At 38.5% G+C, this 144179-nt stretch overlaps 4 protein-coding genes across 10 annotated transcripts; all 4 read right to left on the bottom strand.

The window, feature by feature from the left end:
- Window positions 1-2189: 2189 nt before the first annotated feature.
- LOC149926418 (ATP-binding cassette sub-family C member 1-like) lies at window positions 2190-68585 on the bottom strand. Of its 5 annotated transcripts, XM_090158427.1 has the most exons (13): window positions 67175-67243; window positions 65331-65507; window positions 64722-64889; window positions 64012-64226; window positions 62463-62565; window positions 60510-61013; window positions 48345-48544; window positions 47982-48108; window positions 22509-22610; window positions 22085-22231; window positions 21394-21719; window positions 2906-3100; window positions 2190-2623 (listed from the first exon to the last, which is right to left on the bottom strand). In XM_090158427.1, the coding sequence occupies exons 2-13, from the start codon at window positions 65439-65441 to the stop codon at window positions 2512-2514; spliced, it is 2310 nt and encodes a 769-aa protein (XP_090014553.1). In that variant the 5' UTR covers window positions 65442-65507; window positions 67175-67243; the 3' UTR covers window positions 2190-2511. The 5 variants fall into 5 exon arrangements, with proteins under 5 accessions (XP_090014553.1, XP_090014554.1, XP_090014555.1 ...); XM_090158428.1 differs by lacking the exons at window positions 64012-64226; window positions 64722-64889; window positions 65331-65507 and adding exons at window positions 67863-68030; window positions 68472-68585 and having other exon boundaries at window positions 67175-67389; XM_090158429.1 differs by lacking the exon at window positions 22085-22231.
- Window positions 68576-71725, bottom strand: LOC149926419 (ATP-binding cassette sub-family C member 1-like). Its single transcript, XM_090158435.1, has 4 exons — window positions 71612-71725; window positions 71003-71170; window positions 70315-70529; window positions 68576-68648 (listed from the first exon to the last, which is right to left on the bottom strand). The coding sequence occupies exons 1-4, from the start codon at window positions 71720-71722 to the stop codon at window positions 68609-68611; spliced, it is 534 nt and encodes a 177-aa protein (XP_090014561.1). The 5' UTR covers window positions 71723-71725; the 3' UTR covers window positions 68576-68608.
- Window positions 71716-91764, bottom strand: LOC149926420 (multidrug resistance-associated protein 1-like). Of its 3 annotated transcripts, XM_090158432.1 has the most exons (10): window positions 91639-91764; window positions 81317-81571; window positions 78431-78634; window positions 76076-76222; window positions 75438-75531; window positions 75187-75371; window positions 74752-74928; window positions 74143-74310; window positions 73455-73669; window positions 71716-71788 (listed from the first exon to the last, which is right to left on the bottom strand). In XM_090158432.1, exons 1-10 carry the CDS (start codon window positions 91693-91695, stop codon window positions 71749-71751), a joined length of 1542 nt encoding a protein of 513 aa, XP_090014558.1. In that variant the 5' UTR covers window positions 91696-91764; the 3' UTR covers window positions 71716-71748. The 3 variants fall into 3 exon arrangements, with proteins under 3 accessions (XP_090014558.1, XP_090014559.1, XP_090014560.1); XM_090158433.1 differs by lacking the exon at window positions 74752-74928; XM_090158434.1 differs by lacking the exon at window positions 71716-71788 and having other exon boundaries at window positions 73521-73629.
- Window positions 91700-108050, bottom strand: LOC149926421 (ATP-binding cassette sub-family C member 1-like). The gene is made up of 10 exons (XM_090157695.1): window positions 107967-108050; window positions 106885-107061; window positions 104759-104872; window positions 104365-104502; window positions 99602-99739; window positions 93671-93732; window positions 92896-93000; window positions 92707-92829; window positions 91754-91813; window positions 91700-91709 (listed from the first exon to the last, which is right to left on the bottom strand). Exons 1-10 carry the CDS (start codon window positions 108000-108002, stop codon window positions 91700-91702), a joined length of 963 nt encoding a protein of 320 aa, XP_090013821.1. The 5' UTR covers window positions 108003-108050.
- Between the last annotated feature and the right edge of the window lie 36129 nt (window positions 108051-144179).

The raw sequence follows: 144179 nt of genomic DNA on the forward strand, positions 1-144179 counted from the left end.
CCGAATGCATGCTTAAAATATCGTTGGCCCGACGTCTAAATAAAACCGAAGCAAAACAAACACTAGTCGGCATTGGGTCTACATGAAGTGCACAACCCGACCCTAAAAGGTTATAGAATTTATGTTGACTACACCGCTTAAAATATCGTTGGCCCGACCTCTACATAAAATGGAAGGAAAACGCACAAGTCGGCAATCGGTCTGCATGACGTTCACAGACCGACTCCTTAAAAGTCCCGAATGCATGCTTAAAATATCGTTGGCCCGACGTCTAAATAAAACCGAAGCAAAACAATAACTTGTCGGCATTGGGTCTGCATGAAGTGCACAACCCGACCCTAAAAGGTTCTAGAATTTATGTTGACTACACCGCTTAAAATATCGTTGGCCCGACCTCTACATAAAATGGAAGGAAAACGCACAAGTCGGCAATCGGTGTGCATGACGTTCACAGACCGACTCCTTAAAAGTCCCGAATGCATGCTTAAAATATCGTTGGCCCGACGTCTAAATAAAACCGAAGCAAAACAAACACTAGTCGGCATTGGGTCTGCATGAAGTGCACAACCCGACCCTAAAAGGTTCTAGAATTTATGTTGACTACACCGCTTAAAATATCGTTGGCCCAACCTCTACATTAAATGGAAGGAAAACGCACAAGTCGATATTTGGTCTTCATGACGTGCAGAGCCCGACTTCCAAAAAGTCCGGAAAATATACTTCAAATATCGTTGGCCCGACGTCTAAATAAAATCGAAGCAAACAATAACTTGTCGGCATTGGGTCTGCATGAAGTGCACAAGCCGACCCTGACAATTTCTGGAATTTATGTTGACTACACCGCTTAAAATATCGTTGGCCCGACCTCTACAAAAAATGGAAGAAAAACGAACAAGTCGATATTGGGTCTTCATGAAGTGCACAGCCCAACTTCAAAAAGGCCGGAAAATATACTTCAAATATCGTTGGCCCGACCGTCGGATATGCGTTGGCATAGCAGCCCAATCTGACTTAAAAAAACTGAGTCGCAGGTTTTTAACAGCCCCTTAATATAACGTCGGGCCGACTGCTAAGAAAAAAATAAACAAAATGTATAGTCGGCATTAAGTCTGCATGAAGCGTGTCATACGACGCGGACCCTTTCCCGACTCAGCGACCCTTATCCGACCTGAAATCGGATTCCGTGTGCTACTGGGGTTAACTTAAATTGATAATTTCGAATAATGATTTTATTTCGTATAACAGCTTTAAAAACTAAATGGCAACATTTTAAGAGTGAACGTAACTAAAAAAATTAAGGTCTTCGCTTATTCTTCATTTCATTTAAAAACGTCAAATGTATTTTTTTTTGGAAATTCTAAGTGTTTAATTCAAACATAGAAATATTTAAGCTAATTTTCGATTAAAATAAATGTAATAAAAAGCTATTGCCTCCTACGATCACTTTGTTTTTATTATGACCTCATATTTCAGCGAAAAATCATGGTACCCCCTCACTGTCCGTTTGCGTCCTACTTCGTATTAGCTGAAATAGTTGGCCGTACTCGATTCGCAGGGAAGTCAAGGTCATTCAAAAGAATGTAAACCCCCACCCCATTTCAAACGGAACGTTTTGTCAACCACGTGACGAATTATATGGCCTTGACAGCCCGAAACTTTCAAAATTCTTGAACCTTCCCCCCTTTACAGAGAGACGGTGGTGGCGGCAGGTGATTTTGTATGGTGGAAGCTACAGCTTTTCCCGTCTGGTTAGAGATACAGTGTTCAGTGAAAAATAGGCGGATTTTGACCGAACCAAGTTTATTATAACCTTTTAGAGTCCGCTCTTTCACTATCTCATTAAAACTTTTTGTCTGCAAACTACCACTGAAAAATAATTTTTTCAAAAATAAAATTTAAAACGATTACTAGTCATCAAATACCCCTGAAAATTTCGTACCGCCACAATACATAGTTTTTGCTAAAAACGATTGTATCGATCAATTTCAAACACCCTGTACATGTTTAGCGACGGTAGTCACCAAACATATTTTGAAGTTGAATACTTACGATAATGGCGTGTAAAGGTCAATATTGAAATATTAAGAAATGCGAATAATTATAAGACGGTGAATGGGGACATTTTGCAGGGGCTAATACAATCCATGAAGGTATAACAAATAATGTATGAGCTATGTAAGTTCCACAAGTTTTAGTCAAGAGCCTGATTTTAATACGTAACGATTTGGATTTTATAATAAACATACAATTTCTCAATAAAATACGATAGATAAATAAGTAGAATTCATCAGTGTCAGTGATAACAAAGATTCAAAAATGTTTCTGTGATTTAGAATATCAAAGTTATATCGGAAAACCAAAACAAGTCTTAAAATATTGAAGTAAGATTTTCGTTCTGGTTTGTTTTAATTTAGTATCGATTGGCGCCTAGATTTCAAGATATTCTTGTTATTTTCCCAGATTTAAAAATATGTGTTGAGCATTTGTCGCGTGTTTGACTCGTGGGAGAAATTAGACAACTCCGGCGTCTTTGGCCAGAGAATAAAACATAGAGGTACAATCTGCTAATAGTTGTGAAGGTTTGTCGAACTCCGCAATTACTCCGTTGTCCAGAACCATGACTCTGAAATAAAATTAAAATGATGCGCAATATTACTTGTAGATTTATTACAATCAGGATAAAATTAAATATATTTAGAAGTGATTATTTTTTTAACCACGATAAGCTGAGTTTAATCTACAACTTACTGTTTGCTTAACAATGTATTTTTTCTTAAAAAGCTCATTTTGTTTTTGAATTTCTAATAACAAAACCGGTTGGATTCAAGCTAAAAAATAAGGACTAAAAGAACCTTAATTCCTTCAGATTTATTGCTAACGGATTTTAGTTCGACCAACACTTTACCTGTCGTAATCCAAGATGGTTTTGAGACGATGAGCGATGGTAATGACAGTGCTCGCTTTGAATTCCCTCCTGACAGTTTCTTGGATGAGGTCGTCAGTGTCCAGATCGACCGACGCCGTCGCTTCGTCCATAATTAGCACCTTGCTGTTCCTCAACAGAGCTCTCGCCAAACAGACCAGTTGGCGCTGCCCGACGCTGAAATATATATAGAATTAAATTTATTAGTTGCACATTTAATAAACAAAATCTCATTAATTCTGCCCGATAGTATTTAAGGCCTCAACGATTTTTAGGGGGGAAATTGGTTAATAGTCTGACGGCAAAACAAATTGAGACTTATCACTTTTTCTAAGCATTTTTCGGGCTCAAGATTCTGCATAGGAAGAAAAGTTACAATTATTTCTGCTGTTGACATCATCTGGGAACTCATAGAATTGTATTCTTTGACGAAGGTTGTAAGAAAATATATTATTAGGGTCATTTGTAAAAAATTCCGTCTTATTGATTTTATATAATTCAAATTCACGAGCCTAAAAACGAGATCGATTTCTACGGGCTTTTGGGGATATGCGCGTGTGTACTTTTAAAAAGAGGAAAAAAGATTAGGCTTAGTTGGCGCCCGTTTCTTTCATTTTTTTGATCTAACCGCGTAGTTGAATGTAACTTCGTTTTTGTTCTATATTAAAGTTTTCGTTACATATAAAGTTACTGTATTTCTTACCGAAGCTAAATCCTAAGTTTAAAGCGCGAAAAATAAATAGTTCATGGTGCCGAAACCCGGGAACTTTGGATTTAATTAGAGAGTTAAAAGTGGTTAAGAAGTGCAATGTCGGAATACGATAGAAAAAACGAAAAGCGCAAATACTACAGACATCTCATCGCAGAGACTGTCAGAACGATTGAAACAGTCCTCACCAGCGAACCAACAAACATCGGTAAATTAGAGGAGCTTATTCACCAAATTGAGCCTAGAGAAAACGTTCTTAAGAAACTGGACGATGCGATAGAAGACATTGTGAATTTGGATCAATTAGGAGCCGAACTTCAAGAAGTAGAGAAAATTCGTGAAGAAATTATTACTGTGAAGACAAAAGCTCAGATAGCTATCGAAAAGTTGAAAGCATCGATACAGCGAAAGGCAAGTTCAAACCTAAATGCCATTAAACTGCCGACAATCCAAATAAAGACGTTCGAAGGAGACGAATGCCATTGGCTAAAGTTTTGGAGCCATTATGAAGCTACCGTACATAATAACCAAGAGTTAAACGATTTGGACCGTTTTTATTATTTATTATCGCATTTAGGCGGCAAGGCAGCTAGCATAATCGATGGCCTACCAGTTAACGCAGTTAATTACAAAGTAGCGATAAAACTATTACAAGATCGATACGGAGATGAAAAAACCTTGATAGACGATCACACTGAAAAGATGTTAGAATTACAAGCAGTTACTAAAGTGAACGATTTAGTAGGTTTGAGAAAATTTTATGATAGCTGTATGGTTCACATGCGAAGCTTGGAATCATTAGGGACCTCACCAGAAAGCTATGCGAGTTTTCTTTGTCCTATGCTTGTAAGATTAATTCCACAAGAGATAGCGCTTGGCTTCCATAAAACTCCACAATCAAAGGGGAAATGGAAAGTCAAAGAATTTATGGAATACGTAAAAGAAGACTTAGAAAGCAGGGAACGAACGTTTAGGCTAACTCAGGGCCATTCTAAAGAGAAAGCGTCATCTAGCAGCTTTAAGAGCCCAAGTCAAAATAACGATTAGACATCTAGAAGAATGTCGTCTTCAGCAGCTTTATTTATGGGAAATGATACTAGATCATTCTGCATGTTTTGTGAAAAAGAAGCGCATAAATTAGAAGATTGCAAGAACACTACGCTTACAGAGAAGAGAGAAATATTAATTAAGAAAAGAATTTGCTTTCGATGTCTAAATGGAGAACATTTTTCTAGAAATTGTCGTACTAAAATTCAGTGCAAACACTGCAAAAGACGCCACCACACGGCAATGTGTGAAGAAATTGAGAGAAAACGAAGCGAGGTGTCTAATAAGACTAGAGAGTCGACAAAAATCAAAGAGAGCGAAACCTTCAAGGAAAGAGATTGTAATACTTCCAAAGACATCAAAGCTTCCTCGAAGACAACTAGCGTAGCAACACATACAACCGGAAATGATAATATTTTATTGCAGACTGCTAAAGTATCAGTATCGGGAACGGCCACGAAGACAGTCGCAAGGTGTTTGCTGGACGGAGGCAGTCAAAGGACATTCGTGTCATCGAATTTGTCTCGAGAATTAGGTTTAAAATTGATTGGCGAAGAGACCTTAAAGGTTTGTACTTTCGGTTCTTCAAATCCTAGCGTCACGACTTTTAGAAGAGTAGAATTGAAACTTAACAGCCTCGTAGATAATAAGCGTATAACGATTCAAGCCCTAGAAACACCACGTATAAGTACATCCTTGATATCAGTTCCCAATGACGACATTAAAGAACATCTTAACTATAAAGGACTAAAATTATCCGATGATTGCAGCCACAAATACAACGGAAAGGAGGCCATAGATATCCTAATAGGAGCTGAATACTATTGGCAAATTGTCAACATTGATATCGTTAGATTAACTCCATCGCTAGTAGCTATGAAAACTATATTTGGATGGGTAGTACAGGGTCCTTCGCAGATAACCTCATCTAACTGCGTCACTGAAAACGGATTGCCGAGACCAGTCTTGGCTATGAAAATTATAACTCAAGAACAGGACATAAACGACACGCTTCAGTCGTTTTGGGAAACAGAATCATTAGGTATTTTGCAAGATGAGCCCACGGCGAAAACTCAAGCCGACGTAACTGCTATAAAATTGTTTAAAGATTCAGTACAGTTCGTCGATGGAAGATATGAAGTTAACCTTCCTTTCGTCAGTGAAAATCCGAATTTAGGATTACGAAGATAGAGAAATAATAGAGCGTGTAACCCCTGAACATGAGAATGAAGGAACAAGGGTCTATTACCTTCCACACAGTCCTGTTATAAAGGAAGATCGCTCAACAACTAAAGTTCGAATTGTTTTTGACGCGTCCTCGCACGAACGAAATGAAAAGTCTCTAAATGACAATCTTTTGGCGGGACCTAATTTAAACCCCGACGTATTTGTCGTACTTATACGATTTCGGATGAAACCCATAGCGCTGGTAGCAGACGTAGAACAAGCGTTTCTTCAAATTCGTATAGCTAAGGAAAATAGAAACGCAACAAGATTTCTATGGTTAGAAGATCCCTCAAAGATGGAAGCGCCACAAAATATAGTCAAATTTCGGTTTAATAGAGTACTTTTTGGAGTCACTTCCAGCCCATTTCACTTGTCAGCTACAATCAAACATCACGTAGAGAAATATCAGGATACTTATCCACAAACATGTCAAATTCTATCAGAGGACTTATATGTGGATGACTTAATATCGGGATCCGAAAATGAAGATTCTGCCTATAGGACGGCTAGTGAAGCAAAGTCAATTTTAGGAGAAGCCAGTTTTAATTTAAGAAAATGGGAAACAAATTCAGCTAGTTTGAGAGCGAAATTTATACACGAAGGTTTTACAGAGGGAGACTCTCCTTCATTGGAGTTAAATGAAAAAACTCTTCCGTTGTTAAGCTCAATTTACTCGACGAAGGTTTTGGGAATGACATGGAAACCTACAACAGATAACTTTCGGTATGAAGTGGATTCTTTAATTCAACAAATGTGGGACATTTCTAACACCAAACGGAGTGTTCTCAAGTTTTCAGCTAGAATTTTCGATCCAATTGGTTTTATAACTCCATACACCATTCGAGCCAAAATAATATTTCAGAAGACTTAGGTAGCAAAATTGGGTTGGGACGATGACTTACCCACAGATATCGCAAAGGAATGGAAAAACTGGTATACGGAACTAGCAGATCTGCGATTGTTTTCTATTCCACGTCTCGCTTTTCCAAATAAAAATGAAGATTCAATCTTAAATCAACAACTTCACTGTTTTTGCGACGCGAGTGAAGTCGCCTACAGCGCCGTCATTTACCTTCGAACACAATTTGAAAGTGGAGAAATTACAAGTCGCTTACTGTCATCAAAATCCAGAGTAGCGCCATGTGAAAACAAAAAAATGACCCTCCCACGGTTGGAACTCATGGGTGCCCTGATTGGTGCACGTTTAACCAGTCGGATCAGTCAAAGTGTCAATGTACCTAAGACCGACATCTTCCTGTGGTCTGACTCTCGCATCACCATTGAATGGATTCGACGTGAACATCCAAGAGAATTGCTCCCATTCGTAGCAAATCGAGTTGATGAGATTCAACGTTTAACACAGCCTTCGCGTTGGTACCACTGTTCAGGCAAAGAAAACCCGGCTGACCTACCAACCCGCGGAAAATCGTTGCGCGAATTAAATGAAAGTGAATTTTGGTTGTACGGTCCAAGCTGGCTTTTATCGGAAGACGACAAATGGAAAGGCAAACACGGTGGTCAATATGTCATAAACGAAACCGATAAATTGGAAATTGAACAAGAAGTAAAAAAAAAGGCGTCGATAGAGATAATACAAGCGATTTGTCACGCGAATGAACCAAATGAACCGCTTTTAAACTTATCAAACTACAGTTCAGTATACACCGTTTATCACATTACAGCGATGGTAATGAGATTTATCAAACTCAGTAGAAGGCTCATTGAACAACCAAATTCTACTATAACTACTGAGGAACTAGAAGAGGCGAAAATAATTTGGATACGACAAGTTCAAAGAGAAGCGTTCCAGTACGAAGAAACTGACTTGAAATTGAGAAGAGAAATTTCTACAACTTCCGTAATAAAACAGCTTCACCCATTTCTCGACGAGAACGGTTTATTAAGAGTGGGTGGACGTTTACAAGAAGCCAACTTAACTTTTAATGAAAAGCATCCAATTATATTACCGAATAATCACCGATTTTGTGAGCTCGTAGTAGATGATGAGCATTTTAAAGTCTGCCATATGGGCGTGACCAGTACGTTAGCAAAACTTAGAGAAACTTATTGGATTATAAAAGCCAGACAATTGGTCAAAAAGCGAATAAATGTGTGCTTGGTATGTAAAAAATGGCGAGTTAAACATTCGGAAGAAATTACAGCGCCGTTACCTAGAGACAGAATTTCCGAGACGCCTCCATTTCAAGTAACCGGTCTCGATTTTGCAGGACCGATCTACGTAAGAGATGAAAACAACAAAGCGAAGAAGTCGTACATCTGTTTGTTTACTTGCGCTGTTACGAGAGCGGTTTACTTGGAACTTGTAACAGATATGAGCACAGAATATTTTTTAATGTCTCTAAGACGATTTATCTCTAGACGAGGTCTTTGCGCAACAATATATTCCGATAACGCAAAGAGTTTTCTACGAGCCGATAGAGACTTGACCGCTATTTGGAATAGCATAAAATCTGAAGAAGTGTTGAATTACTTCGGTCGAACAGGTATCAAATGGAAATTTATAGTCGAAAGGGCCCCTTGGTGGGGCGGGTTTTATGAGAGAATCGTAAAGACTATTAAAACAACTCTAAAGAAAATTTTGAAAAATGCATTCCTAAAATTTGAAGAAATGTACACCGTTCTTTGTGAAGTAGAAGCAGTTATGAACTCTCGGCCATTAACTTATCAAAGTGACGCAGCGGGAGAACCTGAAGCCTTGACCCCAGCGCATTTTCTTAACCGCTTTACCACCAAACGGAAATCTTGAACCATCAAAGCTGGCTTCCAGAAAACAAGCAATATCTAGATGGAACTACCAACAGCGCCTTCTAAACCAAATATGGGAAATGTGGAAGAAACATTATTTGTTAGAGCTACAAACTGCCCACAATTTAAAGTCCGTCACGTCAAAATCACCGATCAAACAGGGAGACATTGTACTATTACAAGGCGACAACCAACCACGTCAACTTTGGAGGATAGCGAGAATAGTAGAAGTCTTTGAAGGTCGAGACGGAAGAATACGTTCGTGTAACTTAAAACTACCAAATGGAACTGTAGTTAAACGCCCTATAAATTTGTTATACCCATTAGAGTTAGACGAATAGCTATGAACAAGTTGTTCATGGTGGGGAGAATGTAAGAAAATATATTATTAGGGACATTTGTAAAAAATTCCGTCTTATTGATTTTATATAATTCAAATTCACGAGCCTAAAAACGAGATCGATTTCTACGGGCTTTTGGGGATATGCGCGTGTGTACTTTTAAAAAGAGGAAAAAAGATTAGGCTTAGTTGGCGCCCGTTTCTTTCATTTTTTTGATCTAACCGCGTAGTTGAATGTAACTTCGTTTTTGTTCTATATTAAAGTTTTCGTTACATATAAAGTTACTGTATTTCTTACCGAAGCTAAATCCTAAGTTTAAAGCGCGAAAAATTAATTAATTCTGCCCGATAGTATTTAAGGCCTCAACGATTTTTAGGGGGGAAATTGGTTAATAGTCTGACGGCAAAACAAATTGAGACTTATCACTTTTTCTAAGCATTTTTCGGGCTCAAGATTCTGCATAGGAAGAAAAGTTACAATTATTTCTGCTGTTGACATCATCTGGGAACTCATAGAATTGTATTCTTTGACGAAGGTAAGTTGACAGTAGATAAAACAAGTTGGAAAGTCAAAATATACCTCTCCTCGGAAGAGTTTTTAATTTTCAGTGTAATGTAACTGTATCCGTGGTTGTGCGGTAGAACGCTCACCTCTCGTTCAAGAGGGCTCGGGTTCGAATCCCGGCCGATTAAAGAATTATACTACACCCAATGACAAAAAGAGGGCGCTTTTGGAAAAACCTTTTCCCTGATTCTAAGAAACTGGGTACGCAGTGATTACCCTTTGCCCCGAAAATGCGAACGCGTTCGCAGGCCTGACAGACACACGGTGGTTGTATAACCCCTCCTAGGGTACAAAGTCCCCTCGGAGAGGTAAAAATGTATACTATATTGTACATAGCGTTACAATTTTTACATAGAAGGCTTTGGTACATAAATCAAAAAGAAATACGCAAACTTTTGCTCTGCCACAGCTTGGGCCAAAACTAAAAATGATTTATGAATTGATAAGAAATATAGAGTGTCCCAACTTTCTCGGTCCAGGCATTGTTCGCAAAAACTATATCAGTAGGAGAGTCCACAATCATCAGGGTTTTTCAATGTACAGGTAGAAAGGGGGTCGGCACCGGAAGTTCCGCTTCATTCCCCCCTGTATGTAAACTAGGTCACTTCCGGCAGGTGGCGCGGGGGGTCGACATTGTGGGCGTGGCCACGGGTGTCAGGTTACCCCCGCCGAGTGGCGCGTGTACTGCGCGCTGATTGGCTGGTGCGGGGACCACGTGGGAACTACGCGGCGCGTGTACTGCGCGCTAATTGGCTGGCGCGAAATTATTCAAAATGGCGCTGATTGGCTGGTATTTTGGCGCGAAAAGGGTCAGTGCTCCTTTAAAGGAATTCCCAAGCTCGCTCGGCTTTTCCATTGTTAATGCGGTGACAGGTTTTGATTAAGTGTTTATCGGGGAATGCGCCGTTGCTAGGTTACTCCGCGCGCTGTTAGAGGAACAACAAACTTAGCAAATACCTTTAGTGACAATACCGAGAGAACCGCAAACGCCTATTCATTATGTCATATTTCTCGAATTATTACGTCGCTTGAAAAATGGCCGGGTTAGTGAACAATTCTTTCGCAGAGACTCGGGGAATGTGTGACCTTGTAGCTATATCACGAGTAATAAGCATTTTTTTGCGGGAATTTAACATGACAAAGGCTTAACGTAAGTTTGTAACTCTCTTTTAGCGGGTATTATATGAACTCTTAGTAATTTGGAAAATTCACGTGATTTGGCCGCCATCTTTAATGTTGCATATTCAAACGGGTTCTGTAGGGTGGCCATCTTTGTTATTTTTAGGAAATTTACCATATTTACGTCAATTTTTTAACGCTTTTTAAACAAGTTGTTCCTAACGGATTTTTATATCGTTACGTACCTAGATGACTTGAACTTGATTATTATGACATATGTATCATATATTACCGTCACGTAACTTTTAATAACGAGGCAAGGGAAAGCTTTCAAATTTATATTGAATACATTGCCACTATACGAAATATTTACATAAATTAAACAAGGTCGGTTCGCGCTCATGAAATTTAAATAAACGTAATAAGTAATTACATTGGTATAATAACAAACAAAACGGGTTTTAGTTCTTTAACAATTAATCTAGTTTACATCTAAAAAACCAACTTATACCGTCAATGTGTTTCTTATTTGAATAAAATTGATAATAAAACTTTTTTACAAAACTCAAAAATGAATAATACAATGTTATAAAATAATTTTAAACTCTGAACCTGAAAAAATATGTTTGTCAAATTGTTATCATTTTTTTTTAATTATCTTACATCCTTCTATGTTTAAAATAAAAAACTGATTTAAATTTAAAACTTTATTAATATTTTACAACATTTGTTGTTGACACAAAGGAACTATCGTTAATAACATTTAACACGCTATCAATAAAAACCACTAACTCGTCTATCGCCTTTAAGAATCCAGTTTTTGGGGCACGTTCCAAAATAATTTCGTGAGAATTATGCTCTTTTTGAAAATATCTCATTCTTTGTGCAATTAAATCCATTTCAAGTTGACGATTAATTTTTTTCAATTCTTTATTTATATGTTTAATCAGTTCATAGTCCTTGTTTTCTTTATAAGTCATTATTCCACAACAAAAACAAAGCGAAACTAGTTTGTATAAAACGCGATGTGGTTGGTTTTTCTCTTACCGGTCGGACACAAAGGAATCTGATTACCGCGAACTATCTCTCTCCACGCCGTTAGCGCTCCTCTGATTACCGCGAACTATCTCTCTCTCTCTCTCCGCGTTTATCTCCATTGTTAACAGGTTTTTAATGATTAAGAGCAGGTGTTGAGCGGAGAATCCCCCCGTTGCTATGGTGACTTCGGTGCGACGTTTATTTGAGTATCAACAAACTTAGCAAATACCTTTAGATTGTTTCAATGTTAAATTCGTTAACCTCGCATGGTTTAAAAGTTCTCCACTTAAATATACGAAGTTTGAGAAAAAACTTTGACCAATTTTGTGTTTATTCACAATCAATTAACATATCATTAGATGTAATTATACTAACTGAAACTTTTCAAATTATGGAAAATAATGAGTTCTACATAAATGGTTATAATTACTGTTTTACAAAAATGTGTTAAAACCGGAACGGTGGCATAGTTATTTCCGTAAAAAATGATTTAAGTTTTGTTGAGAATGTATTTACGATAGCCGAAGCAACTATCAAAAGTATCGACGAAAAATTAACAATAATAAAATTTACAGGATTATAGGATGTTACCGATCTCCTAGTAACAGTGCTCTAGAATTTATTAGTGATATGAATTCCAAATTGTCTTATTATACGAATATTCAAAATTTAATTTGGGCTGAAGATATAAATATAGATTTTTTATTGCCACGCTAGAAAATAGTTACTGAGTACCTAAACGTACTACACGAAAACGGCTTTTTGCCATGTATAAATAACCCTACTCGAGTAACTTCCACTACTAAAACGTGTATTGACCACTTTTTCATTAAGCAAAACGTAAAAAATGTTATCCACTACTCATATAGTTAATATTACAGACCACTACCCAATTTATATTAGTATCCCTAACATACGCGAAACAAATAAACTGAATAATTCAAAAGATGTTATCGAAATTGATTATGAAATTTTAACCAAAAATATCGGAAAAGAAACGTGGAACTCAGTTTTTGAAGAAAACGACCCTAATGAAGCCTCGAAACTATTTGTTGATGTATTAAAAACATATTGATCTAACGTCAAAAAACGACATATTTATTCTCTCATAAAAAATAAATAAAACCTTGGATAACAAATTCAATAATTGTATCGATAAGGAAAAGAGATGCATTAGCTAAGCGTATTAAAAAAGAACCATTTAACGTTGCATTAAAAAATTATTTTAAAATATCGAAATAAATTAACCCAGTTAATCAGATCCATAAAAAACGATCACTTTAAAATTAAAATAGAAAATTGTAACCGTAACTCCAAATTAATATGAAAAGCTATAAATGAATCAACAAATAACTCTAAAAAATTCAACCCAATAGACAAAATAAAATATAAAAATAATATTTATATAAGAGATAAACAACCGAAAGTGAAAAATTAGCTAATGATATCCTAACGACTAATGTAAATGCATCCTCTAACACAGACCCAACTGAAAATAATACCAGGTCTTTTTTCGCCGGTTATTCCGAATGATATAAAAATAATAATTGCATCTTTAAAAAATTCTAATTCCAATGGCCACGACGACATAGATATTAAAACCTTAAAAAAACTAACTCCCTTATCTCATATTATAAATTTATCATTAACCTCGGGAATTTTCCCAGATATATTTAAAAAAGCAATAATTATACCAATATTCAAATCAGGAGACAAAACAGAAGTGGGAAACTACCGCCCTATTGCCCTTCTTAGTAACATTTCTAAAATATTTGAAAAAGTTATAAAAAATCAGTTAATTAACTTCCTGGAGAGCTCAAAATATTTATCGAAAAATCAATACGGTTTTAGAAAAGGTCTTAGTACTAGCGACGCTATTTTTGAGCTAACAGAAATGCTATATAAAACTATTGATCAAAATGTAAAATCTATTGGCGTGTTTTTGGACTTAAAAAAGGCATTCGATACTGTCTCCCAAACTATATTAATACAGAAATTAGAAAAAGCTGGTATACGTGGAATTGTATTAGATTGGTTTAGAAGTTATTTACTCGAGAGATATACAATAGTTAAAATAAATAATACCATAAGTAACTCACTAGTAATGAAATTTGGTATACCTCAAGGTACAATTATTGGCCCGATATTGTTTTTAATATACATAAATAATTTATATAACATCGAAATTGATGAGAAACTCGTATCGTTTGCGGATGATACTGCGGAAGCAGTTGGGTAGAAGTTTTTTCCAAGACACAAAGGGCTCTAAATAGAGTTTATATGAAACTTAAGGAAAATTTATTAACACTCAACATAAATAAAACTAATTACATTTGTTTCTCCTCGAGAACGACTATAGATTTGTTACATGAATTAAAAATTCACGAAAATAATAATTGTAGAAACTGCACTGCAAAATGTTTAAAGTTAGAAAGAGTAAATAAACTAAAATATCTGGGGGTAATAATAGACAGTAATCTAAAGTGGAATGAACATGTGACCTATATCACTAATAAAATTCGACTATGTATGTATAAATTCCGTGAAATTAAAAACTTTCTAGAAATACCGTGGTTAAAAACAGCATATTACGCCCAAATTCAATCAATTATATCATACGGAATAATCGGCTGGGGTGGTACTTATGATACTACAATCGTACCATTAGAAATATTACAAAGAAAAATTCTACGCATATGTACGAAATTATTATTACCCAAATCAATTACTATATGATGAATTTAAAGTTTTTCTGCTAAAGAAATTTTATTATACCCTTTCAAACACAAACAACTTATCGACTTGACTAAAACTTACGACAACAGATATGTAGAAGTAGGAAATTTATTTATGCCAAGATCCTATAAAGCGATCGGTCAAAAACATGCTCGCTATCTAGGCCCTAAAATATATAAGGCAAAAAGTTTTGATAAAGTGTAACAAAAGATGATAAATTTGACTATTGAATAAACGGGCTGTATTCAATTGATTGCTATTCCAACATTTTTAAATTTTCATGGTTACCTTCTCTGGTTTTATTTAAGAAAATAAGATGTTAAATGGTTGCAGATTGTTAAAATGTTAAGGTGTTGGTTGCACGAAAAATCTTTAGCGATAAAAACGAATGAATGCCCTGGACGTTCTCTTTAAAAAAAATGTAATTGTCGAAACGTTGTAAGCATCGCGTATTACTCCGATAAGGTGTAAAGTTAATCTAACAATGCCTCACGTACATAAATCGCTTACGTATACATTAAACTATTATAACGGAAATGTAATGTTTTACCCTTTGGGGATTTTCATGTACACTGTTTGAAAATGTATTAAAAAACATTTATTAGTTTTTGAATAAATCTTGGGGTTTTTTCATGTCATTACATTTATTAGTTTGAATAAATCTTGGTAATATTTTAAACAATTTTATATCCCTATTACAAATTGCTTATCAAATAATTGTTATTAATTTTTTTTATTTTCATGTAATAACATTTTCTTGCCATTACACATCACATGGGATAATATTTTTTCACAGAAATCAACACCTAAAAATGTGTTATTAATGATTGTAGAAGTGATATCGGAATAACTTAAATTATTAGCTGCATTTAGTAAATTCAATTCCACTCGTTCATCCCACGTTAACACTAAACAATCGTGTTGGATTTGGGATGGATGATCAATTTCGCAACTTCTTTTTTTACGTTTTGCTTAATGAAAAAGTGGTCAATACACGTTTTAGTAGTGGAAGTTACTCGAGTAGGGTTATTTATACATGGCAAAAAGCCGTTTTCGTGTAGTACGTTTAGGTACTCAGTAACTATTTTCTAGCGTGGCAATAAAAGATCTATATTTATATCTTCAGCCCAAATTAAATTTTCAATATTCGTATAATAAGACAATTTGGAATTCATATCACTAATAAATTCTAGAGCACTGTTACTAGGAGATCGGTAACATCCTATAATTATGTAATTTGAAAAGTTTCAGTTATTATAATTACATCTAATGATATGTTAATTGATTGTGAATAAACACAAAATTGGTCAAAGTTTTTTCTCAAACTTCGTATATTTAAGTGGAGAACTTTTAAACCATGCGAGGTTAACGAATTTAACATTGAAACAATCTAAAGGTATTTGCTAAGTTTGTTGATACTCAAATAAACGTCGCACCGAAGTCACCATAGCAACGGGGGGATTCTCCGCTCAACACCTGCTCTTAATCATTAAAAACCTGTTAACAATGGAGATAAACGCGGAGAGAGAGAGAGAGATAGTTCGCGGTAATCAGAGGAGCGCTAACGGCGTGGAGAGAGATAGTTCGCGGTAATCAGATTCCTTTGTGTCCGACCGGTAAGAGAAAAACCAACCACATCGCGTTTTATACAAACTAGTTTCGCTTTGTTTTTGTTGTGGAATAATGACTTATAAAGAAAACAAGGACTATGAACTGATTAAACATATAAATAAAGAATTGAAAAAAATTAATCGTCAACTTGAAATGGATTTAATTGCACAAAGAATGAGATATTTTCAAAAAGAGCATAATTCTCACGAAATTATTTTGGAACGTGCCCCAAAAACTGGATTCTTAAAGGCGATAGACGAGTTAGTGGTTTTTATTGATAGCGTGTTAAATGTTATTAACGATAGTTCCTTTGTGTCAACAACAAATGTTGTAAAATATTAATAAAGTTTTAAATTTAAATCAGTTTTTTATTTTAAACATAGAAGGATGTAAGATAATTAAAAAAAAATGATAACAATTTGACAAACATATTTTTTCAGGTTCAGAGTTTAAAATTATTTTATAACATTGTATTATTCATTTTTGAGTTTTGTAAAAAAGTTTTATTATCAATTTTATTCAAATAAGAAACACATTGACGGTATAAGTTGGTTTTTTAGATGTAAACTAGATTAATTGTTAAAGAACTAAAACCCGTTTTGTTTGTTATTATACCAATGTAATTACTTATTACGTTTATTTAAATTTCATGAGCGCGAACCGACCTTGTTTAATTTATGTAAATATTTCGTATAGTGGCAATGTATTCAATATAAATTTGAAAGCTTTCCCTTGCCTCGTTATTAAAAGTTACGTGACGGTAATATATGATACATATGTCATAATAATCAAGTTCAAGTCATCTAGGTACGTAACGATATAAAAATCCGTTAGGAACAACTAGTTTAAAAAGCGTTAAAAAATTGACGTAAATATGGTAAATTTCCTAAAAATAACAAAGATTCCCACCCTACAGAACCCGTTTGAATATGCAACATTAAAGATGGCGGGCAATTCACGTGAATTTTCCAAATTACTAAGAGTTCATATAATAACCGCTAAAAGAGAGTTACAAACTTATGTTAAGTCTTTGTCATGTTAAATTCTCGCCAAAAAATGCTTATTACTCGTGATATAGCTACAAGGTCACACATTCCCCGAGTCTCTGCGAAAGAATTGTTCACTAACCCGGCCATTTTTCAAGCGACGTAATAATTCGAGAAATATGACGTAATTAATAGGCGTTTGCGGTTCTCTCGGTATTGTCACTAAAGGTATTTGCTAAGTTTGTTGTTCCTCTAACAGCGCGCGGAGTAACCTAGCAACGGCGCATTCCCCGATAAACACTTAATCAAAACCTGTCACCGCATTAACAATGGAAAAGCCGAGCGAGCTTGGGAATTACTTTAAAGGAGCACTGACCCTTTTCGCGCCAAAATACCAGCCAATCAGCGCCATTTTGAATAATTTCGCGCCAGCCAATTAGCGCGCAGTACACGCGCCGCGTAGTTCCCACGTGGTCCCCGCGCCAGCCAATCAGCGCGCAGTACACGCGCCACTCGGCGAGGGTAACCTGACACCCGTGGCCACGCCCACAATGTCGACCCCCCGCGCCACCTGCCGGAAGTGACCTAGTTTACATACAGGGGGGAAGGAAGCGGGGACTTCCTGTGCCGACCCCCTTTCTACCTGTACATTGAAAAACCCTGATGATTGTGGACTCTCCTACTTATATCTCAGAGAATTGTGAAATTTTCCACGTAAATACATTCCATAGACCTCTTTTTATATTGTGATTTCAGAAAAATCGAAGCAATTTTCACAGTTTTAAGATTTTTGTTATTTTACCGGCAGGTGGTTAAAGCCTAAAAATGCTCTAGAGCGTACTCTAACACCTATAAAGAAAGTTAGTCCTGTCAAAAAAGGTCTATTCTTCACTAAGTTATGAAGTAATAAAAAAACAGTTGGTATTACCCCAAATTAAAATTTTCTACTATAAACATCATTATCAAAAGTGTATTTGCAAATGTCAAATCTGTTTTTGGGTAAATAAACATTTTATTGTTAACGTTTTAATTTAATGGGTCAATCCATGTCAAATTACCCAAGGCACCCACGCCACCCCCTCCGATTTTAGTGAAACTCTCACCAAATCTAATTCCCGCCTGTTTAGTAAGAAATTCAAAATTTGAGCTCTGTATTCAATATAGCTCTAGAGATACTGGTTTTGAAATTTACCCCTGGACGCGGTCGAAATTTCAAACCTTTCAAAAATCCCATTTTTAACGAATTATATTTCAAGAACGGCTTCGCTCTCCAGAATTATTTATTTTATTTTGATAAAACAGTTGCTAGAGTTAACAATTAAGGTGTCACAATTGAAAAAATATGAGTAATTTATTTTATAAAAATTCTCAAAGATGCTTGATAAATCGCGGTTTTTGTTCGACAGATTTATAAAAACGATTTCCCAATTCCGGACAGTAGATATTATATTGTTAGTTATGACTTGTAGTAGGTAAATAAGGGTCGGAAAACACGAAAATTTAACTAAAATTTATTAATGACGTCGCGGTGTGAAGATACGACACTTTAATTATTGGCTAATTTTGAAAATTGCAAAATCGAAGCCGTCTTTGGTTGCGATTTCGGGTTGGTGAGAAACTAAAATTGCAAAAAACTGTAATACCACTGGAAAGATAAGGGTTTCATATAAGACATATCAAAAATTCATTTTGTGTTTACAACTCCTTGATACTTTAAATAACTTCTCAAATAGCGGTAAAAATTTCTATATTTATGCGATAAGTGTCAGCCCTAGAACGAAACAACCTATTCTCCTAACTCTTAATTATTTAATGATAAATCTGATTTGTCTATGACCATATACATCATTACAGGGTAAGGACTGAACTTTTCAATAGCATTGTATGCATTCATTTTGTTTATGACGGAACTTATATTAGAATTTGAGATCTAAATATGTTTTGGCTGATATATAATGCCACAAAAGGATAGGTAATAGTTAGTGTAGGGAGCTGTTGACTCGATCGCGTGGCTTGCAGGGCTTGCCACCACCCTCCTATGCATTGTAACCCGGCCACCTGAATTAAAGGCTTCAAAGGTCGCTTGATGACTTAGGCCTAAGGTGGTCCTCGGGTATTAGCCCAGCTGATTATTAGGCAGTGTCGAATTACAAATCCTCAGGTTACGCTGCTTATATACGCAACCACTTTGTGAGAGACTCTCATTAACCGATATCATTCAGTGTCATACTTATGTTTATTATGTAACTTGTGCACCTACTGATTAAATGTAACTGTAATTTACGTTAACCCCGCATCCACCAAAAGCAAATCAGTAATGAGGGTGCCTGATTTTAGTTGCGAATTGAGTAGCTGGTTTCCAAAGCGGTTCTAGGCCTGACACTTATCGCATAAATATAGAGATATTTACCGCTATTTGAGAAGTTATTTAAAGTATCAAGGAGTTGTAAACACAAAATGAATTTTTGATATGTTTTATATGAAACCCTTATCTTTCCAGTGGTATTACAGTTTTTTGCAATTTTAGTTTCTCACCAACCCGAAATCGCAACCAAAGACGGCTTCAATTTTGCAATTTTCAAAATTAGCCAATAATTAAAGTGTCGTATCTTCACACCGCGACGTCATTAATAAATTTTAGTTAAATTTCGTGTTTCCCGACCCTTATTTACCTACTACAAGTCATAACTAACAATATAATATCTACTGTTCGGAATTGGGAAATCGTTTTTATAAAATAAATTACTCATTTTTTTCAATTGTGACACCTTAATTGTGAACTCTAGCAACTGTTTTATCAAAATAAAATAAATCATTCTGGAGAGCGAAGCCGTTCCTGAAATATAATTCGTTAAAAATGGGATTTTTGAAAGGTTTGAAATTTCGACCGCGTCCAGGGGTAAATTTCAAAACCAGTATCTCTAGAGCTATATTGATTACAGAGCTGAAATTTTGGATTTCTTACTAAACAGGCGAGAATTAAATTTGGTGAGAGTTTCACTAAAATCGGAGGGGGTGGCGTGGGGACCTTGGGTGATTTGACATGGATTGACCCTATTGGTAATTATTTAAAAACCAGTATGCCTCTTTTTACTCGGTGACGGTAAAAACAACCTCTTAGAGTAAGCCAGTTGTTAAGAAAGCGATATACCAACTGTAGCGCTAGTTATTGACGACTTATCGAATACTGGAAATATAATAATAATCAGCTCGGCTAATACCCAAGGCACCACCCTAGGCCTAAGTCATCGAGCGACTTTTAAAGCCTTTAATTCAGGTGGCCGGGTTACAATGCGTAGGAGGGTGGTGGCAAGCCCTGCATGCCACTCGAGCCAACAGCTCCCTACACTTACAATTATCGTTAAGGCGGTCTCACACTATGTAGTTTCCCGTACTGGCAACAGTTGCTGGTACCAAAACCGGCACTACTATCGGCGATGTATATCGCACACTATGTGAGTAAAATATGAGGCTGATATCGGCGATTACGCGCTCGGACGAAATCCGTCACCCGTACCGAGTTCAACTAGTCTCAACTTTTGTCGCTCCTCTCGGAGAACCGCTCTGACGTCACGGCATACCTTATCTCTTCAACCAATTGGGAGCAAGAAAATATTAGACAACTTTTGAAACACCGGCGTCTAGGGATATTTCTTTCTTTCGAAAAGGTTTATTTGTTATCCGTATTCGGTCAGTAAAAACATGGCAGAAAATGATATTATGTCCATTTTATTAGAAAACGGTTTTATCAAATAAGAATGTTTCACTAAATTATATAACAGTTATACGTCTAGAAAATCAAATTAAAACGTAATATATACAATACGAAAAGAGAAAAATAATATTGTAGTACTAGAAACCAAAAACAAACTCATGCGCGCGCACTCCCGGTCTCGTGTATTTTGTAGCAGTGCTTCCTCCTAGTGTGCGACTGCATGAAAAAAATTCACCGGTATCGGCAGCAAAATTCCCCGACGCTGATAACGAAATCATTTCCCCCCCAAAAGAAGTTTTGATGCCAGTACCAATTTAAAGATTTTTTTTCTGTAGTGTGCGACAGCCTTTAACCTCTACAAGTTATTATGGAAAGGGGAAACCGAAGAACTCGAGGGAAACCTGTTTGGGGAGAGTACTTGCAAACTTTACGCGGAAGGGGTTTTTCCGAGTTTTCACCCAGTACCACAGTCTGGGATAATGAGCCTTATTGTTTGCGTCAAGGAGATGATTTTCCTAAAAACATTATTTATGGCGGTAGGCAGCCAACAGATATCGAAGGCTCGTTATCTTAAGTTACGCCAGTGGTCATTTTTATTTAAACATAAGTACCTGAGATTCTGTCCATTCTCCGTAATTTCGAAGTTAAAGCCCTCCTTGAAATTTTGAACAGTTGATTTCAAATGAGCTCTCTCCAAGGCGAGCCAAATCTCCTGGTCCGTGTGCTTCTCGAGTGGGTCCACGTTTGACCGCAAAGTTCCAGAAAAGAAAATCGGGTCTTGGGGGATGATGGTCAGCCTGGAGCGCAAATCGAACAGCCCTAGTTCAAAGATGTTCACGCCATCTATCACAATTTGTCCACTGACTGGTTCAATTAGTCGGAAAAGAGCCAATGTGATAGACGACTTTCCAGCTCCAGTACGACCAACAATGCCGACCTGGAAAGTAGAAAATTATAGATTTCTTAATGTCCTCGTTCATGGTATCCTCCTTATACGTTTTATTTGGTCCCACGTGTCATTTTCAAACGAATTTGATGTTTAGTATGCCCACATGGACCATATTTCTTTTGTGTCCTTGTTTTTAAATTGAAATATCTGGGCTTCTCATTAATCGAATTAGTCAATTGATCCTTATTTGTGAACAAGAATGCTTTTCGAATTTTAATTTTAATGAACTTCAAAAAATGGTTCAAGGTCCACCGAATTCTTAATGTTCCATGACCCCAGAATATATTTACCCCACATTATTGTTATAACAATTGTGTATATATGAAAAATATAGATTTAGAGTTTGTAAGAACCTTTTCAGTTGGTTTGATGGTGAACGAAATGTTTCTTAAAACGAGGTCCATTCCTGGTCTGTAACGCGTGGAGTAGTTGCAAAATGAGATTTCCCCGATGTCCGGCCACGAAGCCCTAATTATTGGGTTCTCTTTTTCCCAGGGAGCCTGTTTTGGGAAAATTTCCAAAAGTTCATACTATCTTTGATAAATAACGATATAAATCCCTGAAAGATCAAATTTGATCTATCCCACTGTGTAGAAGATTCAATTTTAAATATTTTAAAATTGACATGAAACCTGTTATTTTATTATCATCATACGTCAAGAAACATTCCACTGGTACGTTATGATAATTGTGATTTCGAATATAACGTAATCCAACAGTTCCGATTTTTTGGAAAAACGTGAAATTCACAAGTACCCAGAAAAATTAACGATTTACCTCTGATTTCAATGTCCCGTATTCCAGAATGCGCTCCACGGATATCATCGATGTATCCAAAGTGGTCAAAAGTAAGGGTATCATAGCGAAGCAACTCAAAGTCTGAATTAAGAAAACTCGAGAAAAATTAATTGAATATACAGTGTAGGCTTAACATTCATTTCTTTACATGTTGCAATGTTTGTTACACTTTTTAAATTGAAATTTTGTCTTATTTTCTCGCCTTCTCTCTCTTTCCTACTTTATCTATTTCTCTCAGATGTTAGGTTCGATTGGAAAGACTGACCTGACCAAACAACACGACAATAATATTTTAACCATGTGTTGGGTATGGCAACTCGAATGCAAACCTTATTTATTATACAGGGTGTCTCAATTGCTCTGACTGGGAATTTTTCTCAAAAACTACTAGAGTTAGAGTTGCAAAATTTCTAGGGTATTATTTTTAATATCGGAACGCTTTACATTAAAATTTTAAGAAAAATCGTTTTTCAAAAACAATTTGGCGGGAAAATGCTGGAAGAAAATCTGGTATGATAAAGTTCTAGAGAATTATCGAAAATGTACAATAAAGTTGGATTCATTGAAATGGACTAATTTTTACGACGTGATGAAAGGAAAGTATGTCTGGGGAGGGAAGGAAGTTAAAACCAACAAATAACGCCTCGTAGTGAGGTACGGAGGAACTAAGTGGCACTGATTTTTCGTCGTTCTGTGGAGATACTATCGCCATCTACCTACGATATAATACCATAGACTGAAAAAAAAGATCCAGAAAGGCAACAATAAATAGTCATTTATGTGGTCGATCTCAAATCGAGCATTCATTTAACCTTTAGCATACGAAAGTACAGGGATTTTCACACTTTTGGTAATTATGTCACTTTTGATAGGAGGCAATAGTTTTTAGAGATTTGTACGTAAATGTAAGAAACAGCTTTAAAGGTTAATTTGTTTTCAAGTTTAATTTCAACAAAAGGATATTTTTATTCATCCAAAAATTATTTGTGGCCTAATAGTTGCTAAATATTAGGCCTACCAATAAAACATTTCCTTTTGCTTTTGTACAAAATACCGTTTTTTAAAGCGAAATCTTTCCGTTTTAAAACCATTCTCTAACGAATCAATTATGCCACTTAATTCTCGTGAACAGCGCGCTTTTATGGTAGACTTGTATTACGGAGATGCGGATTGTAATGCTCATAGAGTAAGTGATTTGTTTAGTATTCGCTATCCTGACAGGAGACCACACCATAACACCGTTCTTGGAGCAGTTCGATACTTCCACGACAACGGAGACGTCAATCCCAGGTTCCACGGAGCCTGTCGTCAAAACCTCAACATGGAAGTGACCATTCTGGTTTACTTTACCACGTATCTTCAAACAAGTGTTAGATGCCCAAGTGACGATCTTAGTTTATTCAAGGTACTACGTGTGGAACACTCTACGCAATTACCACTTCCACCTGTTTCGAGTGACCCTCCACCAAGCTCTGCATGAAAGTGATACAGAACGTAAATATTATTTCCTCAATCAACTTCTTGTGACCGACGAGTGTTCCTTTGCGAGAGATGGGCCTTTCAACAGACAAAATAACCACATGTGGAGTGATGACACTGGATTTCCCTCACCATCACCGTTTATACTAAATGTTTGTGCAGGTTTGCCCGGGGATCGAGTTATCGTCCCATTTTTCTTCAAAATCGTTTTAATGGACGAGAGATACTTGGAGATTTTGCATAACTAAGTAGCAGGCGCGTTAGACGTTCCACTGGCCACTTACAGACGACTATAGTACCAACATAACGGTGCACCACCCCAACAACCTCGAGCTGTTGTTCAGCACAGGGCCGGATTAAGAGGGGGGGGGCGAAACTAATTAATAATATCCTGTGACGTCACTATATTTTTAGTAGGAAATTTGGAGGTCTGATACTAGTTTTTAAGTATTGTTAGTACTAAACCCCCTTTTAACACAGCTTTTGACACCCCCCGCCGTAGACAGCGAGAGAGTCGCTACTTTCCGATTTACACCCCGTCGCGCGGCCTCGGGCCACTTTTTTGGGGGGTAAATATCGGAGTGGGTTTTTCTCGTTTACTCTCCGGTGAATTGTTCCTTCCAGGTGTCGATCCGCCACGGTAGGGCACCTGTAAAGCTATTGGTCACCTGAGGTTACGTAACCGTATGTAGAAAAAGGGCGTCCATTACTTTTGTTGAAAATCAGCTTCTACGTATTAGCTTCAGTTGACAATGGACGCGCGCTTTTTGAAACGTAAATAAAACGCAGATAATACGTCATGCGACGTGCAAGTGACGTAATGATTGCGATACGGTTACGTAACTATCTTTAATTGCTACCCTTTTGTCAATTCTCAAATTGGATCTGACCTACGACATGTCTATGTTGGTGGCGGATTGGCACTTATAAACTTTCGGGTATCTAGGAGGCTAGGATAGAGATACATTTTTCTTTCAAACAAAGTCTCATTGTTCGATAATATTTCAAAATAATTTCTACCATAAAAGTTAAAATCAAGAATGAGCGAATGCGGGAAGAGATCTAGTGGTGCCCAAAATCGAAAAAAGCTTTTAGAGAAAACGGGACCTTCCTTATCTCCCGAATCCATTTTCAGGATGTTAGATCGACGCGGATAAGATATTGTTTTTGTTCTTCGCTTCTTGTGATGCTTGAATTACATTTTTGTAATAAAGCAATACCTCGCTCTGCGCAGTCATTCACAACTTTCATCTAGAGCTTTTTCAATCAAAGAACATGCACCCAAATTCAGCCCACTTTTAGAAGTGGTTGTGTCAAAGCAGAGGCCAAGCACCTGAGCTTTTAGCGGCCACTCATCAATGATCTTTAAGCATGCGGTAGCTGAGTAGTAGTAAACTAAAACTTAGCACTTTTATTTCCAAGATGGCCGCCAAGATGGCCACCAAAACAACCCCCCACCCCCCCAAAATATTTTCCAAAAATTTTTGTCCTTGGAAAAATCGAAAAACATATTTTTGTTTTCAAATTTCACCTTGAAGATAATCTTTGACCTCGACGCCTGACACCTGTCAACAACCACTAAGCCTCGGTCTATCAAATCAACAAGTTTGGTCACGATCGGACAAGGTCGACCTGAGATATCGGCGGTAATATGTAACCCCACCAAATACTTACACTTATTTACTTTTGATATCGTTTTTTTCGTTTTTTTCGTTTTTTCGCCGTTTAAAATGCTAATTAGTTATTTGCGAGATGGGGAAACGAATTCGCGACCTTCGCTTTATATCCTTGGCGGTTTTGGCCCCACCCAAAATACTTTAATCAACTAAACTAATATAAATAAAGTTTAAAATGCTAATTAGTTATTTGCGAGATGGGGAAACCTTCGCTTTATAGCCTTGGCAACTTTTGGCCACACCCAATCACGTGATATCCAACTAACCCCTGTTGAAAATTAAACTTTATTTACTTTTTGGAAATAAATAAATAAACAATCAATACATAGTTTGCATCCCTACGTCATCAATGACGCAGTTCCAAGTATAGATAAAAGAACCAAGAATAAATATTTAATTTGAGCTAGAATGAACTATGCCGCCATTTTGCCGGTGTAGATTTCTTAGTAAAACGGGAGGGTTAACAGTTTCAATCGTCTGTTTGCGGATTTTAATTATTTTCAAATGATTAAGAAATTAGTTTCACGTTAAAAATGGTTATCTGCCTGGTTAAAAATTGTTCGAGTAGTTCAATTACCAAGGGGAGCGAAAATTGTTTATTCGATAGCGAAGGTAATTGTAAAAAGGATGACCGCAAAGGCCTAACTTTGATAAGCTTTGTCAACTTCTTTTCGTAGATATTTCTGTCGTAATTTGATATTTTATTTAAATAACCCGGCCTTAGAATCTTATCTGACTTTGTTTAGGGCCCATTTAAAATTTTAAAGCATAAATCTAATTAGTTTTGTCGCTTTGACGAGATTACCAACAAAATGGCTACCTATTTAGTAGCTACGCGCGAAATGGTTTGAATTTTTGATCACCCTCCCAGTTTCCTTGGAGACCATAGGCCCCTCCCTTCGGTGCAAACTATGTATACACATTTTAAAACAAATTACAATGGAGCTGGTCAATATCCGCCCAATAACTTATGTATAACCCCGGTCGAAATAAAATACAATTTAGCTTACCCCTGTCGAAATAAAATACATATTTTAAAACACAACAAATAGGTCTGATTGGTCAATATCCACCCAATAACTTTTACCCCTGTGGAAATGAAACTTTATTTACTTTTGGAGATAAATAAATAATACAATAACGACATAATAAACAATCAATACATATTTTAAAAACACAACAAATTACAATGAATAAAAGCGGTATTTATTTAAGTAATTGTTTATTTTTATTTAAATAATAGGCTTATTCACTTTCAATTATTTAAACATTTTGCAATTTTTATTAAACTATTAGTTATTTAAATAAATATTGAAATATAGCCGAGCTTATTTTATTCATGGATTAATCTACTGCCGAGCACTAACTTTTGCAACTCGAAAGGCTATAATTTTACCCAAATAGATGTCTGGTTAATTTTTAATAGTAAAATAATATATTCTAAAGTTGGAAAAACATTTTTAAGTTACATAATCAATAAAAATTCCAAAAACCATTTATTGAAAATAAATAAAAAATAATTAACTTTTTAAATTAAAAATAGCAACATTGTAGATAGAATTTTCTCTGACTATACACAGTAAACGAACGGCTGATTATTGGTGGCTAAATTAAAACAACATTAAATTTATTAATTTTAATTATTTTCAAAATTAAACATTACTTACTTTGATTTATAAGTTTATTTTTCTGCTGAACAAAGTTACCAGAAACACGCAAAGCCATCGTACAAGACACGGTATATGAAATTCTGCCGGATTGCGAGCTATAACTGGTTCAACATTCTAATGTAACCTTGTAAAACTGATTTGATACCCACCCTTAATTATCGTCACGTGTAAACGTTATCAACTACAGTTACAGCCTTGGAAAACTAGTTTGGATTTTTCAACAATTGACTAATTATATCAATTAAACGCAAAAATGTTTATTAACATCTGGTATTATTGATCCTACTCTATTTTTTCCCAACTTTCGCATTTCCGCGCCAGATTGAATTAATCAATAAAATTATAAACGCAGATCACGTTTTGCCAGGAGACATTCAACAGAGCCAGTGAGAAGAAAAAACTGGTTTTTACAAACAACCGCTAGATATTAATAAAATATCAATTAATAAATCCTCTAATTTGAAAAAAATTGTAAATAAAAATGAATGTTTTTAAAACAAAGCTTATTGACAATTTACTTTTTGAAGATACAATCGTTTATAATACTTAACAACTATTGATAATAATAGTAATAATAATAATAATACTTCTTTCGCCAAACACTAAATGTATTGGCTACCCGGATATTGCAATAAATAAGATAAAAAAATTTACACCAATAAAATTATTTTTTAAACAATTGCAAATTAAATTATATAAACAATAAAGATTAACAAAACAATCTCAAAATATGTACAAAATAGCCTATTTACTTAAGAGATAATTAGTAATATGAAAAAAATTAAAGGTTGTAAAAATAGAACATTAAAAAAATTATAAAAATTATAAGGATACAATTAAATATATTTATATTTACCTTAATCCGTAGAAGATATTTCTTTACTACGAAATTAGGTATCAGGTTTGAAATTCGGGCTAAAACTTGTAATTGTTAATTAGTATAATTAAATAAATATAATGATAAATATTAACTAACAAATTATTTGATTTTATGCGGTTGTAATGTGTTTACGTTGTTAAAAGAGCGGTTTTTATGCTGAATTTCCCTACACATTTGAACAACAACATCATTGCTAATAATGGAATGGATTTGGTTTTGAATATAAAAATGTTTTTAAATTTAATTGTTTTCTTAATTTTACATTAACTGTGGAATTCAAAATAGAAATATTAATTGCAGAAGCATGTTCCTTAAAAAAGAGGATATTTAAATCTATTTTTTTAATTTTAAACCTTAATTAACGTGTCATTATTAATTCTGTTTAATTCACAATGCGCTTCTGATTTGATCTGTCTGTTTTAAAATTTAAATATTCAGTTTTTCATGTTTGCAGATTGAATTTCGTCAAATAAAATTAAAAAAATACTGGTAGAGATAAAAATATTAAATTAAAATTGATAAAAAGTAAATTAAATCTTATAAAGAATCTGGAGACTTTAGTTGATTGAAGAGTAGGTTGGTTTCTTCGTAGTACACCTCTGACAGGTGGCTCAAAAGTTCTTCCTCTTCTAGCAAAACGTATTCAATTAATATTTCACACATGTTTTCAATATTAATATAAAATTACTCTTTCGTGTTTATAATTTCAATTCTTAAATTACACAACTTAACAATAAAGAACCGATATCATATTAGTGTTCTTTTCGGAAATGTGGTACTGTAGAACTCAGGATTAAACTTTTTAAAGGCTTAGACTACACTACAGTAAAACCCAAAATTTATTAATAGGGCGTGAATCACCAGATATTACCTATCACACAGATAACACTTCTATTTTTTCGAGTTAAAAGTATAAGAAATAAAAGGTAATTGCCATGGTACATACATACGTCTTATTTTATTTATTATTTATTTATTTATGGTTATTTACTGTTTATTGCTTTGAAAAGCAAGTTTTCTAAAACCACCTCAATTTGTCAACCATTGGATAAAATATTTATTTGAACCGTGTTGTATTTAATAACATTTTTACATAATTTCACCGCTAGGTTTAATTATGGATTCATATTGTACCCGATTAATGTTTTTATTGCATTTATCAGAATTACGTTAACATAACATGAAATATTTGACTTGATTTCATATTGTCTCGGATATATTTTAGAATAAAATGTTTTAATTTTTATTAATTTTGTGTAAAACATTATGGATTCATATTTTACCCGATTAATGTTTTATTGCATTTATAACATGAAATATTTGACTTTATTCCATATTGTCTTCACGCGTACGGATATTTTTTTAGTATAACAAATTTGTATTTGTATTATTTTTGTTTAAAACATTTGCAGTTAAGGATATAAAAACAGATATAATTGGATTGAAAATATTGCAAGATAGTTGGAAGAGAGCAGAAAACTAGAAAGCGTGTTTACAAAAGGTTCTTTTAAACGTAACTTAGTACATTAATTAAGTATTTTTAAATATTTAAATATCGGAATTGTATTTTGTTGCATTAAAAGTAGAGTTTAGATGTTTTTCTAGTATTTTTCTATGTATTTGGATATCTGAAATATATTTTAACCGATTTAAAGTAGAGTTAAGACATTTTTGTAATATTTTCTATGTATTTGCGTATTGGAAAAGTATTTTAACGTATTAAACGCCAAATTTAGGTGTTTTTGTACTATTGTTCCACCTATATTTGCGCATTGAAATATATTCTAACGTGATGAACGTAGAGCATTTTCCGACCTTTATTTACACATTGGAAAGTTAATTTATCGTATTAAAGTTGATTAAAGAGTTTTTATAGTATCTTTCTGACTATATTTGTGTGTAAAAATTTAATTTTACCGTATTTAAAATATAGATAAGTGGTTTTTGTCTTATTTTTATAACTATATTTACATATTAAACATTTTTTTAATTTTAATTTTCCTATTTACAACACTATCTTTAATATATAAGTTTATTCCTAAATTTATAAGCTTGTTACAATTGACATATCATTTTCGACTAATCTTACAAAAATTCTTTAAGAAATAATATTTGTAATAGGAAAATCGTGGATGTTAAATTACTTGAAATACCGTAAGCCTATGTAGTATTTTTCTACCTATATTGGCATTTCGGAAATATATTTTAACGTATTGAATGTAGAGTATAGAGATTGTTGCAGTATTTTTCTTCCTACGTGACTACACCAGAAACGTCAATGTTATTCTCCTTATTAATCAAGCCGACACTGAACATATGTTTTACACTTTGTTCTACGACGTTTTAACATACACCATTTCAATACATTCTTAAGTTATTCCATACACTATTTAAAACACATGAGATAAAGATAACGAGGAAACAAGTTGACTCTGAACAAATATGTTTTACTCTACGGGAAGGATGTTGTAAGATTAAATTCATAATGGTTAATGTGAAGTATTTTTCTACCTTTTTTGGTATTTCTTTATCTATATATGTGTATCGGAAATGTGTTTTAAAGAATCGAACGTAGAGTAAAGAGTTTTTTTTTTAGTATTTTCTGTCTATATTTGCGTATCGGAGTTGTGTTATGTAGAAGAAGAAGGAATTTTTATATTATTATTCTACCTATTAACATATCGGAAATTTATTTTATAAAATTTAAAAAGGGATTTTAGTAGTATTTTTCTATTTATATTTTAATATTTGAAATGTATTTTAAAGTATTAAAAGCAGAATAAAGTTTCATAAGAATTAATCTTTCTCACAAGTCTTACCCATCATACATACATCTAATCTGGAATTTATGTTTAACAAATGGATGAATTCGTGTTTACAAAAGGTTCTTTTAAACGTAACTTAGTGCATTAATTAAGTATTTTTTTAAATTTGAATATCAGAGTTTTTTTTATTTTAAAGTGTAATACCTAGAAGGATGTAAGACAATTTTTCCGAAAAAATAATAACAATTTTACAAGTATATTTAATTTCAGCTTCCGAGTTGAAAATTATCTTATAACTGTATTATTCATTTTGAATTTTTGTTTAAAAACAAAATTTGGAAAAAAGTTATGTTATCAATTTTATTCAAATAAGCAACACTCGTTAGTTGTAAACTAGATTAAGTGTTAAAAACTAAAACCCAAAATTTGTTAGTAAACCATGATTTCCAAAAATTTACATATCAACCTCACAGAATGCTAAGCTTATCAGACAGTAAAGAGAGTCATAAAATCGATTGATTTAAAAGTTATTATAAATCCTACAAAATAAAGGTGTTTCGGATAGTTAAATTGTTCTCTTGGTAATTTGTATGATCGCTTACATGTATCGACTCCATTTTTTAAATTTCAATTAATTTAGTTTTTCATGATATTTATTATAAAGAAAAAATATCCAAAATAATACAATAAACCCTTTAAATAATATTTTACCTCCGCTAATCTCGTAATGAGATTTTATCAAACCGCAAAATCTTCGTCACGAAATTTAAAAAAATATATAAAATATTAAGAAATGAAACATCTACATTTTAAGCAAAAAAATAAAATATTGTATCTATCTTCGGGGCAAACGTTTCTAATATTACGCAAACATTTAAAAAATTTCTTGTGGTTTCGGGCTACTATTTTTTGCATTGTAACACATTTTTCGTATACAGTACCTGTTTATTTATTTGATCTGCTTTAAAATACTAATTGTCTGATTATTATAGGACAAGAAAATTTACACTTATACGAAATGTTTATTATATTTTCTACAAAAGCATGTTTGGATGTATTATGTAATAATCGTATGATTAAATCTTATAAGAATTATCGCGATGTTTAGTGTTATTTAAAACTTTGAATGCTTGAATTAGTAAAATAATTCAAACCAGGCAAGAATAAGTTCCACTTAACCGAGCGAAGAGTATATGAATCGCAAAACACATTCTAGCCGGGGGCCACACTATTAATGGATAGGTAATTAACTTCTAGTCGTTTTACCTGTGGGTAAAAGTGATGAAAATGGAGTCAATCGAACCTGTGGTAAAACTGGGGTGTTATCATGTTGCCGAGCTTGTTCACCTTGGTATTAGGTATTATTTTTACGGTCTGTTATTGAACGTTCACAATTCACTTCTCTGTGATTCAATAGGATTTATTGACCATCACCTTGATTAATGTGCATTGTATGTTACAATTATTACAATCAGTTTAATTTATTCCGATAGTTGGATTTACCACATACTATACAAATAATCCTTTAAAGTTGATCATAGCAAATTTAACATATTAATAATGGTGTCCTAGGTAAAATATTTACATGCCAAAAGAACATTATTAGATAAATAGACCGAGCTTAAAGACCATTTTCAATATAATAATATATCAAATGGGCTTTGAATTTTAAAATGTAAAATATATTATAACAGATTTGACATACTATGAATTACATTATTTTTGCGGTATTTATGAAGATTATAGTAGAATATCGCATTAGGAAACATTTCCATAATTTTAGTTTTAATGTAGTATGCAATTGTCAATTTAAAAGTAACAGTCCATCAGTTTGATATTTAAGAACATTTTGCAAATTATGTGATTATTAAATTTTAGAATCATTCCAGGTGAGATAATATTAAATTATTTTAGAATAAAGTCTTTATCTTTCAAGATTTACTGGTTCTATTAAATAACATGGAACAATGACAACATTTTTATCATCAGAGTAAATCAATCCTATTTCTTTTGAACGAAATTGTGCACCGTTTTTGCAAAATAGCGCAAATTAATGTATCTTTTGTTGCGATAAATTCTATATTATTAGTGATTTGAAGAAAAAACCCATGGACAATTTCATATAAAATGGGTAAATTTGAATACATTTCGGCTAAATCATATTAAATTGGGTAAGTTCTTATATTATTGGATTAACTGAAATTATTATGATTGACTTGATAATAAATTGAAAACATACATTTTGGTAAATGCTTGTATCTTGGGTTAATTGAAATAAATAAATTTAGTAGAAACAACATTGTCTACATTTATATAAATTTTAAGAAATTCAAATGTTATTTTTTATTTGAATAATTTTTGGTAAATTCCAATGATATTGCGTAATTAATATCATTTTGTTTAGTTTTTTAATTTTGACTAAGTTCAATTTACTAAGTGTAAGTTCATTTATCATTGGGTGGTGCCTCAGGTATTAACTTAGGTGATTATTATTATTAATGGGAATAATATCGATACATTTATTATCTAATTAAAATAAATATTGGGTAAATTTATGTAATGTTTTTGTAAATAGATGATTGCTTGCAACGAACAAATAGACCGAATTATTGAAGAATAACTACGGATTTTATCGGAACATGAGGTATTTGGTGGCAGGTGTTTTGAAAACAAATGGCATTAACTAGCTCAAAAACAGGTAGCTGATTTAAACAGTCCTATAATATTACAAATCTTTGTAAAACTTTAGTTTTGGGAAATACCGCTAGAAGACGCCAGTCACATTTAACCATCATGTGACTACAGCAACTTTTTCTTGATTTTTATAATCATCCAGCATTTATCAACGAATCTTTTCCGATGACTGACAGTCAGTAAAATACGTAAAAAATACATTTTGAAAGTAAAAGGATAAAGAGTTTCAACTCAAATTTTAAGGCAACCCTTTTTAAATGTAAACGAGTTGGCAGTTGTAGAAAGGGTGATCATCCTTTACTAATTCATATACAGCGGTATCCGAATTGCAAATATGTTCAGGATGAATCTACAGAAAATGTTCCCGTGCTACGCATAACGAACAATCCTTGGGAATTTAAGCCCAATGCGATCTGAATTCGTACGAATACAATCGTTTAAAAATTTCCCGCAAAATATTACCCGAGATGTAAATTTGTTTTAAAGCAGAACTGTGGTAATATACCGGGCGAGTATCGTTCAAATCAAAAACCCTATTCTAGCTTAAACGAGAAGGTTTTGGTCTATTGTTTAATTAATAATTTAATTAACAGTCTAGATCGAAGGAAATCTAAACCATTTTGTAGCATTTTATAATGAATTTTTTAGCAAAATATCGGTCGATCGAGTACTATAAAAAATATTATTTAGTTAACATTTAAATTAAAACAAAAGATAAAATAAATATTAAATTGTTTGTAATTTAGACTAAAAATATTACGTTGAATAATAAAAAAAGGTAGTATGAGTTTGAAAGACTTTTATTTTTGAACATGTTTTCAATACTTATAATTGTTTCTAAAACACTTTTTAAATATTGTACGTCATTTAAACAATGATCCATTAATTCCCTTACGTCAAATGGGCAATAACCTATAAATTGATCCAAAAAATCTTCTTCCTCTTGATAATCCTGTGAAATACGAAAGGCAGCGTAGATTTCTACGAAATCACAGAGTGCTTCTCGCTAATATAAATCAAAACAAATTAACGATGTTTCGTGTAATGAAATTGATTTCTTACTATTTTGTATGATCGCTTAAATGTATCGGCTCTTTCCGAAAAAATTGATACTGTTACAACTAGTCGACTGTCCGACCTAAATTTTAAAGATACTACAACAACAAAAAAAACAATTTTAAAACAATATAAGTTATTTTAAAAATACACAATTTTTGCCGAGTTAATTAGAAATTCAACGTAACGGCTATAAAACACAGTAAATTTAGTTCTAGCTAGATCGAATAAAACGTGTAGGAATGTTTTAATAGAGAGCGTTTCTCACCGTTCTTCCTTATCGTAAGGTTTTTTCTCCCGGTATACCCTGGAGTTGGTGCGCGTAACGTTTTCCCTCACGCTAAGATAGCCCGCCGGCTAAGACAGTTTGGGGAAACTCCGCCTTGATGAGGGTTGTTTTATCTGATTGATTAGTATGTAATAGTATTATGTAAATTTATAACATAAAACTCAAAAATGAATAATACAATGTTATAAAATAATTTTCAACTCTGAACCTGAAATTAAATATGTTTGTAAAAAATTGTTATAATTTGTTTTTAAATTATCTTACATCCTTCTAGCTGTCACACTCTAAAATAAAAACTCTGATTTAAAATTAAAAACTTTTATTAATATTTTACAACATTTTTTGTTGACACAAAGGAACTATCGTTAACAACATTTAACACGCTATCTATAAAAACCACTAAATCGTCTATCACCTTTAAGAACCCAGTTTTTGGGGCTCCTTCCAAAAGCATTTCGTGAGAATTATGCTCTTTTTGAAAATATATCATTCTTTGTGCAATTAAATCCATTTCAAGATTTCGATTTAGATTTTTCAATTCTTTATTTAAATGTTTAATCAGTTCATAATCCTTAAACGGTTCCTTATTTTCTTTATAAGTCATTATTCGCCAACAAAAATCAAAGCGAAACTAGTTTGTATAGAAAGCGATGTGGTTTGTTTTTTCTAACAGACCACGTAATATAAACTACATTAACAACCCGATTTTAAACAGGTTACACAAAAATATTTTATCGTTACACCTTGAAATAAAAATTATAAATAAAAAATTTTTTAACTTTTTTTTGTGATATTATTTTACATTTCCAATTTGGCAAGAATAAATGGACACAAATGAATCTGATTACCGCGAACTATTAACGGTACATCACAATCTTTCCGTCTTTCAACAATTAAACCGTAGAAAGGGCGAAAAAAGCCCCACGTGGATAATTCATCTTAACTCAATAATCTTTTTTCTTCCGAAATCCTTTGCAAATATTCGTTAGATAGGTTCCTTTCGTATGAAAGGTAACAAACTTTCAAGGAGTATTCTCTCTGCTATATATTCCGCTTGAAGTTTTCGTTTCTGTTTTTTCAATTCTATAATTGTATGCTGTAGTGACAACAATTCATTCTCCTTACACAATTCTTTATTTTGTTCAGCACTCATTTTTTTCGACTGTCGTCAACAGATTTTATTCTGTTATGTGTCAAAAGTAATGAAATAGGCAAAAATCCATAAAAATAAAAATTTTTGGTATTTGTTCATAGAGTGCCGGTTTTAAATAAAATTCTTTTTTTAATCATCACACTAACATCATTATGGAAAGCACGTGCCAGTTCTATTATTCCCGCCCATTATTTCGTTTTCCATGAAACCTAACGATCGTTTTGTCGTTATAAAATACCAACGTGCTTGTGAAAATGATAAATTGACTAATCTAAGTTATATATATTATATTTGCTGTTGCCAATAACTAAGTCTTTAATACAATCTTGTGACGTATACGCTAAAATGTAAAATAATAATAGATGGTTGTATGTATTAAAAATTCAATATACCTACATGTTTGTAACGAAATTTTCCATTATTTAATATTTGTACCCAATTAAATTAATTATAAATATAATTAAAATGAAGCATAAGCAAGCAACAATAAAAACCATTGACTGTACGCTTAATAAAGAAACCATTCAAATTAAAAATACAGCCCTCTAGAAATTATAATAGTGGTAATAATAAATGTAATTATAAATGTATTTCATAGTTTACACATAATATAGGTTGTTTACATTAAAAGACGGGAGATTAATAACTCCATATGTCATCTTCAAAACTTATTGTAGCCTATTGAACCAGAAAACGTACAAATACAATAAACAGACTAAGATACGATAAGAACGATTTATTCTTAATTTGTTACGTTTATTCAATACACGAAGATAAACGTTCACGAATGCAAATTTTTTCACGCGGACAAATACATGAAATTAATTTTTAATACGCTTATAGTAGTTAAGATGCCTAAAAATTCCAGATAATAAGACGTACGTAAATTCTGGTACCTTACGATATTCATTTACCTAATTTTAAGTTTAATTTACGCTTAGATTTATCTTTGTTGTCAACTTATTTCAGAAAATTCAAACTGATCCCAGTTTTTTACAAACTCAGTTAAATATTTCATGCTTCACATTTATAATTTTTAAAGCTTTTAAATAATTTTGTGTGGCAATATAAATTTAGTTTGAGGTCGATGCTATCAATTGTTAATAAAAATTATACGTTATTGAGTTTTTATTACTAAACTTGGAGATACTTATTTTATCAATAATTATATTCATCAAACAATCATAGTAGGGATGATCTGATTTAGAAAGAATTGGTCATATATACCCAGTTAATTTTTTAATCGGAATTGTATTTATACATTGTTGTTTTCTTGTAATAAAATTATATTAACTCTATCTTAACAAATTCTATATATAATCATATATAACAATATTTGTTTATATAAAAAATTAAATAAAACATTTTTTAACTGTTGGTTAAATATTTATTTAATTATTTTACATAAATTAAATTATAAACATTAAGTTGTGTTAGTTGGTTGAACCGAACCCATGACATCCTCTTTCCGTTTCTTTAAATTTCTGTTTAATAACAAGAAATAGTATATTATGTCAAAACTTTAGGTAAAGTCTTGGTTAAACATACTTCACACTCTACTACTGATGGATAAAATATTCTCTCACAAATCAATTGCGCTATTTTATCACCTCTTAAAATTTTATAATCAACTTTCCCATGATTGATTAAAACAATACCAATTGGTCCAGTATAGTCTATGTCAATAACTCCGGCTAAAACATCAATTCCGTAATGAAGGGCCAAACCACTGCGAGGAGCTTTTTAAACATGGTAAATTAAGAACTCATTTCTTAAATTTTTACAACATTTTGAAAAATTTTACCAATACGACCATAGGTGTTTTCGGGAAGTAAAATTTTTAAATCTGTTTCTATTAACATCCTGTTTCCAGAAACCAATATATAATCATATGCAGATTTTAAATCTAAGCCTGCTGAAAATTTGGTTGCGCGAACTGGATCGAAAGCATTCTTTGATATTTTTACAAATTTTATTTCCATTTAAATCTAGTTCACTTTTATGTAAGAAAAATGTTCAAACACTTGTCTTATTTGAACTACGTCCCCGGAACGAAACAAATTTGTCAGTCAGTGTGCTTTCCTACCATGGAAAATGTCACCTTTTTATACAGAATGTGACTGTATGTGTAATACTATTAACCGTAATTTTTTTAATCTGACAACGCCCTATTTTTATAGAAAAGAATACGCATATCTAAAAAAGATAATTAACATTTAACTATACTTAATGTATAATATATCCAAGGTTAGTTTTATAATTTAAAAAATAAGTATAGTTCATTTTTGTTTTAAATTTGAAATCACCCTTTTAATATGTTTAAAGGATATGTATTTACGAGAATGATGAATTATAATTTACGTTTGATATTAAGTTAGAAGGTTACACCTATTATTTATAATTATAATTAATTATTTTTGAGACATAGATATTTGATTAATCATTTCTAGAAATGTTTTTTAAATATGTTACAGTATTAAAAAACTGCACCTTGACACAAATTAGATCAATATTTTTATCTCTCAGCATTCTAATTTAAATTCTTTACTAATTTATATATTTATATTTATCTCACAAAATAAATAAAAACTTGAGAATTTATCTTCAATTAGTTAATAGCAAGATATTTTTGGTTAAAACAGTTATAAGTAAATAGATATATTACCTCATTTTTTAGTTAAGAAGAAAAACTTCTACGAAATAATGTAATTATAAATATTTTTAATTATATCGTTATAATATTTCTAGTTTTTTACAACCATTATTTTTTTCATATTCCTAATAATTGGATGGTTTATTTTGTACAGATTTTTGGAATTGAATTATTATTAAAATCTTTATAAATTGTATAATTTATTTTGTAATTCTTCGCAAAAAATGATTTTATTCGAGTAAAATTTTATTTATTTTAATCTAATTAAGTGGTTTGTACTAGGATGGTATTCGTTACATATAGACTTTCTGTGGTCGCCTACAAATTTTGTCTTTGGCAAAATAAATATTATTAAATATTATAAAAAATTGTATCTTCAAAAGTAAATTGTTATTGAATTTTGTTTGATGTAAGAGGAAATAGAAGACGTTCGAGAGATACAGATTGTATAGAATTTGAATATAGTTCGGTATGTATTTATCCTCGATCTAAAAAAACCACTGTGTATAAAATGAAATAAATCTTTTTTTTATAAATATTTCTTGTATTATATAGAGAAAAGTTACATAAACAACAGAGCAATACAAAATAAAATTGAATTTTTTGAAAAAAACCGTTTTTTAATTCACATTAAATATATACAACGTTTGTTAGAGCAACCAGTTTTTTTTTCTCACTGGCTCTGTGGAATGTCTCCTGGCAAAACGTGATCTGCGTTTATAATTTTATTGATTAATTCAATCTGGCGCGGAAATGCGAAAGTTGGGAAAAAATAGAGTAGGATCAATAATACCAGATGTTAATAAACATTTTTGCGTTTAATTGATATAATTAGTCAATTGTTGAAAAATCCAAACTAGTTTTCCAAGGCTGTAACTGTAGTTGATAACGTTTACACGTGACGATAATTAAGGGTGTGTATCAAATTACCTGTTCTATCCTAGAGGTAATTTTTTAATTTATGAATTTAAAGATATATAGATATTTTTTATAGTTCACAATGCGGCAGAGTTTCATAGAGCATGTTTCTGGTAACGCTGTTCAGCAGAAAAATAAACTTATAAATCAAAGTAAGTAATGTTTAATTTTGAAAATAATTCAAATTAATAAATTTAATTTTGTTTTAATATAGTCACCAATAATCAGCCGTTCGTTTACTGTGTATAGTCAGAGAAAATTCTATCTACAATGTTGCTATTTTTAATTTAAAAAAGTTAATTATTTTTTATTTATTTTCAATAAATGGTTCTTGGAATTTTTATTGATTATGTAACTTAAAAATGTTTTTCCAACTTTAGAATATATTATTTTACTATTAAAAATTAACCAGACATCTATTTGGGTAAAATTATAGCCTTTCGAGTTGCAAAAGTTAGTGCTCGGCAGTAGATTAATCCATGAATAAAATAAGCTCGGCTATATTTCAATATTTATTTAAATAACTAATAGTTTAATAAAAATTGCAAAATGTTTAAATAATTGAAAGTGAATAAGCCTATTATTTAAATAAAAACAAACAATTACTTAAAAAAATACCGCTTTTATTCATTGTAATTTGTTGTGTTTTTAAAATATGTATTGATTGTTTATTATGTCGTTATTGTATTATTTATTTATCTCCAAAAGTAAATAAAGTTTCATTTCAACAGGGGTAAAACATAAGTTATTGGGCGGATATTGACCAATCAGACCTATTTGTTGTGTTTTAAAATATGTATTTTATTTCGACAGGGGTAAGCTAAATTGTATTTTATTTCGACCGGGGTTATACATAAGGGGCTATATCTCGGGCGGATATTGACCAGCCCCATTGTAATTTGTTTTAAAATGTGTATACATAGTTTGCACCGAAGGGAGGGGCCTATGGTCTCCAAGGAAACTGGGAGGGTGATCAAAAATTCAAACCATTTCGCGCGTAGCTACTAAATAGGTAGCCATTTTGTTGGTAATCTCGTCAAAGCGACAAAACTAATTAGATTTATGCTTTAAAATTTTAAATGGGCCCTAAACAAAGTCAGATAAGATTCTAAGGCCGGGTTATTTAAATAAAATATCAAATTACGACAGAAATATCTACGAAAAGAAGTTGACAAAGCTTATCAAAGTTAGGCCTTTGCGGTCATCCTTTTTACAATTACCTTCGCTATCGAATAAACAATTTTCGCTCTCCCTTGGTAATTGAACTACTCGAACAATTTTTAACCAGGCAGATAACCATTTTAACGTGAAACTAATTTCTTAATCATTTGAAAATAATTAAAATCCGCAAACAGACGATTGAAACTGTTAACCCTCCCGTTTTACTAAGAAATCTACACCGGCAAAATGGAGGCATAGTTCATTCTAGCTCAAATTAAATATTTATTCTTGGTTCTTATATCTATACTTGGAACTGCGTCATTGATGACGTAGGGATGCAAACTATGTATTGATTGTTTATTTATTTATTTCCAAAAAGTAAATAAAGTTTAATTTTCAACAGGGGTAAGTAGGATATCACGTGATTGGCTGTGGCCAAAAGTTGCCAAGGGTATAAAGCGAAGGTCGCGAATTCGTTTCCCCATCTCGCAAATAACTAATTAGCATTTTAAACGGCGAAAAAACGAAAAAAACGAAAAAATGACACCAAAAGTAAATTAACATAAGTATTTGGTGGGGTCACATATTACCGCCGATATCTCGGTTCGACCTTGTTCGATCGTGACCAAACTTGTTGATTTGATAGACCGAGGCTTAGTGGTTGTGTACAGGTGTCAGGCGTCGAGGTCAAAGATTATCTTCAAGGTGAAATTTGAAAACAAAAATATGTTTTTCGATTTTTCCAAGGACAAAAATTTTTGGAAAATATTTTGGGGGGGTTGTTTTGGCGGCCATCTTGGCGGCCATCTTGGAAATAGATTATTTTTACAATATTCTTGAAAAAAAATAATTGCTTCCATCTGCTCATCAGATGGCATGACAAAGTCTGGTGGAAATACAACATTTGATTTTATTGTTGAATTTAAAGTTTCTTCGGACTTAATACCAGTTGTCTTTTTTTTACGTTGAATTTTCTTTGGAGTTCCAGTACCATTAACAAACTCGTTTAACCATTCTTGATGTTTTACGTTAAACTCGTTTAAATAATCAATAATTTGATCGTCTAATATTTCTTCTTTGGTTGTATATTCTGGTTTCTTTGAATGAAGACAATCGCAAACATCAATACGAATTTGATTTTTATAACTACTCGATAAGTGATCCATTAAGTGTTGTTTAAAAATTGTCTTGTCAAGACATTGTTCTTGACAAATCCAGCATTTAACATTAAAGTTTAAATTATCAAAGAAATTAAAAGCGTGTTTGCGACATGGCTCATTATAATAACAAGGATTCTCGGTAGGCGATTTGCATTTAATTTCTGGTTTCCCCATAAATAACTTCATTTTTTTAACCTTTAAAGAGCTCGATTTTTGAGACGTCTTACGCTTACACATATCCTTTGACTTTTAAATGTAAAAACAATTATTATTTATAGAAATAGTTATTATTGCAAGTTTAGACACGTTTATTAGCTGTTTAAAGTATTTTGGGTGGGGCCAAAACCGCCAAGGGTATAAAGCGAAGGTCGCGAATTCGTTTCCCCATCTCGCAAATAACTAATTAGCATTTTAAACGGCGAAAAAACGAAAAAAACGAAAAAATGACACCAAAAGTAAATTAACGTAAGTATTTGGTGGGGTCACACATTACCGCCGATATCTCGGTTCGACCTTGTCCGATCGTGACCAAACTTGTTGATTTGATAGACCGAGGCTTAGTGGTTGTGTACAGGTGTCAGGCGTCGAGGTCAAAGATTATCTTCAAGGTGAAATTTGAAAACAAAAATATTTTCGATTTTTCCAAGGACAAAAATTTTTGGAAAATATTTTGGGGGGGTTGTTTTGGCGGCCATCTTGGCGGCCATCTTGGAAATAAAAGTGCTAAGTTTTAGTTTACTACTACTTAGCTGGTTCTTGTCGAGTACTTTTTTGATTGCTGCAACTGCCAAGAGCTTTTGTACTCCACCTCCACTTCCAATGACGGCTACTTGATCTACTTTTTCTACGCCAACAACAATATTGGGAAGCAATTTACCATCCCAGTGTAAAACAAGAGGATTTACAGTAGAAAATGTCGCCTTGTCGAATTCCATAATAGACTCACGAATCTCGTTTCTTTTACGACGGATTGTGCTTCTCATTAAAGAAATTCCTGCTACCGGTGTTCCCAATGTTTGTGTTAGAGATCCAATTAAGAACATCGATCTAATGTTGCAACAACATCTTTAGTTAATAACTGAGGGATTTTTCCGGGTTTTTCTTGCTAGTAAGTAACGTAGGAGTAACAGGAATTTGGAAATCATCGTCTGATGATAGACATTCAATACTGCACGGACTCGAACCGATAGCTCATAGCAAAGATTCTTGGCTAGCGTAAAAATGAGGACTTGATTCAGTTTTACTCCTTAGTTTTCTGATTTCAGTCTGTTTCTCGTTTTCGCTTTCGAGATTCTTTTTGACAAAGGCTTATATCTACGCCAGCCATACTGCTGGTAAGAAATATTTTATCTTCTTCATTTTTCATAAATTTTAAAGCATCTTTGCAGCTATGTCAAAAAGTTCCAGATCAGATTTGAAAAGGTCCTCTTTTATACGACAGGACTCCAAATTAGTTTTTCAATTTTTTTTTCAAAAGAGTGTATGTTTCTAAAAGTTTGCCTAATTTTCGTTCCACTGCATCAACTCTTTGCGTGGGATTTCTCGCCTTTTCCCAAATTTCCAGAACAGAATTCACCGTGTTTTTGACACTTTGTTTAACTGGTTGCTTCTCTTCTAAATTATGAAAGTGAGATCTTTTAAGCACATCGCCATTTGACGGAAGTCTCGCGTGTGAAATAGAGGCTATTGGTTTTCCGATTAACCACACTCCCGCGGAAGCCCTTGTAGACCCGGAACTACGAGTAGATGCCATTTTTCACTGGTTCACGAATGCTCAAGCGTGCGATCTTGGATTAACAATAGTAGTACCTACCTGGATATATCACTCAAGCGTTCCGCGTTCATTTCCTAAGTGTTTGTTACGGGTTCTGCCTTGTAGAAGGCTACGTGTTACGGGAGTTTCGGAAATTCTCCGTTAACTTCGCCGAAGCGGCGCTGCTGTCGCAAAAGTAATTTGCTTGTCAGGTTTCTTCCAAGTGATATATCCAGGTAGGCACTACTATTGTTAATCCAAGGTGCAATTACGCGTGTCGACGTGTCATGCACTTAGACTGCCGATCACTCGCTAACTAAAACAAAAGATGTACCTTGTACCTACGCGAGTGAGAATGCCGAATGAGCGTACTGCGGGGAGGAGGACAGATGGGAGGGCATCGCATGCCGCCCGCACACGCCGCAGCTCACTAGCCACGCAGTAACAGGATAGACCGCGCGCGCGAATATTTAAAAAAATGAACGTTGTACTTGGCGACTTCGTAAAATATTTTACTTGCAAATAATAACGACCTCTAAACGTGGTCATAGAAGGATCTATTTGGGTATACAGGGTGTCCACTAAAAATGAACCAGAGTGAATATCCCAAAATCTGTTTTAGGTACGAATTTGAAATTTGCATTTCGCATAGAGTGTGTAGGGGGAAACCTACTGCAAAAATGTCGATGACCTTGAACCATGTCTTCAAGGTCATCCAAAAACTAACTCGAGAACCGTAAGTGTTACAAAGTTGTTTCCAATTAGAAAAGTGTTTCACGTGACTTTTTAAATATAAATAGCTTTGACCTGATTGGATTTGACCAATAGGAAGCCGAGAAATGCTAGATGAAAAACCAGAAGGTCGTTAAGTTGATAACGTGTCGAAAGCGAGGTTCGGGAGCTGATAACTCTAAAGAGACTCGTGTTAGAGTACTGAAATTTGCTACACATCCTCATCAGAATTGAGGGTCTTTAGTTTAAAAATTTCAATGACCTTGAACCATGTCTTCAAGGTCATCCAAAAACTAACGCGAGAACCGTAAGTGTTAGAAATTTGGTTCCAAATAAAAAAGTGTTCCACGTCACATTGTAGGTCTAATTAGCTTTGATTCATTATGGTGGGAGTTTTTAAAGTTTGTAAAATTGGATGACCTTCAAGACGTGGTTTAAGCTGATTCAGTTTCAAGTTATTTCTCAAGGTCATTTTTGAATGTCTTTGAAGACATGGTTCAAAACTACTTTGACGAGAAAGTGGTGATTAGCAAATTCCCTATTGAAACCTAGTTTCTAAACCCAATGGATCGCGAGAAAATGTTTTCACACCTTAAACCACGTCTTCAAGGTCATCCAATTTTACAAACTTGAAAAACTCCCACTATAATGAGTTTGTCTAGCAAATTTCGATGTAACACGAATTGGTTTCGAGTTATGTGCGTTTTCTTTCAATTTTCATTTTAACGACCTTTGTGATTTTGAAAAACAGTTCCTCGACTTCCTATTGGTCAAATTCGATCGAATCAAAGCTAAGTATACCTACAATGTGACGTGGAACACCTTCCTAATTGGAACCAAATTTCTAACACTTACGGTCCTCGCGTTAATTTTCGGATGACCTTGAAGACATGGTTCAAGGTCATTGAAATTTTTAAACTAAAGACCCTCAATTCTGATGAGGATGTGTAGCAAATTTCTGTACTCTAACACGAGTCTCTTTAGAGTTATCAGCTCCCGAACCTCGCTTTCGACACGTTATCAACTTAACGACCTTCTTGTTTTTCATCTAGCATTTCTCGGCATCCTATTGTCAAATCCGATCAGGTCAAAGCTATTTGTATTTAAAAAGTCACGTTAAACACTTTTCTAATTGGAAACAACTTTGTAACACTTACGGTTCTCGAGTTAGTTTTTGGATGAACTTGAAGACATGGTTCAAGGTCATCGACATTTCCGCAGTAGGTTTCCCCCTACATCTTGTATACGACTTGAAAATTTCAAAAACTTACCTAAAACAGATTTTGAGATATTCGCCCTGGTTCATTTTTTAGTGGACACCCTGTATATCCTTTTTGTTAATAACCGCACGAGATAAGAGTTGTGGAGCAAGAATGAAATATCTATTTTTTTCATAAAAACTTGGACCACCCTTAGAGTTTTTGAATAAAGTACCAAAACTTGAAAACTTTTTCATCGGCAAACCAAAAATTAGTGGGCTTGATTGGATCAAGAGAAAAACGGTGAAAATGCGCAATTGGAGAGATGGCCCATGGTGCCGAAACCTGTAACGCGGCTAACGGATGAATCATAGAACCTCACTTTTAAATTTTGTGCATTTGGATGAATAAAAATGTTCTTTTGTTTAAAACGTACAAATCTCTAAAAACTATTGCCTCCTATGAAAAGCTGTTTTTTTCATAACCTCGTATCTCCGTGAAAAATTGGTCCTTTTCAATGAAACCAACTGTTTTGTACATTTTCGATAATTCTCTACAACTTTCTCATTCAAGGTGCTCTTCTAGCATTTTCCCGCCAAAAGTAAATTTTTGAAAAACGTGAAACGTTTTTCCGTTTTTTTTTCTGAAAATATGAATGTAAAGCGTTTTCATTTTAAAAATTATACCATAAAAATTTCGCAAGTCAGAGCAAATCCGGACACCCTGTGTTTGACTTGAAGGCTAAGAAAATTTTGAAGTGATTTTGCTTAAAATAATATACAGTTTCATTTCATATACAGAGTGTCTCAGGGCAATGGGCCAGGGCGATTTTCTCAAAAACTGTTAAATCTTGAGTAAGGGAATTTTTAGGGTATATTTATTGACAAAGAAACTTAATTTTGTAAAACCGTAAAAGGATTTCGTAGTTTACAAAATATTATTTTTTTCACGTATAGGCGTCAGACAAAACGTCTCAATGAGGAAGTTGTAGAGCGTACCCTCGAACCTACAAATAAAACTACTTCCATCGAAAAAGGTCAATTTAAACATAAATATTACGTCACGAACAAAACAAGTTGGTACTACCTAAAATAGCTTTTGCGAAGCCATTTCTAAATTAAGTAACGAGCGTAACACTATTCAGTGTACCAAAGAATACGTTTTTTGTTCAATCAAACAGTAAGACATTTAAGACCTTCTGAAACGTTCCCTCGCCATAAATATACCATGAAAATTTCAGAGCTCTAGAGCAAGTAGTTTTTAAGAAAAATGGGGTATTCGGTCGTCTCCGGGTTTCTTGAAACCCGACCAGGATCGACATTAAAGCGGCATTTGATATGATATAAATTCATTCTGTGTCACCGGTGGTCTGATCATAATGCATTGCACGAGCATCCACAGCTCGGATGGGTGACGAAACACCCATGGGCAGCTAGAGGACCATACTGCTGACAGTCACCCAACTCTAAAAAAGGCGCGGCAATGGGTCGACCACTCCCCACTTCGGCCACAACTGTCGGAATGAGGCCGGATGCTATTGAATCCCAAAACTACATAGAACGGGAGCCATAACGCCCATTAGAAAAGGTACCAAAAGGCCGGACGATGGGCACACCGCAACCCAGCACCACTCGTGCAGCTGGCACCGGATATTCTTGTGGGCATCCAAAAGGCGGGAAAGCAAAGGGAAAGGCGCCTAATACAGAGCCAGCCATGGCGCAGCAAGAAACCAACTCCGCAGGAGCGCCAGCGATGCTGGGACCCTCTCCGTTAGCCCGAACCGAAACTCAGTTTACGGCCTCTACGTGACCCAAGTTGGAGGTGGAGATAGGAACTTTGACCACGGCTAACATCTCCCAGTGCCCTTATGGGTTACAAGAGCCCGGTAAAGGCATCCATTATTGCACATCGTTGCACCTTAAGGACCGGACTGCCTAGACACTAAATCATGTCTTCATCAACTACAGTTGCTACATGCCATTGAAACTTTTTAATGGGGGGGGGGGGGGGGTTAATAATTCTGTACCTTCTGGGGAATAAATATAAAATAAATTAATATTATTAATAGCTAAAATTGAATATTAGGCATTTCCCCAAAACCGTTACCTTCAGCCGATGACTGGAAGCGTTTTTTTAATCATATTTTCGTACTTAACAATCCAAAAATATATATTTTTGGTTGCATTTTGCTTGTTAATGTAACTCATTACTTACATTTAATAAACACACAACAGTATATCCCACTTCACTTGATGATAGATATCGGGCTTTCCAAACCAGAAATGTTCCAAAAACCAAGAAGACTGCGGCATTGCTAATGTGGCCTCGGACAATACACCAACTATACAGTTTAGAAGAAAAAATCAGTAGTCATTATTTTGGTTTAATCAATAAAGTTACATTTTTCACGATATCGAAATAACTGCTTGTTCCTTATTCTTCGTCATAAAAGTAAGGCTATGAGATTGTGACGAAACCCAATTAATATAATTTAACCTTTCCCCAGAGATTTTTTGTAGGCCAAGATAGTTACAAACAAAGTCAATATTTAACTTGGGTCGTTATTATTTTTGTTACCTTATCGTCGTATTTTCCAAGTAGTCAACTGAGTTATTTACGTCCAGCAGTTCGGAGGTTTTCTCTTTGAAGCGTTCAGTGGCTTTCATGGACCTGATGACAGCAGCGCCGTTAATTGATTCCGAGAAGTGAGACAAAAGCGTCGATATTGAATTGGCGTTCAGTCGCTTCAAGTGAAGGTTGACTTTTTTGAAATAATGCTAAAAATAATATTTGTTATTAGGCAACCATGAAAATACTTAACGGGAAACGTCTCATCAGCTGCGGTGTGTCAGAATGTATAGCCCGGTGCACCTAGTAACAGGGACCACAGCACCGGAGGTCTATCATCATAGTGCCCTACGCTATGGCAATTACGCCAGCATCGTACGGAGGTAGAGAGCCGAGCCCTTTGGAAAAAGCTCCTAAAGGGGAACAACGGGCACACAGCAGGCTACTCAATCTGCCGAGGTGGCAAGTTTGCCTGGACCCTCTCTTTTAGCCTGAGCCGAAACTCAGTGACCAGCCCATACCGGACTGAAGTTGGAGGTGGAGATAGGACCGTTTGAACGGAGCTAACATCTCCCAGTGAGCCACCGCCCTTATGGGTTACAAGAGCCGGACCCCGACTCCCCGGTAAAGCTACCAGTTATTGCACACTCCGACCCGTTAAGGGCCTCTCATCAGCTACAATATTAATTTGAGCGATCGAGAACTTGATCATATGCCAATTTGAGTGTGATTTTTGTCGAATTTGACTAGAAGCAGCGCCGTTCGGGGCCTAGCTCATCAACGGCAACGGCTAAACTCGTCAGCCGATGGAGTTAGAAGAATAGATGATACATCTATCGAAATGTGCCCATCCTCACTGCTCTTATATATATTTTTCAATCGAGGCTCCAAAACCGAAATAGTTCTCATTTTCAATTTTCATAACATCCGATAGCGTTGAGAGGGTGAATATGGCCTCAATATCCTATTATTCATTTAGCAATCAAGAGCCTAAGAGTTGGGCAGTATCAGTTTTCATTATTTATGCGTATTGTACGTATTGAATTAGATATATATATATATATAATCGGCAGCTCGAGTATTGTGATTTATCAATCTAACTTATCTGGTATTTCACTGATCTATAAGTCAAATTTTGGAACCATATAGCTTTAATGAGGTGTGAATTTTTGTGTTATGATCAATGGTCGTGTATGTTGAGAAAGCGTTAGATTCTATTTTTCTATTTGAAAAAATACCTCAATGTAGCTTGGACTAGGTGTTAATTTTGATGTTTTTTTATGAACATGTTTCTCCTTTGCTTATTATTCGTTTTGTTGTATAATCAGTTTTTTAGAATATGTTACGCTTCTTTATTCTTCAAGGGAAATGGCGTTTGTTCGAAAATCATATCCTTCCATCATTAGGATGGGTTTTTTATATTTAAATGGTAATGGGACGGTCATTTCCCAATACTAAAATGAAGTTCACTTTACTGAAGTAAAATTTTGTTTTACATTTGAAATAACTTGCACTTTTTTAAATACAGTATAGAAGCCAAATCAATAAATAATTGTAAGTAGGTGAATAAAAAATTGGTGTTATTACCTCTCCGAGGGGACTTTGTACCCTAGGAGGGGTTATACAACCACCGTGTCTGTCTGTGGGTCTGTCTGTCAGGCCTGCGAACGCGTTCGCATTTTCGGGGCAAAGCGTAATCACTGCGTACCCAGTTTCTTAGAATCAGGGAAAAGGTTTTTCCAAAAGCGCCCTCTTTTTGTCATTGGGTGTAGTATAATTTTTTAATCGGCCGGGATTCGAACCCGAGCCTAGCTCTTGAACGACAGGTGAGCGTTCTACCGCAGAACCACGGATACAGTTACGCTTCACTGAAAATTAAAAACTCTTCCGAGGAGAGGTATATTTTGGCTTGCCAACTTGTTTTTACATTTACAAATTAAATATCTAGTAGAAGTATGTTGTTAGGGTGTTACGTTCTACGTTCTACCTAAATGAAAATCTCAAAAGCAATTCACCAGAAATGATCACGGTCACCGAACGGAATTTTTCTTAATGGTCAAATCGCAGCAACGTTAAGAAACTAGGTTTGCTTATGATTAACCATTTAATCATCCATTTTGCTCTAACCCTAACGTTACTTGCGACTAAATCCCCGAAGAATTTTGGGGTGAAAAAGGGAAAAAAGAAGGTGGGCTGCAGATTCCTTTTCCGATTGGCTGGCAGCTCTCTTCGTTTTACTTATTATCTCCTTAACGTATGCAGCAGGATTTTAACGGATTATTTATGTTCAACTATCACCATAACGTGTCGAAGATTTTATCTCTGAATCCTGCGAAACGACAATATTGGTATGCAGTGGATTTTCGTGGCTGTATTTATAAAATGTTTGGAGCGAACTTCAAGCAACATTTTCATGTGGTTTCTTTTTATCTATGGTATTATTGCTTGGCGTATTCTGTGTTATTTTAATCGTATACATTTTTTAAAAGGGAAATAATAGAAAAGAATAGTTTTATATTTTAATTTATTGCATTTTTTAATGGAATATAATACAAAGCATTCGTGTTTTTGTAAGGAGGGTACTTGTAACAGCAGTTTCAGAACGGTTACAGAATTAAAACTTCATTTGTTTACAAACCATTATGTTGAGGTCAAAAATGAAAATCTTGAATTTGAAAATTATGCAGGTACTAGTATACTGGTTCTATTTCACAAAAATGACATATAAAAAGAAATAAAATAGAGTGCATTAATAGTTTTAATGTTTAGAATTTTTGACTTGGAAAGAGCAGTATGAGCGTGAGGAAAGAAGTCAATATAACAAGGACAAAACATCTAAAACGAAGAACTATTCAGTTGAATATTGGTATTGCAATAGATCCGGAAAATATAAATGTGAATCCACTGGACAAAGGCAACTGAAATCAATGGGAACTTCCAAAATTAACAATGTCTGTTCGTGACAGCAACGAAGATTAAAATAAAGTGATACCAACGGGTTTAAGTTAAACTAATCTTTTTATTAAGAGAGTAGGATGCTTACATAATTGATGGACGAATGACTGTAACTGCCAGATACATAAGTAATGTTAAGTTTATATACAAAAATTAAAAAATAATTAACTTTATGTAGTCATTTAAAAAATAGCTAATATCGTGAAAAATATTGATAAGCGTTAAAATGATAAAAAGGTTATACAATAGAACTATGACGTAACAATGTCTGCACTTCTACATTGAGAGTTTGCATTCTATCGGGCAATTCTAAAATATTTGTGGATGTTTGTCATACGCATTATGGTCATGAGCTCCAACTATGCCACACACGTATCCCTAAGCCAGATAAGCAAATGATTGCTGGAGTGTCCAAAAAGCGAGTCCTTGATTCATTGTATCATATAAACATGAATGTTTTACAAAGGAAGCATTTGCCTTTAAGGTAAGATCTCAATAATATAGCAAAGGCCAATGGATTCAACACTACAGAAAGACACAGAGAAGATCATATAAGTGTAGATACTTATGGGCAAGAACAAATTGGCAATAATGATAACTCGATTTTGTTGTACAAGAGGCAGCATGAAAATCTTTGCACTATACCAAAGGAAAATGACACTCTCGTAGATTTCCAGAAGTCTGACTTTGCTTTAGATATAATGACCATATTTCAAAGAAAAATGCTTTCCCAGTTTGGAAACAACATAATTTGTTTCGATGCCACTCATGGAACCAACAGTTACAGCTTCAAACTAATAACAGTGTTGGTTGTTGATGAGTTTCACGAAGGAATCCCAGTTGCTTGGCTAATCTCAAATAGAGAAGATGGCGAAATTTTGAAATTATTTTTTAATCAAATTAGGATAACTGTTGGATGCATTATACCAAAAGTAATTATGTCTGATAAAGCTCCTCAGTATTTTACCAGCTGGAATAAAGTATTTGCTGGTGAATCAAAAAAGCTTTTGTGCAAATGGCATGTATATCATGATATTCGAAAGAAACTATCTATGATTTCCTGTAGAGAGTTAGCCTCAAAACTATTTAAAGGCATATCAGTATTAATGGATGAACTTGATACTAGCAAATTTGAAATCATGCTTGAAAACTACGTTTCTGAAATGGAAATAAATGAGAAAGCAGCTGACTTTGGGAAATACTTTACTAAGGAATGGGTTGGGTGTAAAGAAGAATGGGCAGCATGCTACCGACTTGGATGTGATATTAATACCAATATGTTCTTAGAAGCCTTTCATAAAGTTTTGAAACACAATTACCTTGAAGGTAAACAAAACAAAAGACTGGACAAATGTGTATCAACGTTATTTGATTACGACAGAGACCAGTTAATGCAACGTATAATTAAACTGGAAAAAGGGAAAACTACACACAAATCTAGTGAAAATTTTAAACGCCACAAACACGCAACTGAACTTCCTTTTTCATTAATTAAGCAGATTTCTGAAAATACTTGGTCAGTCTCTAGTGAATCGACCATCAAGGAAGACGATACTGATACCTTTGACGGCTTAAAATATATCGTAACTTTACTAGACAAAGACTGTCTTAAATGTTTTTCTAATTGTGTAGCGTGCAAAGTTTGTACTCACCAAGCTTTATGCTCATGTCCAGACAGATCTATCAACTCAAACATATGCAAACATATTCATTTAACCAAACTGTTTATTTGCAAAAATGTGGAATCTACTAGTCTACTAATTTGGTTATAGTACAAATTATATTTTCTACTTAAAATTGATCTCGGGTTAAAAAAAGCCCTACCTCAGTACCTGTTTGATTAAAAATCATAACTCATTACTTACAAATTAATGACAATTGTCCATTTGTTTTCTTATTATTGTTCCATTCTGTTTAAATTGAACTTTGGACTCATTTATATTGCATTACTTCTAGGTTTGATCAAAATAAACTTTGTCTTATTTATTAAAAATCAAAGTGTAATCAATTAAACATACTAATTGCCATTATTATTTACTTTCAATTATAGTTGGCCCATTGGGGAATAAAAATAACATCTAGACTTATGTAAATAAACCGCACGTGTATGTTTAAATACCCTAACCCTAAATAACCTTTTATTTCACTGCGTAAGTATTTCATTATTTTTCACTGTAGACAATGCGGTTTCGTAGCATTCAGAGATAAAATCTTCGACAAGTTATGGTGATAGTTAAACATAAATAATTCGTTAAAATCCCGCTGCATACTTAAATTATCGTTTCCCTTAATCGTCCAGTACTTTTTAGCTACGTTAAGGAGATAATAAGTAAAACGAATAGAACTGCCAGCCAATCGGAAAAGGAATCTGCAGTCCACGTTCTTTTTTCCCTTTTTCACCCCCAAAATTCTTCGGGGATTTAGTCGCAAGTCTAACGTTCGCTAGTTAATCTGCAGCAGACGATATTAGGTTTTTTTTTTAATATCGTGTGGTGCCAGAAATAAACCGATTCCTGCGGCAATATTTAAAGGATGGTAAAGGCCAATTCAAAGAGTTCATTAGAATTGACCTCTGGTACTGGAAATATGACAATGAACAGTTTTGAACTTTTGACCAAGCGTGAAAGGTGAAGTGTTTAATGCCATTTCCTAATGCCAAAGTGCCTTTAAATAACTTATTTTTGTTCACATTCCACCGTTTTATCACAATATTTAATTGCAAAAAGGCTCACGCACAAGCTTTAAGGAAGTTAATCAACTAAAAAGTTCGGCTACAATGTTCTCATTGTAATCTTTTGTCTACCAACTACCGGCGAAAAAAAACAATTTTTTTTAACACTAAAAATATTTTAAGTTTCTTAAAGAGTTCCCTAATAGAGTAGAATAGAATATAATCATTGTTTATTGTTCGTCAAAACAGTAAGAGATATACCAGCAAGTTGTCGAACACCGTCTAGAATTACGTTTCCATTAAATTAAGTTAAAACGTAATTCGTTAAAAAAAATTAATTTAAAAAGATGTATACAATAAAAAAAGAAAAACGGTAAAAACAAGAGGTCCAGAAATAATTTAAATAAATTACCCCTAAAAATCTGTTAATATTACATCTTTACTTTTGAGCTTTGATCGAGAAAAAATATCGTTAGAAACACCATAAGTATTATAAACATTTAAAATTAATGACCATAAGTATTATAATTTTTTTAAATTCTTGCTAATGGTGTGCTCAATGCATTTGAAATGTAAAAAAGATTTTTCATCCTAGTCAATCTGGCAGGGCAGTTAAAAAGTATGTTTTCAATTATCTCGGGACATTCTACCCTATTTGATACAATGCGGTGAAGGAATGTGATATCAGTTTTTAAAAGTTATTTCCCAAATAATATTAATTGTGGCTATTTAGTAAGTGATCACAATTGTTTGTTAACGTATTAGAAAGGTGAATAAACTTTATCTGAAAACTTTCCAATCTGGAAATGTTTGTTTTACAAGTGTCCTAGGATATTAAAGAACAATAAAGAACAGACGATATTACTACTGATTTGTAAAGCTTAATAAAACCAAGAACAGATTTAAGTTGTTTCGCAATACGATATGATGCCCCGAGTTGTTTGTTACATTTTGCCAAAATATGATTTACGTGAGTTGTAAAATTCAATCGACTATCAAAGTAAACACCAAGGTCTTTTATATTAAAATGACGTACAATATTATTACCATTTAAAGTATAGTTGAAAATAATTGGGTTTCTCTTACGTGTATATGACATTAAAACAGTTTTTATCAGTATTTGTTGGAATATTGTTATGTCGTAAATATAAATATTGAATAACAACGGCCCAAGGGTATGTTTGAGATTTCACCATTAAACTTTACAAAATTAGTGCGATTATATAAATAACTTTCACACCATTCCCAAAGTGAGCCGGAAAGACCATGAAGTGAGAGCTTTAGAAGAAGTCGAGGGTGATAGACCCGAGAGATCGAGCTAGACGGTATCTACTTGAACAGATCTTGAGATCTGTGTCAACGTAATTGTAATAAGAGAGTAGGTTGGTCTCTACGGATCTTCCCTTAATAAATCCATGTTGAGTATCTGGTATGAATACTTTAAACCATGTGTATAGATGCTATTGCATAATAAAGTCAAACACCAAGCTCAAACCACTCGTCTGTAATTGGAAGGGTCCCCTTTAAAGCCTTTTTTATAAATAGGAGATATAATGGCAGTTTTCCACGAAGTTGGAAACTTACCGGAGGCCAGAGACAAATTATATATATATATATATTAATGGTGTGATTAATAAATCGCGACAACCTTTGAAGATGAAGTTAGGAATACCATTGGACCCGCTGGAGATGGTATATTTCAGCTTATTTATAGCTTCGACTACAAAGAGTTGAAATAAATTTCTGGGTGTAATGGTATTGTCTAATAATAAATGATCGTGTGAACATTTATCAGTGGCAATGTTTGAAAAGAAATAAGAGAACTCCTTAGATATCAACTTGTTGTCTGTTATTGGCTGGTCGTCATTGATAAGTGTAATAAACTGCTGGAGCCCTATTCTTTTACTATTTACAAATGACCAGAATGTTTTAGAATTTTTATTTACGGAATCTGCAATAGTCTTCATATAGAGTGACTTATCGCGTTTCATAAGATTCTTTGTTAGTGTTCTTTGTACAGTATATTTATTATGATTATGGTCGCCAAGGATGCGTTTATTTTTCGATGGAGATATCTCTTCTTTTTAAGGGACTTGATAAGCTCTTCTGAAAACCAACTTGGGTAATTTTGAGTTTTATTAGTTATTTTAGGAGTATTTGAAGTGGTCGTATCCTGTTCTTTACTTCTAGGGACAAAGGTATCAATAGCAAAAGTAAGATGATTGGTAAAATATGCAACTGCATCATTTCCATTATTAATGGCCCATAGAGCGGAGACCAGTCCAAAGAAGCTACGTAATTATAACGATCCCAATTATTTCCAAATTTAAAGAGATAGCTAGATGTATTGGTGGAGTAGATATAGTTCCTAATTTGATTGTACGTGACGCGTATTGATGGATGATAACGGTCTTCCTTGACAATAGGGGAATGACTTTTGAGAGAAGTGTTACCACATGTTGACTAGACATAAATCTAGTAAATTATTTTGGAACTTTCTGACGTCATTGATTCGAGTTAAATTAGAGTGTTAGACTAAATAAAAAATTATATCAACTTTCCGTTGAACATAATAAGGACTGTTCGTATGAACGAAACGTTTCCAATAGACTTTTAGTAAATTAAAATCGCCTACAAGAATGCCGTCACCATCAAAAGTGAGAAGTTGGTTCCTAAGTAGATGTGAAAGATCTTCGTATCTATGCAATGGAGTAGTTGGGGGTAAATAAATATTACCAAGTAGTAGTTTCGTGTTATCAGAAAATACTAGTTGTAACGAAACTGCTTCAAAGTCTGCTTCTAAATCGTGCCTTCTTAGACAGTTGACGTGACGTAGTATAGCGATAAGTACCCCGCCATGATCAGTTTCGCGATCAGTTCTATGCGCTTGATAACATGATGGCAAATAATCAGTATCGAAACAGACTGGTTTTAAAAACGTCTCTGTGAGACAATAAATAGGTAACTGTAAGTCAACAACATTATAGAAAACTTCGTCGGCTTTAGTTTTTAATACACGAACGTTCTGATAAAATATTTTTAATTGGCGACTCATATTTAGTTTTTATTGATTTTAGGGCTAAAATTTTCCTTATCAATAGAGTAATGGCACTGTGACGTCCTATAGATAAAAAATTGGCGACCAAAATGGCGGCCATGGCCAAAGCTACGGAGTGCTACTACTCTATGAAATCATTTTCGATGATGGCACTAGTTGAAAAAGAATATTTTTGGTCATCTTTAACGGTACTTAAAAACTCGGAAATTAAGCAGTTCTTCCGAAAATTGCAAATAGGGTGTCAAATTGGTCAGTGCTGCACGTAACATAGAAATAATAGTCATGTAGATATTGAGTTTTTATCCGAGGCTGCGTTCAACAACTATCAACGAAGAAAAACCGTTGAGTTATCGTTGAGTTCTTTTAATCAACGCTACAATACGTCACAAAAATCTAAAAGTTGTTGTACGATTTATAGTTCGCTGACTTAACGAACAAAATATCGTCTGCTACCCCTCCTTTAACTTTGTCGAATGACGTCACGATACCGATGAGCAACGGAAAAACCATCTCTCTCAGCCGATGTTTCCGCTGATTGTCCGATGATCAACGTGACGTCAAATCCGGAAGTCAAAAAACCCGTCCAACAAAAAACCGCTGACCGTTGAGCTCAGCGCTGAGCTTTTTTAGAGTTGTTGAACGCAGCCCGAGTACAGTCAACGAACGTTAAGGGGGAAGTCTGAGGTAAGTTCAGAAAAACATGGTTTTTTCTTGAACTAGTTACGGAACAATTAAAACTGATAAAAATAAACGGTTTGCGGCGTTTTGAAGTAAAAGGTTTGAAGTATTTCAGGAATCAATTTCATAAAGCTAATACTAATAAAAATGAATTAATTACAAATGACTAAACGTAACTTTCACAATAACTCAAATTCTGTTGGTCGGATTACTATGGTTGAACCTTCGAACAGAAGAGAAACCAACAGGGTATTTACTGAATATCTATCAAAGTCGACATATAAATTGTACTATTAAAAATTAATGTTTTCCGTAAACCCACCGCTTTTTCGTGGTTTATATCGAAAGATCAAAGAGGTCACTGCCGTGAAATATTCTGAAAATATAGATCTTTCGAAGACTTCGAAGTTCAGTTGGTCCATCACCTTGGCGACAAAAGAAAATACGATTTTCCCGAATTCTGGGTGAAAACTCGGAACAACTCCTTCCGCGTTGAGTTTGCAAGTTCTCTCCCCACTGGTTTAAGGGGTTTCCCCCGAGTTCTTCGGTTTCCCCTTCCATAAAAACTTGTTTAGGTTAACGGTAATAGTTAGTGTAGGGAGCTGTTGGCTCGATCTCGTGGCATGCAGGGCTTGCCACTACCCTCCTACGCATTATAACCAGGCCACCTGAATTAAGGGCTTCAAAAGTCGCATGATGACTTAGGCCTAAGGTAGTGCCTTGGGTATTAGCCTAGCTGATTATTATTATTATTATTATTATTATAAATGTTTACCTAAGCAGTGACGTAGGAATTCGTGGTACAGGATTACCTGTACCAAAGCTCTGAAACTTTTTGATGTTTTGCAATAAAAGGGCATTTCAGTGATTCTTGGAACTAATTATAATTTATTTTTAGCAATAGTTTAAAAATATTGCTCGTGAGATGATAGAGGCCGGGAAATTGGAAAGGGAGCTAGCGATTGCAAATGGAGATGTAATAGATGGAGTTATTGTTATCGCGGTGATAGTCGATGGAGGCTGGTCCCACAAAAGCATGGGATTTCGGTTTTCATCGAAGAATGGTGTGGCAATCATTATCGGAGCTCGAACCAAAAAAATTCTAATTATTGGAATAAGAAGCAAATACTGCTGCATTTGCGCGGTGAAGGATGCTGGTAGCACCAATGCGCCTCCACTGCGATGGAAGCTGATATTCTGATCGAAGGGTTCAATAAAAGCGTGGAAATGCATGGAGTTGAATATAGGACACTCATTAGTGATGGAGATTGTTCAAATCACAAGAAACTACAAGAAAGTGTCCCATATTTAAGTAAAATTCGAAAGAGTGAATGCGCTAACCATGCATCAGTAACTATAGGTCGAAGCTGTATGCGTTAGCCAAATCATACAAAGGGGTCCTTACTCAGTCCAGAATAGTGAGAATGGGCAAAGGAGTAAGACATGAACGAGGAAATGTATCAAACATGCAAGAAACTCTTATGGATTTGGTCGCTTTGCATAAAAAGTATGCAGACCGTCTTCGAAAAGACATCAGAAATGCGCACCATATCACGTATTTCGTCGACATAATAACTGTCGGGCGTACTTTTGCGATAAATCAGGACCAAACCGAACGGACTTGCTCAATAAGACCCTAGTTTCGATATAAGTTTTTAGATCTTCTTTGGTCACGTCTACAGGTAATCTAGATATAAAGAGGCCTTTTATTTCGCGGTTCTTTAGTTTTCGAAATAGCTTTAATTTTTTCAAACTTTTTGCCAGCAACGAGTAAAGGTTTCTTATTGTTTTTTAACTGCCGTTGATGAGAGTTTGATTAAAGGATGTTTTAATTAAATAAATGTAAATGAGAAAAAGAATGTTTTTTTTCTATGTGCGTGGGAAAAAGACGTCTGAGAATGTTAGCGGTCTTGGTCTAAATTGTCGTTTATTTTTAACTTCGGTGAAACCTACTGATGAGTCGTCCGATATAACGAAATTATCGTGTTTTGCGTTTTCTGGGATTTTTCTGGATTTAAAATTTGTTATTTTAAAATTTCAGCGTTTTGTTGTTTAATATCGTATAGTTCATTTTTGAGAACAGTATTTTGTGATTTTAAGTCACGCATTTCAGAGTGTAATTTGGTTATCATCTTGACTAAACGGTGTACCGTAATTTTGGGCTTACCAATGTCGGTGTCGTCAATTTCAAGAACGATTTCGTCATCACTATCAGAAATAAAACACTCGGAGGAAATGTTTTCTTCAACATTTTGACGTTTTACAATGGTTGGGGTCATCATTAGTGAATTGTCTTCTCTTTTCGATTTACACAATTCGCATTTATGTTTGCTTACTTTACCGTCATAGAGTAGTCGAATTTCATCATTCGATTTTGCATGCCGCATGATAATTTTTGAGACACAGTACACATGGAATTTTCACTTCGTTAACAACAATATTTTTCTTACAGGTTATACAAAATTCCTGTTTGGTAGATCGTAGATTTTTCTTATTACTCATGGTGTACCGACAAAGTCGGTCGGAGGTTTCGGGCGTTCAGAGAATCAGATATTTCAGAATAATTAAACGGTAATAAAACATACAGCAAAACGTATAAAAAAACCGAGTAGGCCGGACTGGCTTTGGACGGTTGAAGTAAAAATAATCATTATAACGGAGCAAGAACAATTTGCGAACTCTATAGAAGCCGATTAACAATTAAACATTAAATTAAACATGTATCCTGAAATTTTCATGTAAATAGCTTAAATACGTAATCGAGTAATTTCCAACTACCAGTATTTTTCAATGATTTTTTTAAATGGCTTACCTTTAAAATAATGCCAAGAAGACACAAAATGAATACGAAAAGAAAATTTTCGTGAACAGTAATTGTACTCGCAATTGAAAATGCCACGAAGTTCATTCCGCCGTTGAAAATCATCACAGCTTTAGTTGTGAGGTTCGTGTCCAGTTCTTGTACGTCTTTCGAAAATCGATTAAGGATTCTTGCAGAAGGAGTGCAATCGAAAAACGATATTGGAGAGAACATCACACTGTGCAGCATCTTGGAGTGGATATTTTTTAACGCTTGAAGCACACGAATGGAAAGAATCAATACGACAAGAAAAAGTGACGCAGTTTGACCAATCACCAACAGAGCAGCGACAACAATGTTGGTATTTTCTTTGACGTGTGAACCGTTGCACCAAAATGTGAGCCAATAGCTTAAAGCTACCATAAAACCAACGCTGCCAATGAAAAACATCATGATCATTGCCAGCCAAAACCACCCAATTTCTTTTGAAAGTGTTCTATAAACAGTCCATGTTACCTAAAAAAATGAACAGAAAAGCATATTTGTGTTAATGTTATTTATGATTAAAGTGTAAGTGAACTGTCAATATTTTTGCACATTAAGGAATTTTCATGACTTTCAACTTTCTGAAACTGAAAATTTCTTGGATTTTCGCAGGCCCGGACTGGCCATAGATGGAAAAAGGCTCGGGGCCTCTAAAATATAACAGACTACTGTTTAAACTGAAACCGTTTTAGTTTATACAAAAATATACATCATATATATTTTCTGTAAAATTGCCCAGCAATAAAAAGTCAGTCCCGATGTTCGTCAGCAGGTAAGCTCTGACTCTGAGGACAAAGTTTATGAGCGAAATATATGCAAAAACCCTTAATTTGCTGTGTAAATACAAGCTTCACGACAGTGCTCATGATAATTTTTTTTTGCAACCTTGCCCTGCACTGAGCACTCAGGTGGAATATTAAAGAACTTTTTCCAAGTTGAAGATAATAAAATCCAGACTTCAATTGTCTTTTAAACAAGGGCTCTTGGAGGCTTTAGTATTCAATGGGAGCGGAAAGGGAAATAACAAACATGTTGTGTGTACTGTGTAGATGAAATTGACGGATTTTAAAATGATGTTTTAGCGCGCGACACTACAGGTACATGTCTTGGGCACACAGCCTTCTTTGCGTGCTTTTTTGACCATAACATGTAGAGGTATTTTCACGTGCAAAATGAATTTTAAAAGCCGTCAATTGTCTTGGAATTTTCCAACTCATCAGAAGAACTTAAGCGTAAACTTACATAAACATAGAAGAGTTACAAGAGTAAAATGAATTAAATGATATATGTGCTGTAATATTTTATCTTATTAGTTATAACAACTTACAAGAACGCATAGAGGTTCGAAGAACTATGAAAAACGTAAATGGTGGCGCCATGAAGTTATACTTTGCCGATGGCTTAAGCCTAACTTGGGCCTTGGTGTAATGGATTTTTACATAGAGAGAGAACCGTCGACTGCAGCATGGGCGAATGTTAACGTTCATACTTCATAGTTCTTAGTGCCTCTATGCGTTCTTGGTTATAACGTATTGATACTGTGATAATTTTTACTTATTGACGTCACGATGTATCACCCATAACCAGTTTAGTTAATAAAATATGAAAATAAAATCAAAAATTGTATTTTCCATCCATTTGTCAACTATATCTTGCGGGAGCGCTCGCTCGGCGTGAGGGGCTCGTTAAGCTCGCCACAAGCCCCACCCTATTTTATCGCGATCGCCACGACGCCCCCCCCCCCTTGATGGTGCCCCCCCCCCTGATGGCGCCCCCAGATTTTCCCACCCAGTCCGGGCCTGGTTCTTCACCAATGATACCAACACGAATATGATTTTAAATTGAGTATAGCTATGTTAAAAACATTCCCGAAAAATTAATATTTAGGGTTTCATTTAATTGAGTCAAGAAATATCTTACATCTCCAAAGAAAACTCGTTCAGCGATCACAAGCTTTTTCTTTTCCTCGTCGCTCATTATTTTATCGCTTGGGCTGTCATTTTCCAAGTTAGTGAAAGAAGACCTGCATTATTCAAATATTTTTATTTACTTAATTTTAGGAAAATCAATGCTAAGATTTCAAATTTACGCGCATTTGGAAATAGTGCTGAGAAAATCAAACTATAAAATCATTATCTGATGTTGAAATTTAAACTACCAGAAATATTAAAGTAAAATTTCTTCAACTAGCAAAGCCAATCTTAAGAAAAGCTGTACAAATTACTAACGGTCGACATAATTAATAAGGTTTTATAATTTAATAAGTCGATTATAACATTCAAATATTTTCCAAATTACACGAGTGTAAAGGGTTAATGAAATGTTTAAAACAAGTATTTAAAAATAATTCAATAATAATAATCACAAGTGATTTTAAATAATAAAATACTTATCGTTCATAAACTCTCCCGTAAAATTCTGAAAATCAAATTTTCGTATTTTAAGAAAGTAGTAATTATTTTTTAACAGACGCTCTAATAAAACCGATTCAAAAATACCGAATCAGCGTCAGAACATACAAAGTACATTTCATATGGTCTTTGCTGCTTGGGGCATACAAAAATAAGCTGGTTTTGAAATTTGTAAGACTTCCGCAAAAAATTTATTAGACCAAAAGGAGTTTTAATTTACTGGTCGCCGTCATGTTTTATTATTCAGAAAAAAATAAACTTGCCTCTATAGGAAAACGTTACGCAACCAAACCTAGTTATTATTTGTTCAATAAAGATCAATTATTAGAATAAAAATTAATAATGAGGCAAGGCTGGCTTACAATGCGTAGGATTGTATTGGCAAGCCCTTCTTAGCTCCATACACTTACACTGTGAAGCGGAAGTTCTAAGCACTTTACCACCCCAACTGGTTGACGTGGTTAGGCTTAAGTATAGATTGCAGTTGACTTCTTTGGCTAGACTAGAAATCCAGAAACGGAAAATGTTTTGCCTAGGGCGCGTCAAAATTCTTAGAAGTAAGAAGGAATTCTTCTCTTGAGAAGAGCTCTTCGTGAAAATTTTAATATCCGTGAGAACTCGCTAAAAAGCGTCAATTGTAAAAAGATTCTTCAAAAGATGGCAGCTTACGAGAATGCCACGAACATTCAAAACTAAGCCTTTGATAATAAATATAATTTTTACACAATATATAAAGGGAGAAAACATTTGATTTATAATTTAAATGGAGATATTTCATCGGAAATTAACTTATTCTCTGAAATTAATTTTCGTCCACAGAAATATGATTATGTTTATTTTCTTTAGCATCAAGCAAACTGACTAGAATATTAGCTGCCAATTTACGCGCCCTTAGTGATGACGATTTTGGATTCTTAGGGGAATGGAAAGGAGAATAGATTTTTATAACACTTCTATCGTGACGCCACCATTTCTTGTAAAATACTTCAACTGAAGGGACGTATCATTTTAAGAGATCAAGAACAATGGATTTATTATGGTTTAAAAAGATCTTTTACCTTTGAATGCACTTCATGGATGAAGGATATTGAGTATTTGTAGAAGTTGCGTCATTCATTAAATTATTATGAGTCAAGAAGAAATCTTTAAACGGACCATTTCTGGCGAGAAGTTCATCGCAAGAACCTCTCTCGATGATCTGGCCGTTTTTCATGAAGAATATCTCATCCACATCTGCCAAGAACCCAATATTGTGAGTCACGAGAATTCGAGTCTAAATTTTAATAAAAGAAAAAAAAGAAAAATATTTTTAGGTGAGGTTTTAGGATATATAGTTTAATTTAAAAACTTCTTACGTTAAAAGTTCAGCAGTGGTGGATTCATATCAAATAATTTTTATTTAAATTCGCAAATTTTAGGAGGGTATTGCATTTTTTAACCGTCTGTTAACATAGATTTGTTTCAACTAACAAGTAAGTTATACATGTGTTTCAATTAACGTATTATAAATAAATGTGAATTTTAAACGATTTAAAAAGCTGACGTTACAAAAATATTAGTTATGAATACTTATAATATAAAAAATGACAATAACTAATTTAGTTATGTATTTTAGGATTAATTATTCATATTATAGTTTAGATGTTTCAGACCTCATCAATGGAATACTTTTTGCCATTAAGTTTCAAGGCCATAATTGGGGTCCAAATGCTAGTGCTTTTCAGTGTGATTAAAGTTCAAAACAGTACAGTTTTATTGAAATGTTTACTTTATCATTGAGCATTCCCTGGGGACCAATGATGTTCTGGAAAATGTGTTTCCCGACATGAGAGTCAACCGCGCCCAGAGGATCGTCCAACAAGTAAACATCGGCGTTCAAGTACACTGCTCTGGCCAAGCTCACGCGCTGTTTCTGGCCTCCGCTCAAGTTTATTCCCTGAAAGAAAAATCATGATTAAGGATATTATTTAATTAACATCATTTCCACGTGATGCGACTGAACATGAATGAAAATAGATACCAATTATCCGAGCTAACCCTCTAGCTTTCGCTGCTATCCTTGTTGCTTTTTCTCAACTGCGCTATCCCGAGAGTTTTACGGCCGCTTGTATAAATTATTTTATCTATTTTAATTTAAGGATTTTCTAAATAAATTAAACAAAAAATAACTTGAAATGTTGACATGTCAAATAGTTGAAATGTTAGGAATCCCATAGGGGTTTTAGAGGTTTTTTACGATTAGTAGTCTCGTTATGGTCTCGTTTCCAAATTTACAATACAAATTATATCCAATGTAGTGCTTTTAGCCGATTCTCAATTAACAGGGCCGTTAACCTCTAAGCAAGAATAAGTTTATTTCTGATAATGTATTCAATACCCTTTCTCCAATTTCCGTTTCTTCGTTTGCGGGTAAAATTTTAAAATCCTGCGAGAGAGCACAGCCGTCTACAACAGTCTGATAACGGATTTTATCGAATGTTTCTTCCATAATTATGTTCTCCTTTGCCGAAGCGTTCAAAATCCAAGGCAATTGCGGAACATAAGCAATTGAACCCTGTAATAGCAATGAAATAATAATAAAAGCCTTATCTTTTACATCAACTTTGTCATCCAAAAATGGTTTATCAAGTGGGAAGAAATATTCCATATGCATTCGATACTAAATTTATGACTATTTCAGACATTTTTTAGTAGTTGAAGAGTGCCACTTTTTGTAAGTCAAAATAATTTTAAAAGTAATGGGTTCTTAGAGAAAAGTTTGTTAAAATTATTATTTCGAAACTTGACCAAAAGCTGGCATCCATTTTTACACACAATCCCTATGTATATAGGGATCGTATTGTATTAGGTTCACGTACAGTGTAGTCCGCCGCCGCCGCCGTTCGTTCGTTTGATTACTCTCGAACCGTTTGCATTACAAAATCAAACGATACGTCGGTCGATTAGACTTAGAAAACCCTCGTCGCCATTCAATTATTTTTGAATCGGGTGCTAAGAAGTTAGTCATTTGCCCAACTTAGTGGGCCCCCCTCCCGCTTCTTGGCGATTAAAATTTGAACGGATTTCACGTTATTACTCTTAAACCGTTTGCGTTACAAAATTTGTAAGAACTCCGCGACGCAAAAAAAATGTATTAGACCAAAGTGTCGTTGCGAGTCGCCATCATGTTTTTTTTTTCAGGAAAAATTAAACTTGCCTCTAGGAAAACCTTGCGCAACCCAACCTAGTTATTATTTGTTCAATAAAGATCAGTTATTAGAATAAAAATTAATTATCAGGCAAGGCTGGCTTACAATGCGTAGGATTGTATTGGCAAGCCCTTCTTAGCTCCATACACTTACACTTACCATTAACCTTAACCAGGTCATAGGAAAAAAGGAAACCGAAGTACTCGAGGGCAAACTATTTCAACAAATTGTTCCGTGTTTTCACCCAGTGCCAATAGCTGGGATGGAACCCCGCTCCTTTTTCTGTGAAGCGGAAGTTCTAAGCACTTCACCACCCCAACTGGTTGACTTGGTTAGGCTTAAGTATAGATTGCAGTTGACTTCTTTAGCTAGACTAGAAATCCAGAAACGGAAAATGTTTTGCCTAGGGCGCGTCAAAATTCTAAGAAGTAAGAAGGAATTCTTCTCTTGAGAAGAGCTCTTCGTGAAAATTTTTATCTCCGTGAGAACTCGCTAAAAAGCGTCAATTGTAAAAAGATTCTTCAAAAGATGGCGGCTTACGAGAATGCCACGAACATTCAAAACAAAGCCTTTGATAATAAATATAATTTTTACACAATATATAAAGGGAGAAAACATTTGATTTATAATTTAAAAGGAGATATTTCATCGGAAATTAATTTACCATTCGGTATTCTCTGAAATTAATTTTCGTCCACCAAAATATCATTATGTTTATTTTCTTTAGCATCAAGCAAACTGACTAGAATATTAGCTGCCATTTTTGAGAAGAGATTACGTCACTTCCTGTGAGAAGGACCGTCAAGATTTTGAGAAGTGAGAATTCTCACTATCAAGGGAAGAATTCTTAGAATTTTGACGCGCCCTTAGTGATGACGATTTTGGATTCTTAGGGGAATGAAAAGGAGAATAGATTTTTATAACCCTTCTTTCGTGACGTCACCATTTCGTGCACAATACTTCAACTGAAGGGACGTATCATTTTAAGAAACCAAGAATAATGGATTTATTATGGTTTAAAAAGATCTTTTACCTTTGAATGCACCTCATGGATGAAGGATATTTAGTATTTATAGAAGTTGCGTCATCCATTAAATTATTATGACTCAAGAAGAAATCTTTAAACGGACCATTTCTGGCGAGAAGTTCATCGCAAGAACCTCTCTCGATGATCTGGCCGTTTTTCATGAAGAATATCTCATCCACATCTGCCAAGAACCCAATATTGTGAGTCACGAGAATTCGAGTCTAAATTTTAATAATTGAAAAAAATTATACTAGATGTAATTTAGAAACTTCTTACATTAAAAGTTCAGCAGTGGTGGATTCATATCATTTAATTTTTATTTAAATTCACAATTTTTATGAGGGTGGAGGGCCAAGCCGTATTGCATTTTTTAACCGTCTGTTAACATAGATTTGTTTCAACTAAGTTATAAATGTGTTTCAATTAACGTATTATAAATAAATGTGAATTTAAACGATTTAAAAAGCAGACGTTACAAAAAATATAAGTTATGAATACTTATAATAAAAAAATGATAATAACTAATTTACAAGTATTTAATGATTAATTATTCATATTATAGTTTAGATGTTTCAGACCTCATCAATGGAATACTTTTTGCCATTAAGTTTCAAGGTCAGAGCTGGGGTCCAAATGCTAGTGCTTTTCAGTGTGATTAAAGTTCAAAACAGTACAGTTTTATTGAAATGTTTACTTTATCATTGAGCATTCCCTGGGGACCAATGATGTTCTGGAAAATGTGTTTCCCGACATGCGAGTCAACCGCGCCCAGAGGATCGTCCAACAAGTAAACATCGGCGTTCAAGTACACTGCTCTGGCCAAGCTCACGCGCTGTTTCTGGCCTCCGCTCAAGTTTATTCCCTGAAAGAAAAATCATGAATAAGGATATTATTTAATTAACATCATTTCCACGTGATGCGACTGAACATGAACGGAAATAGATGCCAATTATCCGAGCTAACCCTTTAGCTTTCGCTGCTATCCTTGTTGCTTTTTCTCAACTGCGCTATCCCGAGAGTTTTACGGCCGCTGGTATTAATTATTTTATCTATTTTAATTTAAGGATTTTCTAAATAAATTAAACAAAAAATAACTTGAAATGTTGACATGTTAAATAGTTGAAATGTTAGGAATCCCATAGGGGTTTGAGAGGTTTTTTACGACTAGTAGTCTCGTTATGGTCTTGTTTCCAAATTTACGATGTAAGTTATAACCAATGTAGTGCTTTTAGCCGATTCTCAATTAACAGGGCCGTTAACCTCTAAGCAAGAATAAGTTTATTTCTGATAATGTATTAATTACCTTTTCTCCAATTTCCGTTTCTTCGTTTGCGGGTAAAATTTTAAAATCCTGCGAGAGAGCGCAACCGTCTACAACAGTCTGATAACGGATTGGATCGAATGTTTCTTCCATAATTATGTTCTCCTTTGCCGAAGCATTCAAAATCCAAGGCAATTGCGGAACATAAGCAATTGAACCCTGTAATAGCAATGAATTAATCATAAAGCCTTATCTTTTACATCAACTTTGTCATCCAAAAATGGTTTATCAAGTGGGAAGAAATATTCCATATGCATTCGATACTAAATTTATGACTATTTCAGACATTTTTTAGTAGTTGAAGAGTGCCACTTTTTGTAAGTCAAAATAATTTTAAAAGTAATGGGTTCTTAGAGAAAAGTTTGTTAAAATTATTATTTCGAAACTTGACCAAAAGCTGGCATCCATTTTTACACACAATCCCTATGTATATAGGGATCGTATTGTATTAGGTTCACGTACAGTGTAGTCCGCCGCCGCCGCCGTTCGTTCGTTTGATTACTCTCGAACCGTTTGCATTACAAAATCAAACGATACGTCGGTCGATTAGACTTAGAAAACCCTCGTCGCCATTCAATTATTTTTGAATCGGGTGCTAAGAAGTTAGTCATTTGCCCAACTTAGTGGACCCCCCTCCCGCTTCTTGGCGATTAAAATTTGAACGGATTTCACGTTATTACTCTTAAACCGTTTGCGTTACAAAATTTGTAAGAACTCCGCGACGCAAAAAAAATGTATTAGACCAAAGTGTCGTTGCGAGTCGCCATCATGTTTTTTTTTTCAGGAAAAATTAAACTTGCCTCTAGGAAAACCTTGCGCAACCCAACCTAGTTATTATTTGTTCAATAAAGATCAGTTATTAGAATAAAAATTAATTATCAGGCAAGGCTGGCTTACAATGCGTAGGATTGTATTGGCAAGCCCTTCTTAGCTCCATACACTTACACTTACCATTAACCTTAACCAGGTCATAGGAAAAAAGGAAACCGAAGTACTCGAGGGCAAACTATTTCAACAAATTGTTCCGTGTTTTCACCCAGTGCCAATAGCTGGGATGGAACCCCGCTCCTTTTTCTGTGAAGCGGAAGTTCTAAGCACTTCACCACCCCAACTGGTTGACTTGGTTAGGCTTAAGTATAGATTGCAGTTGACTTCTTTAGCTAGACTAGAAATCCAGAAACGGAAAATGTTTTGCCTAGGGCGCGTCAAAATTCTAAGAAGTAAGAAGGAATTCTTCTCTTGAGAAGAGCTCTTCGTGAAAATTTTTATCTCCGTGAGAACTCGCTAAAAAGCGTCAATTGTAAAAAGATTCTTCAAAAGATGGCGGCTTACGAGAATGCCACGAACATTCAAAACAAAGCCTTTGATAATAAATATAATTTTTACACAATATATAAAGGGAGAAAACATTTGATTTATAATTTAAAAGGAGATATTTCATCGGAAATTAATTTACCATTCGGTATTCTCTGAAATTAATTTTCGTCCACCAAAATATCATTATGTTTATTTTCTTTAGCATCAAGCAAACTGACTAGAATATTAGCTGCCATTTTTGAGAAGAGATTACGTCACTTCCTGTGAGAAGGACCGTCAAGATTTTGAGAAGTGAGAATTCTCACTATCAAGGGAAGAATTCTTAGAATTTTGACGCGCCCTTAGTGATGACGATTTTGGATTCTTAGGGGAATGAAAAGGAGAATAGATTTTTATAACCCTTCTTTCGTGACGTCACCATTTCGTGCACAATACTTCAACTGAAGGGACGTATCATTTTAAGAAACCAAGAATAATGGATTTATTATGGTTTAAAAAGATCTTTTACCTTTGAATGCACCTCATGGATGAAGGATATTTAGTATTTATAGAAGTTGCGTCATCCATTAAATTATTATGACTCAAGAAGAAATCTTTAAACGGACCATTTCTGGCGAGAAGTTCATCGCAAGAACCTCTCTCGATGATCTGGCCGTTTTTCATGAAGAATATCTCATCCACATCTGCCAAGAACCCAATATTGTGAGTCACGAGAATTCGAGTCTAAATTTTAATAATTGAAAAAAATTATACTAGATGTAATTTAGAAACTTCTTACATTAAAAGTTCAGCAGTGGTGGATTCATATCATTTAATTTTTATTTAAATTCACAATTTTTATGAGGGTGGAGGGCCAAGCCGTATTGCATTTTTTAACCGTCTGTTAACATAGATTTGTTTCAACTAAGTTATAAATGTGTTTCAATTAACGTATTATAAATAAATGTGAATTTAAACGATTTAAAAAGCAGACGTTACAAAAAATATAAGTTATGAATACTTATAATAAAAAAATGATAATAACTAATTTACAAGTATTTAATGATTAATTATTCATATTATAGTTTAGATGTTTCAGACCTCATCAATGGAATACTTTTTGCCATTAAGTTTCAAGGTCAGAGCTGGGGTCCAAATGCTAGTGCTTTTCAGTGTGATTAAAGTTCAAAACAGTACAGTTTTATTGAAATGTTTACTTTATCATTGAGCATTCCCTGGGGACCAATGATGTTCTGGAAAATGTGTTTCCCGACATGCGAGTCAACCGCGCCCAGAGGATCGTCCAACAAGTAAACATCGGCGTTCAAGTACACTGCTCTGGCCAAGCTCACGCGCTGTTTCTGGCCTCCGCTCAAGTTTATTCCCTGAAAGAAAAATCATGAATAAGGATATTATTTAATTAACATCATTTCCACGTGATGCGACTGAACATGAACGGAAATAGATGCCAATTATCCGAGCTAACCCTTTAGCTTTCGCTGCTATCCTTGTTGCTTTTTCTCAACTGCGCTATCCCGAGAGTTTTACGGCCGCTGGTATTAATTATTTTATCTATTTTAATTTAAGGATTTTCTAAATAAATTAAACAAAAAATAACTTGAAATGTTGACATGTTAAATAGTTGAAATGTTAGGAATCCCATAGGGGTTTGAGAGGTTTTTTACGACTAGTAGTCTCGTTATGGTCTTGTTTCCAAATTTACGATGTAAGTTATAACCAATGTAGTGCTTTTAGCCGATTCTCAATTAACAGGGCCGTTAACCTCTAAGCAAGAATAAGTTTATTTCTGATAATGTATTAATTACCTTTTCTCCAATTTCCGTTTCTTCGTTTGCGGGTAAAATTTTAAAATCCTGCGAGAGAGCGCAACCGTCTACAACAGTCTGATAACGGATTGGATCGAATGTTTCTTCCATAATTATGTTCTCCTTTGCCGAAGCATTCAAAATCCAAGGCAATTGCGGAACATAAGCAATTGAACCCTGTAATAGCAATGAATTAATCATAAAGCCTTATCTTTTACATCAACTTTGTCATCCAAAAATGGTTTATCAAGTGGGAAGAAATATTCCATATGCATTCGATACTAAATTTATGACTATTTCAGACATTTTTTAGTAGTTGAAGAGTGCCACTTTTTGTAAGTCAAAATAATTTTAAAAGTAATGGGTTCTTAGAGAAAAGTTTGTTAAAATTATTATTTCGAAACTTGACCAAAAGCTGGCATCCATTTTTACACACAATCCCTATGTATATAGGGATCGTATTGTATTAGGTTCACGTACAGTGTAGTCCGCCGCCGCCGCCGTTCGTTCGTTTGATTACTCTCGAACCGTTTGCATTACAAAATCAAACGATACGTCGGTCGATTAGACTTAGAAAACCCTCGTCGCCATTCAATTATTTTTGAATCGGGTGCTAAGAAGATAGTCATTTGCCCAACTTAGTGGACCCCCCTCCCGCTTCTTGGCGATTAAAATTTGAACGGATTTCACGTTATTACTCTTAAACCGTTTGCGTTACAAAATTTGTAAGAACTCCGCGACGCAAAAAAAATGTATTAGACCAAAGTGTCGTTGCGAGTCGCCATCATGTTTTTTTTTTCAGGAAAAATTAAACTTGCCTCTAGGAAAACCTTGCGCAACCCAACCTAGTTATTATTTGTTCAATAAAGATCAGTTATTAGAATAAAAATTAATTATCAGGCAAGGCTGGCTTACAATGCGTAGGATTGTATTGGCAAGCCCTTCTTAGCTCCATACACTTACACTTACCATTAACCTTAACCAGGTCATAGGAAAAAAGGAAACCGAAGTACTCGAGGGCAAACTATTTCAACAAATTGTTCCGTGTTTTCACCCAGTGCCAATAGCTGGGATGGAACCCCGCTCCTTTTTCTGTGAAGCGGAAGTTCTAAGCACTTCACCACCCCAACTGGTTGACTTGGTTAGGCTTAAGTATAGATTGCAGTTGACTTCTTTAGCTAGACTAGAAATCCAGAAACGGAAAATGTTTTGCCTAGGGCGCGTCAAAATTCTAAGAAGTAAGAAGGAATTCTTCTCTTGAGAAGAGCTCTTCGTGAAAATTTTTATCTCCGTGAGAACTCGCTAAAAAGCGTCAATTGTAAAAAGATTCTTCAAAAGATGGCGGCTTACGAGAATGCCACGAACATTCAAAACAAAGCCTTTGATAATAAATATAATTTTTACACAATATATAAAGGGAGAAAACATTTGATTTATAATTTAAAAGGAGATATTTCATCGGAAATTAATTTACCATTCGGTATTCTCTGAAATTAATTTTCGTCCACCAAAATATCATTATGTTTATTTTCTTTAGCATCAAGCAAACTGACTAGAATATTAGCTGCCATTTTTGAGAAGAGATTACGTCACTTCCTGTGAGAAGGACCGTCAAGATTTTGAGAAGTGAGAATTCTCACTATCAAGGGAAGAATTCTTAGAATTTTGACGCGCCCTTAGTGATGACGATTTTGGATTCTTAGGGGAATGAAAAGGAGAATAGATTTTTATAACCCTTCTTTCGTGACGTCACCATTTCGTGCACAATACTTCAACTGAAGGGACGTATCATTTTAAGAAACCAAGAATAATGGATTTATTATGGTTTAAAAAGATCTTTTACCTTTGAATGCACCTCATGGATGAAGGATATTTAGTATTTATAGAAGTTGCGTCATCCATTAAATTATTATGACTCAAGAAGAAATCTTTAAACGGACCATTTCTGGCGAGAAGTTCATCGCAAGAACCTCTCTCGATGATCTGGCCGTTTTTCATGAAGAATATCTCATCCACATCTGCCAAGAACCCAATATTGTGAGTCACGAGAATTCGAGTCTAAATTTTAATAATTGAAAAAAATTATACTAGATGTAATTTAGAAACTTCTTACATTAAAAGTTCAGCAGTGGTGGATTCATATCATTTAATTTTTATTTAAATTCACAATTTTTATGAGGGTGGAGGGCCAAGCCGTATTGCATTTTTTAACCGTCTGTTAACATAGATTTGTTTCAACTAAGTTATAAATGTGTTTCAATTAACGTATTATAAATAAATGTGAATTTAAACGATTTAAAAAGCAGACGTTACAAAAAATATAAGTTATGAATACTTATAATAAAAAAATGATAATAACTAATTTACAAGTATTTAATGATTAATTATTCATATTATAGTTTAGATGTTTCAGACCTCATCAATGGAATACTTTTTGCCATTAAGTTTCAAGGTCAGAGCTGGGGTCCAAATGCTAGTGCTTTTCAGTGTGATTAAAGTTCAAAACAGTACAGTTTTATTGAAATGTTTACTTTATCATTGAGCATTCCCTGGGGACCAATGATGTTCTGGAAAATGTGTTTCCCGACATGCGAGTCAACCGCGCCCAGAGGATCGTCCAACAAGTAAACATCGGCGTTCAAGTACACTGCTCTGGCCAAGCTCACGCGCTGTTTCTGGCCTCCGCTCAAGTTTATTCCCTGAAAGAAAAATCATGAATAAGGATATTATTTAATTAACATCATTTCCACGTGATGCGACTGAACATGAACGGAAATAGATGCCAATTATCCGAGCTAACCCTTTAGCTTTCGCTGCTATCCTTGTTGCTTTTTCTCAACTGCGCTATCCCGAGAGTTTTACGGCCGCTGGTATTAATTATTTTATCTATTTTAATTTAAGGATTTTCTAAATAAATTAAACAAAAAATAACTTGAAATGTTGACATGTTAAATAGTTGAAATGTTAGGAATCCCATAGGGGTTTGAGAGGTTTTTTACGACTAGTAGTCTCGTTATGGTCTTGTTTCCAAATTTACGATGTAAGTTATAACCAATGTAGTGCTTTTAGCCGATTCTCAATTAACAGGGCCGTTAACCTCTAAGCAAGAATAAGTTTATTTCTGATAATGTATTAATTACCTTTTCTCCAATTTCCGTTTCTTCGTTTGCGGGTAAAATTTTAAAATCCTGCGAGAGAGCGCAACCGTCTACAACAGTCTGATAACGGATTGGATCGAATGTTTCTTCCATAATTATGTTCTCCTTTGCCGAAGCATTCAAAATCCAAGGCAATTGCGGAACATAAGCAATTGAACCCTGTAATAGCAATGAATTAATCATAAAGCCTTATCTTTTACATCAACTTTGTCATCCAAAAATGGTTTATCAAGTGGGAAGAAATATTACAAATTCTTTCGACATCTACTTACTTTATGACTATTTCAGACAGTAGTTGAAAAGTTCCACTTTTTTAAGTCAAAATAATTTTAAAAGTAATGGATTCTTATATCTTGTGATATATAACTTAGCTGGAAATTGCTCATAATGTCGAATGTAGCAACTATAGTTATTTACCTGAACTGTTACTGTCCCTTTGAGTTTTTCCATATTTCCCAAAAGAGCACTTAGCAAAGATGACTTTCCGCACCCTACTTCTCCAATAACTGCCACAAATTTTCCTTTTGTGACTGTAAAATTAATATGTTGAATGGTCGGTAAAATTTCCTCCCAAGAAAATGATGCATCAGACAGAGAAATTACTGAAATTCGAACAAACAGTTTTCATATTTAGAACCGCGTGTATTTTGAAACGTGTTAAAGATAACCTTCATCCGTTGAATTTCCAGGACTAGAGTCGACGTAGTTTTCCATTTCTTTATTTTTCAACATATCTCTTATTCTTTCGAGAGAAACTTTAGCCTGTAAAATACTTATATTCATTGTTTATTCATTTGGCCGTAATCATTATTATATTATACAAAAACATTTTGCTAAGTTTTCCGAGGATAATAATAAAAATGGTTCCCGTAAAAATATATATAAATTCTATGATCTTTTAAGTGACGTTTTAAATTTCCGAATCTATCAAAGTCTTAAAAACAATGTCTAAATTTAGTTACAACATTCATAATGTTCCTTTAAACCACTAACGAATATGCCACACCACCATCAAAATATGATCCAATATTATTTGATCAAATAATTTGTTTCAAATATTATTTGCTCAAATTTTATGACCTTTTGATGATGGTCTGTACGGTCGAATTTTTGATTGAAGTTTGATCAACTATTTTCATAACATACACTTAGCTTCCTTAAAGGTGCAAGACCAGTTTCCACACACCCCCACCCATTTCCAACATGACACTACACTACACTATATTGCATGCCTAGTCCAAAAAAAGTTATTATTATATTATATTTAATTTTTTTATTAAAATTGAAGATATTTAAAATAACATACCAAAATAAGAGAATTGACAGCAGAAGGCAAGAACTTAAAAAGCACGCGACTCTGGGAGAATATCCTGTACGCAAAGAAAATGGTTTTGGATGATATTACTCCAACGGTTTTGCTTTTCGTGAACATCGCCAATGATAAAATAAATCCCTAAGAGATCATTATACGTAAAAAAAAATGTTAATAACTTTCAAAGCTGGCCCCTACTTTCAATTTCATTTAAATTTGACCTTCTTGTCTGCCCTCCAAACAATTCATCCGTTAATAACACTTTTGACTTTATGAAACATAAGCTTTAAAAAGGCTTATTTTACAAAAACCCATAACTATAAATGTTTTCAAATTTTTTAAATTTATGGTAGTTTTAGATATTGTTTGAGATTTTTGGTAAATTTTAGGCAATCTGTCATTTTGTAATTTTTTTCATATTATGGGGACACTTTTTAGATTTCCATGAACTTTGGCTTTTTTTAAATATCGTAAATAACGGAAATTTGTTTACACAAATTCTTAATTTGTAAATCGTGCGAATCAAAATCACGTAGATGTAGCCGCCTCGTTTCGTTTAAAATAGTAAATGATACATCAATTAATAAGAAAAGAAACGTCAGAGTTAGAAATAAAAACTTGTTGAGGTTATAGTATGTGTAGGTAGGGAGCTGTTGGCTCGCGTGAATAGTTCTTTTTATAAAGTAACGTGGCCTTCTTGTCTAACAAGGAGACTACTTGAGGTGGTTATCACCGATTTTGTTGAAACTCGGGGGTTAGGTAGACCTTATGGTAGTATGAAAATTGCCAAAGGGAAAAGTTGCAAAGGGCTTTAGTTTTCCCATGGCAACCGAAAATGTTTTTGATCTCTCAAAACCAAAAAACTCCATTTAAAAAAGCATGGGATTTTCTCGGTTTCACAGGGTACTTAATTACTTAGAAAATTTGAAAAAATTAAATTTTCAAAACTTACCCAAAAAGATGAATTTGTCCTATTTTGGGTAAAATTGATCAATTTTGGTTAAATTTTAACAAAATTTGGGTAACCGAGAAAATCCCATGCTTTTTTAATTGGAGAGATCAAAAACATTTTCGGTTGCCATAGGAAAACTAAAGCCCATTGCAACTTTTCCCTTTGCCAATTTTCATTCTACCATAAGGTCTATATAACCCCCGAGTTTCAACAAAATCGGTGATAACCACCTCGGGTAGTCTCCTTGTAAGTGGTTCTCTTACGTCACAGTCTCTGACTTTTTCAAGTCGACGAGCGCGCGCTACAGTCGCCAGAGGATTGTAGGTTTTTCTAGCACGCTTGCAAATTGCTTGTGGAGGTTAACGTTAATAGTTAGTGTAGGGAGCTGTTGGCTTGCGTGGCATGAAGGGCTTGCCACCACTTCCAACGCATTGTACCTGAGTTAATGGCTTTAAAAGTCACTTGATGGCTTAGGCCTAAGGTATGAGCCTAGCTGATTAACTAGCCTAGAACATACTTATAAAACTGGGTCTTGTGACGTAAGAGCAATATTTCAACAAGCTGAGCAAGAACACTTTTTATTTTATAAAATCAACTATTGAGGGCCTTGCCACCACCCAACTACGCATTGCAACCCGGCAACCTGATATAAATCCATTAAAAGTCGCTAACTATCTGACTTGGGTAATGGCCTAGCTGATTATTATTTTATTTGGCCATTTCTGTGATTTGGATGAAGTTGCCTTGAAATCTTCATTCTTTTTAAAATTAACTTTAATTACGAAATTTTTCTTAAAACACCCATGAATGTATGAAAATATTTTCTATTTACTTAAGTTTCCTTAACTTATTACTAGAAATCCACCTTCTGGTTAGATCTACAAAATACTAACCCAAATAAATGAAATGGCTAATCTATGGCCGAAACTAGGGGCAAAAATACACTTCCTACTAAAAAACGTTTATAAATCTTTGTAGATAGGCATGCTTTATTGAAAATGACTGCACCCATTTGTTGGTGCAAAACAAAATCTAAAATTGTATCAATAGACTTTATAGTAAATTCGTAGGTCCCCAAAGGCCGCGTACGTGCTTTTGTTATATTTGAATTTTGTACCAATTAAATATTTATACACATGCACCATCTATCTTGGGATATTAGATATCAGACTTTAAAAGGCATGGTAGCGTAGTAAACATTCACTTTAACTAACAATGTGAATGCTACATTAACTGATTTTAATAGACATATTTGCACTCAGAAGTAGTCTGGTTGTCCCAGGCAGCAGTTAGAGATAGAAAGAAAATGAAATAAGTTGCGTGTTCTCAAATGTCCGTGACATCTTGTTTAATTTGCAAAGAAAATAAGGCATGCTAAAAAAAATGCTTATTCTTACCGGAAAAGCTAGGCCAAGCCAAATCGTTGTAGACAAGGAGTTTAAAATGGCTAACTTTCGTAAAATCGTATTTTCTCGCGATTTGATCTGTTCAATGTGCTTCTCGAAAGACATATCCCATCCGTAGAGTTTCAACACTTTCATTCCGTTCAAAATGTCACTCATTTTCTTCACTCTTTGAACCATTACCTTCATAAAACTAACCTACAAATGAAAATCAGATTTTGTAAAGGCTTTGTGCTTTTCATAGATAAATTATAGATAATTCGTAGATTTCGTTAAGAGTAAAAAATATTCCAAAACAATTAAGAGATTGGAAGCAACAGATTAGGAATTATTTCTTTCCAAATCTTCTCAAATATTTAAATTATCCCATATTTGTTAGACTTTTATACCTTATTATAGAAATATTAAGAAATAAAGACTAATATTAGGCCAAATTTACAGCCTGGTTGTGAGACTCAGTAAGAGTAATTAAACACTTGTAAACATTAGGCTTAGGTAGCGGATGACAATTATGAATCAACCAGATGATAGTTAAAAGGGGAAGACGGCTTTTTGGCTAAATGTCGTTCGTAACCTCAGATATCCAATAAACTGACAACATGGTGAAATATTAAATAGGAGCATCAAAGAAAATCAAAGCAACACCTTAAATTCACTAAATTGTCTGCATAATTAAAAATAACAACCCTAAATTAATCAAATAATAGTTTAAATTCAGGGCAATTATTTCGTCATTTTAGGTTAGAAAACCTAGAATAGCTTTTAACTTGTTTCTTCGTTGATAAGTAACCAGAATATAGTGTAATTATTGTTGCTTAAATGTTACAATTTCTAAAATAGAATATTCGTAGTTGTCTGTAATTTATATCGATGAAATTATTCGTAGACTATTTGGAGTGTAAACACTATTCTTCAAGTTGTTATGGTGGAAGGCATATCAGTACGTGTCGAGGGGCTAACCACTTCCTAAAATTCTGTACACCGATTACGGGAGTACAAAAATGAGTACAGCCTTTGGTAGTGCTAAATCTGTACTCACTTACGTAATCATTTTAGTACAGTCAAAGCTACAGGCTTGTACACCGATTACGCCAAGTGATCAGCTCCTCGGTACGTGTAGTGTCAGAGATATGTTTATGATGTTCCACGACGCTGATTAATCCAAAAAAACTAAACACTTTTTGGCTAATTCAAGAAATTTTACGAGCCGTAAGATTTATGATTGCTAAATAAATTAAAATACACCAGCCAACACCTGTAAATGAAAAATTGGTAACCAAAGTTGGATAATTCGAGGGATAATTATAATTTCAAAACTGAATTAACTTTTGAAACATAAAATTTTAAATTTATGAAACAAAGACTTCGCAACAAACTATTTATATTCGTTTCGGTAGTTTGTAGAATTAAGATTGGCAATCGTATATAACATAGACTGGAATAGTTGACCAATAACATAACGGTCTAAGGTCTCTGTCCGTCACCATACGTTTGTATCAAAAAAATATAATAAATAACGGTCTGTTACGACTTGTAGGTAGAGCGTACTTAGGAAGTAGTTTCATGAAACCACCCAAACAGAATAATCCCATAAGTATTTATGCCTATTCTACTTTTAAAGAAACAACAATGCATTCGGTGATATCGCTTTTATGACATCGATATAATATAACAGAAATATATGGCTCATGGGGTCTGTTATATCCATTAGTGCCTCTATCTCAGTTTGATATGTATACCCTAAACTAACAGTCCTTTCGTATTTCTGTCCATCCATGGCCTCACGGTGCAGCTATGCCTCTCCCTTTAATGTTCCGCTGATGTTTTTATAAGTGACCTTAATTTGAACCTTAAAACGTGCAATTGTTATTTCGTAATTGACGCAGTGAGAAAACGCATTGTATACGGATTGTCGCGTTATGTCTTTAATATTTTTAAATATTTGGGTAACGGCCAGGGTTGCCAGATTTTAAGCGTTAGATTATCGTATCGAGTTTGGATTTGGAAGGTACTAGATCAAGAAGGATCGTACGGCTGAAAACAACTCGGCAACTTAACATTTCGGCTGAAAACAAGTCAATTAAGCCCAAAAGTGATTTAAAGATAATAAGAAGCAGTTAAACCTTTTATGTCGTCTACTTTAGCACGTGATAAAATATTTTGGAAATATTTCCGATTCGTGGCGACAATAATAACTCCCCCAACAAACCGCGAGAGCGTGTTTGGAAGTGGGAGTCCGGAATCTGGGAGATAATCTTTGATTAAGATGAATTGTCACCGAAATTTTTAGAAATATATTAAGTTTTTCGTTCGAAATATAACAGTTTTTACACGGATCGTACTTTGGATTGAATTTTATCGTATGATAGTATTTTTGCCGTACGATCCAGTCTTCGGATTGTATATCGTACCGAGGCTTCAATAATCGTACAAATACTATCTGGATCGTGCATCTGGCAACTCTTTTAACGGCACAGACGCCACGGTTACACGACATTTTAAATCAAAAAATAGAAAGTGATAAACCGATTTCAGTAATCGTGTGTCCAAAACCAGTTGCGACGAAATCCGATTCGGTTTCGCAAAACGAAGTGGGTTGGCTATTAGTTCTGACTTGTAAACCATTTTATGTTCAAGATTGTGAAAAACCAGAACACACGAAGAAGAAAATGTGATTGGAGTAGACTACAGCTCCGGTAAAAATACTAAGGACCGCAATCTACGCGTACTGCATCGTTCTCGTGTCTCCTGTTTTATCAAAAAATAAAACACCCTGACTAATACTATTTGTTATCTAAGGCTCGTATGAGCTGCTTGGCATAAACAGGCATTAAAATTAAATTTATCGCGCGCTGTGCCCGTGGCTAGAAAGATACGTACTTCAAAATTCTTTTTCATTTTCATCAAAATGCAAATGAAGATAATGCCAATGAAGTTGAAAGCCATTACGTACAAGCCGTAAACTCCCATGGCAACATAAGCAAAGTAAGAGACCAGCGTGAATTGAAAAGGAAGTGATATGATGTAATGCAGTTGAGAAAACGCGTTTGTTACACGCTGAACATCCACGGAAACGAGGCTCAGCAGTTCTCCGCTTGAGCATTTGCATTTCGCTGTGCCGGATAGTTGGAGAGCCTACAAATATAGTAGTACTTGTGATCAATTTATGCCAACTTAATATATTTACAAATAATAATTTCAAGCTACTGCCGCGACTTCTTTTGGATATGGATATATAAATATTTACATGTCTCTTTATTTGTTTGCAATTAATCAAGGATAATACCAGAGAGGATACGAAATTTTGAGGTGAACTCGTATACCTTGCTCGTGACAGGAGTGTCCCACAACGGCTGGATGGGCTGGCTTGAAAAGTGGGGACCGCATCCTTGTAAAACGCTAGCTGTTGCCATCTAGAGGCAAAACTCCTAAGGTTGCCGTTTAGAACCAGAACCGGAACCGAACCTGGTATTTCGGTTCGGTTCCGGTTCTGGTTCCAAGAAATGGAAACCGAAGCCACTTCAGTTCGGTTCCCGTTCCATGTAGAACCGAACCGGAACAAAGGAGAACCGAACAGGACCGAACCTAAGAACCGAATACTTTTCGAATACTATAACTTTTGAAAAAGCCGCGAAAAATAATAAATAAACCCCTGACAACAGTGACAAGTGACAAGGACTATTAAACTATTGTCTCAGTTGGAAGGAAAAACCGTTTTAATTAGAAATCACTTCGTTTTGTCCCAACTTTTAGTTTTTATTTCGCCGCGTGTTCTATGTTATTTCCAAATATGTGGAAATAAGCGAAAAAAGCTTCGCGGGCCTGCACGAGCTGGTTTTACTTTTAGTTTTCGATACTCCCCAAAATGCATAGGTGGTATAGTTGGCATAATTCCGGCATAGGTCGATTTCCTACCGTAAACATTGCTACTATAGAAAGTAAACCAGGGAGCGGAATCACTATTTATAAGGTATTGTTGTTTTGTATCAGGCATAGCTCTTTTTGCAGATCGGCATTGCTCTGACATAACTTTTCGTATTTTATATATGTATTCTCTGGCATAGCTCCCTAATATCGACCGATGCGACATCGGCCCACGAGAAACGTGGCGGTTTGGATTCGCCGGACTTGGCGCGCGATTCCGAGGGGGATCGAAGTCTTCGCCGAGTAATGTCGCCTGACGGCGACGCGCACTTACTTCGCTCGAGCGCCGGGAGCGCGGCGCCCCCAACCCCATCCTAAAAATTGCTATGGGCCATCTATAACGCAACCTAGAGGACAGCACCAAGCCTTACGCACCAGGTAAAGTCGGGCGTGGAATGTATTCTTTCCCTACGAATCTCGACAAAAAGCTATGCCTGATTCAAAACGACAATGCCTTATAAATAGTGATTCCGCTCCTTGGTTTACTTGCTATAGTAGCAACGTTTACGGTAGGAAATCGAACTATGCCGGAACTATGCCACCTATGCATTTTAGGAAGTAACGTTTTTGACATTCTGCTCGGCCAGGGTCCGAAAATGAGTTCCCATAATTTCGCTTCTTGGTTCGGTTCGGTTCCTACTATTTTTTGGTTCGGTTCCGGTTCCAATTTGTCTTGGTTGGTTCGGTTCCGGTTCCACTTAGTCGGTTCTCGGTTCGGTTCCGGTTCTTAACTGAACCGCGGCAACCCTAAAAACGCCGTGACTCGCTACACGGTGAGAGCTTGAGATTCGGCTTAGGCCTATGCCAAGCGGGTTCACTTCAAAAGTTTTTATTTTAGCTATTTTGAATTTGAAAATGGGAAAATACAGCGTGTATAGTGAGTGTAACAAGTTGGCAAGCCAAAATATACCTCTCCTCGGAAGAATCGTCCCTAGTGGTATTAATTTCTCGAGATGATCCTTAAATATATATCTCCGCAATTCAGAGTTTACTAAAAATGTAATCCCGGTTCAATCTCGCCTGGTATAAAATTTTAATTATAATTAAAATAATTGAGACGTAACAACCGAGTTTAATTTATTCAGAATAATATAAATTAAGTAGTTACAACAGCGAGTTAGACGTACTAAAACATTGCACAATTGAATTTAACCCTATTTACAGAACAAGTTTATCAGTTAAATATAATACGAAGCAAATTTTAATGAAAGAAATATGTACAGAGGGTATTTGTATTTTCTCATTTACGAAATACTTGCCGCATCTTTAACGCTCTGTTATTTCAACACTCGCCCTTGATGAAGATACCGTAGAATAGCTATATTCGACATCTGGTAGTGGACGACTCGTAGACTTCCTGTTGACGTTGTGACACATACCGCGTAAAAAAGACCAATGCCGTCCAATTTCCAATATCATATAATAACTCGCACACCCAAGAAATCAATGACTGCATTAGGAATCGTAGATATCGAAATATCCACACCAAATGTATTAACAAGAAGCAAAAACCTTACCATTAACAAAGCACAGAAAGCCACTTGACTAAACGACAGCTCGTATATCAATAAACGTAAAACCAACGCCACCACATTAATACAACTATATCTAAGTCGATAAGAAAATCCGTAAATAAATTACAAAAAACTAACTAAGTGGACCACCCACGGGCTCTACCCTTTAACCATCTTATCTCTGCTGACTGCGCTAAAACAAGATTTGACCTTTAAAATTTCATACGTAAAAAATGTTGACTTTAAAAAGTATTAATATACTCTTCCGCTAAGGTGAGTTTATAATTTCCAATGAACCATATTATGTATGGTGGTTCTGTGGTAGAACACTCTCCTGTCATACAGGAGGGCTCGGGTTCAATTCCCGCCCGATACTCTCGCAAAATGATAATAAGACGTATACCGTGAACATTTGGTGGAAACCCTGCCATTGAGACGTTTACCGTAACCCTCAGCACTCGGTCCGTACCAAACGTCGAAGTTTATTCACGTGCACTCACAATTCGCAAAAGAAAATTATAATAAACCCAATGACCAAAGAGGGTGCTTTTGGAAAAACCATTTCCCTAATTCCAAAAAACTGCGAACGCAGCGATTACAAGAAACTGCGTACGCTGCGATTTCACTTTGCTCCGAAAATTCGAACGCGTTCGCAGACCGGATAGACAGACACACACACCCACACACCAACAGACACAGTGAAGGTAATACCCCTCCTATTGGAGTTTGTCCCCTCAGAGAGGTAAAAATTACGATAAATCTAAACTTTCTCCCATACCAAAACCCAACAAAATCTTTTGTTGCTGCGCCTTAGAAGGTTTTTGTTAAGTTATAGCTTAAATTAACTGTGATCACTTTGAATTTGATCCACGTCTTGCTTAATGTTAATAAATTCCTGACTGAAAGCGTGGGCTGGCTTGCGATTGTTGTTATAAAGGATCCTTGTGATAAAGCCACGCGGGGCTGCTTTGTATTGTGGTGGAGCGAGGGCGCTACAAAGCTGTTTTGCCAGGATCAAAACTTTTCCCCCCTTTTTCAAGAAACGCCATTCATTTCGTATCCTCTCTTGTATTATCCTTGATTTAATGCGTTGCCTACGATAATAACGTAGCAACGTTTAATGTATACATGGCATATTTCTTAACCGATTTCGACCAAACTACGGATACGTTTATTCCGATGCTGATTAGCCTTGGGTTTAACATTTGTCTCATTTTTAGAAATAAACTTTAAGACCAAAAACCGCCATTTAATTCACCATCACTTTGAAACCAAAATGTGTCATCCAAATCTCGTTTATATAAAAAAAGAAGCGACGCACTCCTCTCACAAAGGTTTGTAGTTAAAGTAGATCAAAGATGGGCACTTGTTTTTCCTATCTATCTTTTTACCTCTCAAAATCATTAAGATGGTACCACTATCACTATCCCGATCAATTTTTTTTAAAACCCCCCAACATTTAAATATCAATATAAAATCTTAGATGAGTAACTTTTCTTTATCAATTTTCTTTCCTTTAAAAATTTTCATATAGCGCACTATCACTATACGATCAATTTTTATGTCAATATCCCAAAAAGTGTAAATATCAAATGAAAATCAAAAATGAGTACTTTTTATCCAATAGATTTTTACCTTTCAAAAATTTTGAGTAAACACCACTATCAAATTCCTATCAATTTTTATCTAATGGTTAAGTCTATATATCAAATCAAAATCAAATGAGTACTTTCTACAAGATCAATTTTGTTTCTTTCAAAAATCTTTACAAGGTACCTCTATTAAATTCCAATCAATTTTTCACTTAAGTCACTTAAGTTTATATATCAAATCAAAATCAAATAGGCACTTTTTTCTCCGAATACCTTAAATAGAAATTTACAACCCTAATCCCTAATCCACCGGAATAATGTGAACTACGGTTTTGGTTTTAGTTTTAGTTTTACTTTGCCCACGGCCAACATCGATGATGCGCTTAAGCGCGAACAGCGCGTCATCAAAGTTGGCCGTGCTTTATACATGCCAAAAATATTTCATTGCACGCGAAATCACGTGACTCTCGTCAAAAGACATGTTTTAGAGGAAGCATGGACGAACTGCCGTATAAAACAAGTCGGCCAAGGCCGTAATATTAGTTCCACATGGATGAATTAATTAATTATTCTCTAAGCCTTGGCGCGTGTCAAAACGTTTAAGCAAAACGTCAGACGTAAGCTTCTTTATCTGTATTCTAAGTTTGAGCTCCGTATCTCAAATCCAATAGGAACTACGAAGAAAATTCGCATACGCTCACTAACCCTTGGCGCGGGTTAAAAGAGTTAAACATAGGGTCAGACTTCAGCTTCGTAACTGTATTAAACGTTTGAGCCCCGTATCTCAAATCCGGTCCAAACTACGAAGAAAATTCGTGTAGGATCTATAAGCCTTGGCGCGTGTTAATATGGTTAAGCATAGTGCCAAACGTAACCACCTTTACCTATATTCGAAGTTGAAGCCCCATATTTCAAATCCAATAGGAACTACGAAAATTATTCATTTTTCTCTAAGCCTTGGCGTTTGTCAAAAGGGTTAAGTATAGCGTGAGACGTAAGCTTCTTTATCTGTTTTCTAAGTTTGGGTTCAGTATCTCAAATCCAATAGGAACTTATCTATTAATAACGCTTTACCCGGGAGATTTTTGGGAACTTTCGTACTCTGCGTAAATCAACGCTCAAAATCGGAAAAGGGGGGCTGTTGCGCCCCCTGTTTACCTCACAGAGCTGAAACGTGCACACAATGAAGAGGTATAGCAGTAATATAGATTAAAAATGAAACGGAATTTAAAAGTCAATCGGATCCAAAATGATAAGACTGCGTAAAAATGCTAATCCTTCGTTAATTTAAAATTAAGTCTGGTAAAATATCCGCAATACCCATCCAAATAACTACATCAAGTTTCAAATCGCACGTGAATAGCGTTAAAATTAGGCCAAAACAAGCTAAGCCTTGGTTAAATTAATATTAAGCTTGGTAAAATATCCGCAATGCCCGTCCTAATAACTACATCAAGTTTCAAAATTATACCTCAAATCGCACGCGAACAGCGTTAAAATTAGGCCACAACAAGCTAAGCCTTGGTTAAATTAAATTTAAGTCTGGTAAAATATCCGCAATGCCCATCCTTATAGCTAAATCCAATTTCAAAGTTATACCTCAAATCGCACGCGAATAACGTAAAAAATAGGCCAAAACCAGCTAAGCCTTGGTTACATAAAAATTAAGTCTGGTAAAATATCCGCAATGTCCATCCTAATAACTACATCAAGTTTCAAAGTTGTACCTCAAATCACACGCGAATAGCGTTGGCCATACACGGCTCCGTTAAGTAAGTGCCACACTTATTTATTACTTCTGGCCATACACGGCTTCGATAAGTAATTGTCACACTTGTTTGTTACTTCTGGCCATGCACGGCTCCGTTAAGCAAGTGTCACACTTATTTGTTACTTCTGGCCAAAAACGGCTTCGATAAGTAAGTGTCACACTTATTTGTTACTTCTGGCCATACGCGGCTTCGATACGTAAATCACGCACTCTAAGTGTCACACTTATTTTTTTCTTCTGGCCATACGCGGCTTCGATAAGTAAGGCAAAAACGAACGTCAGCGGCAATGTGGTTTATGCGGCGCCCAAGGGCCCCTAATTTTTCTAGGGCACCGAAACCTGGCAAACCATTAGAGCTAAAGTAAATACGTAATTTAAAAAAGAAATTAAATTTTTAAGTCACTCAGTTGGGTAATAATCAGCGTGCGTAAATCAACGCCCACAACCGCACATTGTAGAGGTATAGCGGTTATATAGATTAAAACTGAAACGAAATTTAAAAGTCAATCGTATCCAAAATTGTAAGACTGCGTATTTTTTTTAGAAGTGTCTAAGGGGGGTCGGATAGAAGGGGCTGGGAAAGCGCCGCTAACTAAATTTAACCCGTGAAACTTGGTTGTGCAGATAGTGGCAACCATATTAAGCATTCTTAGAAAAAACGGCGGGGTTATGTCACCCCGTTCAAAAGATATGGAAGGTGTTTCAAAGGTGGACGACGACGACGACTACTACGACACTTCACAACATTCTAACGAAAACAATAGTCCCACTCTATCTATATAAATATACAATCATCATGATTGTATATCTATATATATATAAAATCTGATCTATATATAAAATCTGATGTTTGTATATCTATATATATAAAATCTGATGTTTGTATATATTTATATATAAATACATATATATATATATATATATATACATATATATATACATATATATTGGTTTGTTACCTTCTATGCACGCCGAAGATAATTGTCCGATTCGCACAAAATTTGGCCTGTAGCATTGTGGCCCCTGCCGTCAGGTTATAGGGGCGTCTTGAGATTGCTAACCTTCGTAGTTTTTGACCACGGGACCAATAACCGGTGACCGCAAGACCGAAACCCCTGACCTCACGCTGTCAAGAGACGCGGGTATTAAGAGAGACGGGAGTTTATCTCTCTGGCTCTAATTGCCTCACTTAGCTGCTGCATGGCACGACCTTCGACCCTTTTCGCTCGCGTTCGTTCTCTTTTCTCATCCACCCTCCCCTCCCCTCTCTATCTGTGTCACGCAGACACCTTTGCCCGGGCCGTATTCATTCCACGCATACCCATAATACCAACCGATATGACATTTAATTTTAAACGCCCGCAATTTCCAATCAATCTTAGCTTCGCAATGACAATTAATAAAGCGCAAGGACAGTCCCTTAAAAGTTAAAACTGCGGAAAACCCATGCTTTATGTGGCGTGCTCAAGAGTTGGAGCTGCAAATGACCTGTACATACTTACTCCAAACGGAGACACTAAACATTTTGTGTACAAAAACGCTTTATCATAATTACATCTTAAACTAATCAAAGAAATCAAATATATGTTAATATTACAAGATATGATATTCTGCACTATTAACGTTTGCAATTTAAAAATGCCTATTTACTATTTAAAAAATAATTTAATTTGCATATTTAAAGTAAAGTGCATTTTGTTCCCGTTTACTAAACCCCAATTTACTCAACTAGCTGAAAGCACGGCCGGAGGCCGGGCTTCTCAGCTAGTATATATACAGGGTCTTTTTTTTTGCTCGGAAAAGTGTTTTTTTTCAAAAACTATTTATAGTACCGATTTCAAATTTGGAAGGTCAATTCTCTATACCGGGGGACATCAGTTTGAGAAATTTGAGCGTTTTCGGTAATGTTTTTCACCAATTTTGAAAAATTATTTTTCGACCACTAGGTGCGAGATAAAAAATTTCTATTATAAAGTTGTAGGCCGTCATCGAAAACCCTTAAAAATTGTTCACTCGACGAAAAACAATTTATTTATCAGTGAAAATTCGAGCTTGAAAAATTTACAAGTTGGTGAAGCCAAATTACGATTGTTTGAAACGATAATTGAAACCGAATTACCTAATCCAGTTGAAACTTTGGTTAAAAAAACGACCGGATTTAAAAAACACGAGGCTATAGGTCAATCCTAAACATGCATTGGGTATTTAAAGGAAAACTTTGGGAGATTATTATCAGTGTTTGATAATATTTCGAACAATGCCTCGTTATTCAGTAGCTGAGCGTACCGAGATAGTTGCCATTTACTATGGAGAAGCAGCGCAAAACCTTAGAAGAGTGACTGAAATCTTCGCAGAAAGACATCCAAATGGAGCACCATCTGTAAATACAGTAAGACGAGCAATTCACGATTTCAATCAATTTGGTCACTTGCAACCTAGGTTTCGCGGATTGGGTCAACCGGATTTAGACTTCGAGAACAATGTACTCGCGTACTTTGTGGCATATCCTCGTCACAGTTGCGCTAACGCCGCTGCTGATTTGGGTTGTTCTGCAAATCGTGTGTGGAAAATTCTTCGTAAGAATCGCTATCACCCATACAGAGCTACGCTCCACCAAGGACTAATTGACGGAGACCATCAAAGACGTTATGAATTTAGCAACTGGTTACTAAATGCTGTCCAAGAAGATAGACAATTTTTGCGCCATGTTTTGTTCTCCGACGAAGCGTCATTTTCTAGAGATGGGCCCTTTAATCATCAAAACAGCCATCTTTGGTCTGACATCAACCCACATTGGGGTTTTGAATATCATCACCAGGTTCAATTTGAACGGGTCAATGTTTGGGTTGGACTTGTTGGAAACCGTTTGATTGGTCCCTTTTTCCTGCCGACGAACCTCAACGGCCAAAGGTATTTACATTTTCTACAGAACGAACTGAGTGACGCAATCGACGACCTTCCATTGGCTGAAAGACGTCAGTTGTGGTTTCAGCAAGATGGCGCCCCTCCGCATTTTTCCCGGCAAGTAACTGAGCACCTCAACAACGAGTTTCCTGAAAGGTGGATAGGGAGAAATGGTCCAGTGCATTGGCCAGCAAGGTCACCTGACCTAACACCGCTGGATTATTTTCTCTGGGGATTCGTTAAAGCAAAGGTATACGCCACGCCCATTGAAACTAGGGAGGAACTCATTAGACGAATAATCAGTGCTTGCCGAGACGTCACACCAGAAATGGTAGAGAAAGCGTTTGAGAACTTAATTGTCCGCGCACAAACCTGTGTTGCAGCCAATGGTGATATTATTGAAAATGTTTTGAATTTATGTGAATAAAATATCTGCATTTAAAAACCAAACGTGTACATTTTTTCAAGTGTGAAAACTCTACTACGTTTGTATTAGAGTTGTTCCCTTTTCAATTATCGTTTCAAACAATCGTAATTTGGCTTCACCAACTTGTAAATTTTTCAAGCTCGAATTTTCACTGATAAATAAGTTGTTTTTCGTCGAGTGAACAATTTTTAAGGGTTTTCGATGACGGCCTACAACTTTATAATAGAAATTTTTTATCTCGCACCTAGTGGTCGAAAAATAATTTTTCAAAATTGGGTGAAAAACATTACCGAAAACGCTCAAATTTCTCAAACTGATGTCCCCCGGTATAGAGAATTGACCTTCCAAATTTGAAATCGGTACTATAAATAGTTTTTGAAAAAAAACACTTTTCCGAGCAAAAAAAAAGACCCTGTATATAGATGTGGAACTAAAAACAACGGTTTACCGCCCCCCCCCTTTTACGTAAGCAGGAAAATGAAAAAGACTGTTAGCAATCAACTTTTTGACCGAGAGCCGAAGATTTATATTAAATTCAAATCAATTCAATTTAACTTAGTTTTTCGAAACTATCAAAAATTCAGTTTCACCTAACCTACAAAAATTAATCTCGTTTAAATTGTTTTCGGTAGATGGCGACCTCTATCACCTTCAAATAAAATTTTACTTGACCTGTAAAAATGAATATCATTTAAATTTTTTTTCAATAGATGTCGACACGTGTCCTATCCCATTAAAATCAAATTTTCGTAACGATAAATATGCGAAATCACAAATCAATCAATTTTTTTGCGGTATTCTGAAACCTTTCAAAATCAATTTTTCTTTGTAAAGAATTTTTTGTATTAAAAATCATATCAAAATTGATAAAATTTTAAAGAAAATTTCTTAAATCTATAAAAAAAAGTATCAGATTCAAAAAAGATATGATAGTGCCCATCTTTGAAGTAGATATGCTAGTTTTTAAACGTATTGACGTTAATAACAACTCTCTGACGAACGAAAATATCCATCGCGATTGCCACAGTGAAGGGAGGATATGGGAATTAACGTAAAAGTAAACTTTTTACCTTTTTATATAAAGCTGTGTTCAGAATTGTTTTCATACGAAGCTTAACACGAAGCATCCTTTTAGAGAAAACTTCATGACCGATACTTAGCGAAAACTCAATTACAAAATAAAGCAAAGTGTAGAAAATTCCTTTCCAAAGTGGATCATTTTTCTCCGCAAAATCGGTTATTAAACTGAAACGTATAATTCATGGTATTATTTAAATAATATAATTATCCGATGATAATTCAGATATGACAAAATATTTCAGTTGGCGGGCCCAAATTCAGAAGCATAAAACCTTTCTTACTTGTAACAATTGTAAAAATTCTCAGAAGATTACCCCACTTAAATTTGATGAGCCATTCATTATTTTGATTAAGCTTACAATATTTTTTGTAAAACACATCACAAATCACTGTCAAGATCAGTAGCTTAATGTTAAATTTGCCACTTACCGCTGATCAAATAAAACTATTCGACCAGTTTTTCTTATTAACGAAAAATAAGGCTAGCAAATTTAACGAATTTAAGTTATAATACAACCAATGAAAGAAAAGATATGAACGGAATGTAGACAAAAATAAAGCGACTTCATAACTTGTGGTGCGATGTTAAACCAGATTGAAACATTAGAAATAACAGCCAGTGGCGTGTTCACATTCAGACACATTGAAATATTCAATGGCCTAATGGACAATGGAAAAGAAATGTTAACTTAATTTTATAAATTACGAAAAAACTAGTCAAAAACGTATTATATTGTTTCAAATATGTAATTTCAGGTCTAATGACAATCAGAAATTTCAAGAATTTCCCGCTATGCCATTTGTGGTCACAAAAATGTCGAACTTAATAAATAAATATATTTTAGTTTCCCAGCACGTTGTTATTCTTTTTACCAACGGTGGTTCTCGTTTTCTTGTAGAAATGATGGACCAGCTGAACTGCAGCAAAACGTTTAGTTCAATTTCAAACTCAAAACTAGCCAAATAAAATTAACTCACACTATACCATGGCTTACCTGAAAAACTTTTCATCTAAAATTTTCAGAAGCTACTTTCTTGTGTTAGAAAATTTTACTTACAACGGAATTAAGAGTTCACTTGTGTATAAGAGGTCGGAAAAAATATGAATACATAAGCCCCAAAGAAAATAAAAGAGATCCTTTTTCAGAAGAATTCTTAACAAAGTTGAAAATTCCGATTCACTGAAAAAGATTAATGTTCAAAATTGTATAGTATGAATAAATAAATATATACGAAAGAAACCATACCTATCGGTTGTTATTTTTCTACTTGACAATTCCGTAGGTTCCGAAATCCACCACTTGAAAATCTCAGAATTTTCCAAACTTTTATTTGAGATTTGCGAAATTACTCTGCATTTAAGGAATAAAAATGTGACGAAAACACAAAAAGTCTTTAAAACTAAATAGTTGTTGACACAAAAATCATCTTTCTTGTAAAAAACTACTACGAAAATGGCATCACTAGATACAGCGTCACCTGGTGCGGAAACCCATGTCCAGGTCATCCGTCCCCCCCCCCCTCGAGCCATATTTACCAGATGGGTCAGACCATAAAACGACCGGGATAGTTTCTACTGTTGCTTTTTATTTGTTAATAATTACTATTTCGGCTAATGACGATATATCACTGATAAATATAGATTTTAAAAATAGCACTTTCAGTATTCATTTTGGAAAGTAGTAATTGTGTTTATATACAAAAATAAACACTCAAACGAACAGAAATAACTATAATAAGTGTCGAGGTGGCACCCGGTGTGGCTCGCAGCACCGCTCAAATAAGTGATGCGACTGTGCTACGTTAGATTTCGACTAAAATCGGTGATGCTTTTTACTTTAGTTATAAAATTCCAAATTGTTACGGAGATATTATAATCCGAATTTTTCGGAAAACGTCCTGAAAGTTCCGGGTACGAATACCTTTACTCTTCACTGTCGTGAATACTGTGTGATATCATAAACTAAGAACGGGTTTTACCCGTTCTTCGTCTATGGTGATATTGTGTCTGAAAGGACTCACCCATTCATCCAATGAAAGACTAGCTTTGAAAATATTGACGCGTCCTCTTCCGGGGAATCACGCTAAAACAGGAAAATAGAACTGAATTATTCTGAAACTAAAATAATGATAGAGAATAATTTAATATTTAATAATATATTAATAATCTAAAATATACAGGGTCTTTTTTTTTGCTCGGAAAAGTGTTTTTTTTCAAAAACTATTTATAGTACCGATTTCAAATTTGGAAGGTCAATTCTCTATACCGGGGGACATCAGTTTGAGAAATTTGAGCGTTTTCGGTAATGTTTTTCACCAATTTTGAAAAATTATTTTTCGACCACTAGGTGCGAGATAAAAAATTTCTATTATAAAGTTGTAGGCCGTCATCGAAAACCCTTAAAAATTGTTCACTAAACGAAAAACAATTTATTTATCAGTGAAAATTCGAGCTTGAAAAATTTACAAGTTGGTGAAGCCAAATTACGATTGTTTGAAACGATAATTGAAACCGAATTACCTAATCCAGTTGAAACTTTGGTTAAAAAAACGACCGGATTTAAAAAACACGAGGCTATAGGTCAATCCTAAACATGCATTGGGTATTTAAAGGAAAACTTTGGGAGATTATTATCAGTGTTTGATAATATTTCGAACAATGCCTCGTTATTCAGTAGCTGAGCGTACCGAGATAGTTGCCATTTACTATGGAGAAGCAGCGCAAAACCTTAGAAGAGTGACTGAAATCTTCGCAGTAAGACATCCAAATGGAGCACCATCTGTAAATACAGTAAGACGAGCAATTCACGATTTCAATCAATTTGGTCACTTGCAACCTAGGTTTCGCGGATTGGGTCAACCGGATTTAGACTTCGAGAACAATGTACTCGCGTACTTTGTGGCATATCCTCGTCACAGTTGCGCTAACGCCGCTGCTGATTTGGGTTGTTCTGCAAATCGTGTGTGGAAAATTCTTCGTAAGAATCGCTATCACCCATACAGAGCTACGCTCCACCAAGGACTAATTGACGGAGACCATCAAAGACGTTATGAATTTAGCAACTGGTTACTAAATGCTGTCCAAGAAGATAGACAATTTTTGCGCCATGTTTTGTTCTCCGACGAAGCGTCATTTTCTAGAGATGGGCCCTTTAATCATCAAAACAGCCATCTTTGGTCTGACATCAACCCACATTGGGGTTTTGAATATCATCACCAGGTTCAATTTGAACGGGTCAATGTTTGGGTTGGACTTGTTGGAAACCGTTTGATTGGTCCCTTTTTCCTGCCGACGAACCTCAACGGCCAAAGGTATTTACATTTTCTACAGAACGAACTGAGTGACGCAATCGACGACCTTCCATTGGCTGAAAGACGTGAGTTGTGGTTTCAGCAAGATGGCGCCCCTCCGCATTTTTCCCGGCAAGTAACTGAGCACCTCAACAACGAGTTTCCTGAAAGGTGGATAGGGAGAAATGGTCCAGTGCATTGGCCAGCCAGGTCACCTGACCTAACACCGCTGGATTATTTTCTCTGGGGATTCGTTAAAGCAAAGGTATACGCCACGCCCATTGAAACTAGGGAGGAACTCATTAGACGAATAATCAGTGCTTGCCGAGACGTCACACCAGAAATGGTAGAGAAAGCGTTTGAGAACTTAATTGTCCGCGCACAAACCTGTGTTGCAGCCAATGGTGATATTATTGAAAATGTTTTGTAAAAATTTATGTGAATAAAATATCTGCATTTAAAAACCAAACGTGTACATTTTTTCAAGTGTGAAAACTCTACTACGTTTGTATTAGACTTGTTCCCTTTTCAATTATCGTTTCAAACAATCGTAATTTGGCTTCACCAACTTGTAAATTTTTCAAGCTCGAATTTTCACTGATAAATAAGTTGTTTTTCGTCGAGTGAACAATTTTTAAGGGTTTTCGATGACGGCCTACAACTTTATAATAGAAATTTTTTATCTCGCACCTAGTGGTCGAAAAATAATTTTTCAAAATTGGTGAAAAACATTACCGAAAACGCTCAAATTTTTCAAACTGATGTCCCCCGGTATAGAGAATTGACCTTCCAAATTTGAAATCGGTACTATAAATAGTTTTTGAAAAAAAAAACACTTTTCCGAGCAAAAAAAAGACCCTGTATATTATCCTATTCCTTAAATACCAATAAATGGGTTCAATATCCCTACTTAAAAGCTTAGACATTTTTTATGATTTGCGTGAAAGGCGTAAAAGATAAATTTAAAAAAAGACTGGGTAGATACTTTTTATTATTAAATCATCTTTGTCGTAATATTTGTGTTAATTAACACCATAACTAAAGCTTGATTCGTCTGACAAAATATAAATCATAAAGCGAATGATGTGGGAATAAACGTAGCAACGGTTCCTTATTTTATAGGACAAACATCCTTTTACAACACGCAGTAATGATTAAAGCAAATGTTCAACGAATCGCCAAAATAATTATCGTAACCTGATTTAACGCACTTAACTTTACTCTAAACGTAATCTAACCAAACCATAACCTGATATTATGAATCACAGCTTCATCAAATATTTAAAGGAAAAGTCCAGGTTGAGTAAAACTTGGGTCTATTTGAAAGATCATGTTTAAATATACTAAAAAATATCAGTCGTAAAATTGTATCTTTTTTAATGACGAGAAATTAATTTTTAAACGAGCGAAATTTACCGCCAAGCGAGCTGCCATTTTCTTTCGCCGTCCCTCCGCAGACCGCACGTGGAGCAAGCGCGTGCGGGGAACAGAGCGCTGTTAAAGCCTGTTATAGAGCGAACAGCGCGTGATTAAAGTCCTAAAACGTCACCCCGAAACAAAAAATGGCAGATCGCTTGGCGGTAAATTTGGCTCGATTAAAAATTAATTTCTCGTCATTAAAAAAAGATACAATTTTACGACTGATATTTTTGAGTTTATTTAAACATGATCTTTCAAATAGATCCAAGTTTTACCCAACCTGGACTTTTCCTTTAAGAGAAGTAATAGGAAAATCTAAGTCTAGCCTTCGATTCCCGAAATTCAGAGATGTGAAACGCATCCAATGCAATTGCGAAACGTTGCTACGTTTAGTCACTTCTATCGGTTGTGCAGAATTTTGGCGAATGTCCCAGGCTCTGCTTTTAATACATCGAGGCTACAACCTTCAGTGCGTTAAGTTTTTGTTAGTTGATTGCTGTGGTTAGGAATTTACAAGTGACCACAGTACATGAAGTAAATAGTACAGTCATTTTCGCTCAAATTTAGCTAAGCCTAGAACAAATTGATAAATAATTTTTATCTTCGGTTTCTTATATAGTTTTACGTGCTCTCTCCAGTGGAGAAGCGTTTATACCTCTCCCCTTGTGTTCCTTGCCACCATTTTGTACAATGGCGCCCAAAATCTATAAATATACCGATATAGTTTTTGCTATTGGTGCTAGCGCTATGGGAGTGGTCTCAAACGATTGACGATGTGGTGTAGTCGGGTCAGGGCGGGGCAGGGCGTCGCCCCGGTGCTTTTTTCAAAGGCATAGCCCCGCCCCGCCTTGGTTTTTCCTTTTTGCCAGGGCGCGCCCTGCCTCTTTTTTTCCACTTGCCAGGGCGCACCTTGCTTCTATTTCGTAAATCATTTTTCTCGAATAAAGGGTGTGTGAATTTATGATAAATTTTGCCCGCAGAAAAATACCAGAACAATTTCAAATCGTTACCTAGGTACGGCCAACTTCGATCACACTAAAAATCGAAGTTGGATCTACATTTATAGCAGCCGGTACAGCCAAATTCGGTTACGCGCGAAATCGAAGTTGGCCGAACCCAGGTAGCGCCCCGGTTCTTTTTATTTTAGGACTACACCAAATGACGAGGGTCATTTACACATGATAAACCCGTATTCCAAAAAAAATATTTAGTACGATTGTAGACCATTGGACCGAAATCCCATTCGTCCGAATGTACCATTCAACCGAATTCCAATCGACCGAAAACCGCGTTTTGTGCGGTTTTCATTCAATATACCGTTAGTGATACATATTTATATATCGTAGGTTACGTGACGATAGTATATCTAATTTGGACTAAACTATATGTCTTAAATATTTATTATTTCGTACCGACGTGTATTTTTAGACCTTTTTCCCTTGAAATTTGATTTTTTCCAGGTTTAATTTTGGAAAATAACCTTGATAAGACCCGACGTGAAATAGTTGCCTACCATATCTAACCTAACCCAACCCAACCTAACCTAACCCAACCCAACCTAAAACTAACCTAACCCAACCCAACCTGAACTAACCTAACCTAACCTAACCTAACCCAACCTAACCTAACCTAACCTAACCCAACCTGAACTAACCTAACCTAACCTAACCCAACCTGAACTAACCTACCCGAAGTGAAAACGAACCAGATTTAAATTTCCCATTCAACTGAATCCCGCCATATTGGCAGGGTTGGCAAAAAACCGGCTTTTTTTAAAATTGAAAAATCCAGTATGGTTAAATCTGGCTGTAACCGGTGGTTTAAACCGGTTAAAAACATTAATAAAAAATTATCAAATTGCTTATATTAAGCCCTCATTGCTCAAATTTCTCGATTTAAAAATTACGTTTTTGCGCGTGACAGTACCTTTACATTGTGAGGTATAGCAGACTTATTTACCCGCTTTTATACCCTAACATGGCAGCGTATTTTCACTGGCAAAATTAATTTTAAGATCCCCCAATTGCTTATATGTTAGCTCTCATTACTCGCGACAAAAAGTGAAGGTTAAGTTTTGTCAATTTTTCTAATTAATTTCTCAATTTTTTTTATAAAAAAAAAGTGGTTTTAACTATGGATTTTATATGGTGGTTAAATCCGGCTTAAACCAGGGTGGTTTAATCCAGTCTGGCTGGCTCTTGCCAACCCTGCATGTTGGGCTATAAACGAAAATACATTTCGGTTCAATGGGATTCGGTCAAACGGGATTCGGTCCAATAGTATACAACCATTTAGTACCAGGCATATAAACTGAAGCAATGAAAACCTTATCTCATAATCCTAAAGTGTTAAAATAGCTATTTTATATGGTATCTTTTTTCTTGAAGTATGTGTCACAATAGTTCTTTTTATAAAATAACCTTGGCCATCTTGTTGATATGTTGCCTCCCCGCTTCAGCTGTGGATCCGTTTTCTCCCACTAAAGAGTTTATGAACTCATTCTTAGGCATTGGCTGAACTATTCCAGGGCAACATTTCAACAAGTTGGGCAAGCGTAAAGACATTTTATAAAATCAACAATTAACATCATATCTAAGGCTCGTTTCTTCTCACAAAATTTCAATTTTTATCTAGTTGGTCCAGTGAGAGTTCAAGTGTCTAACTGAATGAAATAATTTAGATTATAGATTATATAGATTTCTGGGCTTGATCATTTTTTAGGTCGATTATGATCCAAATATCGGATCCCACCCTGTCATTGTGCCAGGTGCGTGACAACCACAAACGTGGCGCCATCTCTAGACCTATTGCTGATTTATTAATAAGCAACACTAGTGGGATTCTAGAAACTGGCGTCTGATTAATTGCGGTTGAGCAACGACTGTAAAGATGGAGGTTATCACAAAAGTACCTCTGCTTTGACAAGAGTTTAGAGCAGGTTGAATATCTAAAAAAATTAGAGTACAAGCGACTTGACAATAAAACTCACTGTAAATGAAAAACCAAAACTTATATCTAGTAATTTCATTGCACACTTCTTCATAGTTTATTTAAAGATTGCAATGAACTGGTTTGAGTTTTAGTGGGGGCGTTTGAATTTATTTTTTAATTGGGTTCAATGGTTCAATATTTTATCTTTTAAAAAGTTTCATCTTAGAACCATAAAGGTGTCGAAACGGTTGCAAATATTTGAACCATAAACGTTCTATTTAAATTTTTTTCCTTCAGCTATATCAAACTTACCTCCTCCGAATAATGTCCTTCACGTTTCAGATGATGCCACGGCTTATTGTCAGATTTAAATGATAAGACAAACATGAAAACAATGAAAATATATTCACTGAAGCTCAACACGACCTTTGTTCCATCATTTATACAACCCTGAAAATATAAAAGGTTTTCTTGAAAATGAAATCATTCAGGCACAAAATACTAAAGAACTGTCAATTTTCCATCTTCTCATGGGGCTGGTTTTTTCCCTGTTGATTCCCAATCAAACGTTCGGTTTGCAAGCCCATAAGTGTAGGAAAAACAAGTTACTAGGGTCAAATAATGAGGACTAAATGACGATTTTGAGATACAAAAGAATTGGAGCTCTGGGCTCTACGATTTACTTTCTTCGCTGCCTACGTCAATCACGAGCGCTGTTTCTTGGACCTGCGTGAAGTCACACATATTTGAAATCCTAGTTTTCCCGGCTTTTGCTGTAGAAAGTTAAGTTACGTCGTCTGTTAGCGTTTTATCGTTATTTGATGCCCAGACATCCAGTAATAATTAGGTAAGGTAATATTTCTTGATCTAATTTTTAATTGATCTACTGTAACGTGAGAAAGTATAACTTGTTTTTTCATTTAGGAGTGAAAAGGTAGTACAATTGCAATATAATAATTACTACGCCAAGGCTTCACGACGGTGGTACGCATTGTACCTGGTTGCAATGAAAGTGAAAACAAGAGAAATAGAAGAAACCGGACGGAAAATAATGAAACCTCTTTTAGTTTTCACATTGTACCTAAAGACAAAGCGTTCCAAAGAAAATGGATTTGCAGTATTTTTAATAAAAGAGACTGTGATGATATCAGTGAGTACATAAAAGAATTTGCTGCCAACAGAGAATCTAAGGTGTGTTGCCTAAATTTTGCAAAGGAATATTTTATTCTATCATGCTCAAAAAAAACGTCTTCAACCTCCTGCAATACCAACTGTGATTAACAAATATGATATTTCAAGTTTGCGTGATATAAACTCAAACCAAAAAGACTACATCATCATATTTCTTCCCCAAATTCAACTATAAGAAACTGTACAATTGCGGTAATTGGTGGTTATCTTGTAAAGGTGGAAGAGGAGCGTAGAGAATGCTACAACTGTTTAGAAACATTTATTCAGCCAGCTTCAAATGCACCTTGCTGAAGTTAATAGAGGAACAGGACAATGGAGGTTTTAAGTACCCCAGCAGGCTACTTCGCTATTGATAGTCGTAACGGACTTTGTAGAATCTACAGTTAAGATTTTCTATAAAAGTCTCGTGCATTCTACTTATAGTCAAATTGTTTTAGCTCAACACTAAAATGCCACATTTCAGAAAATTTAAAACTTTTAAAACTACCACTCGAAAAATATTTAAGACACAATCATGCTCGCGATACTTCAGATGTCTATGAAATTAAAAAAAATAAACTATAAACCTTTATCCAGAAAGGTTTTAAACAACAATTAAGGATTAAAATGGCTTTCATTTAAATTGCTTAAAATGATTTTTATTATGTGGTGTTTTAAAGTTTCCTCTTAAAAATATGTTATTTTCATAAGAATAGGACTCCAATCGCTAAATAGTCAATACTATAATTTATTTAAGTATTTAAGCTTACACCTCTTCCCGCCTTACCTAATTCAAATTGGGCCAGGGAAGAGAGCCATCTTACGGGAGAGTAGCGGGAAAAAAACAAGACATCGCGTTTCTCTAAAGTCTCCCCCTTCCCAATGAGCGCGCACGGGCCTTCATTAACGTTCGCAGCGTGCGGAGCATGTGGTGACTACTCGACCAATGTAAACCAAGGAGAAGCGTAGCCATATTGTCTGCCTGGGTTTCTTTTGGAAAACAACAACCTCTCCGCCATTGCTAAATTTGTTTCAGTCGGTGATATTTTCCGGCAATTTTATTTTGAATAAATTAAGGTAATTCTTTTATTAAACATATTTTATAAGGTTAACTAACTTTAATACCCGACTTCGCTCGGGGTCTTTTTGATTTGTACGTAATAAAAGTACGGCACCATAATAAAACCGTCTTCAGAAAACTGACGATTCTTCCTAATAACTTTTGGGAGAGCTAACTTTAAGTTTGTTCTTTAATTAGCCGACTGAAAAGCTAAATAAGATTTAAAAGCACAGCAAAACCCGCTAACTTTCAATACGCAAAAGAATACGGGCGAAAAGCAAAACTCGCTAACTTTCAATACGCGGTTTTCCCCGCTAACTTTGCTAACTTTGGAGCCTTTATAATTAAAAATAAAATATAAATAAAAATTATGCCAACGTTATGCAATTACATTTAGAGGGAATAGCTGCTATATACAGAGATATTTGGTCCGAGTTTCGCGTTTTTGTTTGCTCGAAGACCTATCGGTACGAGCTATTAGTAAGTTTTTAAATTTCTTCAAATTTATTTAGGGTTTAGCTTTATTACCCCTATTCATTGTGGACTTATCTACTTATTCGCCAATTTTATCATCCTTTACAATGCAGTCCATAGGTAGTTCCTTTTAACTTAACATATCCAGAGATATATTCTCTGAAGATGCCAGAGTATGGTACGAGGGGTTTGAACTCGAACATTATCCGTTAAACTGGACCCGGCAGCTATTTGAGACATAGTTTGCGGACCGGTTTATGACAAGAGGAAGAGAGGACCAGATCCGAAATGATATTCAATGTACAAAACATCAACCAGGTGAAATGGTCTCCAAATTTCTCATCAAGTTAGAGCAAAAGAATTTGTCGCTTCTGCAACCAATGGCCCAAGGGCAGTTAATAGAGGTGGTAAAGAGAAACGTTTTGCCAATGTACGCCCATCATTTGATTAATTTGAAGGTGACAATATGGGGAAGTTGAGACAATTTCTGTTAAAAATGGAAGTGGAGTTTGGGATACCGCATGGATCGGTACAAACGTCCACCGGAATAGAACAAACTATTTATAATCAGCCTTGCTTTAATTGTGGACAAACAGTTCATCCCCAAAGTATGTGTCCTCAGACAGCTGGGTCACAAGAATCATTGGGAAGATATCGCGCATCTATAAGCAGAGCAGGTCGGTCAACTTATCATCAAACCCATAGAGAGGGTCGGGTCGACTTGAATAAACCCGATTAATCAAGAAGAGCAGGCACAGGGAAACGAATAAGAGGGTTAGATCAAGCAGGGAACCACTCCCTTTTTTTCAAGAATCCTGCTATTATGAGCATGTATTTCCAACAGTCCTTTGGAATCTATCTAACACTGCGTGGTATTACAAAATTGGCTTGTGTCGACACTGGTGCCGCAGCAAGCTTCCTTACGATGAATTTTTGGAAATCCCCACACCAGAGCAACTAGTCTCGAGCTGAAGAGGTGCGACGTTGTCAGTCCTCAAGAGAGCGTCTCCTTTGCGATAAATGTGGTCATCTTGGCCAAAGGTTGTCACTCCGAAAGACGAGTTCTGCTATCTAATGCGCAACGGGTAACCCACCAGCTGGCAAGAATCATACCGTTATGTCAAGATGATGGGGAGTACCAGGCAATAAGTGAAACCTAACACATTTTTCTGAACTCGTCAAAATTTGTTCCTAGTCCCGCGTTTGTTCATTCGTACTGGTTATGGTTTTCATTCGTCTAATTTAGTATTTTTGGTCTTTGTTTTTTCTTTAACCGTGTTACTGTTTGTCAAATTTAAAAGCAAAACCAGAACTTGGTTCTTACAGTAATAGCTCCATGTTAACACAAATTATTCTCATTTTTTGGTATTGAAACTAAATTGTTTCTTTTTTATGCGAGCTAGGAACTTTACTAAAACTTCTTTTTTGTTGTTTTTTTTTTGATGGGGCGAGCCACTGTCAATGAAAGGGGAGAATAAGATGTAAGACTAAAAGGTGGCACCACGGTGCTATGTTCGAGATGGCGCCTTCTGGGGGAGAAAGTTTGGACGAGAGATATTGGAAGAGGAGTGAGGGAGAAAAGACTAGACTGTTGGGGGAGCTTGGACTGGACAGTGGTTCGTGTGTAGGCCCTGCTGTGTGGCAGGGAGTAATCTATATAATAAAGATTTTTCGTTTAAAAGCAACTACAATGCGTTACACTGATACATAAGAGCGTTATGTTATCAAACATTACAACAGCACCATGCTGCCATCTATTATGATAACTTCAAGCGCGATATTTAAACCTTTAAACTAAGGTTTCTTTTATATTCATGTTTTTCAAGAATAAACAAAATCAAATCAAATGATAACAGGAAATTTGTTATAACCAAAAGACTCAGGGTTGATATCTGGGATTTGGGAAGCAGGACTAGTGGATTTCAGCGGCTCCTTTAAGAAAACGTTTCTAACAACGATCCTAATTTTAAGATAGTTTGCTTTTAACCACGAGCGGTGTTTTAGTACAAAGAAGAGATCTCGTTAAGGTTGTCCAAATCATGAGACTCAATAACTACTTCTATTCTTGAATGCCGCTGAGCTCCTACCAAATCAACTGAAATCACCACAGCTAATGCAAATGGTATCTGCAAATTTCCTAAGATTCCAACTAAAAACATTCTTGCGTGTGACCAAACAACGCAAGTTTTCAAGCAAATTGCCGTATAGTAATTACACCAGGATTGTTTTTGTCAATAAATCACTAATGGACAAAGTGAGTTTTTGAACTTCTAACTACATGTAGTTGAATTTGAATACATGTTAACTGAATTACTAGTTCTTAGTTCTGAAAATTACTACGAAATTATTTTATTTATTTAATGTGACTTACTTCGATAAGTTCATCTTTAATGAGTGAGATTAATCTGAGCATTGTCGCGACGGACGCCAACAGCCAAAACGTGAATTGAATTCCGGATGATCGAATGCCATATTTACGAGATAGCATTATTAACATCAGTAATAAAACCTATTCGTAAGAATATGATTAGGGATACATGGGGTCTAGAAAGATAAACTTATTTTACGAGGATCATTTCATTAAAAGGAACAAACTGAAACATCAAAGGGGGGCCCTCCGTAATTTAATTAAATCACCCAATGTGATTGGTAAAACGGTAAAGGTTTCCGCCCAACGCCCATTTTAGTTACCTCTGTGTGTTTAGAAAGCTTTCGGTCAATTGTCATTATGGTTGTATGGTAGTAAGATTAAAAAAAATACTTGCGAAGGTCACTGTTTGGATGATATGTGCCGACAGTTCGTCTGGAGGACAACTTCCAAGAGAAACGACATGCCAAATGTTGCAAGCTGATATAACCACCAGAATGATCGAAACGACCTGTTCAGGGAATCCAAAAATATTGAATAACTAATGGGAATTTTATTGGACTAGTTTGCTTAAGGTAATTGTTGAGGGTACAGTATTCTGTATTGCCCGATAGATAAATCATCGTCTGAAAAACAAATCGGTTTTTGAATTACATGGTTTTTGCATTAAAAAGTTAATGAAATTTTGCCATAAAATCTTATAACAATTTTATAGAATATTTGTATCAGTATCTCTCAAAATAACTGGCATAGGTTACTTAGTTTAGTTTTCAGGCTAAGAAATTACATAAGCTAATTTCATGTTACTTCAACATTTATAAGGTTCTAGGGGGAAATTTTGTGGAATTTATAGATAAAATAACGCCTATGGGCTATCTAAGGTGATTGCAAATTACGATTTTCCCAAATCATAAACCAGAACTGATGTCAATGACGTTTGAGTACACACAATCACCCCGATGTATTAACTGTATTTTGAATATTTAATTTAAATTTGAACAAATTTTCAATCATCTTTTACATTAAATTAACTAACCCAAGAGGGATTTTATAAATTTTTTTTTTTCGAGTTACCAGGTTTTGGAAAAAAAGGTCTCTCGCCACCACCCTCCTACGCATTGTGACCCGCCCATGAATTAACGGCTTTAAAAGTCACTTGATGACTTAGGCCTATGGTGCTGCCTTGGGTATTAGTTCCAATTTTCACTAATATCCATTGACCCATCAAATGACTACATTTTGTTTCATGTGCGTGTGTGCGTGCGTGCGTCCGTCCGTCCGTGCGTGCGTGCGTGCGTGTGTGGGTGGGTGTGGGTGTGCGTGGGGGGACGTAAAGGAATTTTCGTGGTATGAATAGTGTAGCGTTGTACATCAAGAAAAACGGGCCGGATTATAGATCACAGAAATATTTATTTCTTGGTTCTTGTAGTAATCTTTTTAAGTGACTCATGTTAGGAAGATATTTATAAATACTTAAGGTAAAAGCAGAAACTCGCAACATTTTTATATTGTTTGCTGAAATAATCTCATACTAAGCCATATACTTATGAAACCACACGCATACTAATGTTTTCGCATATGCGAGCAGACGAGATAAATCTTGACAGTTCTGAGATTTCCTCCGGCGTATAGATGGTGCTACCATCAGAGTAAAAAAATAAATTATCTCCATCTTTGTCCACCGTTGTCTTGCCCTGCCGTATACGCTTGTTAATGGCGGCACGCAGACTGAGAAATTCAGCTTAAGCGGAAGCGTGTATTAAAAGTTAATAGAGTTTTACATTTACTGTGAACATTTGGTGGAAATGTAGCCATTGGGATGCTAAGACCTTTAACGTAACCCTTAGCACTCGGTCCGTCCCAAAAGCCAATATTCAGTATCAAACAGAGAGCAGAAATACAAAAGCCTTTACACAGAAACTACACGAATTAACACACAAATTACAAGCATTAACACACAAACTACCAGCATTAACACACAAACTAGACGCAATAAAACAAAAAAACTACACGCATTAACACACAGACTACACGCATTAACACACCAATATACACACAAACCCCCCAACATACGTCACATTACAGACTCACAAATTGCACGTACACTCATACTATACCCATGGAAAAAAGGACGGTTTTGGGCAAACACCTTTTCCACAATTTTGAAAATTACGAACGCGGTTCTTAACCTTCGCTCCGATACTGCGAACGCGTTTCCGCAGCCAGACAGACAGACACACACACACACACACCCAGACAGACACTGTGATTGTAAAACCCCTCCTACTGTACATAGTTCCCGCGGAGAGGTAATTAATTAATTATTTTAATATAAAATACGGTCGTGGCCAGGAATCGAGGCTAGGTCATATTTTTAGCAAGCGCATTTGTTTATCGCTGAGCCATTGGCTTTCATGTCGCTGTATTGAAAATAAAAAATATCAGAAGGAAATTCTTACGAGGAGAGGTAAATTTATGCTTGCCCCAACTTGTTACGTGATGTTATGAAATTTGCAAACTTACTATCTTGGAAATATTAAGACCGTTGAATGGAATGTCTCTTCCTTTTGACCTCCGAAAGTGCATTACTTGAAGGGGCGCAAACATCCAAATGAAGGTGGCCGGTATCCACACCAACACAGTGTTCGAGAAGCAGTCTGTGAAGACAGGGTTCGAAGTGTACCATGTCAGGTTGGCGTCCTTTCAATCACAATTTGAGGTTGTTTCGTTTAAAGAAAAGACAGAATAGCTTCATGTTAAAACATGTATCTCTTGAAATTTAAAAATAAACATTTAACGGATATACTATGGCGTTTATAATAGTTTATTTTAACAGGCTCCTGTAAACTAATAGAAAGCAACTCAAATGGTTTTATGACCTTATTTCTTGTAAAAATCGAAGATTTAAATAAATAAATAAAATTCTAGTACCAACTGGAAAAGGACCACGAGCGAAGGCAAGAATGTTAAATATGAACTTAATTAGGTAGATGGTTCAAAAACTGAATTTTTTGGTGAGCTTGCCCCACCAAAACAAAAAAAAACTTAACAGTTTAACGAGGGTTTGGACATATTATTTGTTACAGGGAATTTGCTGATTTTCAAACATTCGAAATTTTATTGAGAATTTTAGGCTGATATCTAAATTTTGAATGTGATTCTGATTTTTTCTCTCGCTACAACCGTTTGCGCTTTCTAGAATAATTCAGAATATTTACTTTATTTACTGATAAATTAACTTAATAATTGATTTTTGATGCCTAATAAGAAAATATATTAATCCTTATTTATGGGGGTGGTTATCAATAAGATCTAGGAAATTATTAATTTGAGGTAATCTACGTAGATGTTAAAGGGACACATATTTTAAGATAATCGAGGTGACTCAAAATAAATCAATTTTTTTAGAAAATCGAAGCTGGTGCCGTTAAGAAATCAATATTTGCCGCAATTTTTGCCAGTAATTATTTTTTTCTTAACGAAATAACAGTTAATATTAAATTATGAAGATCCCTTATAGAAAATAAATAGGCAATAGGCTATAAGCGTGTCGTCATCTCCAATTTCATTATTACAGATTTGTTAATATTTCCTTTTAAACTTACCCAAAATTTTGTTTCACAAAATCCTTCTAAATCCATTTCTATTCAATCAAAATGAATAGCGATCATAGGCGCACTACAGCTCAGAGATACGAAATTTTGGCATCCAGTTACGAAAATAAATCCCTTTTATGTAATCAAAATGCCTTAGGACATCTGTGTTTATCTGTTCAAGTAGAGGGTTTTCATACGTCTGCGTCACAGCCATATTTTTATATTTTTTAAATAAGCAGAGAAGTTTTGATCCAATATAAATAATTGACAGACATTTTAAACATCACTTTTCGACTTAAAAATAATTTATAATAATTTCAATCACGATTTAATCCATTTAATTATTTCTAATAATTCCGATCACTGTTAAATCCATTTAATGATTTCTAATAGTTCGATCACTATTAAATCCATTTAATCATTTCTAATAATTTCAATCGCGAATAAATCCATTCGTAGTAAATCATTTTCATTTTTAAGTTCAAAAATTAAAAAATATTTTTTTGTTTTTGCATCAAAATGGCCAGAAAGATTTTGCCGCTTACTGTTATTTCATAATTCCCATTGTGGGTTTGTTTTTGTACTGACCGAAAATTTTGTTCCACAAAATCCTTGAGTGATAGTCCCAGCTGAATCTCAACGCGAAATGTAAAACCTGCCCTAACTGCGAAGAGCTTGGAAAAGCGCTGTGTGTTTATCTAACAAAGTAGAGGATATTGGTTTTACTCGTACTTTATTTAGTGATTAAAACAGACTTCTCACACCGCGAGGATAAGTCGATGGTCTAACCTCGGTCAGATAGACTGCACACCGATTACGCGTACTCAACACCGTTAAAGGTACAGACTTTAAAAAGCACGGGTGCTCACATTATTACAGTCAAAGGTAACCCCTCGGGATAGGTGCGAGTTAAATTGTGCTACACCTTTATATAAAAATATAGAATTATATCTAAAAACATTTTTTTTAAAACCGATCAATTATAAATTTTATCTACAACCGATCGATAATAAATTTAAACAGAGTTAATCTTACAAAAGAGAGGAAGTGTGATACGTATACAGTCACTAGCCCTACGGGTGGGCCCTCAGCTAGTTGTGTGTTTCGAGGCACTCCACCCCAGTAAGGCCCTCCCTGCCCCTTTTCCCCATGCCAGAATTACCGGGGTTTTCTTTTCCCTCCGGAAAAATAACAAAAAACTCGCCTTTCTCTCTCTTTCCAAACCCCCAGTAGGGCACCCCTCCCCCTTTTCCCGATGCCAGAATTACCGGGGTTCCCTTTTCCCCGCAAACATAACAAAACACTCGCCACTCTCTCTCTTCTAAACCCCCCAGTAGGGCACCCCTCAACCTTTTCCCCATGCCAGAATTACCGGGGTTCCTTTTCCCCCGCAAAAATAACAAAAAACTTGCCTTTCTCTCTCTTCCAAACCCCCCAGTAGGGCACCCCTCCCCCTTTTCCCCATGCCAGAATTACCGGGGTTCCCTTTCCCCCGCAAATATAAGAAAAAACTCGCCACTCTCTCTCTTCTAACCCCCAGTAAGGCACCCTCCCCCTTTTCCCCATGCCAGAATTACCGGAATTCCCTTTCCCCCGCAAACACAACAAAAAACTCGCCACTCTCTCTCTTCTAAACCCCCCAGTAAGGCACCCCTCCCCCTTTTCCCGATGCCAGAATTACCGGGGTTCCCTTTTCCTCGCAAACATAAAAAAGAACTCGCCACTCTCTCTCTTCTAAACCCCCAGTAGAGCAACCCTCCCCCTTTTCCCCATGCTAGAATTACCGGGGTACCCTTTTCCCCGCAAACATAACAAAAAAACTCGCCTTTCTCTCTCTCCCAAATACCCCAGTAAGGCACCCCTCCCCCTTTTCCCCATGCCAGAATTACCGGGTTTCCTTTCTCCCGCAAACATAACAAAAAACTCGCCTTTCTCTCTCGTCCCAAACCCCCCAGTAAGGCTACCCTCCCCCTTTTCCCCATGTCAGATTTACCGGGGTTCCTTTTCCCCCGAAAACATAACAAAAAAACTCGCCTTTCTCTCTCTCCCAAATACCCCAATAAGGCACCCCTCCCCCTTTTCCCCATGCCAGAATTACCGGGTTTCCTTTCTCCCGCAAACATAACAAAAAACTCGCCTTTCTCTCTCGTCCCAAAACCCCCCAGTAAGGCACCCCTCCCCCTTTTCCCCATGCCAGCATTACCGGGTTTCCTTTACCCCCGCAAACATAACAAAAAACTCGTTTTCTCTCATCCAAACCCCCCAGTAGGGCTCACCTCCCCCTTTTCCCCATGCCAGAACTACCGGGGTTCCCTTTCCCGCGCAAACATAACAAAAAACTCGCCTTTCTCTCTCTTCCAAACCCCCCAGTAGGGCACCCCTCCCCCTTTTCCCCATGCCAGAATTACCGGGGTTCCCTTTCCCCTGCAAACATAACAAAAAACTCACCTTGCTCTCTCGTCCCAAACCCCCCAGTAGGGCACCCCTCCCCGTTTTCCCCATGCCAGAATTACCGGGGTTCCCTTTTCCCCGCAAACATAACAAAAAACTCGCCTTTCCCTCTCTTCCAAATACCCCAGTGAGAGACCCCTCTCCCTTTTCCCTATACAAGAATTACCGGGGCTCCCTTTTCCCTATACAAGAATTACCGGGGTTCCTTTTTCCCCGCAAACTTAACAAAAACTCGCCTTTCCCTCTCTTCCAAATACCCCAGTAAGGCACCTCTCCCCCTTTTCCCCATGCCTGAATTACCGGGGTTCCCTTTTCCCGCAACCATAACAAAAAACTCGCCATTCTCTCTCTTCTAATCCCCCAGTAGGGCACCCCTCCCCCTTTTCCCCATGCCAGAATTACCGGGGTACCTTTTCCCCGCAAACATAACAAAAAACTCGCCTTTCCCTCTCTTCCAAATACCCCAGTAAGGCACCCCTCCCCTTTTTCCCCATGCCAGAATTACCGGGTTTCCTTTTCCCCCGCAAACATAACCAAAAACTCGCCTTTCTCTCTCTTCCAAACCCCACAGTAGGGCACCCCTCAACCTTTTCCCCATGCCAGAATAACCGAATTTCCTTTTCCCCCGCAAACATAACAAAAAACTCGCCTTTCTCTCTCTTCCAAACCCCTCAGTAGGGCACCCCTCCCCCTTTTCCCCATGACAGAATTACCGGGGTTCCCTTTCTCCCGCAAACATAACAAAAATCTCGCCTTTCTCTCTCTTCCAAACCCCCAGTAGGGCTCCCCTTCCCCTTTTCCCCATGCCAGAATTACCGGGGTTCCCTTTCCCGCGCAAACATAACAAAAAACTCGCCTTTCTCTCTCTTCCAAACCCCCCAGTAGGGCACCCCTCCCCCTTTTCCCCATGCCAGAATTACCGGGGTTACATTTTCCCCGCAAACATAACAAAAAAACTCGTTTTTCTCTCTCTTCCAAATACCTCAGTAAGGCACCCCTCCCCCTTTTCCCCATGCCAGAATTACCGGGGTTCCCTTTTCCCCGCAAACATAAGAAAAAACTCGCCTTTCTCTCTCTTCCAAATACCCCAGTAAGGCACCCCCCCTTTTTCCCATGCCAGAATTACCGGGGTTCCCTTTCCCCCGAAAACAAAACAAAAAACTCGCCTTTCTTTTTCGTCCCAAACCCCCCAGTAGGGCACCTCTCCCCCTTTTCCCCATGCCAGAATTACCGGGGTTCCCTTTTACTCGCAACCATAAAAAAGAACTCGCCACTCTCTCTCTTCTAAACCCCCAGTAGAGCAACCCTCCCCCTTTTCCCCATGCCAGAATTACCGGGGTACCCTTTTCCCCGCAAACATAACAAAAAGCTCGACTTTCTCTCTCGTCCCAAACCCCCCAGTAAGGCTACTCTCCCCCTATTCCCCATGCCAGAATTACCGGGGTTCCCTTTTACTCGCAACCATAAAAAAGAACTCGCCACTCTCTCTCTTCTAAACCCCCAGTAGAGCAACCCTCCCCCTTTTCCCCATGCCAGAATTACCGGGGTACCCTTTTCCCCGCAAACATAACAAAAAGCTCGCCTTTCTCTCTCGTCCCAAACCCCCCAGTAAGGCTACCCTCCCCCTTTTCCCCATGTCAGATTTAGCGGGGTTCCTTTTCCCCCGCAAACATAACAAAAAACTTGACTTTCTCTCTCTTCCAAATACCCCAGTAAGAGACCCCTCTCCCTTTTCCCTATACCAGAATTACCGGGGTTCCCTTTTCCCCGCAAACTTAACAAAAACTCGCCTTTCTCTCTCTTCCAAATACCCCAGTAAGGTACCTCTCCCCCTTTTCCCCATGCCCGAATTACCGGGGTTCCCTTTTCACGCAACCATAACCAAAAACTCGCCACTCTCTCTCTTCTAAACCCCCAGTAGGGCACCCCTCCCCCTTTTCCACATGCCAGAATTACCGGGTTTCCCTTTCCCCCGCAAACATAACAAAAAACTCGCCTTTCTGTCCCTTCCAAACCCCCCAGTAGGGCACCCCTCCCACGTTTCCCCATGCCAGATATACCGGGGGTGCCCTTTTCCCCGCAAACATAACAAAAAAATCGCCTTTCTCTCTCTCCCAAATACCCCAGTAAGGCACCCCTCCCCCTTTTCCCCATGCCAGAATTACCGGGTTTCCTTTCTCCCGCAAACATAACAAAAAACTCGCCTTTCTCTCTCGACCCAAAACCCCCCAGTAAGGCACCCCTCCCCCTTTTCCCCATGCCAGCATTACCGGGTTTCCTTTTCCCCCGCAAACATAACAAAAAACTCGCCTTTCTCTCTTCCAAACCCCCCAGTAGGGCTCCCCTTCCCCTTTTCCCCATGCCAGAATTACCGGGGTTCCCTTTCCCGCGCAAACATAACAAAAAACTCGCCTTTCTCTCTCTTCCAAACCCCCAGTAGGGCACCCCTCCCCCTTTTCCCCATGCCAGAATTACCGGGGTTCCCTTTCCCCTGCAAACATAACAAAAAACTCACCTTTCTCTCTCTTCCAAACCCCCCAGTAGGGCACCCCTCCCCCTTTTCCCCATGCCAGAATTACCGGGGTTCCCTTTTCCCCGCAAACTTAACAAAAACTCGCCTTTCCCTCTCTTCCAAATACCCCAGTAAGGCACCTCTCCCCCTTTTCCCCATGCCCGAATTACCGGGGTTCCCTTTTCACGCAACCATAACCAAAAACTCGCCACTCTCTCTCTTCTAAACCCCCAGTAGGGCACCCCTCCCCCTTTTCCACATGCCAGAATTACCGGGTTTCCCTTTCCCCCGCAAACATAACAAAAAACTCGCCTTTCTGTCCCTTCCAAACCCCCCAGTAGGGCACCCCTCCCACGTTTCCCCATGCCAGATATACCGGGGGTGCCCTTTTCCCCGCAAACATAACAAAAAAATCGCCTTTCTCTCTCTCCCAAATACCCCAGTAAGGCACCCCTCCCCCTTTTCCCCATGCCAGAATTACCGGGTTTCCTTTCTCCCGCAAACATAACAAAAAACTCGCCTTTCTCTCTCGACCCAAAACCCCCCAGTAAGGCACCCCTCCCCCTTTTCCCCATGCCAGCATTACTGGGTTTCCTTTTCCCCCGCAAACATAACAAAAAACTCGCCTTTCTCTCTTCCAAACCCCCCAGTAGGGCTCCCCTTCCCCTTTTCCCCATGCCAGAATTACCGGGGTTCCCTTTCCCGCGCAAACATAACAAAAAACTCGCCTTTCTCTCTCTTCCAAACCCCCAGTAGGGCACCCCTCCCCTTTTCCCCATGCCAGAATTACCGGGGTTCCCTTTCCCCTGCAAACATAACAAAAAACTCGCCTTTCTCTCTCTTCCAAACCCCCCAGTAGGGCACCCCTCCCCCTTTTCCCTATGCCAGAATGACTGGGGTTCCCTTTCCCCCTCAAACATAAGAAAAAACTCGCCTTTCTCACTCTTCCAAATACCACAGTAGGGCACCCCTCCCTCTTTTCCCCATGCCAGAATTACCGGGGTTCCCTTTTCCCCGCAACCATACCAAAAAACTCGCCACTCTCTCTCTCTTCCAAACCCCCAGTAGGGCACCCCTCCCCCTTTTCCCCATGCCAGAATTACCGGGGTACATTTTCCCCCGCAAACATAGCAAAAAACTCACCTAGCTCTCTCTTCCAAATACCTCAGTAAGGCACCCCTCCTCCTTTTCCCCATGCCAGAATTACCGGGTTTCCTTTCCCCCGCAAACATAACAAAAAACTCGCCTTTTTCTCTCGTCCCAAACCCCCCAGTAAGGCACCCCTCCCCCTTTTCCCCAAGCCAGAATTACCGTGTTTCCTTTTCCCCCGCAAACATAACAAAAATCTCGCCTTTCTCTCTCTTCCAAACCCCCCAGTAGGGCTCCCCTTCCCCTTTTCCCCATGCCAGAATTACCGGGGTTCCCTTTCCCGCGCAAACATAACAAAAAACTCGCCTTTCTCTCTCTTCCAAACCCCCCAGTAGGGCACCCCTCCCCCATTTCCCCATGCCAGAATTACCGGGGTTCCCTTTTCCCCGAAAACATAACAAAAACTCGCCTTTCTCTCTCGTCCCAAACCCCCCAGTAAGGCACCCCTCCCCCTTCTCCCTATGCCAGAATTACCGGGTTTCCTTTTCCCCCGCAAACATAACAAAAAACTCGCCTTTCTCTCTCTTCCAAACCCCCCAGTAGGGCACCCCTCCCCCTTTTCCCCATGCCAGAATTACCGGGGTACCTTTTCCCCGCAAACATAACAAAAAGCTCGCCTTTCTCTCTCGTCGCAAACCCCCCAGTAAGGCACCCCTCCACCTTTTCCCCATGCCAGAATTACCGGGTTTCCTTTTCCCCCGCAAACATAACAAAAAACTCGCCTTTCTCTCTCTTCCAAACCCCCCAGTAGGGCACCCCTCCCCCTTTTCCCCATGCCAGAATTACCGGGGTACCTTTTCCCCGCAAACATAACAAAAAGCTCGCCTTTCTCTCTCGTCGCAAACCCCCCAGTAAGGCACCCCTCCACCTTTTCCCCATGCCAGAATTACCGGGGTACCTTTTCCCCCGCAAACATAGCAAAAAACTCACCTAGCTCTCTCTTCCAAATACCTCAGTAAGGCACCCCTCCGCCTTTTCCCCATGCCAGAATTACCGGGTTTCCTTTCCCCCGCAAACAACAAAAAACTCGCCTTTCTCTCTCGTCCCAAACCCCCCAGTAAGGAACCCCTCCCCCTTTTCCCCAAGCCAGAATTACCAGGTTTCCTTTTCCCCCGCAAACATAACAAAAATCTCGCCTTTCTTTCTCTTCCAAACAACCCAGTAGGGCTCCCCTTCCCCTTTTCCCCATGCCAGAATTACCGGGGTTCCTTTTCCCGCGCAAACATAACAAAAAACTCGACTTTCTCTCTCTTCCAAACCCCCCAGTAGGGCACCCCTCCCCCTTTTCCACATGCCAGAATTACCAGGGTTCCCTTTCCCCCGCAACCATAACAAAAAACTCGCTACTCTCTCTCTTCTAAACCCCCAGTAGGGCACCCCTCCCCCTTTTCCCCATGCCAGAATTACCGGGGTACCTTTTCACCCGCAAACATAGCAAAAAACTCACCTTGCTCTCTCTTCCGAATACCCCAGTAAGGCACCCCTCCCCCTTTCCCCATGCCAGAATTACCGGGTTTCCTTTCCCCCGCAAACATAACAAAAAACAAGCCTTTCTCTCTTATCCCAAACCCCCCAGTAAGGCAACCCTCCCCCTTTTCCCCATGCCAGAATTACCGGGGTTCCCTTTCCCGCGCAAACATAACAAAAAACTCGCCTTTCTCTCTCTTCCAAACCCCCCAGTAGGGCACCCCTCCCCCTTTTCCCCATGCCAGAATTACCGGGTTTCCTTTTCCCCCGCAAACATAACAAAAATCTCGCCTTTCTCTCTCTTCCAAACCCCCCAGTAGGGCTCCCCTTCCCCTTTTCCCCATGCCAGAATTACCGGGGTTCCCTTTCCCGCGCAAACATAAAAAAAACTCACCTTTCTCTCTCTTCCAAATACCCCAGTAGGGCACCCCTCCCCCTTTTCCCCATGCCAGAATTACCGGGGTTTCCTTTTCCCCGCAACCATAACAAAAAACTCGCCACTCTCTCTCTTCTAAACCCCCAGTATGGCACCTCTCCCACTTTTCCCCATGCGAGAATTACCGGGGTACCTTTTCCCAGCAAACATAACAAAAAACTCGCCACTCTCTCTCTTCTAAACCCCCAGTAGAGCAACCCTCCCCCTTTTCCCCATGCCAGAATTACCAGGGTACCCTTTTCCCCGCAAACATAACAGTAAGCTCACCTTTCTCTCTCGTCCCAAACCCCCAGTAAGGCACCCCTCCCCCTTATCCCCATGCCAGAATTACCGGGTTTCCTTTTCCCCCGCAAACATAACAAAAATCTCGCCTTTCTCTCTCTTCCAAACCCCCCAGTAGGGCTCCCCTTCCCCTTTTCCCCATGCCAGAATTACCGGGGTTCCCTTTCCCGCGCAAACATAACAAAAAACTCGCCTTTTCTCTCTTCCAAACCCCCCAGTAGGGCACCCCTCCCCCTTTTCCCCATGCCAGAATTACCGGGGTTCCCTTTTCCCCGAAAACATAACAAAAAACTCGCCTTTCTCTCTCTTCCAAATACCCCAGTAGGGCACCCCTCTCCCTTTTCCCCATGCCAGAATTACCGGGGTTCCATTTTCCTCGCAACCATAACAAAAAACTCGCCACTCTCTCTCTTCCAAACCCCCCAGTAGGGCACCCCTCCCCCTTTTCCCTATGCCAGAATGACTGGGGTTCCCTTTTCCTCTCAAACACAAGAAAAAACTCGCCCTTTTCACTCTCTCAAATACCACAGTAGAGCACCCCTCCCCCTTTTCCCCATTCCAGAATTACCGGGGTTCCCTTTTCCCCGCAACCATACCAAAAACCTCGCCTCTCTCTCTCTCTTCTAAACCCCCAGTAGGGCACCCCTCCCCCTTTTCCCCATGCCAGAATTACCGGGGTACCTTTTCCCCGCAAACATAACAAAAAACTCGACTTTCTCTCTCTTCCAAACCCCCCAGTAGGGCACCCCTCCCCCTTTTCCACATGCCAGAATTACCGGGGTTCCCTTTCTCCCGCAACCATAACAAAAAACTCGCTACTCTCTCTCTTCTAAACCCCCAGTAGGGCACCCCTCCCTCTTTTCCCCATGCCAGAATTACCGGGGTACCTTTTCACCCGCAAACATAGCAAAAAACTCACCTTGCTCTCTCTTCCAAATACCCCAGTAAGAGACCCCTCCCCCTTTTCCCCATGCCAGAATTACCGGGGTTCCCTTTTCCCCGCAAACATAACAAAAAACTCGCCTTTCTCTCTCTTCCAAACCCCCCAGTAGGGCACCCCTCCCCCTTTTCCCTATGCCAGAATGACTGGGGTTCCCTTTCCCCCTCAAACATAAGAAAAAACTCGCCACTCTCTCTCTCTTCCAAACCCCCCAGTAAGGCACCCCCCCTTTTCCCCATGCCAGAATTACCGGGTTTCCTTTCCCCCGCAAATATAACAAAAAACTCGCCTTTCTCTCTCGTCCCAAACCCCCCAGTAAGGCACCCCTCCCCCTTCTCCCTATGCCAGAATTACCGGGTTTCCTTTTCCCCGCAAATATAACAAAAAACTCGCCTTTCTCTCTCGTCCCAAACCCCCCAGTAAGGCACCCCTCCCCCTTCTCCCTATGCCAGAATTACCGGGTTTCCTTTTCCCCCGCAAACATAACAAAAAACCTGCCTTTCTCTCTCTTCCAAACCCCCCAGTAGGGCACCCCTCCCCCTTTTCCCTATGCCAGAATGACTGGGGTTCCCTTTCCCCCTCAAACATAAGAAAAAACTCGCCTTTCTCACTCTTCCAAATACCCCAGTAGGGCACCCCTCCCCCTTTTCCCCATGCCAGAATTACCGGGGTTCCCTTTTCCCCGCAACCATACCAAAAAACTCTTCACTCTCTCTCTCTTCCAAACCCCCAGTAGGGCACCCCTCCCCCTTTTCCCCATGCCAGAATTACCGGGGTACCTTTTCCCCCGCAAACATAGCAAAAAACTCGCCTTTTTCTCTCGTCCCAAACCCCCCAGTAAGGCACCCCTCCCCCTTTTCCCCAAGCCAGAATTACCGTGTTTCCTTTTCCCCCGCAAACATAACAAAAATCTCGCCTTTCTCTCTCTTCCAAACCCCCCAGTAGGGCTCCCCTTCCCCTTTTCCCCATGCCAGAATTACCGGGGTTCCCTTTCCCGCGCAAACATAACAAAAAACTCGCCTTTCTCTCTCTTCCAAACAACCCAGTAGGGCTCCCCTTCCCCTTTTCCCCATGCCAGAATTACCGGGGTTCCTTTTCCCGCGCAAACATAACAAAAAACTCGACTTTCTCTCTCTTCCAAACCCCCCAGTAGGGCACCCCTCCCCCTTTTCCACATGCCAGAATTACCGGGGTTCCCTTTCCCCCGCAACCATAACAAAAAACTCGCTACTCTCTCTCTTCTAAACCCCCAGTAGGGCACCCCTCCCTCTTTTCCCCATGCCAGAATTACCGGGGTACCTTTTCCCCGCAAACATAACAAAAAACTCGACTTTCTCTCTCTTCCAAACCCCCCAGTAGGGCACCCCTCCCCCTTTTCCACATGCCAGAATTACCGGGGTTCCCTTTCTCCCGCAACCATAACAAAAAACTCGCTACTCTCTCTCTTCTAAACCCCCAGTAGGGCACCCCTCCCTCTTTTCCCCATGCCAGAATTACCGGGGTACCTTTTCACCCGCAAAAATAGCAAAAAACTCACCTTGCTTTCTCTTCCAAATACCCCAGTAAGAGACCCCTCCCCCTTTTCCCCATGTCAGAATTACCGGGGTTCCCTTTTCCCCGCAAACATAACAAAAAACTCGCCTTTCTCTCTCTTCCAAACCCCCCAGTAGGGCACCCCTCCCCCTTTTCCCTATGCCAGAATGACTGGGGTTCCCTTTCCCCCTCAAACATAAGAAAAAACTCGCCACTCTCTCTCTCTTCCAAACCCCCAGTAGGGCACCCCTCCCCCTTTTCCCCATGCCAGAATTACCGGGGTACCTTTTCCCCCGCAAACATAGCAAAAAACTCACCTAGCTCTCTCTTCCAAATACCTCAGTAAGGCACCCCTCCTCCTTTTCCCCATGCCAGAATTACCGGGTTTCCTTTCCCCCGCAAACATAACAAAAAATTCGCCTTTCTCTCTCGTCCCAAACCCCCCAGTAAGGCACCCCTCCCCCTTTTCCCCAAGCCAGAATTACCGGGTTTCCTTTTCCCCCGCAAACATAAAAAAAATCTCGCCTTTCTCTCTCTTCCAAACCCCCCAGTAAGGCACCCCCCCTTTTCCCCATGCCAGAATTACCGGGTTTCCTTTCCCCCGCAAATATAACAAAAAACTCGCCTTTCTCTCTCGTCCCAAACCCCCCAGTAAGGCACCCCTCCCCCTTCTCCCTATGCCAGAATTACCGGGTTTCCTTTTCCCCCGCAAACATAACAAAAAACCTGCCTTTCTCTCTCTTCCAAACCCCCCAGTAGGGCACCCCTCCCCCTTTTCCCTATGCCAGAATGACTGGGGTTCCCTTTCCCCCTCAAACATAAGAAAAAACTCGCCTTTCTCACTCTTCCAAATACCCCAGTAGGGCACCCCTCCCCCTTTTCCCCATGCCAGAATTACCGGGGTTCCCTTTTCCCCGCAACCATACCAAAAAACTCTTCACTCTCTCTCTCTTCCAAACCCCCAGTAGGGCACCCCTCCCCCTTTTCCCCATGCCAGAATTACCGGGGTACCTTTTCCCCCGCAAACATAGCAAAAAACTCACCTAGCTCTCTCTTCCAAATACCTCAGTAAGGCACCCCTCCTCCTTTTCCCCATGCCAGAATTACCGGGTTTCCTTTCTCCCGCAAACATAACAAAAAACTCGCCTTTTTCTCTCGTCCCAAACCCCCCAGTAAGGCACCCCTCCCCCTTTTCCCCAAGCCAGAATTACCGTGTTTCCTTTTCCCCCGCAAACATAACAAAAATCTCGCCTTTCTCTCTCTTCCAAACCCCCCAGTAGGGCTCCCCTTCCCCTTTTCCCCATGCCAGAATTACCGGGGTTCCCTTTCCCGCGCAAACATAACAAAAAACTCGCCTTTCTCTCTCTTCCAACCCCCCCAGTAGGGCACCCCTCCCCCATTTCCCCATGCCAGAATTACCGGGGTTCCCTTTTCCCCGAAAACATAACAAAAACTCGCCTTTCTCTCTCGTCCCAAAACCCCCAGTACGGCACCCCTCCCCCTTCTCCCTATGCCAGAATTACCGGGTTTCCTTTTCCCCCGCAAACATAACAAAAAACTCGCCTTTCTCTCTCTTCCAAACCCCCAGTAGGGCACCCCTCCCCCTTTTCCCCATGTCAGAATTACCGGGGTACCTTTTCCCCGCAAACATAACAAAAAGCTCGCCTTTCTCTCTCGTCGCAAACCCCCCAGTAAGGCACCCCTCCACCTTTTCCCCATGCCAGAATTACCGGGGTACCTTTTCCCCCGCAAACATAGCAAAAAACTCACCTAGCTCTCTCTTCCAAATACCTCAGTAAGGCACCCCTCCGCCTTTTCCCCATGCCAGAATTACCGGGTTTCCTTTCCCCCGCAAACATAACAAAAAACTCGCCTTTCTCTCTCGTCCCAAACCCCCCAGTAAGGAACCCCTCCCCCTTTTCCCCAAGCCAGAATTACCAGGTTTCCTTTTCCCCCGCAAACATAACAAAAATCTCGCCTTTCTCTCTCTTCCAAACCCCCCAGTAGGGCTCCCCTTCCCCTTTTCCCCACGCCAGAATTACCGGGGTTCCTTTTCCCGCGCAAACATAACAAAAAACTCGACTTTCTCTCTCTTCCAAACCCCCCAGTAGGGCACCCCTCCCCCTTTTCCACATGCCAGAATTACCGGGGTTCCCTTTCCCCCGCAACCATAACAAAAAACTCGCTACTCTCTCTCTTCTAAACCCCCAGTAGGGCACCCCTCCCCCTTTTCCCCATGCCAGAATTACCGGGGTACCTTTTCACCCGCAAACATAGCAAAAAACTCACCTTGCTCTCTCTTCCAAATACCCCAGTAAGGCACCCCTCCTCCTTTCCCCATGCCAGAATTACCGGGTTTCCTTTCCCCCGCAAACATAACAAAAAACAAGCCTTTCTCTCTCATCCCAAACCCCCCAGTAAGGCAACCCTCCCCCTTTTCCCCATGCCAGAATTAACGGGTTTCCTTTTCCCCCGCAAACATAACAAAAATCTCGCCTTTCTCTCTCTTCCAAACCCCCCAGTAGGGCTCCCCTTCCCCTTTTCCCCATGCCAGAATTACCGGGGTTCCCTTTCCCGCGCAAACATAACAAAAAACTCGCCTTTCTCTCTCTTCCAAACCCCCCAGTAGGGCACCCCTCCCCCTTTTCCCCATGCCAGAATTACCGGGTTTCCTTTTCCCCCGCAAACATAACAAAAATCTCGCCTTTCTCTCTCTTCCAAACCCACCAGTAGGGCTCCCTTTCCCCTTTTCCCCATGCCAGAATTGCCGGGGTTCCCTTTCCCGCGCAAACATAAAAAAAACTCGCCTTTCTCTCTCTTCCAAATACCCCAGTAGGGCACCCCTCCCCCTTTTCCCCATGCCAGAATTACCGGGGTTTCGTTTTCCCCGCAACCATAACAAAAAACTCGCCACTCTCTCTCTTCTAAACCCCCAGTATGGCACCTCTCCCACTTTTCCCCATGCGAGAATTACCGGGGTACCTTTTCCCCGCAAACATAACAAAAAACTCGCCACTCTCTCTCTTCTAAACCCCCAGTAGAGCAACCCTCCCCCTTTTCCCCATGCCAGAATTACCGGGGTACCCTTTTCCCCGCAAACATAACAGTAAGCTCACCTTTCTCTCTCGTCCCAAACCCCCAGTAAGGCACCCCTCCCCCTTATCCCCATGCCAGAATTACCGGGTTTCCTTTTCCCCCGCAAACATAACAAAAATCTCGCCTTTCTCTCTCTTCCAAACCCCCCAGTAGGGCTCCCCTTCCCCTTTTCCCCATGCCAGAATTACTGGGGTTCCCTTTTCCCCGAAAACATAACAAAAAACTCGCCTTTCTCTCTCTTCCAAATACCCCAGTTGGGCACCCCTCTCCCTTTTCCCCATGCCAGAATTACCGGGGTTCCCTTTTCCTCGCAACCATAACAAAAAACTCGCCACTCTCTCTCTTCTAAACCCCCAGTAGGGCACCCCTCCCACTTTTCCCCATGCCAGAATTACCGGGGTACCTTTTCCCCGCAAACATAACAAAAAACTCGCCACTCTCTCTCTTCTAAACCCCCAGTAGAGCAACCCTCCCCCTTTTCCCCATGCCAGAATTACCGGGGTACCCTTTTCCCCGCAAACATAACAAAAAGCTCGCCTTTCTCTATCGTCCCAAACCCCCCAGTAAGGCACCCCTCCCCCTTTTCCCCATGCCAGAATTACCAGGGTTCCTTTTCCCCCGCAAACATATCAAAAAACTCGACTTTATCTCTCTTCCAAACCCCCCAGTAGGGAACCCCTCCCCCTTTTCCATATGCCAGAATGACTGGGGTTCCCTTTTCCCCTCAAACATAAGAAAAAACTCGCCCTTTTCACTCTCTCAAATACCCCAGTAGAGCACCCCTCCCCCTATTCCCCATTCCAGAATTACCGGGGTTCCCTTTTCCCCGCAACCATACCAAAAACTCGCCACTCTCTCTCTTCTTAACCCCCAGTAGGGCACCCCTCCCCCTTTTCCCCATGCCAGAATTACCGGGGTACCTTTTCCCCACAAACATAACAAAAAACTCGACTTTCTCTCTCTTCCAAACCCCCCAGTAGGGCACCCTTCCCCCTTTTCCACATGCCAGAATTACCGGGGTTCCCTTTCCCCCGCAACCATAACAAAAAACTCGCTACTCTCTCTCTTCTAAACCCCCAGTAGTGCACCCCTCCCTCTTTTCCCCATGCCAGAATTACCGGGGTACCTTTTCACCCGCAAACATAGCAAAAAACTCACCTTGCTCTCTCTTCCAAATACCCCAGTAAGGCACCCCTCCCCCTTTCCCCATGCCAGAATTACCGGGTTTCCTTTCCCCCGCAAACATAACAAAAAACAAGCCTTTCTCTCTCATCCCAAACCCCCCAGTAAGGCAACCCTCCCCCTTTTCCCCATGCCAGAATTAACGGGTTTCCTTTTCCCCCGCAAACATAACAAAAATCTCGCCTTTCTCTCTCTTCCAAACCCCCCAGTAGGGCACCCCTCCCCCTTTTCCCCATGCCAGAATTACCGGGTTTCCTTTTCCCCCGCAAACATAACAAAAATCTCGCCTTTCTCTCTCTTCCAAACCCCCCAGTAGGGCTCCCCTTCCCCTTTTCCCCATGCCAGAATTACCGGGGTTCCCTTTCCCGCGCAAACATAAAAAAAACTCGCCTTTCTCTCTCTTCCAAACCCCCCAGTAGGGCACCCCTCCCCCTTTTCCCCATGCCAGAATTACCGGGGTTCCCTTTTCCCCGAAAACATAACAAAAAACTCGCCTTTCTCTCTCTTCCAAATACCCCAGTAGGGCACCCCTCTCCCTTTTCCCCATGCCAGAATTACCGGGGTTCCCTTTTCCTCGCAACCATAACAAAAAACTCGCCACTCTCTCTCTTCTAAACCCCCAGTAGAGCAACCCTCCCCCTTTTCCCCATGCCAGAATTACCGGGGTACCCTTTTCCCCGCAAACATAACAAAAAGCTCGCCTTTCTCTATCGTCCCAAACCCCCCAGTAAGGCACCCCTCCCCCTTTTCCCCATGCCAGAATTACCAGAGTTCCTTTTCCCCCGCAAACATATAAAAAAACTCGACTTTCTCTCTCTTCCAAACCCCCCAGTAGGGCACCCCTCCCCCTTTTCCCTATGCCAGAATGACTGGGGTTCCCTTTTCCTCTCAAACATAAGAAAAAACTCGCCCTTTTCACTCTCTCAAATACCCCAGTAGAGCACCCCTCCCCCTTTTCCCCATGCCAGAATTACCGGGGTTCCCTTTTCCCCGCAACCATACCAAAAAACTCGCCTTTCTCTCTCGTCGCAAAACCCCCAGTAAGGCACCCCTCCACCTTTTCCCCATGCCAGAATTACCGGGGTACCTTTCTACCCGCAAACATAGCAAAAAACTCACCTTGCTCTCTTGTCCCAAACCCCCCAGTAGGGCACCCCTCCCCGTTTTCCTTATGCCAGAATTACCGGGAATCCCTTTTCCCCGCAAATTTAACAAAAAACTCGCCTTTCCCTCTCTTCCAAATACCCCAGTAAGAGACCCCTCCCCCTTTTCCCCATGCCAGAATTACCGGGGTTCCCTTTTCCCCGCAAACATAACAAAAAACTCGCCTTTCTCTCTCTTCCAAATACCCCAGTAAGGCACCCCCCCTTTTCCCCATGCCAGAATTACCGGGTTTCCTTTCCCCCGCAAACATAACAAAAAAACTCGCCTTTCTCTCTCGTCCCAAACCCCCCAGTAAGGCACCCCTCCCCCTTCTCCCTATGCCAGAATTACCGGGTTCCCTTTTCCCCTCAAACATAAGAAAAACTCGCCTTTCTCACTCTTCCAAATACCCCAGTAGGGCACCCCTCCCCCTTTTCCCCATGCCAGAATTACCGGGGTTCCCTTTTCCCCGCAACCATACCAAAAAACTCGCCTTTCTCTCTCGTCGCAAAACCCCCAGTAAGGCACCCCTCCACCTTTTCCCCATGCCAGAATTACCGGGGTAACTTTTCCCCGCAAACATAACAAAAAGCTCGCCTTTCTCTCTCGTCGCAAACCCCCCAGTAAGGCACCCCTCCACCTTTTCCCCATGCCAGAATTACCGGGGTACCTTTTCCCCCGCAAACATAGCAAAAAAACTCACCTAGCTCTCTCTTCCAAATACCTAAGTAAGGCACCCCTCCTCCTTTTCCCCATGCCAGAATTACCGGGTTTCCTTTCCCCCGCAAACATAACAAAAAACTCGGCTTTCTCTCTCGTCCCAAACCCCCCAGTAAGGCACCCCTCCCCCTTTTCCCCAAGCCAGAATTACCAGGTTTCCTTTTCCCCCACAAACATAACAAAAATCTCGCCTTTCTGTCTCTTCCAAACCCCCCAGTAGGGCTCCCCTTCCCGTTTTCCCCATGCCAGAATTACCGGGGTTCCCTTTCCCGTGCAAACATAGCAAAAAACTCGCCTTTCTCTCTCTTCCAAACCCCCCAGTAGGGCACCCCTCCCACTTTTCCCCATGCCAGAATTACCGGGGTTCCCTTTTCCCCGAAAACATAACAAAAAACTCACCTTTCTCTCTCTTCCAAATACCCCAGTAGGGCACCCCTCCCCCTTTTCCCCATGCCAGAATTACCGGGGTTCCCTTTTCCCCGCAAACATAACAAAAAAATCGCCACTCTCTCTTCTAAACCCCCAGTAGAGCAACCCTCCCCCTTTTCCCCATGCCAGAACTATCGGGGTAACCTTTTCCCCGCAAACATAACAAAAAGCTCGCCTTTCTCTCTCGTCCCAAACCCCCAGTAAGGCACCCCTCCCCCTTTTCCCCATGCCATAATTACCGGGGTACCTTTTCCCCGCAAACATAACAAAAAACTCGCCACTCTCTCTCTTCTAAACCCCCAGTAGAGCAACCCTCCCCCTTTTCCCCATGCCAGAATTACCGGGGTACCCTTTTCCCCGCAAACATAACAAAAAGCTCGCCTTTCTCTCTCGTCCCAATCCCCCAGTAAGGCACCCCTCCCCCTTTTCCCCATGCCAGAATTACGGGGGTTCCTTTCCCCCGCAAACATATAAAAAAATCGACTTTCTCTCTCTTCCAAACCCCCAGTAAGGCACCCCTCCCCCTTTTCCCCATGCCAGAATTAGCGGGTTTCCTTTTCCCCCGCAAACATAACAAAAATCTCGCCTTTCTCTCTCTTCCAAACCCCCAGTAGGGCTCCCCTTCCCCTTTTCCCCATGCCAGAATTACCGGGGTTCCCTTTCCCGCGCAAACATAACAAAAAACTCGCCTTTCTCTCTCTTCCAAACCCCCCAGTAGGGCACCCCTCCCCCTTTTCCCCATGCCAGAATTACCGGGGTTACATTTTCCCCGCAAACATAACAAAAAAACTCGCCTTTCTCTCTCTTCCAAATACCCCAGTAAGGCACCCCTCCCCCTTTTCCCCATGCCAGAATTACCGGGTTTCCTTTCCCCCGCAAACATAACAAAAAGCTCGCCTTTCTCTCTCTTCCAAACCCCCCAGTAGGGCACCCCTCCCCCATTTCCCCATGCCAGAATTACCGGGGTTCCCTTTTCCCCGAAAACATAACAAAAAACTCGCCTTTCTCTCTCGTCCCAAACCCCCCAGTAAGGCACCCCTCCCCCTTCTCCCTATGCAAGAATTACCGGGTTTCCTTTTCCCCCGCAAACATAACAAAAAACTCGCCTTTCTCTCTCTTCCAAACCCCCCAGTAGGGCACCCCTCCCCCTTTTCCCTATGCCAGAATGACTGGGGTTCCCTTTTCCCCTCAAACATAAGAAAAACTCGCCTTTCTCACTTTTCCAAATACCCCAGTAGGGCACCCCTCCCCCTTTTCCCCATGCCAGAATTCCCGGGGTTCCCTTTTCCCCGCAACCATACCAAAAAACTCGCCACTCTCTCTCTCTTCTAAACCCCCAGTAGGGCACCCCTCCCCCTTTTCCCCATGCCAGAATTACCGGGGTACCTTTTCCCCGCAAACATAACAAAAAGCTCGCCTTTCTCTCTCGTCGCAAACCCCCCAGTAAGGCACCCCTCCACCTTTTCCCCATGCCAGAATTACCGGGGTTCCCTTTCCCGCGCAAACATAACAAAAAACTCGCCTTTCTCTCTCTTCCAAACCCCCCAGTAGGGCACCCCTCCCCCTTTTCCCCATGCCAGAATTACCGGGGTTACATTTTCCCCGAAACATAACAAAAAACTTGCCTTTCTCTCTCGTCCCAAACCCCCCAGTAAGGCACCCCTCCCCCTTTTCCCCATGCCAGAATTACCGGGTTTCCTTCCCCCCGCAAACATAACAAAAATCTCGCCTTTCTCTCTCTTCCAAACCCCCCAGTAGGGCTCCCCTCCCCCTTTTCCCCATGCCAGAATTACCGGGGTTCCCTTTCCCGCGCAAACATAACAAAAAACTCGCCTTTCTCTCTCTTCCAAACCCCCCAGTAGGGCACCCCTCCCCCTTTTCCCCATGCTAGAATTACCGGGGTTCCCTTTTCCTCGAAAACATAACAAAAAACTCGCCTTTCTCTCTCTTCCAAATACCCCAGTAGGGCACCCCTCCCCCTTTTCCCCATTCCAGAATTACCGGGGTTCCCTTTTCCCCGCAACCATAACAAAAAACTCGCCACTCTCTGTCTTCTAAACCCCCAGTAGGGCACCCCTCCCCCTTTTCCCCATGCCAGAATTACTGGGGTTCCCTTTTCCTCGCAAACATAACAAAAAACTCGCCTTTCTCTCTCGTCCCAAACCCCCCAGTAAGGCACCCCTCCCCCTTTTCCCCAAGCCAGAATTACCGGGTTTCCTTTTCCCCCGCAAACATAACAAAAATCTCGCCTTTCTCTCTCTTCCAAACCCCCCAGTAGGGCTCCCCTTCCCCTTTTCCCCATGCCAGAATTACCGGGGTTCCCTTTCCCGCGCAAACATAACAAAAACTCGCCTTTCTCTCTCTTCCAAACCCCCCAGTAGGGCACCCCTCACCCATTTCCCCATGCCAGAATTACCGGGGTTCCCTTTTCCCCGAAAACATAACAAAAAACTCGCCTTTCTCTCTCGTCCCAAACCCCCCAGTAAGGCACCCCTCCCCCTTCTCCCTATGCCAGAATTACCGGGTTTCCTTTTCCCCCGCAAACATAACAAAAAACTCGCCTTTCTCTCTCTTCCAAACCCCCCAGTAGGGCACCCCTCCCCCTTTTCCCTATGCCAGAATGACTGGGGTTCCCTTTTCCCCTCAAACATAAGAAAAACTCGCCTTTCTCACTCTTCCAAATACCCCAGTAGGGCACCCCTCCCCCTTTTCCCCATGCCAGAATTACCGGGGTTCCCTTTTCCCCGCAACCATACCAAAAAACTCGCCACTCTCTCTCTCTTCTAAACCCCCAGTAGGGCACCCCTCCCCCTTTTAGCCATGCCAGAATTACCGGGGTACCTTTTCCTCGCAAACATAACAAAAAGCTCGCCTTTCTCTCTCGTCGCAAACCCCCCAGTAAGGCACCCCTCCACCTTTTCCCCATGCCAGAATTACCGGGGTACCTTTTCCCCCGCAAACATAGCAAAAAACTCACCTAGCTCTCTCTTCCAAATACCTCAGTAAGGCACCCCTCCTCCTTTTCCCCATGCCAGAATTACCGGGTTTCCTTTCCCCCGCAAACATAACAAAAAACTCGCCTTTCTCTCTCGTCCCAAACCCCCCAGTAAGGCACCCCTCCCCCTTTTCCCCAAGCCAGAATTACCGGGTTTCCTTTTCCCCCACAAACATAACAAAAATCTCGCCTTTTTCTCTCTTCCAAACCCCCCAGTAGGGCTCCCCTACCCCTTTTCCCCATGCCAGAATTAACGGGGTTCCCTTTCCCGCGCAAACATAACAAAAAACTCGCCTTTCTCTCTCTTCCAAACCCCCCAGTAGGGCACCCCTCCCACTTTTCCCCATGCCAGAATTACCGGGGTTCCCTTTTCCCCGAAACCATAACAAAAAACTCACCTTTCTCTCTCTTCCAAATACCCCAGTAGGGCACCCCTCCCCCTTTTCCCCATGCCAGAATTACCGGGGTTCCCTTTTCCCCGCAAACATAACAAAAAACTCGCCACTCTCTCTCTTCTAAACCCCCAGTAGAGCAACCCTCCCCCTTTTCCCCATGCCAGAATTACTGGGGTACCCTTTTCCCCGCAAACATAACAAAAAACTCGCCTTTCTCTCTCGTCCCAATCCCCCAGTAAGGCACCCCTCCCCCTTTTCCCCATGCCAGAATTACGGGGGTTCCTTTTCCCCCGCAAACATATAAAAAAATCGACTTTCTCTCTCTTCCAAACCCCCAGTAAGGCACCCCTCCCCCTTTTCCCCATGCCAGAATTAGCGGGTTTCCTTTTCCCCCGCAAACATAACAAAAATCTCGCCTTTCTCTCTCTTCCAAACCCCCAGTAGGGCTCCCCTTCCCCTTTTCCCCATGCCAGAATTAACGGGGTTCCCTTTCCCGCGCAAACATAACAAAAAACTCGCCTTTCTCTCTCTTCCAAACCCCCCAGTAGGGCACCCCTCCCCCTTTTCCCCATGCCAGAATTACCGGGGTTACATTTTCCCCGCAAACATAACAAAAAAACTCGCCTTTCTCTCTCTTCCAAATACCCCAGTAAGGCACCCCTCCCCCTTTTCCCCATGCCAGAATTACCGGGTTTCCTTTCCCCCGCAAACATAACAAAAAACTCGCCTTTCTCTCTCTTCCAAACCCCCCAGTAGGGCACCCCTCCCCCAATTCCCCATGCCAGAATTACCGGGGTTCCCTTTTCCCCGAAAACATAACAAAAAACTATCCTTTCTCTCTCGTCCCAAACCCCCCAGTAAGGCACCCCTCCCCCTTCTCCCTATGCCAGAATTACCGGGTTTCCTTTTCCCCCGCAAACATAACAAAAAACTCGCCTTTCTCTCTCTTCCAAACCCCCCAGTAGGGCACCCCTCCCCCTTTTCCCTATGCCAGAATGACTGGGGTTCCCTTTTCCCCTCAAACATAAGAAAAACTCGCCTTTCTCACTTTTCCAAATACCCCAGTAGGGCACCCCTCCCCCTTTTCCCCATGCCAGAATTACCGGGGTTCCATTTTCCCCGCAACCATACCAAAAAACTCGCCACTCTCTCTCTCTTCTAAACCCCCAGTAGGGCACCCCTCCCCCTTTTCCCCATGCCAGAATTACCGGGGTACCTTTTCCCCGCAAACATAACAAAAAGCTCGCCTTTCTCTCTCGTCGCAAACCCCCCAGTAAGGCACCCCTCCACCTTTTCCCCATGCCAGAATTACCGGGGTTCCCTTTCCCGCGCAAACATAACAAAAAACTCGCCTTTCTCTCTCTTTTAAACCCCCCAGTAGGGCACCCCTCCCCCTTTTCCCCATGCCAGAATTACCGGGGTTACATTTTCGCCGCAAACATAACAAAAAACTCGCCTTTCTCTCTCGTCCCAAACCCCCCAGTAAGGCACCCCTCCCCCTTTTCCCCATGCCAGAATTACCAGGGTTCCCTTTTCCTCGAAAACATAACAAAAAACTCGCCTTTCTCTCTCTTCCAAATACCCCAGTAGGGCACCCCTCCCCCTTTTCCCCATGCCAGAATTACCGGGGTTCCCTTTTCCCCGCAACCATACCAAAAAACTCGCCACTCTCTCTCTCTTCTAAACCCCCAGTAGGGCACCCCTCCCCCTTTTCCCCATGCCAGAATTACCGGGGTACCTTTTCCCCGCAAACATAACAAAAAGCTCGCCTTTCTCTCTCGTCGCAAAACCCCCCAGTAGGGCACCCCTCCCCCTTTTCCCCATGCCAGAATTACCGGGGTTCCCTTTTCCCCGCAACCATACCAAAAAACTCGCCACTCTCTCTCTCTTCTAAACCCCCAGTAGGGCACCCCTCCCCCTTTTCCCCATGCCAGAATTACCGGGGTACCTTTTCCCCGCAAACATAACAAAAAGCTCGCCTTTCTCTCTCGTCGCAAAACCCCCCAGTAAGGCACCCCTCCAACTTTTCCCCATGCCAGAATTACCGGGGTTCCCTTTCCCGCGCAAACATAACAAAAAACTCGCCTTTCTCTCTCTTTTAAACCCCCCAGTAGGGCACCCCTCCCCCTTTTCCCCATGCCAGAATTACCGGGGTTCCCTTTTCCTCGAAAACATAACAAAAAACTCGCCTTTCTCTCTCTTCCAAATACCCCAGTAGGGCACCCCTCCCCCTTTTCCCCATGCCAGAATTACCGGGGTTCCCTTTTCCCCGCAACCATAACAAAAAACTCGCCACTCTCTGTCTTCTAAACCCCCAGTAGGGCACCCCTCCCCCTTTTCCCCATGCCAGAATTACTGGGGTTCCCTTTTCCTCGCAAACATAACAAAAAACTCGCGTTTCTCTCTCGTCCCAAACCCCCCAGTAAGGCACCCCTCCCCCTTTTCCCCAAGCCAGAATTACCGGGTTTCCTTTTCCCCCGCAAACATAACAAAAATCTCGCCTTTCTCTCTCTTCCAAACCCCCCAGTAGGGCTCCCCTTCCCCTTTTCCCCATGCCAGAATTACCGGGGTTCCCTTTCCCGCGCAAACATAACAAAAAACTCGCCTTTCTATCTCTTCCAAACCCCCCAGTAGGGCACCCCTCCCCCATTTCCCCATGCCAGAATTACCGGGGTTCCCTTTTCCCCGAAAACATAACAAAAAACTCGCCTTTCTCTCTCGTCCCAAACCCCCCAGTAAGACACCCCTCCCCCTTCTCCCTATGCCAGAATTACCGGGTTTCCTTTTCCCCCGCAAACATAACAAAAAACTCGCCTTTCTCTCTCTTCCAAACCCCCAAGTAGGGCACCCCTCCCCCTTTTCCCTATGCCAGAATGACTGGGGTTCCCTTTTCCCCTCAAACATAAGAAAAACTCGCCTTTCTCACTCTTCCAAATACCCCAGTAGGGCACCCCTCCCCCTTTTCCCCATGCCAGAATTACCGGGGTTCCCTTTTCCTCGAAAACATAACAAAAAACTCGCCTTTCTCTCTCTTCCAAATACCCCAGTAGGGCACCCCTCCCCCTTTTCCCCATGCCAGAATTACCGGGGTTCATTTTTCCCCGCAACCATAACAAAAAACTCGCCACTCTCTGTCTTCTAAACCCCCAGTAGGGCACCCCTCCCCATTTTCCCCATGCCAGAATTACTGGAGTTCCCTTTTCCCCCGCAAACATAACAAAAATCTCGCCTTTCTCTCTCTTCCAAACCCCCCAGTAGGGCTCCCCTTCCCCTTTTCCCCATGCCAGAATTACCGGGGTTCCCTTTCCCGCGCAAACATAACAAAAAACTCGCCTTTCTCTCTCTTCCAAACCCCCCAGTAGGGCACCCCTCCCCCATTTCCCCATGTTAGAATTACCGGGGTTCCCTTTTCCCCGAAAACATAACAAAACACTCGCCTTTCTCTCTCGTCCCAAACCCCCCAGTAAGGCACCCCTCCCCCTTCTCCCTATGCCAGAATTACCGGGTTTCCTTTTCCCCCGCAAACATAACAAAAAACTCGCCTTTCTCTCTCTTCCAAACCCCCAAGTAGGGCACCCCTCCCCCTTTTCCCTATGCCAGAATGACTGGGGTTCCCTTTTCCCCTCAAACATAAGAAAAACTCGCCTTTCTCACTCTTCCAAATACCCCAGTAGGGCACCCCTCCCCCTTTTCCCCATGCCAGAATTACCGGGGTTCCCTTTTCCTCGAAAACATAACAAAAAACTCGCCTTTCTCTCTCTTCCAAATACCCCAGTAGGGCACCCCTCCCCCTTTTCCCCATGCCAGAATTACCGGGGTTCCCTTTTCCCCGCAACCATAACAAAAAACTCGCCACTCTCTGTCTTCTAAACCCCCAGTAGGGCACCCCTCCTCCTTTTCCCCATGCCAGAATTACTGGGGTTCCCTTTTCCTCGCAAACATAACAAAAAACTCGCCTTTCTCTCTCGTCCCAAACCCCCCAGTAAGGCACCCCTCCCCCTTTTCCCCAAGCCAGAATTACCGGGTTTCCTTTTCCCCCGCAAACATAACAAAAATCTCGCCTTTCTCTCTCTTCCAAACCCCCCAGTAGGGCTCCCCTTCCCCTTTTCCCCATGCCAGAATTACCGGGGTTCCCTTTCCCGCGCAAACATAACAAAAAACTCGCCTTTCTCTCTCTTCCAAACCCCCCAGTAGGGCACCCCTCCCCCATTTCCCCATGCCAGAATTACCGGGGTTCCCTTTTCCCCGAAAACATAACAAAAAACTCGCCTTTCTCTCTCGTCCCAAACCCCCCAGCAAGGCACCCCTCCCCCTTCTCCCTATGCCAGAATTACCGGGTTTCCTTTTCCCCCGCAAACATAACAAAAAACTCGCCTTTCTCTCTCTTCCAAACCCCCAAGTAGGGCACCCCTCCCCCTTTTCCCTATGCCAGAATGACTGGGGTTCCCTTTTCCCCTCAAACATAAGAAAAACTCGCCTTTCTCACTCTTCCAAATACCCCAGTAGGGCACCCCTCCCCCTTTTCCCCATGCCAGAATTACCGGGGTACCTTTTCCTCGCAAACATAACAAAAAGCTCGCCTTTCTCTCTCGTCGCAAACCCCCCAGTAAGGCACCCCTCCACCTTTTCCCCATGCCAGAATTACCGGGGTACCTTTTCCCCCGCAAACATAGCAAAAAACTCACCTAGCTCTCTCTTCCAAATACCTCAGTAAGGCACCCCTCCTCCTTTTCCCCATGCCAGAATTACCGGGTTTCCTTTCCCCCGCAAACATAACAAAAATCTCGCCTTTCTCTCTCTTCCAAACCCCCAAGTAGGGCACCCCTCCCCCTTTTCCCTATGCCAGAATGACTGGGGTTCCCTTTTCCCCCACAAACATAACAAAAATCTCGCCTTTCTCTCTCTTCCAAACCCCAAATAGGGCACCCCTCCCCCTTTTCCCTATGCCAGAATGACTGGGGTTCCCTTTTCCCCTCAAACATAAGAAAAACTCGCCTTTCTCACTCTTCCAAATACCCCAGTAGGGCACCCCTCCCCCTTTTCCCCATGCCAGAATTACCGGGGTACCTTTTCCTCGCAAACATAACAAAAAGCTCGCCTTTCTCTCTCGTCGCAAACCCCCCAGTAAGGCACCCCTCCACCTTTTCCCCATGCCAGAATTACCGGGGTACCTTTTCCCCCGCAAACATAGCAAAAAACTCACCTAGCTCTCTCTTCCAAATACCTCAGTAAGGCACCCCTCCTCCTTTTCCCCATGCCAGAATTACCGGGTTTCCTTTCCCCCGCAAACATAACAAAAAACTCGCCTTTCTCTCTCGTCCCAAACCCCCCAGTAAGGCACCCCTCCCCCTTTTCCCCAAGCCAGAATTACCGGGTTTCCTTTTCCCCCACAAACATAACAAAAATCTCGCCTTTCTCTCTCTTCCAAACCCCCAGTAGGGCTCCCCTTCCCCTTTTCCCCATGCCAGAATTACCGGGGTTCCCTTTCCTGCGCAAACATAACAAAAAACTCGCCTTTCTCTCTCTTCCAAACCCCCCAGTAGGGCACCCCTCCCACTTTTCCCCATGCCAGAATTACCGGGGTTCCCTTTTCCCCGAAAACATAACAAAAAACTCACCTTTCTCTCTCTTCCAAATACCCCAGTAGGGCACCCCTCCCCCTTTTCCCCATGCCAGAATTACCGAGGTTCCCTTTTCCCCGCAAACATAACAAAAAACTCGCCACTCTCTCTTCTAAACCCCCAGTAGAGCAACCCTCCCCCTTTTCCCCATGCCAGAACTATCGGGGTAACCTTTTCCCCGCAAACATAACAAAAAGCTCGCCTTTCTCTCTCGTCCCAAACCCCCAGTAAGGCACCCCTCCCCCTTTCCCCATGCCATAATTACCGGGGTACTTTTTCCCCGCAAACATAACAAAAAACTCGCCACTCTCTCTCTTCTAAACCCCCAGTAGAGCAACCCTCCCCCTTTTCCCCATGCCAGAATTACCGGGGTACCCTTTTCCCCGCAAACATAACAAAAAGCTCGCCTTTCTCTCTCGTCCCAAACCCCCAGTAAGGCACCCCTCCCCCTTTCCCCATGCCATAATTACCGGGGTACTTTTTCCCCGCAAACATAACAAAAAACTCGCCACTCTCTCTCTTCTAAACCCCCAGTAGAGCAACCCTCCCCCTTTTCCCCATGCCAGAATTACCGGGGTACCCTTTTCCCCGCAAACATAACAAAAAGCTCGCCTTTCTCTCTCGTCCCAATCCCCCAGTAAGGCACCCCTCCCCCTTTTCCCCATGCCAGAATTACGGGGGTTCCTTTTCCCCCGCAAACATATAAAAAATCGACTTTCTCTCTCTTCCAAACCCCCAGTAAGGCACCCCTCCCCCTTTTCCCCATGCCAGAATTAGCGGGTTTCCTTTTCCCCGCAAACATAACAAAAATCTCGCCTTTCTCTCTCTTCCAAACCCCCAGTAGGGCTCCCCTTCCCCTTTTCCCCATGCCAGAATTACCGGGGTTCCCTTTCCCGCGCAAACATAACAAAAAACTCGCCTTTCTCTCTCTTCCAAACCCCCCAGTAGGGCACCCCTCCCCCTTTTCCCCATGCCAGAATTACCGGGGTTACATTTTCCTCGAAAACATAACAAAAAGCTCGCCTTTCTCTCTCGTCCCAAACCCCCAGTAAGGCACCCCTCCCCCTTTTCCCCATGCCAGAATTACCGGGGTACCTTTTCCCCGCAAACATAACAAAAAACTCGCCTTTTTCTCTCTTCCAAACCCCCCAGTAGGGCACCCCTCCCCCTTTTCCCCATGCCAGAATTACCGGGGTTCCCTTTTCCTCGAAAACATAACAAAAAGCTCGCCTTTCTCTCTCGTCCCAAACCCCCAGTAAGGCACCCCTCCCCCTTTTCCCCATGCCAGAATTACCGGGGTACCTTTTCCCCGCAAACATAACAAAAAACTCGCCACTCTCTCTTCTAAACCCCCAGTAGAGCAACCCTCCCCCTTTTCCCCATGCCAGAATTACCGGGGTACCCTTTTCCCCGCAAACATAACAAAAAGCTCGCCTTTCTCTCTCGTCCCAAACCCCCAGTAAGGCACCCCTCCCCCTTTTCCCCATGCCAGAATTACCGGGGTACCTTTTCCCCCGCAAACATAGCAAAAAACTCACCTAGCTCTCTCTTCCAAATACCTCAGTAAGGCACCCCTCCTCCTTTTCCCCATGCCAGAATTACCGGGTTTCCTTTCCCCCGCAAACATAACAAAAAACTCGCCTTTCTCTCTCGTCCCAAACCCCCCAGTAAGGCACCCCTCCCCCTTTTCCCCAAGCCAGAATTACCGGGTTTCCTTTTCCCCCACAAACATAACAAAAATCTCGCCTTTCTCTCTCTTCCAAACCCCCAGTAGGGCTCCCCTTCCCCTTTTCCCCATGCCAGAATTACCGGGGTTCCCTTTCCTGCGCAAACATAACAAAAAACTCGCCTTTCTCTCTCTTCCAAACCCCCCAGTAGGGCACCCCTCCCACTTTTCCCCATGCCAGAATTACCGGGGTTCCCTTTTCCCCGAAAACATAACAAAAAACTCACCTTTCTCTCTCTTCCAAATACCCCAGTAGGGCACCCCTCCCCCTTTTCCCCATGCCAGAATTACCGGGGTTCCCTTTTCCCCGCAAACATAACAAAAAACTCGCCACTCTCTCTTCTAAACCCCCAGTAGAGCAACCCTCCCCCTTTTCCCCATGCCAGAACTATCGGGGTAACCTTTTCCCCGCAAACATAACAAAAAGCTCGCCTTTCTCTCTCGTCCCAAACCCCCAGTAAGGCACCCCTCCCCCTTTCCCCATGCCATAATTACCGGGGTACTTTTTCCCCGCAAACATAACAAAAAACTCGCCACTCTCTCTCTTCTAAACCCCCAGTAGAGCAACCCTCCCCCTTTTCCCCATGCCAGAATTACCGGGGTACCCTTTTCCCCGCAAACATAACAAAAAGCTCGCCTTTCTCTCTCGTCCCAAACCCCCAGTAAGGCACCCCTCCCCCTTTCCCCATGCCATAATTACCGGGGTACTTTTTCCCCGCAAACATAACAAAAAACTCGCCACTCTCTCTCTTCTAAACCCCCAGTAGAGCAACCCTCCCCCTTTTCCCCATGCCAGAATTACCGGGGTACCCTTTTCCCCGCAAACATAACAAAAAGCTCGCCTTTCTCTCTCGTCCCAATCCCCCAGTAAGGCACCCCTCCCCCTTTTCCCCATGCCAGAATTACGGGGGTTCCTTTTCCCCCGCAAACATATAAAAAATCGACTTTCTCTCTCTTCCAAACCCCCAGTAAGGCACCCCTCCCCCTTTTCCCCATGCCAGAATTAGCGGGTTTCCTTTTCCCCGCAAACATAACAAAAATCTCGCCTTTCTCTCTCTTCCAAACCCCCAGTAGGGCTCCCCTTCCCCTTTTCCCCATGCCAGAATTACCGGGGTTCCCTTTCCCGCGCAAACATAACAAAAAACTCGCCTTTCTCTCTCTTCCAAACCCCCCAGTAGGGCACCCCTCCCCCTTTTCCCCATGCCAGAATTACCGGGGTTACATTTTCCTCGAAAACATAACAAAAAGCTCGCCTTTCTCTCTCGTCCCAAACCCCCAGTAAGGCACCCCTCCCCCTTTTCCCCATGCCAGAATTACCGGGGTACCTTTTCCCCGCAAACATAACAAAAAACTCGCCTTTTTCTCTCTTCCAAACCCCCCAATAGGGCACCCCTCCCCCTTTTCCCCATGCCAGAATTACCGGGGTTCCCTTTTCCTCGAAAACATAACAAAAAGCTCGCCTTTCTCTCTCGTCCCAAACCCCCAGTAAGGCACCCCTCCCCCTTTTCCCCATGCCAGAATTACCGGGGTACCTTTTCCCCGCAAACATAACAAAAAACTCGCCACTCTCTCTTCTAAACCCCCAGTAGAGCAACCCTCCCCCTTTTCCCCATGCCAGAATTACCGGGGTACCCTTTTCCCCGCAAACATAACAAAAAGCTCGCCTTTCTCTCTCGTCCCAAACCCCCAGTAAGGCACCCCTCCCCCTTTTCCCCATGCCAGAATTACCGGGGTACCTTTTCCCCGCAAACATAACAAAAAACTCGCCACTCTCTCTCTTCTAAACCCCCAGTAGAGCAACCCTCCCCCTTTTCCCCATGCCAGAATTACCGGGGTACCCTTTTCCCCGCAAACATAACAAAAAGCTCGCCTTTCTCTCTCGTCCCAAACCCCCCAGTAAGGCACCCCTCCCCCTTTTCCCCATGCCAGAATTACGGGGGTTCCTATTCCCCCGCAAACATATAAAAAAAATCGACTTTCTCTCTCTCCCAAACCCCCCAGTAAGGCACCCCTCCCCCTCTTCCCCATGCCAGAATTAGCGGGTTTCCTTTTCCCCCGCAAACATAACAAAAATCTCGCCTTTCTCTCACTTCCAAACCCCCAGTAGGGCTCCCCTTCCCCTTTTCCCCATGCCAGCATTACCGGGGTTCCCTTCCCCGCGCAAACATAACAAAAAACTCGCCTTTCTCTCTCTTCTAAACCCCCAGTAGGGCACCCCTCCCCCTTTTCCCCATGCCAGAATTACCGGGGTTCCCTTTCCCGCGCAAACATAACAAAAAACTCGCCTTTCTCTCACTTCCAAACCCCCCAGTAGGGCACCCCTCCCCCTTTTCCCCATGCCAGAATTACCGGGGTTCCCTTTTCCCCGAAAACATAACAAAAAACTCGCCTTTCTCTCTCTTCCAAATACCCCAGTAGGGCACCCCTCTCCCTTTTCCCCATGCCAGAATTACCGGGGTTCCCTTTTCCCCGCAACCATAACAAAAAACTCGCCACTCTCTCTCTTCTAAACCCCCAGTAGGGCACCCCTCCCACTTTTCCCCATGCCAGAATTACCGGGGTACTTTTTCCCCGCAAACATAACAAAAAACTCGGCACTCTCTCTCTTCTAAACCCCCAGTAGAGCAACCCTCCTCCTTTTCCACATGCCAGAATTACCGGGGTTCCCTTTCCCCCGCAACCATAACAAAAAACTCGCCTTTCTCTCTTTTCCAAACCCCCCAGTAGGGCACCCCTCCCCCTTTTCCCCATGCCAGAATTACCGGGGTTACATTTTACCCGCAAACATAACAAAAAAACTCGCCTTTCTCTCTCTTCCAAATACCCCAGTAAGGCACCCCTCCCCCTTTTCCCCATGCCAGAATTACCGGGTTTCCTTTCCCCCGCAAACATAACAAAAAACTCGCCTTTCTCTCTCGTCCCAAACCCCCCAGTAAGGCACCCCTCCCCCTTTTCCCCATGCCAGAATTACCGGGGTTCCCTTTTCCCCGAAAACATAACAAAAAACTCGCCTTTCTCTCTCTTCCAAATACCCCAGTAGGGCACCCCTCCCCCTTTTCCCCATGCCAGAATTACCGGGGTTCCCTTTTCCCCGCAACCATAACAAAAAACTCGCCTTTCCCTCTCTTCCAAATACCCCAGTAAGGCACCCCTCCCCCTTTCCCCATGCCAGAATTACCGGGGTTCCTTTTCCCCCGCGGTATAAAAAAATTATTTTGTGACAGATTTATCTATACGGATTCAGGGGCGGCGATATAGGGTACGCAGGGTACGCAACTGCGTGGGGGCGCAAGAGGTTTGGGGGCGCATTTTTTCGAGGACTATAAAGTGAGTTAGTTTTATAGTTGGCGCCAAAAGTAGGTAAGGACTGGTTTTAATTTGATGTAGTTCAGTCTTTAAACACGAGTAGTTTATTTAAATGCGTTACGAGTTTTACGCTACTTCATTTTAACTTACGCGTTAAGAGATTTACTCTATTTTACTTAGAATTAGCTCATAAAGCAGGATATACGATGGACACATTTTTACTCTATGTTACATTTCTATATTGGAGAGCTTAATAAGGAGACGGGTTGTTTAAATTTAAAAGTAACATATAATGTAATATTCGCAGTGGCGGCGCCAGGATATTACTATCGGTAGGCTACTTAATTCTTTAATTTGGGGCCCCCCTTTACATACACTAACTAAACAAAACTGTGACAAAATCGGTTTATTTTTAATAATTTACAAAAGAAATGTACATGACTGTTTAAATGTACTCGGAAGTTATTTTTTTTAGTCGATGAGCATAACAATGCACATATGGGCAACATCCTCCAACAGCATTCTCCATTTTCACTTACAATTGTTGCAAAAACACTTGCCAGTTGCCACCATAGACATAATAAAGAAATAGACCCAAAATTCTACGGGCGGTTAATACGGAGGCGACGCCAAGCAGACAGCCGGTATTTGTTCCGTATTCCTGTGGAACTACTTTTAAGCGACACCTGTCGATTAGGTGATAAAATAAAAAATCGTCTTCGCGTTCGTGTTTGTAATCTTTTAGGTAATCTGACGTGATTCTCGAATATTTCGGCTGTGAGAATTTAAAATAAGGTAAATTTGTATTATAATTTGCATATAAGTCAATTCATTCTTTCGAAACCCAAATAAAAAGCAGCAGATAATCTTTTTGTTAAAAATAAAAATATTCTAATTGACGAAATCATATTTTGACCAAGTCTTAATGTACTTTACATTTACAGGTGTTGTGGTTATGGCTTGTTATGGGAATATTCTGACTATATAATTATGAGTTTCTAAATTGTAAATAAAAGTAAATCGAATATTGATGAAATGGATGTTTCTACAAAAGGTATGAGGCTATTGTCCTTGAAATAATAATTTTAATAAGTTAGTTCAATAACTTACTAAAAAATCTTCTATTTCGCTTACTGTATTTGAAATATCTGAAGTATATTCATTTTCAGCAGTGACCTAATGGAAGTTTCAATTTTTTCGCGGACTGTTTGGTTGGAAAACATTAAACAATAGTTCTTAGACTACATTTCTTTTATAGAGAGAGGAATATCTCTTCGTAACAACTTAACCAAATTGGCAAAAAACAAAAGGAGATCCCGCTCAAATTATAATAACATAATTAAACCTACACGAAATGATCCGTGGTCAAAATTTAAAGGTAAGAGGTTAGCATCACCGGTTTTTTCTATTTCACTTTCATGTGGATGTAATTTCTTTACTTTAAATAAAACAAAAATTATTTAGACTGTTTTTACTTGTTTTAATTTTATAGGAAGAAAACCTGAGTTGGAATGGCTTTTTGCAATGCGTAAAAGCACAAATTTTTACCATTTTTACCAAATAAAAATTGATTTTTAGTAGAAAACACTTAAACCACTTCTTTTTAAGTAATAAAATCACAAAAACGTAGGTGACATATTTTATAAGTAAATTTCCAAGTCATAAACGTACTACGCATTTTCAAATTACCCGCTAAAGTTTTTGTGTCTGTTTTTAAACCCAATAAGCGTTAGGTGGCGCTTTACACGGGTACCACAGGAATACGGAACAACTGCCGGCTGTCTGCTAGTTATCACTCCCGTATATTTTTGGCAAATCAAACTCCGCGTAATGTGTCTATTTCTTTATTATGACTATGGTTGCCACGCTTTATTTTATCTTAATTTTGGAAATTGGGACTCAGAGAGTCGGAAAACGCGCAATTTATCATCTGTCTAACCATGCAACACTTTTGGAAGTAGCTAGTTTAGCAACTACAACGAATCAACGCTGCGGTCGAATAAATATTAGAAATCACTGATCAGTGTTCGCAACTTAAAAACAGCAGGCTTTTAATTCGGATTTCGATATTTCTAGTTTCGCAAATCATTTTAGGGAGCTGTTCGGAGCCCCTTCATCTAGATGTGAGGCCCCTACAAGCGAAATAAAAGTAGGCTGTAGCTGGCGTAGCCTACCCCTGGCGCCGCCACCGGATATTCGATGTAGTTTTGTCTAAGTACCGTAACGTTAATATATATATATATATATATATATATATAGAAAGGGGCGCAAAATCTTACGCGGCGTGGGGGCGCTGCTAACCCAAGCTCCGCCACTGTATATATATATATAGAGAGAGAGAGAGAGATATCGATATATATATATATAGATATTCACGTTACGGTACTTAGACAAAACTACATCGAATATCCATGTGATAACTAGCAGACAGCCGGCAGTTGTTCCGTATTCCTGTGGTACCCGTGTAAAGCGCCACCTAACGCTTATTGGGTTTAAAAACAGACACAAAAACTTTAGCGGGTAATTTGAAAATGCGTAGTACGTTTATGACTTGGAAATTTACTTATAAAATATGTTACCTAAGTTTTTGTGATTTTTTTTACTTAAAAAGAAGTGGTTTAAGTGTTTTCTACTAAAATTCAATTTTTATTTGGTAAAAATGGTAAAAATTTGTGCTTTTACGCATTGCAATAACTTTTCAACAAGTAAAACAATACCGGAAAATGTTTCATTCCATAAGTAGGATACAATTATAATATTATTTAGATAAATATTCATTCTTATTTAACATCTTTATATAACTATAGGTTTCCTTTATCTAAACCAACAATACTTTTTCCATGGATAATTGCTTTAAATCGCGAAAACTGGACACCTTCAAATCATGATTTCATTTGTAGTGATCACTTTTTAGAACATGATATACAAATTGTAAATGGCAAAAGGTGGCTCACGCAAAAAGCCATTCCAACTCAGGTTTTCTTCCTATAAAATTAAAACAAGTAAAAACAGTCTAAATAATTTTTGTTTTATTTAAAGTAAAGAAATTACATCCACTAGAAAGTGAAATAGAAAAAACCGGTGATGCTAACCTCTTACCTTTAAATTTTGACCACGGATCATTTCGTGTAGGTTTAATTATGTTATTATAATTTGAGCGGGATCTCCTTTTGTTTTTTTGCCAATTTGGTTAAGTTGTTACGAAGAGATATTCCTCTCTCTATAAAAGAAATGTAGTCTAAGAACTAGAAATTTTACCATACCTACATTTGAAACATCTTTAGTACAGAACTGTTATGGTGACAATGATAATGATGCACGGTTTTAAGTTATCGAGTCCATTCAGGAACCCTCCAAAATAACGGTTATTCCTGGTAATAGCGGAATTCCTACTTCAGTAGAGCAAAGCTCTATCAATTTAGATGGTCCTTTGACGGTTACTTTTTCGGGTTGTGTGGACTCATCAATAGCTACGGAACTCTACATTCGGTTGAACAGAATTCAGTTTCGTTATATATTGTTTAATGTTTTCCAACCAAACAGTCCGCGAAAAAATTGAAACTTCCATTAGGTCACTGTTGAAAATGAATATACTTCAGATATTTCAAATACAGTAGGCGAAATAGAAGATTTTTTAGTAAGTTATTGAACTAACTTATTAAAATTATTTTTTCAAGGACAATAGCCTCATACCTTTTGTAGAAACATCCATTTCATCAATATTCGATTTACTTTTATTTACAATTTAGAAACTCATAATTATATAGTCAGAATATTCCCATAACAAGCCATAACCACAACACCTGTAAATGTAAAGTACATTAAGACTTGGTCAAAATATGATTTCGTCAATTAGAATTTTTTTATTTTTAACAAAAAGATCATCTGCTGCTTTTTATTTGGGTTTCGAAAGAATGAATTGACTTATTTGCAAATTATAATGAAAATTTACCTTATTTTAAATTGTCACAGCCGAAATATTCGAGAATCACGTCAGATTACGATTTTTTATTTTATCACCTAATCGACAGCTGTCGCTTAAAAGTAGTTCCACAGGAATACGGAACAAATACCGGCTGTCTGCTTGGCGTCGCCTCCGTATTAACCGCCCGTAGAATCTTGGGTCTATTTCTTTATTATGTCTATGGTGGCAACTGGCAAGTGTTTTTGCAACAATTGTAAGTGAAAATGGAGAATGCTGTTGGAGGATGTTGCCCATATGTGCATTGTTATGCTCATCGACTAAAAAAAATAACTTCCGAGTACATTTAAACAGTCATGTACATTTCTTTTGTAAATTATTAAAAATAAACCGGTTTTGTCACAGTTTTGTTTAGTTAGTGTATGTAAAGGGGGGCCCCAAATTAAAGAATTAAGTAGCCTACCGATAGTAATATCCTGGCGCCGCCACTGCGAATATCACATTATATGTTACTTTTAAATTTAAACAACCCGTCTCCTTATTAAGCTCTCCAATATAGAAATGTAACATAGAGTAAAAACGTGTCCATCGTATATCCTGCTTTATGAGCTAATTCTAAGTAAAGTAGAGTAAATCTCGTAACGCGACTAGATAATCTAAAAAGTCTCCGGCGTTTACCCTGCGTTATGAACTAATTCTTCGAAGAGTAAGTTAAAATCAAGTAGCGTACAACTCGTAACCCTGCGTACCCTATATCGCCGCCCCTGTATATATATATATATATATATATATATATATAGAAAGGGGCGCAAAATCTTACGCGGCGTGGGGGCGCTACTAACCCAAGCTCCGCCACTGATACGGATAATATTAGTTATCGGCTAACCGTACTAAATGGTTTATCCGAATAAAATAAA

Source organism: Leiobunum rupestre, chromosome 9, assembly GCF_980474605.1.
Source record: "Leiobunum rupestre chromosome 9, qqLeiRupe1.1.hap1, whole genome shotgun sequence".
NCBI lineage: Eukaryota > Metazoa > Arthropoda > Arachnida > Opiliones > Sclerosomatidae > Leiobunum > Leiobunum rupestre.

What these genes read in the sequence shown, in the direction of transcription:
- LOC149926419 (XM_090158435.1), bottom strand. Translation starts at nt 71,722, where the DNA reads ATGGAAGAAACATTCGATCCAATCCGTTATCAGACTGTTGTAGACGGT. An exon ending in AAACGGAAATTGGAGAAAAG is followed by an intron (nt 71,171 to 71,611) that starts GTAATTAATACA and finishes TTTTTCTTTCAG; the next exon opens with GGAATAAACTTGAGCGGAGG. An exon ending in TCCATGAGGTGCATTCAAAG is followed by an intron (nt 68,649 to 70,314) that starts GTAAAAGATCTT and finishes TTGCTATTACAG; the next exon opens with GGTTCAATTGCTTATGTTCC.
- LOC149926418 (XM_090158428.1), bottom strand. Translation starts at nt 68,582, where the DNA reads ATGGAAGAAACATTCGATCCAATCCGTTATCAGACTGTTGTAGACGGT. An exon ending in TTGGAAAATACGACGATAAG is followed by an intron (nt 48,109 to 48,344) that starts GTAACAAAAATA and finishes TAAACTGTATAG; the next exon opens with TTGGTGTATTGTCCGAGGCC. An exon ending in CTGTTGTGTGTTTATTAAAT is followed by an intron (nt 22,611 to 47,981) that starts GTAAGTAATGAG and finishes TTCTTAATTCAG; the next exon opens with ACTTTGAGTTGCTTCGCTAT.
- LOC149926420 (XM_090158432.1), bottom strand. Translation starts at nt 91,695, where the DNA reads ATGCTTCGTGTTAAGCTTCGTATGAAAACAATTCTGAACACAGCTTTA. An exon ending in AAGGGACAGTAACAGTTCAG is followed by an intron (nt 74,929 to 75,186) that starts GTAAATAACTAT and finishes TTGCTATTACAG; the next exon opens with GGTTCAATTGCTTATGTTCC. An exon ending in TCCATGAGGTGCATTCAAAG is followed by an intron (nt 71,789 to 73,454) that starts GTAAAAGATCTT and finishes TTGCTATTACAG; the next exon opens with GGTTCAATTGCTTATGTTCC.
- LOC149926421 (XM_090157695.1), bottom strand. Translation starts at nt 108,002, where the DNA reads ATGGATTTAGAAGGATTTTGTGAAACAAAATTTTGG. An exon ending in TCATCCAAACAGTGACCTTC is followed by an intron (nt 104,503 to 104,758) that starts GCAAGTATTTTT and finishes TCTTACGAATAG; the next exon opens with GTTTTATTACTGATGTTAAT. An exon ending in AGTGAACTCTTAATTCCGTT is followed by an intron (nt 91,814 to 92,706) that starts GTAAGTAAAATT and finishes TATACGTTTCAG; the next exon opens with TTTAATAACCGATTTTGCGG.